We start from the raw sequence: 142094 nt of genomic DNA, 5'->3' as shown, positions 1-142094 counted from the left end.
CCTAAATCTGACATAAGCAGGAAGAGCTAAATTTTCGGGTTAAATTCTGCTGAATGCCACTCAAAAAAATGGTAATCTGATTCTTGCTTTAGCCTGAAATTCATCTCTAGTTCCAAAGTTATCAATTACAAGAGCCATTTAAGTCCTGAATGCGTTTGTTTTTTACTAAGCAAATAGTATGCTCCCTGCAGGAGTGTGTTTCTCTAATACTATCCCAGTTTATAGCAGGATCTGGCTCATTTGGCTTTAACTGGGCTAGAAGTGGTTCGTGCCCTTGTCCTGATGATGAGCTAAGAGGTGAATTTTGGGCTGGGATGGGCTGTTCTCGCCTGGGGTGAGTACAGGTGCTGCACGCCCTCGCCTCCCGCTCGTAAAAATCTCAGGCTCAGTTGAGCACTGAAGTTTGGTTGTCCTTTAGAAAGCAAAGGCAGCTGCTGCTTTGCTTCCTTTAATTTGCTCTGTTGCCTTGGCTTTTTTGCACTTTTGTTTCATCTCCAAAGAATCTCTCATAATGCCTTTGGTACTTATGTACGATTTTCAGACATTTTGTATGTATTGAATGGTACACACTTTCTCTTGTAATATAGCAATCGGATTTTTTTTTCTTTTTTTTCTTTTTTTTTGGTGAATGTGTAATTTCCTCTGTACATTTCAAACACGACTTTGTGCAATGTACATTTTATAGGGACAGATGCCAAGGGAATAACCTGTAGTTTTCTAAGGGAACAGCTAGGAGCCGAACGACACAGACAGAGATGGTTTTACGTTAGCACTGTGGAAGAGCAACATAGCCCAGACTTTTTGCACAGAAGCACTGAGCACGACACAGAGTGTACCTTCACACGAGTGACTGTGGCAGCTGCAAAACTGTATATGTGTGATAGAAACAACAGCGACGGTGGCAATCAGAAAGGAAGTGGAGGAAAATTAAATAATCACACTCATTAATTTAAGCCTCAAAGCATCAGAATGGAAAATTTGCATTCAGTAAAAATACTGAATTAATGATTAATGATTTAACCTTCATGAGATGAAATACACATTTATTTTTCTTTGCACTTCTTCAGTTTACTTCATTTGTTTGTTTGTTTCTGGTGGTTTTTCAGTGCCTTGGTGACACCTTTAATATGGGAAATATTCAGGAGGTGCGAGATGGTGGCTGAGGGTCCTGGCATTAAACCTTCACACTTCGCTCTCTTATTTCTAATGGTAGACAGCACTCTTCTTTCTTTCTGATGTCTATAATCAAGCTCAGAAATTTCAAGTACCTTCAGTGACAAGGACACTGGCCATTTGGAGTCCTCTAAAACTATCAATTTTCTTGAAGTCTGACATCAGCCATGTTCTGACAGATAAGGGATGGTTCCTGTGTCTGTTCACCCCCCATGCCAGCCTCTTATCACCATGCTCAGAATGAGACTGGTGTCATCAAAGTAGGCTCAGAGCCAACAAATGACACCTTTATCTGTCTCATGAGTTATCTTGCTTAGCCAGCATCAGTTCTAAATTAAGAAAGCGCATGCTGGATTTTGGAGGGTTCTCCCTATGGACACAGTGGATGGATTAATGGTATTTTGCACAGCAAGGTTGGCTGATGAAACAGCAGTTTCATTTTGCAAGAGAAAAAAAAAATCCATCTCTCCACACTGATATTTTTCCAGAAAGATGAAGCAGGAGAATCAAGAGGAATGAGTGCTTGGATTTTAAAAAGCCTGCCAGTCACTTGGACGAGGCAGGGAAACGAGGTTGGCAGAACAAACAGCTGGCTTCGGGCTCGGCAGCCCCTGCTTGCAGCAGACGACTTGGCTCCAAGCCTTTAGCAGTGCCCATCCTCCCCGAAGCTATTAAAGAAACCCAGGTGTGAGCATTTCTCAGATGATATGGCAAATTAAGGTGTACTTAAATAACATCGCTATATTTTATCTCATCATGTTTCTCACCAGCGAGGATATAACAGGAAAATGTTCAGCTTGCTAGATCACGTTCCCCTGTCATCTGAACAGGCTGAACACCAGCCTCTTTCCTGATGCAGTCAAAAAAAACCCCTTGTAATATATACTAAGCATGCTTCCTGCAGGTTTGCACGAACAGTATGTGTCCAGGGGATGTATTCCATCCCTGTAAATAATCAGAGAGCACCTACAGCTGCTCGTCACATGCACTGTTCAAAAGCCTGTGGGTTGGTGTGGGCTGGGCTCAGATGCTGCCCCCATCACAGCAAGGAGGGGGCAGCTGTGCTGGCAGCCACCTTTGGGGAAGGTGGAAAGCTCTCCCTGGAAGAGGGGGGCTGGTGGCACATGTGGTGCCAGCCTGTCCTTGCATGGGGATCTCAGCTGCCAGCAGGGTGGCTCTGCTTTGCACCCGAAGCTGGTTTGCACCCCAAGCAGCAGCAGAGCTGGAGTCCTTGGAGAAGTTCCTGCATGCAGCAGGCCAACAAGGCAGAGCATGCAGGAGGAGGTGTTGCTAGTCCTTGGCTGTTGGCATCCAGCACCCTGCTCGCCTGGTCCGGAGGAAAAAACAACAGGATCATTTCCCATGATGGGGTAAGTGGCACTTATTGTGGAGCAGAAATAGCAGTTGGGGTCTTAGCAGAAGTTCTCAGGAACATAAACTATCCCAATTCCTTAGGATTACAATTGTCTTGGCAATCACAGCTCCAGTGACACAAAAACACTGCGGTAACCCAGGGGTGCTCCTGTGTGAGTTTACAGCCTGCTGACTTCAAAGCAGCTGTTTTGAGAAGACAAGTAAAAGTTGTTTTCCCAAATGAGCATCATTATTTAAACACTCTGCAGTTACAGGGCGTGAAATTCTACAGGATGAACTCATTGCCATGAACCCTGCCAAGGTTAAAGCCTTGTTCCTAACAAGATCCCAGTGCTGCTATCTCTGTGCCTCATTCACTGACTAATTAAACCACACACTATCCTTGACAGTTAAAGAAAGATTTATTCCTTGCTTACTGGGCAAGCACAACTGCTCACTAGAGGAAAAATCAGACTGGGCTATGTCAGTCTTAATTTTGGGCACACAGCTTAAAGCACTTTAAGGTGAAAATGACATCTTTGCCTTTTGATCCCACTAATGTATCAGAGTCCAGCACTTTGGTTTCCAACCCTGAGCAGAAACCACTGTGCTATGTGATAGACTCAATTTTACTTTCTGAAACTGTACAATAACTCCGTGGCAGAACCATGAATGAAATCTCACCAATCCATTTAGCGTTACTCCATCGCTGCTCTGGAGCACAACTTCCCTCTATCGACTTCTTGGCAGCCATCTCCTGTTTCCATCAATAGGAACATAATGGTGGTTTGGGACATAAAGCATCTTTCTGGAAAGCAAAACCTTCTTAGCAAAGGTGGCTGCTGTTTTCTTCTAGCTGCACTCCCATTTTCTATAGGGAAGTTAATAATGCATAGCTAAACAGAAAGACAGACATCAAATGGGGCGGAAGGAAGAGGGCAAGGCACACACTTTAAAAGCTAATGTAATTTGGCATGAATAAGGAATTCAGCGAACGTGATATCACACAAAACTCGTCAAATCAGCAAATTTTTATCTCCTTGCCCTTGATAGATTCTTAACAAGAGGCAATTCACAGGTGAGATCTCCAGATATAACTGAATAGCCCGTGAGGCTACGCTTTAAACCAATGAATTTAGATGTTAAAGCAAACAAGGAAGTGTTTCCCATCTCTTCTTTCTTGGTTTTCAGGAATTTCTCAGCTTCACTTGAGTCAGTGCCATTCTTTACAAAACATCAGATACTCTCCCATGACCAGGCCTCTTAATTATACATTTCCTGATGTTTTATTGAGCAAATGCTTTAGCTACACTGACACACTTTGTCACTCCAACTTCTGAGTACCAAAACTGAATAGGAATACTTGTAGTTTCTTTTTCTCCCTCTGCTCAGCGCTGCTGTGAGTCTCTCATTGCTGAAAAAAATTCTGTTCAATTCCTTTTTAATCACAAAAGCAGTGTGTAGGTTTGGGGCTGGTTCTCCCCACTAAGATACAAATGAGGTTCCTACATCTCATGTCCTAATTTCTTTTTTAGAAGACAAATGCTAAAACATGTGGCTTTTTTTTTTCACTTGTGATTCAGCTGAAGCTTTTACTGAAATCAGAGCAAGAAGGAGCCAGTGAATATTAATCAATTAAGGCAACTTTAATTAAAAGTGGTTAAACAACATGCACCAAGTCAGTGTGAAGAAGCCAGGAAAGCAGCGTGCTGAGCAGTCCCAGCTCCCTGCCATGCACAAAAGGGGTTTTGTAAGAGCAAACCCACACTCACATGTTGTCCGTGAGTGGAAAGGGTTTGAAATAGGAAAAATAAATAAATAAAAATAAAATAATTGGACCCTAGAAATAACTGGACCCTAGATGGCAGAGCGAGCCCGTCCTGCTGCTGCTGTGAGGAGTCGTGGAGCAGAGCCTGCTGTTTCCCAGGGCTGACAGCAGGATGAAGCACTGCTAGTAAGCCCCTTTGCTTGTTTGTTTGAATAGCCAGAGAAATTACGTTGCTGTTCTGCAGGCTGAATTTCCTCAGAGAACCCCTCAAGGCTGCTAGGAAGCAGCAGCCGAGCTCATCACCTCATTAGGAGCAGACTAATTTGCTGTCTTTTGCAGCTAAACTTCTGGGTCTGTCAGAGTCCAGAGACCCACTGATAGCTGCTTGGTAATGTTAATTAACCACCAGCTGGACAAACACAGTGGAGTTTCCGGGGAATCCCAGGAAGGACCACTTATGAACATCCAGCTCAAAGCTGCTTGCTCTGGGGAGAAGCAGGAGATCACACCCAGTTTGGGCTCATCCCTGGTTTTAGGAAGTCTCCCAGCTTCTTTACTATTTGCAGAAGAGAAGCAGCATTGCTGGCAAAAATAAAGGCATTCATTGAGACTGGGTTCCTAAATGAGGCAAAATGTATATTCTTGCACTGAAAGGAGTGGGGAAACGACCCAGAACTTGAGTGTTAACACAGAATTACAGAATTAGGGGATGCTTTGGACTGGTAGAGCCTTGTCCTGCTCCAGCCAGGTCCCTTTGCCTGTATGGGCTTCAGGTTGGTAATGCTGGCATGGGGAGGAGGTCGGGCTGGGGCTCCCGTGGATGGCCCCGCACCAAAAGGGCTGCCCCAGGCTGGTGGCCAGAGATGTCCCCTCCGGAGCCCACCCTGAGCCTGTCCTCATGTGTGGCACTGCCTTCAGGGCTCACCCATCTGTAGGATGGGAATTTCTGCAGCATTCTGAAAGCGCTCCCTAAAGCCTCCTAGATGTGAATTACGTGGTAGTTACTTGGTATTTTCTGGGTAAAACAAGTGCTTTTAGGTTCATCTCCTTTGAAAGGGTGGCATTGGTGTCAGGGCTGTGCATCCGCGACCCTCTCCCAGCAGAGGGTGCAGGAGCTTTATTTCCAGAGCTGACAGCACACGGCTTGGTTAATTTGGGATCTTCATTAGCGTGGCGGTGGTAAACTGGCCCTGCCTGCTCTCACTTGCAGAGAGCAGGGGCTGCGCTCACCTCATCTGGACCCAAGGACTGTGACACAGTCCTGTGAAAAGGGAACAAAGCTCCCATGTGGATTCAGTTGTGTTTCAGAGGGAGGAAAACATGTCCTGTTTTCTCCATCCTGCATTAGTGCTTGCTTGAGTAGAGCTATTTAGCTAATGGACATAGAGAGCTTTGAAGATGTATGGCACTTTGTGAAGTCCTGCTATGATTACTCTGCATTAGTCATAGGAGACAACGGTGCAATTCATCTCCCACCGTAGCACAGAAGCCGCTGGGACCGGCTGAGAGCTGATTTACTTCATCTCCTCCTGATGGAGAGAGGGTTGGGAAGCTGAGGCCGGCCCTTGAAAGGATGCTCTGCCATGGATATTGATATGGTGTTCGATATAAAAATGAGCTGGCTACAAAGCGGGCAAAGTTGTTTTATCTGGAACACACAAGAAGCAGTTTTAACACGTTAGAATTTTGTAAAGATGTAAATACCTCTTCTGCACAAAAAGGAGATCTTCACCAGCCCCTTTTCCCCACTCCTCTGCGGCTCTCAGGCTGCCTCCTCCCGCTGCAGAGCAAATCAAGAGCTTGCACCAAGGCACAGGGACAGCACAGGGATGTGGGAAGGCTCTGACCACTGCCTGGCACAGAAACTTAGCTTGCAGAAGGGAGGAATAAAAGCCAAGTGCTGGATCACTAACACAGAGATCAGCAGCATTTGGGAATTTTATCTGCCATTTGATATTCTAAGTAAATCTTAGATAGGTTCTTCGCTACATTGCCTATAAAAGAAGAGACTTTAAAAAAAAAAAAAAGGCAAGAACCTTTCCCATTCCTTTTGTTTCCAAGACTTCCAGTAATCAGAAGGCAGCATGTTCCAGCTGATGGGATGAAAACAGTGCAGGGAGCAAACCCCTTTGAAATGTGGGAATGGATGTGCCAGGTGCTAAGCTTTATTCGCCACTCATCCTCTTGCTGCAGATGGAAGAAATAAGAGACACTGAAAGAAAGAAGCCTTCTGAAGAAGGGAAGAGATGTCAGCCTTGGTCTGCAGTGATAAACCCTGCATCTAAATAAAATACTGCTGGAGAGCATCGTGTTCTTGCCCTGCTTCCAAGTAGTTAAGGTTTGCTTCCCAAAGTCTGTTTTCTCTTTCAATCTTCACAGATATTGATCTCTATAAAAATGGATTTTGCAAAGAGGAAGGGAGAAAACAACCCTGTGACCTTCACATTTATTTAACGATTGGAGGCACGTGAAGAATATCTTGATTATAGGCTAGCAATTTTCTCCGGCTCCTCTGGAGCAGGAGGGCAACACTGCTGGCAACAGAACTTGCTGTAATGTGGGGGAAGACTCATTTCAGAGGGCATGGAGGGATTTCTTTGTCCTCTTCAGTGCTTTTGCCATGGAGTTCAGATCTCTGTTTTTGTCTTAATGTGGCTCTTGGTTGTCTGGTGGCCAGTGGGTGATCTCTGCTGGAGCTGCTTCTGTTTATAAGTGCTGATGAGTCCCTTGTTATCCCCACCCAGATCTGTGCCCCTAACCCACGCCATGGGGGACACTCAGTGTCCTTCCCAAGTGTCACACAGCTGGGATGTGCTCAGGGGCACTGCAACACTTGTGGGACAAGGAAAACACTCCCAAGCACTGCTCACATCCCACTAAATAAACCAGGCACCTCCTTAGCAGGCTGTGGCACATCGAGGGCATAACAAGACACGTACATGGATGGACTTGTGATCTAGTGACCATCAGTGAGCATAACCATGGTTTGGGGGCTCCTGCAGTTAGGACATCTGATACAGCCAGCCTGCCAAAGGCAATGCACAGGTTCCTGCTCACACTGCTTTGGAAAAGTCTTAAAACTTTTCTGGGTAAGGAAGCTGTATTAAGGTGCAGTCACAGAAATTTCTAGGCAGCTCACAGATGTGGTTGCTGATGAGATTGATATCAGACTGCTGGAAAATCTTGTTCTTGTGAGTCCTTGAGCTTTAGCTTCTTATTTTTGTGCAAGACACTGTTTGTGCTAAGCGAGGAAAAAAAAAAAAAAAAAAAAAAACAACAACAAACAACTTCTGTGGAGGAAAAAAGATTATTTTCTCTCGCCCTTGTCTAAGGTATCTATAATAATGTTGGCAAAATAAAAGAGGAAAAAAAAAAAAGGAACACCAAAAAACAAGCTTTCTTTTTCATGGACAAGTGGGCAGACAACCAGAGGTTTGTGAAGAAGGCTCCAAACTGCCAGTGCCCTCTCCCTCCTCAGCACAGGGACCTGTCCTTTGTCTGGGGTTGCTGACGAAGTTGCTTTCTTTGCAAAGCTTTTTGTAAAGCCTTTAATGAGTTCCCTGTGCAGAAATCGTATGCCAACATAACAGCATCGCAGCTGTGCAGGCCTGCTCTTCACCTCTGAAGAACAACATCTCCAGCACATCACCCTCTCTGGAGCAGTAAGGTGGGGCACAGAAAACAAATATCCTAAATACCTCTCAGTTCTGGCTCCCCCCAGCCACCAGCTGCATGCAGTCAAGCAAATTTTCCTTGGGGTCTTCACAGAGAGAGAACAGAAAGAAGCATTTTGTTGGAGATGCTCTCATTAATTCCCCATGTAGCCAAGACATGCACAAGCTCTAATAGCTTCTTCTGATGTCGAAGCTCCTGTTTCATGCCCTCTGTAGAGCTGCAGATGCAAAGCTCTGCCCAGTCGTTGTCATGCTATGATTTGCCGAGTCAATTAAAAGTCTGTCCTTATCGTGGGCGCACAAAACAAATGTTATCTACGTAATTAGACTGTTAAACCACAGCACAAGCTACAATTATTCATGATAATAAAATAGTGCATTAACATAAGTCAATCAAGAGCAGATTTTAAAAATAATTGGTTTAGATTTTGAGCTAACATCTGCTTTGGTTATTAGCTCTTGGACACTTTGTTTTTAATTGGACAATTTAAAGAAAATGTTATCCAATGCCTCCAGGCTTCCTTCAGCAGCAAACTTCTATTTTAAAAGAGATCTGTGCAAGTTTGCCTTTCTGTAAAGAAAAGTGAGTGGCTAATACTGTGCAGTGACAACAGCTGCAGCTATTATTAATTGTAAATGTGGCCAAGGCAGAAAACTGAAAGAAAGAGGAATTGGGCAGCAGTTTTGAAAGCTTTGAATCCCCCCGCCAGACCTAAGCAGGGTGTCTGTGAGGAACCCTCCTGCGGGACCCAGCCTCTGTGCTCAGAGCATCCTGAGCTGGGGGCCTGAGGTTGGCAGGAGGAAACCCTGCACAGCCAAAAACCAGAGGGGCAGTCAGACAGAGGGAGCTGCTAGAAATGGCCCGTGAAGTTTTCTGTTACAGAAAATGGATCGCATGGACAGGACTTCAATTTAGAGAGCTGGAAGCACACACCAGATGGAAGGGACCCGTTTGTGCCAGAGCAGAACTTGGCAAGTGATGGCTGAAACTGCTGAGATAACATCAGCTTCTGTTTCATTTGAAAGTGCTATTTATTTTTCCTTTTAACCTGAAATCCAGTTGCAAAAAAAAAAAAAAAAAAAAAAAAAAAAAAAAAAAAAAAAAAAAAAAACAAGAGATTTTAAAGCACAAGAAGAAGTGAGAGCAGGTCACAAGCTGAGACAAGACACTTGGGTCTTCCTCCTCCAAAGCCCCGTGAATGCTGGCCCACCCCTGCTGTTTGTCCTGCTGCTTTTCCAGCCACAGCCTCCCCACATTGCCAGACACCTCCTGGTCTCCTACTGCTGCTCAGCAAGTCTGCAGCACCGCTCTCAAATCATCCTCTCGCTGTTTCCATACACTTGGAGCATCCTCTGACCACTTCTGGCACTGCAGTCCCTCCTTGGGAACCCCGTCATCCCCCCAGGTCACTGCTCCTGCAGAAGTGACCAGAGACCCTCCCAGACGTCTCCCTTTCCAGCCCAGGTCTCTGGAAATAGCAGCCTGCCCACGTCTGGACACCTTGCCTGAAAGCAGGCAGATGAAGCCTGTAAAACTCTTTCTCTGACATTCAGAGCTGCTAATTTTTAATGCAAACTGTTGCCTTGGTATTTGCATTTGAAATGAATTTGCGTTTCCTTAACTGTTGCCACCCCCTCTGCAGCTATATAGACTCCGTAATTTTGCAGGAGCATACAAGATGCCAGGCTGTCCCTGGGAGCTTTGTCTGGGTCCCAAGATGAGCAGGTCTTGAAGCACCTAAGTAAAAGGATGCTGCTGCCTTCCCCAATGCTGCCAAGATTCATCCCTCAAGAAAAGCACAGTCCTCATAAACCAGTGGATGGGGAAAAGACCATTTTCTGGCACACTTTGCATTCCTAATCTCTTTTTTTCCCCTGTCTACATTTTGTGTAATCAAACTATTTTGTTTTCTCGAAAGTGCATGAGAACGGCTGGTCATTCAGCATGAATAAATGTCTATCAAGCATTAGATCCTGCAGTAAGAACAAGTTATAGCATAGCTGAACAAACAGACGTGGTCTCCTCTGCTTGGAAACAGGTCACCACAAGAATAAAGCAGAAATGGAAGATGATAGAGTGGTCTTTCTTCAGATCAGGTTCTTCCAACAGTTAAAAGTTGGAATTTTAAACAAATGAGTGAATTTAGGGAAGGTGGGTGCTACTACCAGCTCATATAAATGTATTTATGCAGAAGGGTGTCATCAGTCTTGAAAGTTTAGATTAATTCTAGATGAGAAAACCAGGGAGTCACACACAGTTCAGCACAGGAACAACCTGGAGTGTGAAGTTTCCAAGGGACAGCTCATCTCCAGGCTTGTACATGCCAGCATTTGCTTGAAAACAGAACCCAGTTTATATGTGAAAATATGGATTTGATTGCACAAAGCCTACCATGTTTGCTCATCGTATGAAGACAGATTTACAAGACTGAAAGTTAAAGGGTATTTCGTCACTCTCTTTTGTAAGGACATTTACTGCAGTAAGTCTATCAGGGCCCTCTGTTACTACAAACCTGCACAAGAACTCACGTCAGTGTCTCACTTTCTTTGGGGAAAAAAAGCAACATTTGCATGTGGGTGTTCGGTGCAGGTTGAAAGCGAAGTGAAAGAATTTAGTGCCAAGCATGAGCACATCTCTCATGAAAATGAATCAATTCCAATATACTCAGGGTGAAGGAGGAATTTCATGCTTTGGTAACCTTTCCTGATGTAATTTATATGGGCGCTGTCCCCGTAAGCACTGAGTTGCTGACATGGGAGCTTTTCCAGAGGAAAACACAGCTCCCTTTGCCTGCGTGGCACCACACAGAGAGCCGCTGAGGCTGGCAGCACCTTTGGGTGCCTCCTGCTCAATTCTTCACCCAAGGCAAGGCCGGCTGTGATGTTAGGTCCCACTTTGAAGTTAGAAGAGGTTCCTTGAGCTGTTTTGCAAACAATTAGTGAATGTCTCCAGGGATGGAGACTTTACAGCCCTCCCTGGGCAAGGGAGCCTGCAGCTGAACAGCAGAAGGGTGGACAAAAAGCTGACTTTTATCAATGACCCCATGGTGGCCATCTTCATCTAAATAGGCAGCAGCTAGCCAGATGAGGCAGAGTAGGAAACCTTATACGTGCTTTTATCCCATCGGATGGTGAAACGTGTTTGTTTAAGCTTCTCTCATTAAGTCAATCTAATGTGCTCGTGTTAGCTGGCACCCCACACCAGTCTATCCCGAAGCGGAGGTTAGGATTATGGAAACAAATCAGCACTCTCCCCTCTGTCCTTCCCATTTCCTCTCCACACAGAAGAAAACAAGACAAGTAATGCAAAAAAATAATGTAGTTTTGTCAGTTGTCAGGATCATGGGAGAAGTCGGTGCTATTCCCTTTTACAGGATGATAAGCACTGAGTATGGCAGAAGGAGATAGCCTGTGGGAAGTAAGCAGTGATTTGGGAGCTTTAATTTACTGCTTTTTGCAAGAGATAGCACAATCCAATCCGGTATGATAGCATCTGGACACAAATAATATAATTCAGGCAGACTGCTAGGAGAAGAAGATACTTTACTGTCCTGAAAACCACAATATGGTGTGATTTCAGACTATGATAATCAGTATGCAGTTATTTTGTCACACCAAGAGTGATTGCATTCAGGCCTTGTACAGCATTACCATTGACAGATCTGGTCTCAGAGGGAATCCAAAGGAAGTGAGTCAAAGGTCAAAACCCATCCCCTGTGAGTAGAAAACAAAAACTTCTGTCAGACAAAAAATGTAACCTCGATAATATCTAACCCCAAAGAACTGAAATTTCGGCTCTACAGGCACTGGTTGCTGGGATTGCCACAGCACTGTTGAGCTGGCCAAAGGAGCCTGAAAAGCTCTCAGGTGCCTTAAACTCTGCTTTCTTAGCCCAAAGTAGGTGTTGTGACCTTTTCTGTTGACAATTCAGAATCCTAGACTTAATTTTCAAATTTAAAGATAAACCTGTAATTTTTGGCTCCATCTATGAGACTGTCCTTTGTGAACTTCTGGGGCATCCATCCATCCATCCATCCATCCATCCATCCATCCATCCATCCATCCATCCATCCATCCATCCATAATTTTTCAGACCATTTAAACAGTATCTTTGGGTTTCAGACTGCTGAGCTGCCTTACAATAGGTTAAGCACCAAGCATACCTCTTCCATCTCAATTCTTCAATCTCAAGAAACAGGCTTATTCACCTGACTGCTCTGGTTTAAAAGCAGCAAAATTTGGAATATGCAAACTTCATTAGTGATCACTGAATTATAGCGGTGTTGGATAGAAAGGGCTCCTGGAGATCTCTAATCAAATCTCCAGCTTGAGGCAAAACTACGGCCAATACTTCATCGGGCCAGACATGGCTTTAAATCCCTGACCTCTGTAGTTTTATCCTTGCCCTTCACACTGTCCTATTTCCCCATATTTTTCTCACTTGGTTAGCATTTGTATTATTTCTCACCCAAGAACCCCTACTGACATCATGCACCACTGTGCAAAAAAAAAAAAAAAGATGCACAGATACATAATAGATGTGATTTGTCTGGAAACCATCTACGCTAGCAGAAGCCAGCACTATCTTCATTTTGCAGATGGAGGTACAGCTCCACGCATTCTGTGATTCATGCCAGGTGAAGGGCAGAAGAGACAGAAGAAGAAGGAAGGCTGTGACAAACAAGGGACTGAGTTTGTGTCTCGGGACACAGCCTTGCTGGTGGGTGTGATGGATGGGGAGCACGCACACAAAGTGTTGAGACCTCGGTATCCTGATGCCTGGAACAAATTGCCTCATCAGGGTCTGAAGTCATCGTAGCTCTCCAAGACTCATCCACTGCGCTCTCTTGTCTTCTAGACTTCATCACAGCTTTCATTCAAACCAAGAAAATCCCACTGGCCTCCCACTCGTTTCCCACTACAACTGCATCCTCAGCCAGGGCAGTTCTTGCTGTTCTTAATTATGTCACCTTACAGCAGCCCATGGTTTTCTGCAGTGCTTTATTCACCAAAGCCCCTTCGAATCAGTGGCTGAAGGACCTAGCTTGTAATTCACTCTGGGAAAGGAATCCATCTTCATTAGTTCTGTGAGCAGCCGTGTGCATCCCAAGTCCTACGTTAATAATAACCAGTCCCACACTTGATTAAAATGGAGGCACAAGTCCAACACTCATTAAATGCAAGGGCCCAAATCCCATAAACATTCCTGGTGCCTTAATTACAATAGATCAGAGAATAGATAGCAGATAGTCATGTACTTTTTGACAGACAGTAGCTCTGTATTACAAGGGCATAGGGAATAGAGACCTTATTTGAATGCATCACAAAACAGCAGCCCTCAGAACAGCCTGGAGAAAGTGTCTACCATTTTTAATGACTTTTTCAGCTAATTTTCCACTTAAGCAAGGGAGCAATATCAGTTTACAATCAGCTGAGACTCTGACACTAGCTCTCAGTGCTTCCTTATCACATTTACAATAGCTTTTTTGTATGGTTTTGGTGGAATTAGCATTCAGGACCAGCAGCAATGCAGGCTCCCAAGCCAAGCACCTGTACAGGATCGGAAATTAAAATCAGGAGCCAGAACTGAAAGCCAGATCTTGCATACAAGCAACCCAAATCTCCAGAGGTGTCGTGTATACTGGAAGATTTCATGCTGTGTTGAGCATGAATGCAGCCTGATTTCAATGTCCAAATCTGTTCTTATTACAGGGGTAAAAAGCAAGGATAACCCACAAGATGATATCCAGGGCTGGGGACCAGGGCACTCTGCTCTGCTGCAGATTAATTTTGATCAATCACTTGGTTTCTCTGCCCCTCAGTTCTGTGTAAATTAAAAATGACATCTCTTCGCCATCTACTCCAATGGCTATGAGATGCTGAGGTCTTCTGGGTGGCAGAGGGAAAAGGAAGTATAGACAGCGGAGTTGTTTGGATAAGTTATCCAGATATAAAAACAGATAAGCAAACAAAACATTTAGTGGAAAGTACAAAAATCCCACTTAGGAAAAAAAAAAAAAAAAAAAAAAAAGATAAAATCCCTCCTTCACCCATTAAAATGCAACTTCATGGAAGGAAAATCCTGCCTGCATTTGTGAGAAAGTCACTGGCTGAGATCCCTGCTTTCTCTGTTTCTGCATGTGCATTAAGTTACCCAAATGCAAAGCCTCTGCATTTATCCTTTAAGCTGTGTCTGGCCATGCAGCGCACTCCAGCAGAGCAGTTATCTGTTGCAGGCAGGCAGCTCACAATGGCTCCCAGGTCTCTGTGCCCATTTCTCCCTCTATTTGGAGAGAACGATGCTCATCTCCATCATCAAAACTCTGGTCACCAACAGCTCCCATCAGCTCCCCAAATGGGGCTCCACTATCTGCAGGCTCCAGCTGCAATCGGTGTCCCTCTGTCCCTCCCACCAGCAGGGCCACCCCCAGACACCTGGCTGCTGCCACAACCTTGCAGGCCTATCCTTAGACACACGAGGAATATAATAAAATAAAATATAAAATAAAATAGAAAATATAAAAGTCAGAGGCTTTATTTCACAGCCATTTTTTTCAGAATCAAAAAATAATAATAATTAAAAAAAAAAAAGATGCACTTTTCCACCTTGTAAACAGGTCAAAGGCAAGGAATCTGCCTCAAGGACTTCTCTTTTCATTCTGTCCTGAGCCCAAGCAGGTTTTCTTTCTCTTAGTGCCAGGCACCACTGGGTCCTGATGTTTTAACTGGGCACATCCCTCTGGGAGAGGGGAGGATGCAGCCTTTCTCCCAGTGGGACCAATTGCTGAGTTCGCTCTGTGCTCTGAGAAAAGCCCACAGGACTTTTACAGACGATGTCTAATTTTTGGCATGATTTTTTTCTAGGCTGGGGTTGCATGCTAGAGACGTTGAAGAGGTTTTCTGCCAAATCCCAAGGAGAAGGTGCTTTGTGGATCTGGGCTGTGCAGCTGAGATGTTTGTGTCTACCACAGTGCCAAAAGCAACAGGTAAGAGAAATGGGGTGTGCTTATGGTATTTGGGGAATAGCACTTGGTCCGGACTGTCTGGGTTGGCCCAAAGGAAGCCTGTGATGAGCTGGGGGTCTGTCTTTCAAGGGTTGCAGTCAGTCATCGAATTGGAAGCATTTTGTAGCACAAAGACCCAAAGCCCACCTCGGAAAAGGCAGGCAGGACCCATCTTAGGGCTGAAAGACAAACATATTAATCTTCTTCTCACACCTTCCTGAGCGGGGCTGGAATGTTTGCCAAGTCTTAGTATATACGAGGTAGATAAGAGTCTGGAAAAACAAGATTACACACACCGAACACTTCAAAGGCAAGTGGCAGTGGTTTCATGCAGCAAAACCAGCTCTGCCTTGCCTGCACGTGCAGTGGGGTGATGAGAGCACTGTGGGAGGGGAAGCAGGATTCACTTGTCCCCATCCCTGTCCCCCTCCTGTCCCTATCTTTGTCCCCAGGACAGCCTTGCTTAGCAGTCCCTGCCGTGCACTTCTTCACCTCCCCAAGCTGCAGGGGATGCAGGGCAGCAGCTCCCTCTTCCATGAACATTAAATCTGCTTTTTGCTTCTGCCTGGTGTTTTCCTTTCATTCCTGATGGCACGTGATTAGAGTCCTAATCAGCTATTAGCTTATAAACACTGCCCCTAGGTGCTGACCACCCCATAATATGAAAAAGCAAAAGGGAGGAGGAAAAAAGCACTCAGTGCATTGGCTCATTTGGGAAAGGCAGGTTTGCATGAAAAAATTAACCAGATTCCTTTTGATTGGTATTTTGTCGTGAACGATGCCCTTATTGACACCTGGGAATAAAAAGCATGATGAGAATGGGAGCTACAATATGAGGGGAAAACATTGAAAAGGGTTCATTCTTTTACCTTAGGCAAAGAAAATAAAGATAAAATAAAATTTTATTTGCACCCAGCCACTATTCCCACCTCCGCGAGCTCTGAGTCACTCTGATATGTACAACCTAAGGTGTGTCAAAACCTCCTTTGGTTACAGCAAGATCTCAGTAACATCCACAAGTTGTCAGAAAGCAGCTGGATTTCATCATTTTCATGGCAATTATGCTGATTTTTGTCCCTTTGTTGATCTGGCCCTACCTACACCAGGCGTGAGGCAGAGAGGGGTTGGAGCAGGTGATGGGATGCTTCAAGAAAACTGGAATCCAGATAAGACAGGAAAATACCAGAAGCTAATGAGGCAATCAGGAAGGCAGAGAACAGGGAGAGCATCCTGTCCTGAAGGGATCTGAAGTAAGGAGCAGAATTACAAAGTCAGATACAAACCTGGTTTGGATACACCTCATTCGGAGGGGAGAAAAAACATCCCATTAAAGCAAAACGGAGAAACTTGCTCAGTGCCTGAAGCAAGGAGCACCACAGATGTGCACAGCATCTCCCACCACCAGGAGCAGGGCTCCTGCCCCCAAACAGTGCATTGGAGCTAAATTCAGGAGTGAGCCCCGGAGTCCTTCCAGAAATGGGAACAACCTGCCTTCAGCTGTTTTTAGGCTGGGATGTGAAACGGAGAAAATACTCCTCTTTTTTCCAGCACAGATTTGTCCTTTCTCCACCCCCAGCACCTTTGGGGTGTTTTCTGTCCCTGGCTATGCTGCAGCCTTGTCCCCAGCACCGTTGCTCCGCAGACATGCTGCAAAGTGGCAGCACTGGTGCCCAACACGTCTGTGCCCAGCAAGCAGGTTCTCCTTTCTTCAGGCAGCTCTGCAAGGGTAAACACTTCCCATTACCATTATTTCCTCCTCATTACAACTCGGAAATCTATTTACTGCCACATTGTCCCCCTTCAGCCAGGCTATGCTGGGAATCACTCATCGCTGCCCTTTCCTAAGTACAAAATCTCTCCTGCTATAGTTGGAATGTTGTTAATATTCCTGTTTTAGAGGAGCTAATCTAAAATTCAGCACTATCTGAGGATACTCTCTGTCTTGTTGGGTCATGTTGAAATAAAAAGAAGAAAGGATGTCAAATCTCAGGCTCCTTTTGAAAGAGATAATTGATTCGTGTAACCTAGGTCCCTTGAAACACCAATAGAAACCCTTTACTATACATAGCTTAATGGTTTCTCAGGATGTCAGACAAATCAGATCTGTCTCTACAGGTAGAATGAATGTGTTCGTATGATATTTTATTCATACAAGGCTGCATGGACACAGCACTGATAATAAGATGTCCTTCTGACAGCATCCTGGAGGGCTCAGACTTCTGCACAGCCCCTTCTGGCCAGGTGTTGCCCTCAACCCCTACCTGGTTTCATGTTTCACTTGCTACCAGAACTGTCCTATAAATAAGAGCCTAGTCTAACCCTTCAGACAGCTGATCCCGGCCTCCTTCCCAGCTTCCATAACTCTTCCTGAGCATCTCCAGATCAGAAGTTGGTATTAGCATGTCCCTGAAGGGAGTTGTGGAGCTGTTTTGCCAGGATAGAAAATTTAGAGTTAACGCTGTGAGATGTTCCACGTTTTGGACAGCCTGGGAAGCTGGTTCCCTCACTCTAAGGTGCTCATTACACGTCATTCTCATTACAGAATCTTAAATGAGAACCACCTAAGAAAAAAGCATACGACCTTAAATTTAAAAATATGTCTAATCAGAGCTAGCTGCTAAGAAAGGCATTATTACACTCTCTAAGAAACTGCCAATACAACCATCCATTTTCTCTTCTCCAGTAAGAGTGGCAGTGTCTGGTCAATGCCATTAGACTAAAGCTTCTGGAAGTCTTTGAAATGTTTTTCTTTCACAATGAAAGGGAATGAGTCAGATCAAAGTTGGTTAATGCAGACTAAAAAGCCCCTCTTTTCCTCTTCCACTTCCTAATTAAGATTAGTGTGTAATCTGCATGAGGACTGAAGTTCAGCAAAACCGAGAAATGGAAGTGCTGCGAATACAGGGTGAGAACCTTTCCTTGCTAATTGAAGCTTTTCAAGTAGCCTCCACAAGCCACAAAGAGAAAAATTATCCTTTAGGACTGGTTGAATAGGACGAGGAGGATCTCTGAAGACAAAAGCAGGAGGAGGAGAAAGGGAAAATAAAATATTCTGAGTGATATTTCTTATGAGAAATTTCCAATTTACTCGTACTGCCTGTACAAACTTTCCAGCTTTTTGCTTGGCCTGGGGTTGGTGACGTTCACCCTAATCATCAGCCTGAACATCCTACCCAGCCATTTCCCGGCTTTAGAGCAGCCTTTGAAGGAAATAACACTGGCTGTCCTTCTGGGGCAGTTACGTGTTTTGCACATGAATATGGCCATTTCTTCCAGAGCAAGCACAGTGCTGTGAAAATTGAGCAGCAGAAGATGCAGAAGGTGTTTGCTGCTGCCTCTTTTTGCAGGCAGAAGTTAGGGAGCAGAGGCAGTGCTGGGTGCTGCCAACCTACCTGCCTGAATGTTTGCTTGCTCTCTGCTTGCTTGGCAGAACAATCTGTCACATCAAACCAGAGCTGCCTAGGGGATGCTATAAACTGTGCCAGGTTCAGCCTGGGGTACAGAAAAGGAAGAAAACTGTTTATTGCAACACTTCATTGAAGTAGGGACTTAGTCCTTTTGTCCTGCTCTCTCAAATCATCTCCACTGTGCCATGTTGTGTCTTTGCACAAAAACTGACCCTGACTCCTCTGCTCCTAGCATCTGGTGGGTATTAAACGGTGGCCTTGTGGATGAGAGGTGGGCCAAGGGGATAAATAATTATCCTTCGGTGTGGCGAGACGGCCTGGGGGAAGGGAGGAAGAGATTAAAATAATCTTTTTGGAAAATGGATCAAAAAGCTCTTAGCAGAGATTATCCACAGCCCAAGCCAGGCCCAACACTATACATTAAATAAATAAAAAAAAATCTATTAAAATGAAAAGTTGGGAGATTGACATAAACCCCACAAAATACAGATATTCGCGGCTAGCTCCCTGTCTGGCTGTTCAGGACAACAGCAGCAGCAGAATGACAACAGCCAGCTTAGACTCAGCAGGGCACCCTGTGAATCTGTTCCACTAATCACCTCCTCCCATGGGCTTATTATTATCTCGTGTGGGTAAAATCAGCTCGTTCCCAGTATATCCCAGCACAGGGTTACCAAGAAACTCCAAAAGGGCTTTTCCCACTGGTGGTGGATTAGGGCAATCCATTTCTAAAGAAGGTCGGGAGCTCACAGGTTGCACAAAGGATGGTGAACGGATGGTTTCATGATTTCCAAATTCATAACAACAGAGTTTTCTGATCTTTATTTATTTATTTATTTATTTTAGCATAGGAGAAAAAATCAACAGAGAAAATGTACAATTACCAGTTTCCCACCTGGTGTTGGGGAACCCCAGCAGAGCCAGGGTGAATTTTGGGGGACAGACAGAAAGTGAGAGGGTTTTTACATCACCAGGAGCATCATTAGGGGATACTCTCTCTCTTCTCACACACAGAAACGCAAGCATCTGGGGAGTGAGGCTGCACCTACCACTGCTGGTAACTCCTGAGCAGCTCTCTCATCCCAGTGCAAATGAAGGGGGAAATTCAGAGATTTGGACAAGAAATGGGAATGTGTTATTGTTTCCTTTCAATTTCTAGATTCCAGAGAAGAAGAAAAAAAAAAAGAAAAGAAAAGAAAAAAAAAGAAAATAAAAGGATAAATATTTCATGACTCTGTTTGCTTAAAATAAAATACTGTGAGTCAGAGGGAAATTGGCAGCAAGTTCAAGTGGGCAATGCTGAAAGATGCAGCCACGGCTTGCTTCAAGGTAAAATGCTGTGGAATAAAGTGACTGACGAAGGATGCTGGAGTCAAGGTGACAACTGACCATTTCAGAACACACAGATGAAAACTCAGAATGCCCCAGTTTCTTTTTTTATGAAGGAAGTACGCTTCAAGTTGCATGCAGAGAATGGGCCAACCCCTAGGAACTTCTTTCCCTGAATGTTATGGGCTGGAGCAATAGAGGGGCTGTCTCCTCCAGCCTCTCCATGCATCCAGGCAGAGGAAATGAAAACAAAAAGTTCAATTTTATGTTGCCAGATCATTTTCCCTCCTCCTCATCTCCCTGACTCGCTGCTGGTTTTGCTGGCTCACATCAGGCTGTCTTGTAGGCAGGATCCATCCAAAGCCTGGGCGGCTCATCTGCAGCCCTCTCTCACTCCAGGAGTGAATACAGCCCTTCTCCCCCGGCTGTGCTGAGTCATTATTTCGCCATAAAGGACAGTCTGTTCTGCAAAAGGAAAACGGGTCTCGGAGGGGCATTTTTCTACGCTTTGTCAGACACAGGATTTGTATAGACATGCGTGTAAACAGAAAAGGCAGCGCTGGTCCCAGCAGGGGTGAGGAGGAAGGCAGAACAAAAGCTCAGACGTCAGAAAGGATTTAGAGCGACCGGGATATGAAAGGAAGGACGATCGGAGATGGGGAGAGGGAAGAAGAGACGAAAGAGAAGGAAAAATGTGGGGGCAGAGGGGAAAAAAAAGAGGGAAGGAAAGGCAGGGGAGCAGACAGGCAAAGGAAGATGAATTTGCAGAGTGATTAAGAGCAGCCAGGCGAAAGGCTGTGTTCAGGGGGAGGAGAGGACCCAGCATTTCAGGAGACAGAGCCCAGTGAGTACGTCTGGGTGAGGATGACTTCCATTGAGGCCTAGCCTGGCCCGGCCTGTAGGCAGAGCCAGGGCAACAACTGTTTTCTGCATTATTTCTGCTATAGGTCTATTATTTCTGCAAATCTCTGGGGAACCCAGCCGGTCCAAAAGTGCCTCCATCCCCATCCATATGCCTCATGCAGGAGGCCAGACCTGGAGGTGGAGGAAGGCCTTATAGGAATCCCTCCTGCAAATGAGCCAGGCAGGGCTGGAAGCAAGCCACCTGGGGCAGCTGAGCCCTGTGTGCCTCTGAGGTAGCAGCAGGCTTATTTTACACCAGAGACTTTCCCCCTGTGTGTTTTCATGGTGCCTAGCCCTGTCTTTCAGCTCTTGAGACATAAATAAATGACTAGAGTTGGTTCTCCCCTGCCTGCACGTTCCCAAGTACCCTGCAATAGGCCTGCCACCTGCCTCAGCCCTTCGTACATTATGTAGTGGCATAAAATGGTTATTTTGTACTGAATTAAAATGGGGTTCCTGGATTATGCACGAAAAGAGATCTTAAAGGCAAGAGCATGCACGAAGAACAGGGGAACGAGGAAAGATGTATGGTGCTTACAAGGCGAGGAGTTAGACTCAAGGTCAGTAAATCAATCACCATCCGAGAGGCAGAAAAGGAATTGGACAGCGCAGAGCCTCCCTGACACGCCGATCCTGAGCACAGCCGTCTGGCCTGTTTCCAGTGACACAAACAAAGGGTTTCATTCCCCGCAGCACCCTGGATGTTTCTCCTTTCAGCACCTGGGCATGCTTCTACCCACAGCCGGGACAGCTTTCATAATCCATCTTTACACTTCCTTGAGCCTCTCGCCCATCCATCACAGACGTCAGCACCCACGGTGTCGTGGACGTTGCATTTCACATCCCTCGGACACATCCTTCCCCTCGCACGACTGACTCGCCCTCAGGTTTCTGTCCACAGCATGTCAGCACCATAAATTATTTCTGCCAGGGGAGAATTCAGGGCTGCTGAGACAGCCCAGAGTCTCTCTTCTACCATTTACCTTCAGTACTGCACAGCTTTAACTTTCATCTACCAACTAAAAAAATAATAATGATCTGCTGCTGCCTCTTGTTTTTTTTTTTTTTTTGCCAAGACTAGAGCTGAAACGTTTGATTGACATGAATTCTGTCTAACATATGTGTAGTTATTTAAAACACCTGCCTGCCTGCCCTCTGCTAAGAATAGTTCCTGTTGACACCAGCCACACTAATTGTATCTGCAAATGAATCCAAAAATAAAAATAATAAAAAAAAAAATCAGCATGTAGTCTTTACAAGAATTTTTAGAGCCAGCCAGGTAAAGAACAAGGGGGATGTATTGTCCAAATGCATGTTGCTATATAAAATTGGTGCCACTCTTTCATATCCCAGGGGAACATGATTCATACAACCATATCACTGCACCAAGGCTTAAACGTGTCATACAATTAAATATGATTAACCAGCTTCCCCAAATCAATTCAGTCATCTCATTTTAGCCACTTTTCAGCATGACAGTTGGAAAAAAATAAAATAAGCCACACACACTCGTATTTTAAGGACTGGCTAACCATGGGGGAAGAGGAAGAAACATCTTCATTTATTGTCAGAACTAATTAGCTGCCCAGTAGATGGCAAAGACTCAATTGGGCATTGATGCTGTGCAACACCTGCGGTCAGGGCATGGCCAACTCTCCAACTGCTGGGACCATGTGGATTTTTGAGGGCGATGCCAACCTGTGGTGAGCATTGCTTGAAAGACTTTTCTTGTCTTGAAAAGACTTTTCTTGGCTTGAAAGCCAAGGAGGTGCTGCTCAGGCTGCCTTGGGGTCTGGTTGAGTTTTACCCTTTCCACCTCTTTCCTTACCTTGTTTTCCTTCTGTCTGCAGGAAGAACAAGCCTTGTTATCTCACTGACAAGATGACATGAGCAAGGCTTGTGCCAGTCCAGATGACAGGGGAAGACTCGTTCCAGCAGACCCCACGCTGATACGCTGTTTCAGAGCAAGAGACAAAATTTGGGCCCAAAAAATTGAAACTGTAACTGCATTTCCAGCTTTTCTAGCTTGCTCTGCTTCCCTATTTTATTTGCTCTTGATCAAAGTCAAGCTCTTTTTGAGAAAAAAATACCCTCCTGCTAAGCATTGAGACATGAGGACCTGAGAACTAGCACAGTTTTTATTTTCCAAGGTGAGTAATGATAAGTGAAGAACTTTTGACCAGGGTCAGTTTACTTCAAAATATATGTTTTTTTTTTAAGCTGTCAGTCAAAAAACGTGTTTGCAATGGGCTTACCAGTGCCCCTCTGCCATTCCCCTGCATAAACAACCAGCATGGCTCCTCTTGTGAGACCTCATTATGCCACATGGAGTAAAGGTTTCTCAGTAATCCCTACCAGAGTGGCCTTGTGCAGGCAGGCGACTCCGTGGTGTTCTGCTTGTCTTGCAAGACAGACCCACTGGATGACATCCTTCAAGGCAAACAATGCCTTCAGAGCCTTAAACAACTTGAAAAGAAGCCATTACATGCATGCAAGCAGACTGCACACCTCCAAAGTGGTGCTGCAAGTCCCTGGGAAATTGCCTGGAGATATTGGCTGGAGTTTTCAGGTGTCTGTAATGTGAACTGCCTGATAATAAAAATAAATAAATAAATAAATAAAATAAAATTTAAATATATATATAAAAAATAAAATAAAATAAAATAAAATAAAATAAAATAAAATAAAATAAAATAAAATAAAATAAAATAAAATAAAATAAAATAAAATAAAATAAAATAAAAACAAACATGGTGAGGGAAACCCTGTACAAATTGGTACTGCTAGTTGTAAAAAATTAGCACAGGAGTGACAGGCAGATAGGGAACCAGCAGCTAGCTGAGTGTGTGAGAAACCCTATGTGCTGCTGTGCAGGAAGAGAGCTCGCTGCCCACCGGGAGCAGATGCCCACTGACACCTGCAGATGCTCAGAAGAACACGGGGGAGCTCTGGGACCTTCACACTGAAATGAAGAGCACGTCTGGGGGTTTCTTCCTCATTCCTCGTGTGTATGCTTCTTCTATCCATGCCTCCCCACATGAATCCTCAAGTCTGTAGCAACCTGGCACTGCCCAAAAAATGTTAGAGAGGTTTGGGATTAGATAACCCACTGCTCCCCCTCTTCTCCCCCCTCAGCTCCCATCCTCTCCTGCACATCTTGAAAGCCAACATGGCACAAATTGCGAGCAAAAGCAGCTTGGAGAGAGTGCAAGCCACGTCTAATGACACCACTCAGCCCCTAAATGGTTGTCACTCCCTTGCAGAATCAGTCCTGACAAGGAGTCATTATCCCTGCAGTAAACACAGGCAGAGCCTGCAGCAGGCTGTCGGGGCTGAGAGAGGCTCCCAACTTTTTCCCTCTGATGGTGGTGCTCAGAAGCAAGCTGATGTTTGTCACCTTGACGAGATGCAGCGAACACGATGGTAATTTTCCATTGGTGTTAGCAACCCCTATCGTAACCTCACGCCGAGCCACAAGCGCGGGGGCTAAACGTCTGTTCTTTCCTGCCATAAATTCACCCATTTCTTTCAAGTATGACCTATTTTCTTGAGTGCCGCCCATTGCTAGTAGCTGAAGTGCTCTCTCCTTGGTGCCTGTCCCTCCTCCATCCCCCAGTCTCTTTACTCTTTTCCTTTCCTTTCAGCACTTATTGGCGCCGAGCCGAGTTGGTGAGCTACCTACAAGGGTTTCAGGGAGGGGAATACAATTTCTACAGCATTAGATTTCATCTTTTCAGGTTTTCTCTGCCTTCACTTCATGCCATCAGAGCTGTTGTTCCCCATGAAAATTTTGTTCTCCAGTCTTGCCCTTCCCCCCCTCCCCTTTTTTTTTTCCTTTCCCTAATGGAAAAAAATAAGAGAACAGAGGTTATTGTCATTATTATTTGTTTAAATGTCTAGATTTTAGACTTGGATCATGCTGCAAAAGCCAAGGAAATTGGTCATGCAGCTGTCAAGGGAAAAAACACTAATTTCTGGTCTCCATGTGCTCATTTCACTGACCCTGTCCTGTCTGAGTACTTCTAGCTCACAGCACATTATACCTAAAGTATCCAGATAAAATATTTTTCTCTTCTATGTGAAGAGCGCAGAAGACCAGTGCTGACAGCTGGGAAATGTTCTTTTTGGAGCCTGCTCTTGGTCACTTGTGATTTGAAATTTTAAATTTCATGAGGAGGGGAGCAGCTGAACCGGTTTCCATCCATCACCTCCTGTTTTTAGTGCTGAGCATGTGGAATGGATCAACCAATCCATCAGAGCCAGCCTTAATCTATTTCTGGCAACTGACTGAAATTTAGGGCCCGGGCTCTGACAAACTGTGGGTTAAATAATTAGATGCTTCACAAACAGCTTCAGTGTTTTGGATTGCCAAAGGAGATCAGCCAGAAATGTGGTTACTGGCTATAGGAACTACTTTTATCTGTTGCTGCCCAAACCCTCTTGAAAATTTGGGTTTGGCTTTCCTATTTTTTTCCATGCTAAATCGCAGCAAACAGATAATGGACACATGGTTTAAAGCCAAGATTTCCACAAAAATAAAACCTAATGTCTCATAGCAAGCGTGAGGCTGATGAATGGCAACGGATACGTCTGTGGATTTGTTCAAAAACCTTCCCTAAGTGAGGGATCTGGTGAGTTACATCATCCAACTTCATTTAAACAATTTTTTTGAGGCTTTCATTCAGAAAGAAAAGAATGAAACAATGAGGTTATTATCCCTATTTTGCACCTATTAAATAAGCTGGGTGGGTAAGATGGGCTTCCAACGCCAAAAACCAATTCTGACAGATCTCAGACAGATTTAACAATTATCAAGAAGAGAATTCTCTTTAAAGCTATCACAGCATGCCGGGCTTTTGGAAAGGACTGAGACACTAGCATAATACAACAAAGATCTTTTTTTTTTCCCTGTTGTTCTTATGATTTGTTCCCCCAAATATGTTTTACAATGGTTTGCTTTCCGAAGTAGGTCTGAATATGGCCAGAAGAAATCCCGAGCACTTATCCTGACTTTGCTACTTTTCTCTGCATAGTTTGGGGCAAAGGTTTCACTCAGATCAGTGGCTCAGAGTTGACTTAGACATCAAGAGTAAGAAATTGCTCCAGTTTCCTAGCAGGAGTTTACACTCTCTAGTTCATTGGTAAATTTCTTTTTGCTCTCTGAGGTCCAATTAGTGTGCAATGATATATATTCATCATAGAGAAAGGTTAGAGGTGATAATGTGGGTTAATATCAGTAGCTGGCAGTCTTTGCTGGAAGTTTTATTCCCCGTGATCTGGTTGAAATGTTGCTACCCAACACCTAGTGGTGTGTGAGGTGACTGAGAGGGATGGGAGATCCTCCCCATTGGGGAGGGGAGGATGAGAAGATGGAAAAAAGAAATCGGATGGAAAGATGCTCGGCAAGGAGGGGGCTTATGTACAGTTGTCTGCATTTGCCAGGAAGCACCTGCTGCATGAGCAGGGAGAAGAACACACTCGTCTGGACTTTAGGAGTCCTCTCACCTACCCACAGGCATGATCAGCTCTGCTGAAACCATCTGCTTATAGCCCTGCTCATGCAGAGCTGACAGGAGTCAAAGCTCCTGAACAGGCACAAAAAAATACCCCAGAGTCCTGCTTAAAACCATCGTACTGATTGTTTTTTTTTTTTTTTTTCTTTGCATGCAATAGTGGAGCCTGCAGGGAACTTTATGGAAGAACTCAGTGAGTGAAAATACCATATGCATTTTATGTGTGTGTATATATATATATATATATATATTTTTTTTTTTTTTTTTTTTGAAGTCAAACTTTAAAGAGTTTATACTGCCTGCTTAAAAAGAAAAAAAAAATCTTTTGGGGGAAATACAAACCCATAATTTTTTATGACAGTAAAGTTATGTTTCTTTACCTATTTCCTGTGCTGGCTTTCAAGTCCTATCCCAGAGAAAATGTTATGCCAGTGCATTATCATTTTTTCACAACTTGGACTTAAAAAAAAAATGATCATCCATATGCTATTTCCTTAAATCTTCATAAACTTTAAATAGCATTTTTCTGCCTTCATCACTAAAGCGGTTAAACACTGGCTGACTAAATGCATGAGCAGAAATATCTCATTTTATTCGAGCTTTTAAACTCTCCTTGTCAACAAATGATCTGAGCATCTCTGCAAAGCGTAATGTCACTTTTCTGCCATCTGTCACATGTCACTCTTTTGCTCTTACTCTCCAAGGAGAAATGTCAATCGCTAATTTATATTTCAAGTTTTGCTTAAAAAAGGAAAATCCTGTTAGGACACAAATTAACTGAGTTTTGTGGCTCTTATTCAACTTTGCAAAGGATATTAATTGTTCTCTTCCAGGCACTATGTAATTCCTCTCTACTGGCATATTCTATTTGTCTCTCTCTCTTTTTTTTTTTTTTTCTTTTTTAGAAACCTTACCTTCTGCTCATTTTAAATTAAAAAAAAAAAAAGCATAAAAAATAAATACTGATTTTGTTGATACTGGTGGGAATAAGTGTCTGTAGATAAGATATTAAATTAGAGGGAGAGAAACATTATATTAATTACTCAAGCCCAGGCTGACCTCAGACTCTCAAGGTTTGCTTTTCAGAAAAAAAATATTTTGTCACGGATGATTTAAAATCATTTCCAATTAGCTCTCACTTACTGTGGAGTAAGGGCTCACATATGGGTAGACCAGAACAGCTGCTGTGTTCAGACAGAGAGAGACAGAATTAAGATAACATTTCATTTTAAATCTAAGGAGGAGGGGAGGGAAGAGATCTTTGTTTTTACTGCCATATATTGAAATCAATCCATTCAGGGCAAGGGGTAATGGCTTAAACCTGAAAGAGGGCAGATTTAGATGAGATACAAGGAAGAAATTTTTACCTCTAAGGGCGGTGAGGGCCTGGCCCAGGCTGCCCAGAGCTCTGTGGGAGGAGAGGTGACAGGGAGAGAGGGAACTTGGTGCCAGCAGGGGACATCCCAGCTGTTCCCATCCCAGCATTTAGGCTTTTGAGAGAAGAAAGCTTTAACACAGCAAGAGAAGAACATAATTTGCTAATTTTAATAGTTATAATGGGGGGTGAGTTGTTGTTTTTATTTGTTTGTTTGTTCCTTTTCCATGTTCATTCAGTTGTTTCTTTGGAGAATCCTTTGTGAAGTCTGGAAGCAAATCAGCTCAGCCAGCCTTTGGTTGGCTCCAATGTGGTGTTATGATCCCCTAGGAAAGAGTCTCCCATGGTCTGTGGCCCCATGCTGCCCCTCTGTAAGTATTTTCCTGCCAAGCCAACATGGAAACTTGAAGTGAATGGAGGAACAGGATTTCTGAGCTGGCCATCTTCAATAAAAATAGCTGCAACGTTAACCTAAATAACAGGTTAATAATTTTAACAGAAAAATGTGACACCTTGCCCAGGGGAGCCCTGATGATGTCAGCACGTGGTCCCTGTGCTTGAGCTGATGTGCCATTTCCAACAAAAGGTGAAGGTCTGGTCACTCCTCCAGAATCCTGTGTCCTGCAAATTGGATCCAGACGAGGCTGACTTTGATTTAAACACCCTTGCAGAAGGCACATCAGGGAGCTGTGCCTCAGCTGATTAAACTTTCAGCCGTTCACCTTTGTGAGAGCCTAATTAGCTGAGATTGTGCCTTCTCTATATTTATCTTGTGTGTCTTCCAGAGATGCATGTAGAAAGGAGGTTTGATTTTCAAGTTATGCAACCACAAGCATGCAGAAGCTTTTTGGCTCATCTCCCTGGAAGGATAGGTGCTGTGGAAAGGTCTGTGCCATCAGTTTTGGCATGGAACCTGAATATTCAGAATACCTGCATGGTTTCAGAGATAGGAATCTCATAATTTTAGCTGCAGTTGCTCAGTGAGATGTGTCAAACCTATTAATGCTGAAATCACAGCAGTGAAGCTGTTGCATGTGCAGACTGAGCATCACACATGAGCTCTGCTGGTATTTGCATCAGGAGCATGAAAAACAACTTTGGTAACTGATCTTTACTTCCAAATCACATCCACTGTGTTTAAAATAAAGTACAAAAATCACTGAAATCTCACCACATCCCTCTGCATAGCACATGCCCTGCAGCATCTTTAATTCTTGCCTGGATTTGGTGATGTTGACTTTCTCCTTCCCTTAATCTCCTCCTTGCCCTTGCTATGTGTTCAGTCTTTCCAACGTGGGAATTTATGTGCTGGTTTCCAGCACAGATAGGGCAGTTACCACCTTTACTGGGGGCAGCAAATGCTGCTGGGTGGGTGGGAGAGGGACAAAAGCCATGCGTCAGGTCCTCCAAAATCCCAAAAAAAGTTTAAAATGCTGAGATATGTTTTCATGCTTGATTATCTTTTTGGTTCTAAACATCTTTTCGACTTTTGCTGCAGGATTTTCTCTGCAAATATCAGATTTACAAATTCACACTAAAAAAAAAAAAAAAAAAAAGAAAGAGAGAGAGAGAGAGAGAGAGAGAGATCCCCTGGCTCCGCTACCTGTAATTTTAGAGGAAGGGCATCTCAAAAGCAAGGCTCATGGCAAGACCGTGAGTATTGGCTGAGTCTGATATTGGACTCAGGAAGTTTTATGTATGAGAGCAGTGTTTTTTTCTGCAGGTGAAATGCAGGTATCACTGAAGACCTTCAAAACCTGGCCCTGATAGCCCAGACCAAATGCCAGCAACCAAGCCTTGCCTTCTCTCTTCTGAAGGTTTCACAGCCCATATCCCAAACTCGTAGGCATCATTAAACCTGCAGCAGCTGTGACTGTGCAATGTGTGTTGCTGTGCTGACTTGCATGCTCTGGCTCCTTCCTGAGAGACTGGAGCCTGCATGATATTGCCTGCACAGCCCAGGTTACAAACACAGTTCCTCGGTGTAGGTCCAAATCCTTGTAGAAATAGCAGGTGAAAAGTGGTGTCCGTTAAGCTCAGGAAAGTCAGTGTCCTTTCCTGTGGGCTGAAAAAAAAAAAAAAAAAAAGGAAAAAAAAAAAGATAAGAACATTGTTTAAGTGTCGCAGCATGCTACAATTCGGGAATGAATTGCTTTAATGCTATATATCACTCTCTCCCCCTAAAAACTACCACTTGTCTTGGAGAATACCTGCAGACAGTCCCTAATAGGGCAATAAATATTCAGCAGGGCTTTGGTGAATGGCTTTGGAGGATTTCTAATTATCTTTAATTAGGCTTACAGAGACTCCCTTGTGCCCACTTATCTAACTCAGACTTTTCTGGTTATCATTTTTTTCCTCCCCTAAAGGCCAGCTCCCTGTGCCGTTCACACTCTGAGCTGAGCTCCATCTGGGAGGGCTGTGGCCCAACCAATGTCCCGGGTTTTCTGGGAGCCAGACCCTGGCAGTAATTTCTTCCTGCATCAGCCACCACCAGAGGCATTTCCCTGTGGCTTTCATGCAGGGCAATTAGCCTTCCCGGGCCTTCAACGTGATGCAATTAGTCAAAGCCCAACATGTTACCTGCCACTATGTGATTAATGAAGGGCTGACAGCCTTGGGGCAAAACAAACCAAAATAATAACAAAACTGGCTGCTAATGGAAGCAGTGCCAATGCCTGGAGCCAGGCAGGAGGCACCCTACAGAAGTCCCAGAGTCAGGTCGAGCATCTTGCTCCCAAGGGCCAGCGATGCTGCTGGCCTTGACAGGGGTGGGATCTCTGTGTCTCTCTGAGACTTCATCACTTTTTTGAGCCAGGTTTGAATTTCTACAGTAGTCATCTTTCTCCTTGACTTTGCCTCTCGCTGAATCACTTGCATCACTGAATTTGACTTTAAAGGATGCTTTTTAAAAAGACTCAGGCTGGGAGCTTTCAAAGGAGCTAGAGGGAGTCCTGTGGATAATGCGCCAGCCTTCCTTAGCAAGAAAACCTTTTAGACATAAAATAAACCTAGGAAAGCATCTCTGGGCAAGTGCTTGTAGCTCTGTCCCTATTCCCACAGTCTCTGTTCCCAGCTCTATTTACTGCTGCGACTCCAGCCCTGCAGCCTTTGGATGAGGATCTTCAGAAGTGTTTGGTTCCCTTGCCTTGTCTCAAAGTACCACCAGCCCGATTTCATCCCAGGCTCACCTGTGCTCAGGGCTGACCTTTGAGATATGTTGACCAAATTGAGATATGTTGACCATTGATACTGTCCCGTGGTGGACACCTTGCTTCGTGCTCCCATACTGATAAAGGATAACATACACAGATAACAATGCCAGGTACTGCTCCGGGCTGCTCTGGTGGGAACTTAGCTTCAGAAAACAAAGAAAGGAGGTAGCAAAGAGCAGCACTTAAAAAGACAGGTCAAAAATGGTATTGGAAAGCTTGGCTGAGTCTCCGGAGGTGGTAAAAGGAAAGGATTTCTAAGAAAATGTCTTTTTCTGCAATTGATTTCTTCTGGCTCTGCCTCCGGTGTGCTTTCACTGCACTAGGGCCTTGGCATTTATTAGCTGCTGATACTGCAAGCCAAGAGGAGATCGTTGCTGCCATGCAGCAGGATCTGCTGGCACGGCTCCTACCCCATCTACCCTGTGAGGGATGCTCCTAGCCAGCTAAGGGCCAGCTCTAACTTTGATTGCATTAAAGAGCCAACAGCTTCACTGGAAGATGGTTTAAATTTTGGTGCAGTGTTTCCCTAAATGTGGCTAAAGTTTCCAGGTAGCAGCCAAAAGCAGCGATGCTGTCTGAAGGACAAAGAGAGCCTTGCCAGGGCTGCACAGCTTGCAGTACACAAAGGAAAAGGGTCTGCCCAGCTCCAAACTCCCATGTTGGGATCAACATTGCTGGGGTCTCACTTAAACAGATCTTCTCAGGACCATTTCGGCAGGTGTCTGCTTGCCCAGTTAACTAATTTCATGGCTGCCAGCTTGGTTGTTTGGGTAGAGATGCTTACATCTTTGATAAACACCCAGAAGTTGAGGTGCTGATCGAGAATGAACATCCTCTCAAATATTTGGGGAATTGCTCTCAATAAGTAGTTGCTATGGCTGTGGACAGATTTTCCTGTATCCTAGCAATGATTGTCTTTACTGAAGCTTTGCTTGCTACAGTTGGGCTCCTGAAGGTGATACTCAGGCAGCCCCGTGCCTCTTCTCATGCTGTCTCTTCCACTATGTGATCTCCTACCCCCTCCACAAAACCGATAGCTTGCCTCAGGCAACGTCATTCCTTGCAAGCTAGCAATTTACACCTTGCTGAAATGATTGCGATATTAGAATAACATCATTTCAGCATGGGACCTGACTTGATTTTTAATAAACTGAAAGGCTGGTGTGATAGGTACTTATGAGTCACTGGTTGTAGCAGAGCCGAGCAGCTCTCTGCCTACAAACCAGTTTCAGTGAATCCCCCTTTAGAAGCCTCATTGATTTTTGCTTGTGTAAATTATACATTTTTGTTTGCCTTCAGTGAATAAAAGAGCAAACAGTGCCTGGGTCTGCTCACAGAGACAGTCCTTTGAAGCAAATATCCCTCAACGAAACACTTTCATGAATTGCAAAGCTGAGGGAGAGGAAAATAAAAAGATTGCAAATCCCAGCAACAAAACAATGCTACGTGGGTAGCTACGTGGGTTCTCAAGTCGAGAAAGTTTTCTCCTGTTCTACCAAATAATGCTCGCCAGACTGGAACAAGCCATGCTGAAACGTGGTCAGAGATTTGGCTTTCTAAGTTTCTCCACCAAAAAGACACAGCAGCCTGGTGAATGGGCATGAAGAACAGATCTGCCCCTGTGAGCAGAGCCAAGCAAAGCGCTGCTGGTCCCCAGCCCCAGCAGAGGGGAGAAAAAAAAAAAAAAAAAAGCAAAAAAAAAAAGCAAAAAAAAAAGCTTATGCTTCTTGTAAGATAGAGGCAGATGAACATTGAAAAGAACCTCAAATACACATCTTAATTCTGTGATTAGTAAGAAAACCTCCTGCTTTCTGGAGTCTGACTCACGTTTTTAGGCACTTTTGTTTCTACATTAAGTGGTCAGGACTTTCTCATTCACAGAAAGCAAAGCTCAGCTCAATGGTTTGAGCCTTCATTAAGGACGAAGATGTGAGATGTCTCTGGCAGAGAGAACACATGGCAGGAACCTCTTCTGCTGGAGATGTTTGAGTACAAAGAGGAAAACTGCTTTTAGCTCCTGGCAGCATGGCCTTTTAAAATTCCTATTATAGCTGATTGATTTTTCACTCTGTGCTGTGTGGAGCTGTCTGCTTTCAGTTTAAAAGCTTCTTGTTGCTCTAGGAGTTTTTGTGTGTTGTGCTATATGTACCCAGGCTATAGGATCCAACTCGACACTTGGGAACAGCTCTGCATCCATCAACATCTTCATCCCACAAAATGGACATAATTTGTAATTTCAGCATTCTCCTCTTCCAAGTGCCTGACTTGGTTCCCCTGCCAGAAGCAGGATTATGACCAAGAAGACGTAAATATTGCAAATTTTCTGTTGTGAGCACTTCCTGGAAAGGCAACGAGGTTCCCCTGTCTTTTCTTCCTTTACAAACTGTACTTCTTGATGCAGCCCACAAATTAGTCAGCTCCTCTCTGCCTGCACTGAAATGCTTTCATCGGGATTATAAGGAAAAAAAAATACAAACAAGCAAAAAAAAAAAAAAAAAAAAAAGCAACATTAGCATTAGCACAAGGCTTGCTACTAACAAGGCTTTGTTGTTGTTATTTACAGCTTGTTTATCCACAATTATCTCTGTGTGAAATAAACTGAGGAGTTTTCCGTTTTTCTCATTGTTCATAATAACAGAATTTGAAAGAATGGATGGCATTTTGCTCCTGATGGTGTGGTTAGTTCTGAGGACTTCAAAGAAAGTAAGTAGGGACATGTCACTGTGGTTTTGGAGATGGTATATAAAAATGGATATTAGAGTGTACTTTCCTCCAAATCTCTATCCTTGGCTCATTCTTTAGAGTTTCTTTGAATTTCCATCATCTGTGATGACAGAAGGTACTAGATCTTGTGTACCTTGGGTGTGGATATCCCCCACAAGTGTTTCAAATTCCTGTTGTGGCTAAGGGGTTGGCTCTGTAAAGGAAACATTTGATTTTTCCATCTGGAGGTCAGAGGTGGGAATTGATTTCCATTTCCAAGTTCAGTTCAGAGCTGAATGGCTGATTGGAAACCCATTCCCAGTTGGAGGTATAGTAGAGCAGATCAAAAGAGGACTATTTTATCCCCGTAGAGAAAAAAAACTTTTATGTCTATTGCTCAGTGTAGAAAAGTCTTCTTCCTGTTGAACAGTGGAATAAAAATGACATGCCTATTTCCATTTGCCAAGAGCATTTTTAGCCTGAGCCAGCCCAAAGGCACAACTTGGTATTTTCAAGTGTCAATCAAACATGCTTTCCCTTCAGCTGGTGCAGGGTCCAACAATAGGCCATATGGGACGTTAGTCCATGCCAAATGGAGAAGAATTGCATCGGGAATTAAATACATCAAAGTATCTTTAGCCTATTTTCAAGCTCTATAGTCAACGTGATGGGAGGGGACTTACTGTCGTCATTCCAGCCTCAGCGTTTTTGTTGGCAAAATCAGGAGCAGCACAGGTATAAATATACCAACATTTCTGATATTTAGAGTGGCAGGATGAGACCTAAAGACATTGAGATAAAATATTTTTGTATAGAAGTGGAAAAAAAATAACTGAGTTCTTATGTAGCAAGAGATTTCTGTGGATTGCAGACTATACTTGAATAGGCACAGTCCAGATACCCAAAGATTTTCAGGCACTTGAAGTCAAGTGTTTGTGTTCCTCCACTCAGACAGAACAGTGAGTAGTGCTGGAAATAACTGCAGTGCAAAACCACACACTGTATGTGAATCTGGACGCAAGTAAAGGCCTGGGTGTTATTAATATGCAGAGCTTCTGCTTTGAAAGCGGGAAAAGAAGCTGTAATTTTAGGGAAGGATAGTAAAGTTTTTGGAAATCAGTGGGAGATGGTCGCCTTTTTAAAAAAACTTCCTCCTTAATCAACAAAACCCTTGTGATCCAGAAAACAGTGGGTGTAACAGATGGCTGATGTTTCTTTTCATGTAGGCCAGTCAGCAGCAAAATAATGCATGCCTGTGTTTTAACGAGGAGAAATAAGATGTGAGCCTGAAGGTACCAGTAACATGGGAGAGGGATGCAAACAAACCAGGTGCTACCTTCCTTGGTTATTGAAAGACTTCTTTCTCTGTTGCTCAAAAAGAGATGTGCTGGGGTCTGTACAGGATCTTTGGCCTGAATTCAGATTAATGTGGCATCTTTTTCTGGGTGATGAGCTCTTGGACTGCCTGTTTTCCCCCACTTAGGTGCACACTGAAGGGAAGCAGCACTTGTATCTGGTGCCTGCACAACACGCGTGGCCACGGCTCATCTGGCAGCCACAAAAAGATGATGAAATATATTTACATAAATATTTCGCCCTATCCATTCTAAACTTAAGAAGGACAAAATGCTGTTGAATTCCAGGAATCACCAGAAATCAGCATTTCAGAGTTCCTTGTAAGAGGCAAAGAAGCTGCAGGAAAGCTGCCCTTATTTCCTGCCCAAGCAAGGCAGAGCCCCAGTGCCAATGAGCGCGAGCCAGTTGCTACTCAACTGTAATTGAGACTTAAGAGCTATCATTTCCTATTGGTTAACCAAGGAAATATTTATGGCCAGAGCTTTGTGCCAAGCACAATATTTATGACCAAGTTTGTAGCGTTTTTTAGGGCTGATTTTTGCACAGAGGACACAGATCACATCCATGCTGGTGTGATCGTGAAGCCAAAGCCTGGAGCCACCAAGGAGAGCCTGGAGCAGAGTGAAGGTCTGTCTCTGCAAAATCTCATCCTTGTCTTCACTGCAGCCTCAGTGGGAACACCTGAAGTAGACACCAAAAGACTTGAATTGCTGTGCTGTGCTCTCCATGCCTGGCTAAAATGCTCTCTGCTCATGCATGAGTGCTGTTCTAGGCTGAGTCTGTGCACCAAGACTGAAGGCTTCAAACGAAGGTGGCACCTCCTATCTCCACTAATTCCCTATTGGGGCTGGAGATGCTCCCAGCTCCTGCTCTCCAGCAGACCAGTCACTGCATGCACCCCTGACACTCATAGTCTGGGGGGGTCACACTGATTTATCCTGATTTATCTCACTTCTTGCTAAAACATCAGGCCAGGAGCTCAGGGGAGGTTGTAACTTCTTCAGCCACAGCATCTGACTAATTACACTGTGGCTTGGATTGGGCTCTGCCTTGTTTTTAGCGTGCACTGAGGCTCTCAGACAGACTTGTACTGGTTGGGAAGATGAGATCTGTAGCTAGTGCTGATTATGGGGAGAAAAGGGAAAGGATTTGTCAATCGGTTGACTCCAGATTTCTTTAGTGGATAAATCAGGCAGTTTTTGCCCTTTGGTGAGGAAGGACAAGATCCTAATTTAGATCTATAAGGCTAGGCAGTGAAACCAAAGCTATTCTTGGAGAACAAACTTGTCCAGAGAGACATGCTTCTGTTCTCTAATTTAAAAATCCATCTCCTTGAATCTCAAGAGAAGCTAACACTGCCTATATGTTCCTTACAACGAAGTGTGGCATTTACAAATGAGATGTTGAGGTTCATCTGATCTGCTACAAGTCTCCTCTAATAGCTGGAGAGCTGGAGACCTTAATGAGGCCATGATCTGCTGTGTTGCTGCCTTTCCATTTTCAGTGGTTGGCTCACTTCTCTCGTTGGTTTGTTTTAACATAGACAGAATCACAGATCCCCTGGTTGCTTTGTTAATAATGAACTTTGGGAATTCCCAAGGTACCTCTGGGTGACTGGAGGAGGAGAACAGAAAGGACGAGAAGTCTAGATTAATGCATTTTGTTGTCACTGGTACTCACTGGTCGGAGACAAAGATCAGCAGCGAGTTACACGGCCGTGTAGGAGAGCGAGGTGGGAACCAGCCAGGAGACAAAGGTAGTGAGAAAATTCCCCCTGCTCTCCACCAGCACAGCCTGTCTAGAGGTAAATATAACTGGATGCTCCCCAGAGGTCTAGAGGTAAATACAACAGGATGCATCCCAGAGCTTTGTAAAAAGCTAACCCTGCAAGGCACTGAGCTCCAGTAACTCCCAGCTCAGTAAAACATCAGGGTTTTAAGGGAACACAAGAGGTTACTGCATTAGGGCTCGTGCGCTTGGATTCAAATCTTAATCAGCTCGCAGAGAGGAGGGAGAGAGGTTGCATTAGCAATCATGCTCTGCTGTGAAGTGTATTTATTATCTGCTGCACGCCCCATTGAGCATCTCTGCATGGCTGGGACCCTGGGGCTGCTGGGGTCAGCACTGCTGTGGGCAGGACCAGAGCCTGGGGTGGTTCCAAGCACCCAGGGCTGGGCTCCAGGGCAAGGGGCTGCCAGCTCTGTTTGCTCCCTGCATGTGATGGAAACACGTCTAGAAAGGAATCACGTGGGTGAGGCATCTCTGGAGCACCTCACATCAGAGGCACTGCTCATGGAAGGCTGTTTTCTCACTCTGGTTGTTGTTGTAGAGCCGTGACACAGCCCTTGTCCCTAGAGTCTGATCGCAGCCATGAGGATGCTGGTGGAAGTCAGGAGCTCCAGAATTTTCATAGGATTGGAGACCAACGCACTCCACGACCAGCTTCTAAGAAAGGAAGAAAACTGGGAGAAGCCTGAGCTTCATAACCCTATTAAATGCATCGGAAATAAACATCACTATGCTTGCTTTTTCTCTGTTGTTTTTGCTCCCATGCAGGTGTCTTAGCTTGCCTGCATGGCCAAAAGTCTCCTATGCAGTAAACATGTTTGATTTAGTTCAAAATGTCTTTCAAAGTCTTCTGGCACTTCATAGCGAATCTGAAATAAATCTGGATAAATCAGAGTCACTCCTGTGAGGCCAGCAGTACCTCTCAGATTTCCCCAGAGGCAGATTGAGCCTATTCTTCTGAGAAACAGCTTCGCACGTCTCTCTGCTCTGCTCATTTCAGTGTGCAGTTCACTGAAAAAGAAAGATCTCTCGCCCTTTTAGTGTTGAGTTTCTTTCAACTGCTTTTGTTTCAGCTGAAGCCTGTGTTTGATGACAAGCCAGTAAGGAAAGGGAGAGAGAAATCTTCTTTATTGAAGAAATGGAGACAAGGCAAATAATTCATATCAGCTTTGAATACAAAGATGACATTTCTCAAGCATCCCATTAACTGGCTTCATCCGCTGTGTGAAGCTCAAACAAACAGGGAAGGAATAAGGAGGTATTTATTATTATTATTAAATCTCTGAACATTTAAACAAGCAGATGACATTTTACAAAATGAACAGAGGCCAAGGGTTTGCCCTGGGGAGCTGACAGTAACATCCAAGGGAGACTGGGCACATTCAAAGCAAACAGCTAGTCCTAGGATTCCCTGTTCATGCCCCTGTTCCTAGGGCAGTTGAAATTTTACTGTATTAAACCAGTGATGGCAGGAGGGGGGTCTCAGGCACAGTTTATAAACAAGTACCCTACTCACAGGGACCTCCAGCCCCTACCCATCAGTGCATTTTACAGGGTAAAAATAGTTTTAGAAAGTATTAAAAGGAGGGAGATATTTACAGGACTATAGATAACAAGCTAGTAGATTCAGGAGTTATTGAGTCCTTGCAAATTCATGGAATTCTACAAAATGACCCCAACACTTGAGCTCAAGTGTCCATTACTGGTTTGTCCTTATTCCAAGGACAAGTCTGAGATTTCATTGAAAACTTTGGGGGAAACACTGCCTTAATTATGTTTAGTTAAGTCTGCAGTCTTCAGTGGCTGGGATGTTTGCATGCAGTTTTTGTGAACATCTGGATTACCCAAATTGCCCACATCTTTATCAGACAAAAGAAGATAATAATAATGAGGAGACTCAGAGCTGGGTGCCTGGGAATCAGGCTGGAGTTACAGCTTTCTCCCACACTAAAAAATCATTAAAACCCTTAAATGGCATCTTTTGTCCAAGTCAGACTGAGTCCCTTGCACGAGTACCAGTGGAAAACATTGCCTTCCAACTACATACAGGAGCTGATGGAAATTTTGTTATGGCCCAATGATGCAGAAAGAAACCAGCAGTGAGATTTAACAAGGTCACTTCAAGGCACAGAAACCTCTGTAAAATATGTTCTTCCTCCACATCATATAAAAGCAGAGCCAGGGAGGTGAGGGATAAACCTTTCATTTATTGGAAATGATGATTTATGATTAATTTCCGAAAGAAGAAAACTCTTTTTTAATCAAAATTATTTATAGGGTTAATCTAAAGGTGGCATTTGCTAGCCAGCTTCCTTACACACCAGCACAGAAAACAAGGCAAGGAGAAGACGGATGGGGTATGTCCATGGGATTTGAATCAGTTCTGTGCAAGAAGGCCTGTAGTCAAGGATACCTGTGTTATTTATGGTCAAGATTTTCAAAAGGGAAAAACTCGTCTTGGATCCCTTGGGCTCGGTCATCCAACGTGTGACCTGTGCAGAGGACCAGCCCCTTGAAAAATGGCTTTTGCAAATCCCATCTCCCACCGGGTCCCTTTTGGGAATTTCTAAGACTTGTCTTTTCTGGTGCTTGTTGTTGGAACTAGAAGGGCTGAAAACAAGGGCACGGGACATGGTTTAGTGATGGGACTGGGAAGGTCAGGGTGATGGCTGGACTTGATGATCCTGAAGGTCTCTCCCACCTAGACGATTCTGTGATCCTGTGATTTCACCATTTAATGCTGTTGGCACAGTGTTGGACCCAGAGAGTAGCAGAGGAGCGTGGAAACTCAGGTGACATCTTTCTCCCTCCGGCTTTCATGGAGCAAAAGGATGTAAGGGAATGGGTTTTCCTGGTACTGTGTGGCTGTCTGGGAATCTGTGGTCACCCTGTGCCTCAGCCTACACCTCCTCCAGGCAGGCTCACTGCTGTTTCAAGGACCAACAACAATATTTTGGCTGAGAAATGGTCAAGGAGCCAGGGAAGACTTATCTCCACTACCCAAAACCTGAAGCCCTTGCACGGCGCATTCAGAGCTTGGGAACCACAGCCTCCAGGTCGTCTTCTGCCCCTACCCATGTCCCTAAGGACTGATCCCGCTGCAGAAAGCCCGTGGTGTTGGCAGGAGGGCTCCATACTTGCTCTGTCTGCAGCCCTGGGGAGCTGCTGCAGACACAGGGTGATGCTGCTGCACTCACACGCGATGCTTGAGGCGACGTGCAGCATACGACACGAGACTGAGTGTCCTTGTTCTTACCCCAGGGAGGAGTGAGTGCCCATCTGCTCCCCCAGTGATGGATGGGGCAAAGGGGTGCTCAGTGCCACGCAGGAGCTGGCTGTCAGGATGCAACCTGCAGGGCAACTTGAAGCTCATTTGGTCTCGCATCTGCTGCTTATCGAATTAATGCTGGATAGTTCCCTGGAACGAGCTCTGTGGGTTTTGATGCCACGTCACCTCAGGTGCTGCAGTGAGGGGCAGGCCACCAAAAGGAAGGAAAGCAAACCATGCAAGAGTCTACACACCCAGCAGAAAAAAAAAAAAAAAAAAAAAAAAAAAAAAAAAAAAAAAAGGTGGGGTTTTCTCATCCCAAAAGGCTGACAACTGTTGAGGAAAAGATGGGATAAGAAGGAACAAAAAAAATGAGTTTGGTGCTATGTTGCTATTATTTATAATATCCCTACAGACTTAATTTCTCTTGTTGCTTTAATCCTCCCCACTTTCAGCCAGCAATCTATTATATTGGAAGATACTTGAGATGCTTTCAGAGTAGGGAAATTATTATACATAAAATATGTAGCTCGTATCATTAGAACAGACTTTGATTAATTTTGCAGCTGGCAAAATTACCCCTGCCTGAAAAAAGAAATCCATTTACTGCCCGTGTGGAAGTAATTGTGTTAATATCAAAGCTGGTTTTAAAATGAAATGAAGAGGGCTCCACTCCGTGCCTTCCGTGCGAGGAATCAGGGCTGCATGATGAAGGGCTGAGTGCTAGTTCCTTGCCAACACTTTCTTCCACAGAAAGTCTTCAAGACTTTAGCAGGGTTATTTGTGGTATATTTAAGGTACAGTCACATATACAGATAAATTCGTGTAAGCTCCTGCCTCAGCCTCACCTTTGATTTGCATGTTGTTTCTGGGCAAAGACTAATGTTAGTGTTTTTGCTCTGTCTTTGTCCAGCACCAGGCACAGCAGAGACCCATGGGCAGGTTCTTTGGGTTCAATAATTGTCGACAGCAAAGCTACATGCAGAGCCAGAAATACCTATCAGGCTAATTACCTTGTTAATATACAAGAGAAATTTTGAAAGGCACTTGGGCAAAATTAAATGAATAGCTATTATTAATTAAGAACTGTTTGGGGTTCAGGTGCTGTAAAGATCCCAGATGGCCCCAAGTCCACCGCTTCTGGCTGCAGCTGGGGTCTGGATCTCCCTTTTTATTTCTCATGCTGAAAGTTTTCCCTCCCTGCAGCCCGTTTGCTGGAGTGCCCAGACTCCCTCCTCCTCCTCAGCAGGAGGTGGGCAGGTCTAAGCACATTAAATATACAAACACATCGTGCTCCTTCGTTGCTTCATCGAGAGCCGGCGTTGGCATCGGTGGTCCATCAGCAGCAAAATCTGAGTGAAGGCTGCCAAAAGGGCTGGGGGAAGGGAGAAAGCAGCAGCAGCAGCAACAGCAATGAGCAAACGGAGCAGCCAAAGCGCCCTGTAGCAGAGGGGAGAGGAGAGCCCAGGCAGGCTGAGCATTTCGTGCTTCTTTACAGGAGCTTGCTGCAGCCCTCACGCATCCCTTGCAAGCACGTGTCCATCTGCATCCCGGGGAAGAGCGTCTTTCTAGGAGGGAGAGCTGGAAATCAGGCAGAAGAGAATGGGAAGGATGTAAATCAGCTATTCCTGCCTCCCGGAGAGAGGTGAGAGAGGGAGAGAAAGGAGTTCAGGGGGATGAAGCTGGAGGATCCAGAGACTGGGAGAGGAAAAGTTGCCCTGACGGGAGCCTCTGCGTGCTAGAGCCTGAGCTCTGCTCCACAATGGGATTTCTTGTGGCTAAGGGAAACCTCCTCCTCCTGCTGTGTGCCAGCACCTTCCCCGGTAAGTTTGAGAGGCTTTTCTTCCCCTGCTCTGCTCTTTAGCTGTTTTCTCCCTTAGCCCTCTCAAAGGCATGCTGCAAAGCCCGGTCCCTTTCAGCGAGGAATTTGCCCCGCTCCTGCATCCCCCTGCCCCGTCGTAGCAGTTCGCCTAAAAATATTGCTCTGCTGAGCAGTGCTTGGCTTTTATTTTCTGCTCTTTGCCTGAACAGATGGGAAAAGGGTTAAAGCTCAGTGTGGAAGGGGATGGGGGGAGGACATAGAGGGGCTCAGCCTCTGCTTCTTGCCTGGGCTTTCCTCCCTGGGTGAAGTGTGTTAATGTGTCTCGGGGCGATAGCTGTGGCTGGGGAGAGCGCAGCCAGCTCTCAGCTAATGCTTCCCTTTGTATAATCCAGGGCAGGCTAAAGACTAAGTAGGAGCCATATTCTACAAGGGACGTGGGGAGAGACCCCGCTCCCTCTCCCCTCCGTCCTTGGTGGAGGGATGTGTGTGCACGCATCCTGCAGAGGGGCACAGCCCCCTGAAGAAGGGAGGATTTCTTTTTTAGTAACCAGCAGGCACCACTGACAGCTCCTGTAGTGAACGTGCACGGCCAGGGCTGTTCCTTGCAGCAGCAACTTTTAAAGTATTATTGAGGGAAACTGCACTCCTATGCAATTTGTGCTCTCCCCCTTCCTCTTCCTTCACCCACTGTTTTTGTGAAAAAACAGCTATGAAGCTCAGTTTGAAGAGCTGATTTTCAGCCTATCCTTTATTACTATTTTTTTTTCTGATGCATTGGATGCCAGTTTTCAAGTGTAAATCTGTTCCAAGGTCCCTACCCCCCAGCAGTGTTTGACTAACAAGGCTGCTTTCTCCTTTTTGTCTTACCCTCCACGTATCCCCCTTTATTGCTTGCAGATTTCACTACCAGAAGCTTACCACAAAGTGGCCGGAAAAACTAAAGCAGCTTCAGGGGAAAATGGCCCGTGTGGTGGTTTTAAAATCATTGTAGTGATGCCCCGCAGGATTTGGCCATGGTGGGTGAATGGAGGGAGAAATATATGGCAATGTCTCAGGGAACAGGCAGGCAGGTCCCCAGGGTGGCATCACCCTCCTGTGTATCCTGACTTGGGGACATCCCCGGGGTCCTTGCAGGAGGAGGCTCTGCTCCCTGCTGTGACTGGAGGTGGGCTGGGGGGATCCTGCACCTCACCCTGGGGTGCACAGCAGCTCCCGTGCCTCACCCTGCCCTGCCCGTGCCACCCCCACAGCATTTGGCCATGTGGAAACCCGCGCCCACGCAGAGGAGCGTCTCCTGAAGAAACTCTTCTCCGGGTATAACAAGTGGTCCCGCCCCGTTGCCAACATTTCCGACGTGGTCCTGGTTCGCTTCGGCTTGTCCATCGCCCAGCTCATCGATGTTGTAAGTGCAACCCACTCGTGCAAGGAGCAGACAGGATTAAACAGGTCGGGGCTGGGGGGAGATGCTCCTGGTGTATGTGGGTTTTGCTGGTTCAGGGTCAGGTTGGGAAGCCTGTGCTCTCGGCAGGAAAGTTACCACACAGACAGCTCTGAGAGCTCTGAGACTTCTGAGAGTAGCTGGTCATCAAACTGGATCCTTTATTCTTCATTGACTGTAGCCAAAATCCCAAATTCCTTACCAAAACCAGTAGGACTGATCATAGCAGAGCAGTGGAGCTGCTGGTAGAACTGCCAGAGGGTCTTGGCTAACAAACAGCTGATTTAGAATTTAAGCCATAATTGTTAACACTAATTGACACAAGATAAGAAGAATTGTATTTTATTATTCTCTGGAAGATAGCTGGCCTGAGGAGCTTTCTGCAAATGCAAGTTGTTAGCTGCTCTGACAGATACTTACAACAATTATTCCTGAATGTTTGCTTAAATAGAAGTCACACGTGCAAACGGTGTGTGCTGTGTACAAAACAGTGTGGTCTGCACTCTGAGCTGATATGCACTGAAATGGTATTTAGAGGATTAATCTCTTACAGTGTGTTGGGATCAAGTGTCATAAACAGAGGCAATCCCTGCAGGACGAGGGAAGCATGCACACACACGCATCTAGCTGTGCACGTCTTGCTCCTGTGTGCTTCTCTCAGTCCCTGTCTGCACACAGTTGGCACAATTCTGTTGGTGCCCTTGCACATCTCTTGCACAGGTGTTGGTCATGCCTTCAGAGGCTCTCTCTGTCACTTTTTACTGTATTCCTGTGGCAGATGAAAATGTGGTGATAAAGGAAAGTATGATGGAAATGAAGGGCATTGCTGATGCAGGCTGATCACAGCAGGTGACTCTCTACACTTTGCCTTTTGAGATAAGAGTCGTGAAACTGGAGGGAAAAAAACTTTTAGAAGTTCTCTTAAAGAAGATGAGATTACATAGTATCTACATCTCTTCCATGAATGGCTGAAATAGCCAAGTCAATAAACAGAAATCATAAATCATCCTCAACATCTTTTCCTTACTTAGTGCTGCTGCAGCCTGCCCATTTTCTCCTGGCTACAGGAGCCCTCCTGAGACAGTCAAAGCCTCTTTCTCAATGGTGTGGCATTACGACCTTCATTCTCAATGACTCCCAAAATATTCAGGCTGAATACTGTCATTGGTCCATAGAGCCTTTCAGCGTTGTAGTTTTGTGTGAAAAACAGACAGATTTTTGCAGGGGAAAGAAGAACTTGAGGCTGCTACACCGCTATGAGAACTAGTCCAAACACAACAGGCAGCCAAGTAATAGAGCGAGTGATGAATGAAAAATGCAGCAAGCCCCTGTCTGCAGAGCTTTAGACCTTAGATGCAGAAGAAATTCAGTTAAGGAGGTGCAGGAGGTGGGAAATCAAGCCACCAGTTGCTGGAGAGCTGCATGTCCTCATGCCCAAGACACCAGCTCCCAGCTCTGCAGCACAGAAAGGGCCCTGTGGTCCTCCCTTACGTCAGCCTGAGGGATCCGGAGCTGTTTGCAGTTGCTAATGTTGAAGTTGTTCAGCTCTCATCTGAATAATTGATAAGGGTGAAGATGAGACATTAGTGACTGTAAAGGCATGAGAGAGGCTTTCCATTATGCAGCTGCAGAATCACGGAGGGGTGGGATCGATACACCTGCTTCGTGGTGCTTTTCCCAGCCTACTGGAGGAGAATTAATCTTCTTAAAATCATGTCGGTGGTTAGAAGGGCAACCAGCAGGCAGGCTTGTGCCAGGGCTGCCGAGAGGAGAGGTCTCAACCCCTCCAACGCTGGGGACAAGTGACACCACCTCAGCACTTTGGCTGTCTGTGCCCCTTCCCAGCAGTGACAGTTCTGGTGCAAACCCCGGTGCAATTGTTAGATCTGGAGTGCAGCTCCCAACAAGAAGAAGTCTGAAAGAGAAATCAGAGCTGTATTCAAATGCCAGCTCCTGCTGACAAGAGCTGGGATGGGAACAAAAATCGATGTGAAACTTGACAGCCCCACATGTCCTCAGCTCACCCCATTGCACTGGGGGTTTTCTGAGATGAGGTGGTAGGGGCTCAAGCATGTGTCTGGGAGCAACCACTGAAAAACACACCTGGGCTCCTCAGATCATGTCCCTGTGGGGCTTTGTGTGCTGTGTTCACCTTGAGGAAAGAGGCCAGGCTGTGCAGCTCCACCATGACTGAACCCTGCAACCCCCTGGAAGAGGAACCCACAGGACTAGAGCCACCTTTTGCTGGGGTCAGGATGGCAGAGCCCTTGGGTGCAGTCTGGAGGTGGAAAAAAAGGGAATTGCCACAGGGATCAGTACTCAGCCAGTAACAGGTAGCACCTATGAGACCGGGATTCCCAGTGCAAGGAACGTGGTGGAGACCCTTGGGCACTTGGCTCGCAGTGCTAGGAGAAACAGCAGGGCACGGCAGCCCGCACAAGTGACAATTCTAATCTCCCACCCAAGGAAGTACTTGGATTTTTTTCCTTCCTTTGTTGGTCACTTGAATGTTTTTGTATTCCTCCTTCCTCCACATGCTCCTGGTCCCCAGCCCCTGGATGAGGGTATCTCCAGTTGGGGTTTGCCCTTGGTGCCACAACCGCGGTGAGGAGGCTCAGTGAGGGGGAGGCACAGCCTCGTGAATCTCCCAGCTTTTAGTGTTCAAATTAATCCTGAACTGGCACAAAAGCAAGGTTAATGATGAGCAGCTTGCTTCCAAATGAGCCCTGTCAACTGAGTTGGTCTTGTTGCCAGAACAAAGAGAGAGAAAAGAAACAAACACACAAATAAGCTCTGAGCTCTCGGACTAAACTCTGCCCCACGTAATTCATCCTGGTTATTTACACAGGGTTTGTAACTTGAATGCAAGGCAAGAAGCAAATAATAATTCTACTATGGTGCTGCCAGCATTGTGTCTGCCTTATGCTATTTAAAAGTGTATTTGTAGTTCCACCTTCTCATTGTATTTCTATTTAAAGGTGGGAAAAAGCCTACAAACTGACAGCATGGGTGTACACCAGGCTGTCCAAGGGTTATGTGTCAGCAGAGTAGCTCAGTTTGTTCACAAACCTCAATCCATGGTGCTCTAAGTTCATGTTTTGTAGAAGAAGAAACACCACTGAGCTTCATGTTTCCAGAACTGTGCTCACTGATAATGTTACACAGAAATCCTAAGCACTACTTGCCAATGAAACCAAGAATTGTAAGCCATGTACACATGACTGAAGATAAAAATGCCCAGCATCCTCTTCCGTCAGTGCTCAGGACACAGCCTCTACCAGTCCTCGTCATCCTACGCTGAACCCATCAGCACCCAGGAAAATCCCAGTAAATTCAAGTCAGTCTGCTCGCAAGAATGCTCTGGTGCAGGCTCAGCTGTTCAGTGGTATCAGACAGCTGTGCCCTGTCCCATGTTAAATGACAGAAACATCTGCTCTTTATTTCCAAGGTGGAACTTATATGTGTTGCAGAGGTGATTTAGAATTACAGAAATGAAGTACAATTAAGAGAAACGCAATTTGTTCCTTGAGGCACTTCCCCTGCTCCTGTAACCGATATCTGATCTTGCATTTCAGGATGAGAAGAACCAAATGATGACCACGAACGTGTGGGTGAAGCAGGTGGGTGCACCAAAATATGTGCTTTTCCATGTTCCATTTCAGCTTTTCAATCTGAGCTCTCCCAGGTTTGTAACCGCCCTGTTTTTGGCAGGAGTGGCATGACTACAAGCTGCGCTGGGACCCCCAGGAATATGAAAATGTCACATCCATCCGAATCCCCTCGGAGCTCATCTGGAGGCCGGACATTGTCCTCTACAACAAGTGAGTGTGAGCGCTGTGGCCAGAAGGCAAACCCATCCTTGCAAATTTTCTCTGTCCATGGCATCAAGGAGCTTCTTCCAATTGTTCCTCCTTATTTAATTCTCTTTGGTTGAGGTCTATGTTGAGTCTCATAATATCTGTCCTACATTCTCACTTTATCTGTCCCAGATGTGCCGTAAATACCATGACTAACATTCATCACAAGGGCTTTGTTCTCCTAATGATGCTTTCTCTAACAGTGAGTTATGTGGGGGATGCCAGGTACTGTTTTCTCTTCACATGTTGGAGAGACAATTAATCTGGATAGGAGCTTTCAGTCCCTTTCAGCTTCATTTCACCAAGGAGCTCTCCCTTCATTCATCACCAGCAACTGGAAAAGCCAATTACCAAGAAGGGCTTAAATAAGGCAAATATGCCCAAAAAATGTCAGACTTGCATGTCTACAAATACAGGTTTCAGGTCAGCCCAATACAATTCTAGAATTATTCCTAAATAGGTATTTTCTCCTGGTTCCAAATGCTTGAAATCTCTCTCTCGTATGGACACCTTGCAGGGAGCAAGTGGTCATTTTCTTCCTTTCTTTTGCAGCCTGCTGATATTCTTAGAAAGAGTGTCCAAGTGCCAGGACTGATTTCACCTTTGCTTATCACAGCAGAGTTCTCGATCTCCTAGGGTGCAGGATACCCCAGGCTGCCTCCCTGCATTGGCTCCAGAGAAAACACTTGCTGCGAGCATCAAATAAACCAATTTTTGTACATGGCTAACACACAGAGAAAAAGCTCAGAACAGAAGCCAGGCTCATTTCTAATAAACAGTTGCCTGGTTCTGATATAAGTTTGCTTTTGTTTTAAATAAATAAATAAATAAAACAAGCACTGAAGGAGAAATCTGTCTGGGGTATTGCGAGCTTTGGAGACTACTGAAATTGTTATCTTTTCCGTTAGCTTGCCTCTGATCCTTAGTGGTGTGGTAATTGCAAAACTTTTGGAAATCACTAGAGATTAGACCACTGGAAATTACTAGTTCCTAGTCACTTGGACCTTCCTGTCCTACAGGAACAAATGTGAATATGGTATGAAAATTGCCTCATGTTGCAGCCAAGAAAGGTGTTCACAGTTTTCAATGGATGGAAAAAAAAAAAAAAAAAAAAGAGAAAGAGAAAGAAAAAAAAAGTCTTTGTTCTTCTCATTGTCTAATTACTGATAACAGTATAGATTAACAAATCTCCTTGTCTGTGGGACCCTCGTGGTCTCTACCCCCTTGGCTCAGCATGCTCACTGTGGCTGATGGAGCATGGGCCGTGCAAGGGGTGACCTAGCGCTACAGAAGGAAACCTCCGCATCCTGCTGCATCCCTATGGTAGGTAACAAGTCGATGTAGTGCCCCGGACACCTAAACTGAGGCTCCCTTTATCCATACTTATCATCAATAACCATGCATTCTTCCGATGGTTGTCATGAGTCTATCATATATTTTTAATTGCTTTCTTTATCCATTAATTAAACATGGCTGTAGACGCCAACCACTCGCCAGTCAGTAATGGTTTTCCATTAATTCTGTAGCTCTTTACTGCTATATTTGCCCATGCTCTTTCATATAGTGTCAAACACGTCTCATGTAGCTTGCTTTCTGCCCTGGATGTACTTTTCTATCTGGCTTCTTACCAAACATATCTGAAGCTGCAGTCATCATCTTAGTTGCACTACTTTGATGACTGGCTTTCACAGTTTTTAGGGGTTGCAGGGCAAGGGCGAGGCAGGGCAAAAGTGGTGCAGGCAAGGCTAAACACGTAGCCTGAGGGGACATCAGGATGAGATTCTTCTGCATGGTGCCTCACCAACTGCTTAACCCCACCATGCTTCTCTTTTTTATGTTTCTCATTTCAGCTAGAAATGTTTCAGGAAGGAAGGTTTTACAAAGATAGTGAATAGTCATGGGTAATACAAATGAGGCTTTCCTCACATATTTTATATATTGTTTAGAGGCAATTTAAAGCCATACAGATAGTTCTGTATGACTAACACCAACAGAAATGTCTGCATGAACCCTGGTGGAAGAGAAAGAGTGGCTTCACTGGCCTTTTGTACTCTTCAAGCTTTCCAATGTGAGTTATTAACTGTTTAACACATACTCTGGCAGAATTATGATGTTTCTGTTTGGAATGATATCCTTTGGAAAAGAGATTTTCTGGACAGGAGATTACATGAATGCCTCTCCTGTTTCCATGTGGGTGAATATATAGAAATGGAGAAATTTAAATTGATTTGAGATTTACATTGTTAGGGAAATCTAACCCCTTGTTGTGAATTATTCTCATATCTAAGCTCATTATTATCAAAAACTTCCATTTATCCACTCTGGAGGCTCAAATTAAATCAGTAAACTCAGCCGGTTTGGCCTAGAGAATGTATGTAGTTGTCAACATTCATAAGGAATCTAAAACCAAATTAATATCCTACAGGGAAATTAATATGCTGTTGGGTTTTCAGGCTTGATAAGACAAGTTCCAAGACTCTGTAAATAGACTCTACTAGATGTGACAAAACATATATATAACAGAGGAATATGAGTTAATAGTGAAATGACAAAGCCTCTCTTCTTCTCTGCCAAGAAGGCCAGCTGTTCTCTGTCTGAGGCTGTAAAGGCTCTTCAGACGCCACCAAATCATTTACAAATTGATTATCTAATCTTCTGCATCGACTTTGTTTCCCATTCGTGAACATACTTAAAACACACTTTTGTTTTCCTGTGTAAATTTGAAGTAAAAAAATATTTTGGGGGGTCTAACCAGCCCTTGGGGCTGCATTTTGATTTTTACACTGCTCCGCCATTGTACATCATTGAAACTTCATAGGAGAAAACCCAGAAACAGGAGGTTTGCAGCCAGTGGTCCAGCTGCTAAAGAGGAATACAAGAACATGTCCTTGAGCCTAATGGGTAGACAGAGAACTTGAAATGTGAGCTTCACTGGCTAATTTTCAAGTAGTTACACAGGATAGCATTGTAACATTTATTTTCTCAACCCTGGTGATTGTAAAACCTGGGAAAAGGTTATTGGAAACATTCAGACCTCATCATTTACTTTTTCTCAATACTTTCTGGTGCTAGCTGTTCCAAAAAGAAAATCCCTGCCTTAGTCTCCATAGTCACAAAAAGAAAAAAAATAAAAAAGAGAGAGAGAGACAGGATCATGCATGATGTGAATGCAAATAAATATTTCAATAATTAAGAGGAGGAAATATCTTGAGGAACTCACCCAGTGATAACATGGACAAAAAGGATTATTGTACCAGGTTAGAAGTTCATCTGGCAGGCGGCTTTTGAAAATCATGAGAAAGCAAAGAGTTCTTTGAACTACTCTGTAGTGGCTTGTTCTTTTGAACTGTACTATGATGTTTGCAACTAGTGAGGCTTATGGAGTAACACTGGCTCCCTGACTCATCTCAAAGCTGTTTGAAAGAAAAATGCCAAAAAGTGCCCTAGACTAACCTTACAAATGTTGGAAACATTCTTGATATTTTTCTTCATTTGTGTGCATGCTTGCCCAGATCTTGTCATTTTGCACCAGATTGTACTTATAATAGGCCCATAATTGCTGCTTCACACTTAAGCTTTCCTGATTCTCCTGGGAATTTGAAATATTTTTAGAGAGGAATTATCTCTGTAGATGTCTTTGAGATTTGCCACCAAGCTCTTTCCTGTAATACAGGAACTGATAGAAATCTCCGAGAGGAGCCTCTCTCATGGGCTGTTGCTGAGTTAGCATCTAAGGCTTTCTTCTGTCATAACGTTCAGGATGGAGCCAGAGTTTTACCTCCAGAATGCTGATAAGGATGCTTGGCAAAGGGAATATTGGAAGCAAAAGCACATCTTACAGCCTTCTGAGAAACTTGAGCCTATTTCATCAGTGTAGCACAACCACTTCTGGGACAGATGCTTATTTACTGAGGAATTATTGAAATTTCTGTTACCAATGATTTCTCAACACCTGAGGCAAGCATATGTTGGGATGAGACCTGCAGAAGCTGACATCGGTGCACAGACACCTCCATCTATGCACCCAAGATCTGCATTGACACATCTGTTTTGTACTTAAGGTGTCAAGAGCCTGGATATGTTCAAAATCCAACAGGACAAGGTCCTGAGCACCCTCTTGTAGCTGACCCTGCTTTGATGAAGGAATTTGATCTTCTCCAGAGGCCCTTACCAACCTGTGAGTTCAGAGCAATCATTTTGCTAGTGAAAAATAATGCTGAACATTCAAAAATTCTTTCACTTGCCTTTGGAGCATTTTAATCTGAACATTACAGATGCATCTGTTTAATATCTACAAAAAGGGTGCAGAGTTGATATTTTAATGGGGTCTTGAAACCCCTTTTTTTCTTGGTTACCGTTGTTGGATGAAAAATGCTTTAAATGAGGACATTCTAGCTATAGCCATACATGGATATAGCTAATTTTCAAGCTTTTAAAGCTCTGTTTGGATTTAAATTGTATCATCAGAAATTAAAATAAATGTGTGCCTCATTTACATGCATTCTGAAAACATTTAATTTCGTGAGACGATGTTTCTCCCAAATGCAGGGAAAATAGAAACTGGCAAAAAAATCTCCATCAGCAGAGCTTTTTAATGAAATGTGGTTGATGGCTGCCAGTAAAACAAAACCATCCTTGAACCCTTAGAAACTCAGAAGATTTTAAAAGAGCAGCCTTTATTCCAGAAATGAGGAATCAAAGGCTGCAGAACACAGCAGCACCATTTCCATCAGAAAAGGAGCAAGCAACTCTCTTCTCTATATTGGTGTGCACTGTTGTATTTGACATGAAAATACAAGAGCTCCAGCACTTTATAACTGACAGATTTTTTTTCAAGCTGTCAGGTCAGGGTAAATGGGAGAGCCTGACTGTCTTAATTCTCAAGTTCTTGTTGTGATGTGTACCTTGCGCTCGCTCCTGCTTCCAAATGGCTTTTCATGACAACAGTCACAACACAGTGGTGTAGACTAAATGAGGAAAATGTGCTACCTCTATAAAGGAATGACTGGAGATTTTCCCTGCAGATCTCCCACCTACCTGTCTAAGGAATCACTCACGTTATGCAGTGAAACTTGGCACAGCTTGGCCAAGAACGGTGCAGCAAAGCTTTCCACAAGAAAAGAGGGTTTCCCCCATCTCATAAGTGCAGATTTCATTTACAGATAGTTTTCTCAGCTTGATACCTTGGAGTGATTGAGGAAAGGCTTTGGGAGACTGTCAACAGATGGGTGACCTTGTTTGCTCCTTCTCTCACATCAAGGTAAGCAGAACGAGAAGCCTGCATCGGCAGCACGCCAGCAGGCACAGCTCCCAACTCAGTAAGCATATGCTTGAAGGTCCAGCGTGGGTGGCAAGTCTGGGAAAATAGGCAAATATATATATATATATATAAACACAAGGGGTTAAGACAACAGCTAACACAACCTTTGCACAATATAGCCAGCTTGGATACCCTCTATCCACAGCAGCTTCTTAAAAATTGCTCAGGTATCTCTATAGTGAACTGCAGTGAAAAGCCCAAACATCCCCATTAAAACCCATCTGAGGTCAGGAATTACTTCACAGCCTTTTTAGGTGGCTCAGAAAAAAAGCAGGAGGACTCCAGGTCATTTCATGGCCCCTCAGAGTAATTAGCTGACTCCCAGTTGCAAGGCACAATTCTCTAGGGTTCATTCCCACCATGGCACTGCAGGCAAAATCCAGCATGGACAGCAGGACCATGGTTGTCTACAACAGTGTGTGAGCTGAGGACCCAGGCTGAGCCTGGGTTGTTGGGCAGACAATGAAAAAAAAAAAAAAAAAAAAGTCTTCTTTATCAAAGAAGCAGCTCTGGTGCTGAAATAATTGGCATACAAGCTCTGCAGCATCCCTCTGGTCACAGCTATGCCGACTGAAGAGAGGCATGTGGGTAGGCACGGGAAGATGGCAAAATTGCCAGACACGACATTTGTGGGAATGAAACACGATGTCTGTGCAAACCAGCTACACGATACATATGGGAATTGTTATCATTCCTGGGTGAGCTTTTAGCAAGAGGTTCATGCCCTTTTCCGACAGCCTTAAAAAGGATAAAGAGGGACCCGTGTTGTTTACCCAGCCACTTACATAGTGTGCTACCTGAGAAAGAAACCATGGTGAATGTTCATTATCCCTTTGCTGTAATATAAGTCCAATTATAAACATATTGTTCCATTAATGAACAATTTAATCATGCCTCTGAGATCTCATTAAATGCTGAATTGGATTCCAAATTCCTATTGAGATTTAGAAAGAAAACCACCAAGAACAGCAAATGCTGGAGCGTCTCTTGCTGTGCATGTTTCGTGTCTCAATCTGGCTTTACAGGGCAGGCAAAACCCAGGAGGAAACTAGATGGTTTTCAGCCAGAGAAAGCAGTCCACGAGTGTAAATTAGATATGAAAAAGAAGAGTCAAGAAAGGAGTTAGGTGCATGGTACAACATATAGAACAAAAGATAATGGTGGTTTTGCCTTGACACCTTTGGGACAGCAGTCTGGGTTTGTACATATTTATAGCTCTTCTGTCAAAGAAAATATAAAATGTTAAGGCTTTAGAAAATGTTCAATCTGAAGGTCAAAAAGCACTGGGTTCTTTTCTATTCTTTTGTTTTTCTAAAACTTGCAGCAAAAAGCAAACATTTTTTATTATAGCAGCAAGACTTGAGTTAAAAAACCTAGTTCACCATCACACAATTATTCTGGGTTTATTTTTCCATGAATTCAAGCAAACTGGAAAATTGTTTCAAGAAACAGTTATCTGGGCTGTGATCCTGGGGATCAGGGGCATTTCCATCCCTGCCTGGGTATTGAGTCAGACAGCTCGCTGAGGGCCAGATCCTGCCAATCTTTCCCCAAATGATACAGGCTGTCCCTGAGGTCCCAGCACCAGGACTTAGAGTTCCTTAGTCTCCCTCTTTTCTCTGTCTCTGAAGTTTCCTGATATAAAATCTTGCTTTGTTATCCATGCGTCTGATACCAGCACACAGTTCTCAGCTGAGAGTCCCTGTAAAAAGACACTGAAAATGGCAGCTCCCTCCCTGACTGGGAAATAGGAGACTAAGTGCTATTATTCCTATTGATACAACTTTCTTACTGTTTTCCATGTAAAAGGCTGAATGATTACCCAACACTCTTATTTATAGTGGCTGTCACAATTAATTCTACCCAGCTCACAGCCACACGGCCTGGTTCCTCCCACCTCCAAAGCAAAGGAAACTCAGTCCTCTCCAGGACATTTATGGGTAACCTTCGAGGAAAACTTGTGTTTATTTACCTTCAGGGCATGGCTTATACAAGGCAAGGCCTGACATCTGTATGCAAATCCAGTGCTTGCATAAGCCAACAGAGTTCAAAAAGCACTGGGTAGGGTGGACGGATCCAGTGTTAGGGCATGGTGTACATCTTGCATCTCCCAGGTGCCCTGAGTGCAGTTTTGGAAGCCAAGCACTAAATATCCTATTTCTTTAGAACTGAGAAGTCCCAGACAACTGTAGTCTCTTTTTTTCTTCTCTCTCTCCCCAGTGCTGATGGTGACTTTGCAGTCACCCACCTGACCAAGGCTCACCTCTTCTACGATGGGAGAATTAAATGGATGCCACCTGCTATCTATAAAAGCTCCTGCAGCATTGATGTTACCTTCTTCCCCTTTGACCAGCAGAACTGTACAATGAAATTTGGCTCCTGGACGTATGACAAAGCCAAGATAGACTTGGTGAGCATGCATAGCCATGTGGACCAGCTGGACTACTGGGAGAGTGGGGAATGGGTCATCATTAATGCTGTGGGCAATTACAACAGCAAGAAATATGAATGCTGCACAGAGATCTACCCCGATATAACTTACTCCTTCATTATCCGGAGGCTGCCACTCTTCTACACAATCAACCTGATCATCCCCTGCCTGCTTATCTCCTGCCTGACTGTCCTGGTCTTCTACCTGCCCTCTGAGTGTGGAGAAAAGATAACTTTGTGCATCTCTGTGCTGCTGTCCCTCACTGTGTTCCTGCTGCTCATCACGGAGATCATCCCTTCTACCTCCTTGGTCATTCCCCTGATTGGGGAGTACCTGCTCTTCACCATGATCTTTGTCACCTTGTCCATCATCATCACTGTCTTTGTGCTCAACGTGCACCATCGCTCCCCGCGCACCCACACGATGCCTGACTGGGTGAGGAGGATCTTCCTCGACATAGTCCCACGTCTCCTCTTCATGAAACGTCCCTCCACAGTGAAGGACAATTGCAAGAAGCTCATTGAATCTATGCACAAAATAACCAACTCACCGAGACTTTGGTCCGAGACCGACATGGAGCCCAACTTCACTACCTCATCTTCCCCCAGCCCCCAGAGCAACGAGCCGTCGCCCACATCTTCCTTCTGTGCCCACCTCGAGGAGCCAGCCAAACCTCAGCCAATCTGCAAATCTCCTTCTGGGCAGTACTCCGTGCTGCACCCAGAGCCTGTACAGGTGACCTGCTCCCCTCCACAACCCTCACGCCACCTCCTGAGCGACACCCAGACCACGTCCATCTCCAAAGGCAGGTCGCTGAGTGTTCAGCAGATGTACAGCCCCAACAAGGCAGAGGAAGGGAGCATCCGCTGTCGGTCCCGAAGCATCCAGTACTGTTACCTGCAGGAGGACTCTTCCCAAACCAATGGCCAGTCCAGTGCCTCGCCAGCATCCCAGCGCTGCCACCTAAACGAGGAGCAGCCCCAGCACAAGCCCCACCAGTGCAAGTGCAAGTGCAAAAAGAGCGAGGTGGCTGGCACGCCGGCTCAAGGAAGCAAGACTCACAGCAGCAAAGGAGAACACCTCGTCTTGATGTCCCCAGCCCTGAAGCTGGCAGTGGAAGGGGTTCACTACATTGCAGACCACCTGCGAGCAGAAGATGCAGATTTCTCGGTGAGTATGCACTGCTTGGGTAAGCCAAAAATCATCTGCTAAGGAAGCCCCTCTAAACACGAGGGCTATCAAAGTGTACTCAACAAGTACAATCATCATGGTTCCTGGACACACCAGCGCTATAGATATGAACAGAGAGCTTCTCCTTGGGGTCTTGGCAGGCATGTGGGCCAAGCCATGCTCTGGGCTGCTCTAGAGCAATAAGGTTCTTCAGAAGTAAAGAGGAGTAAAGTTGTTGTCAAGTAGGACTAGTTGTAAAAGAGAATAGTAATCCTCCCCCCAACCCTTCTTCTTTTCTGGGCTGTGTAGGAAGGGATTTAATTTGTTTTCTTTTTTAAGGGATCAAATGTAGATAGAAAAAAAAAATAAATCCTTTGGTACTCTAAAGCCTGAACCATTTTAAAACACCTCTAATTGCAGCCAAGGATGTGATTTTAATTGAGGCCAGAGGGCACCTTGCCGAGTTGGGCTCCATGCAGCAGTTCTTCTACAGGGAACAGCCAGAGGAGGTGCCAGCGTAATTTGTTGTTGTCCCATTCCTGAGAACAGTATCAGTGAGTGTACTTTGGTGTTGGTTATGAGAGCATTACCCTAGCATCCCTGCCTTGGTAGTTCAGCAGTTCACAGCCCTGCTCTGTGCACAGGGGGTCACATCACAGCTCTGAATTATGCTTTCAGTTTTTTTTTTGCAGATAAAAGCCAAAAAACAAATAATGAGGTAGAGAGAAAACAGAATCCTCCCTGGAAGGCAGCTGTGCATGCTGATCTTTCCTGAGCTGGTCGGGTTCTGACCTGTGCCTCCACCAAGTGGGAGATGTCTCCTGCAGGACTGCAGGATGCTGAGTGCTGCTGACCTTCGTGAGAGGTCAGAGAACTCAGGACCTCACTGGAACAGCCCCTTCACATTGCACTGCATAAAAACCCATACCCACAGCTACTACCTGGGAGCAGAAAGCCCTTTATCAATAGGAAGCAGCTAAGATGGAGAGAGAGAACAGAAAAGCAGTGATCTGATGGGAACGTAGCAGGCTTCCTTATAGCTAAGCCTCTGACAGACAGAGAATTCACACTCGGTTTTCTGTTCAGCATCAACTGCGGTTACTGAGCCTGGAAAAGCAAATTCCCAAAATAGGCTTAGGCTGTGGGAAGCGCGTAGTAGCGTGGGGATGATGCAGGGTATGTTTAGCTCTGCATGCTGCCTTTCCTCATTAGTGGACTTCCATGGAGCAGTTGGCTCTGTCTGGAGGAAGGTGGGTGGGCAGATGGGCAGACAAACTTCACACTTACTCTCAGGGGGTAAATATGGCTACAAATAGAAGTAGAGGCTGAAAGAATTTATTTTAATGGAGACGGTGATGCACATACAAATGCCACATCCTATTACACCTCATAGCTCTGCCCCTACAATACTATGGATACAGCATGTGAGCTAATTATGGTCATACTGAGGGAAGCCACAAGCTTTTTCCTAAAGAAGGCATTATCTGGGTTTCTGAGAGGTATCAGGCAGCAGCAGTACCCTTTCAGCTGTTCTTACAGTTCGATTGTCTCCAGATTTACAGTCGAAGCAAGTCGCAGTGCTTTTACGCAAGACTTCCTGGGCTTGAAGCGTGTCTTTATATTTGCATTTTTCACAGCACTGAGCACTTAGCAGCAGCAACAAAGGATTAAGTGCTGCTGTCCATTGCTGTGCTCCTTGGTGCCACAGTTTGAGAGGCCTCTGCTCTTTAATGTATTTCGCTCCACAACATCCCTTTGAGGAAGCGGCTGTTTACCCCTCATTTTGAGGAGTGACAGCCAAACCACAGGGATGAGATGACCTGTTCAAGGTCGTAGAAGAAAATTTGTGGCAGAGAAAGGCTGTGAATCCTCTCCTTCATTACTTGACAGCCCAGCTCCCTTTTGTGGGCTAAAATATTCTGCAAGCACATTAGGACTGTGGGAATTAAACTCTGCTCTCTCCGACTGGTAATAATAACAAGTAAACCCATGGAAGTCAATTGATTTTAACTCACATATTTCCCCGTGGTGCAAATGAAAGAATAATACATCAACAATACTTCTCCTTTTGATTGATTCTCTTTCTGCTAAGCTTGTTGATATCAACAAGAACTAGGTCGATGAATATCGTGTGTTCTTTCCTTTTAATCCATCATTGCAACTTTCTTCAAAATGAAAATGGCCTCCATAGTCTTACACCTTCTACTACTCTTGCCTCTTGAACTGAGACAATTAACCTGAGGAGAAAGCTATTAGACATAAAAAGCAGAAGAAAAGGGGTAATTCTTTAGGCTCTAAGCAGACCTACTGCCAGGGCAGCCTGCGAGCAAAGGCACCATGAGCACCACCAGCAGTGAGTGGGGAAGGGTCACCCCGGCATGGTTGATATCCCAGGCTCCCTGGAAGAGTGGGCTCCCTGCCACAGCTTTCTGTTCTTTCCTAGCAAATGTGGTCTGCATGATAGGTCTTCAGATTTGGGAGAATAATTGTGGCCCTGACTTTTTTCCTTTTCTGGAGGAAATATGCTCTCATGGAATTGAAAATTACTGTAGGGAGCAGAGCTGATCTAATAAAATAAGAATTTATTGAGGGGAAAAAAAAAAAAAAAAAGACTCAAAAGTTTGCTATCAACTTAAAATCAAATTGTGGCATTTCTAGCAGGGACAGAGGTCTCCAAGAAACCCCTCAGCAGACACCTCTCATGCAGCTGCAGCCCTGAGACCCAGCTCACTGCTCCTTGTGTGATATTTTTGGAGACAAGTACCTTCGCAGAATGGGAACAGAGCTTCTTTAAAACTTTCTCTTTTCTAAAGCACCATTGCCACAGGGGCAGTGTTTCTAAATTAAAAGTAAATAGCTCATTTAATTAAGTGCTTCAGCAAAGAGAAAATGGGAAATGCAAGAGGCAGTTGTTTGTTACAAAAAGGTATCTGCAAACAGCACAAGCACAACAGCTTGCTGGGGGAAATGCAAGATGGAATTGTCCTAGCATATGATAGAAATGCCATTAGAAATTAATTGCAGGCTGAGAAGCAAAACAAGTTGCATGTCACACACAAGCCAAAATAAGCAGACACCGTCTGGAAAGCCTCATTGTCCTCGTGGCTGTGCGCATCTCAGGACTACTCTAATAAGAAATCTTTGAAGACAGCTTAAAAAATAAAATAGGAGATAAAATAGCTGAGGGGGAGGGAACACAGGATAATCTCACTGGTTTATTTTTAACAAAGTACAATAAAACCCCTTGGGACTGCTCTAATCTGTGTTAGAGGCTCTGGGTCCTGAGGATCAGATGTCATTTGGGGGTCCCCAAAACACCTCAACCCTTCACTCATACTCCAGGACCCAGGGCCTTATCCCACTGCTTGGACCTGTAGGGGGCTGGACCAAGAAAGAGCCACAAATTCCCTGAACATGCAGGAATTTGGGGGTGGAGAAGTCAGCTGGTTCCTGCCCCTGATCCTTTCCCAAAAACAGTTTTGAGTGAGCCTCTTAAAAACTAATCAGAGCACAGCTCAGGAGCTGGGACGGCAGATGCTGGCAGCTGCAGAGATGTTGCCAGAGAGGCCTCTGCGGATCATGCTCCATGTGGGATGCTGGAGAGTTTGTCACAGGGAAATGCTACAGAGCTGTCAGAACACAAAACAAAACCCAGACCATTTGCTTGTCTCTCATAAATAGCATGTCTCTGTGTCCTGAGCCAAGGAGCTAGAGCAATACTGTAATCCTTAAAGGGAGTTCACAAGGCAAGTAATGAGGGAACAGATACAGCGCTCACTGTTGGCATTGCTTCAGTTGAGCGCTGTCACTGTTGAGGTGCAGAGTCCTTTGCAAATACACTGCATGATTCACGACCAGTTTATGAAGGGTTCAGCAAGCCAAAATGAGGAAAATTCATATACCTTATCTGCAAAGAATAGTTTTCTTAGCACAACAAATCATCACATTTGTCCCAGAAGCCAGGGCTGTGTATTCTCTCCCTCTGCCCCATCGTGATTCCTCTGTACCACCCACAAGGCGTAAGATAAACTTTAGTGGTGCATCCATGACTGATAAAGAAAGGAAAGACTCGAGGTGAGTTTAGGTGAGTTTACAGAGGCTGTGATGTGCTTAGAGCTTGTTTGTTTGATGCTGGCAGATCATAATATTTCAGGACAGAAGTTGCCACTATACCTGTGAAAATATAATCTCCTGCAAATGGCTATTTCAGTGAGATTTGGACTGCTTCCCCTACTAAAATGATTATTCGGCATTATCATCAAGTCCTTTATATATATATATATATATATATATATATATATATATATACACAACAAGGTCTCTTACAAAAAAAAAATAAAAAAATGTTCAAGGTTACTCACTTATTAACTGGGTTTAAAACAAACTTTGAGAATGAAAAGGCCCTCACCATTAGCATTATATTATTATTGATCTGAATTTTTCATGAGTGCTACAGCCCAATACATGAAGCAGCTTTGGGCACAGCGAAGCTCTGTTTGCTCAGACAGGTGGGTTCAGTAAAGCATCCCCAGCTGAGCACATTAGAGAGAGGCTTTGCTCTCTCCTTCTCCTTACCACCACACTCCTGATTTTCTGCAGCAACGACCACTGAAGAGGTTTGAGCTAGCTCCCACTGAGTTGTTTTCCCTAAGGAGCAAGGCAGCCTGCCAAACTTCAGCCCAGAGCTCAAGGCGACATCAGGGCTATTAATCACCGAGTGGTACATTGTAGGGAATTATAATGGCTACAGCCGTATCAAATAAAGTTTCACCATCTAATCAGTCCTCTTCCTGGGAAAGAAATTAATAACAGCAATGGCATAAAAGAAGTTTTCATATGTATGTGGTTTCTTACTTGATGAAATATCCATTTACAACAGGTCTTGCCTGCTGGTATTAATAAGTACTAGATTTCCCCAGGGAGGAATTGCTGGAAAATCCTCCCACAGCAAGACAAAAGTGGAGAAAAAGAAGGATGAGGAAAACTGCTTCTTTTATTTGCTGGTTCATTTTCACTGCTTACTCAGCCAAATCTGTAAATCCCTTCACAGAATGAGTTTGGCTTCATTAATCTGTAAGCAAATCTGTTTACTAGCACGAAGAAACGAGCAATGCCTTTTCCTCCCTCAGCTTGAATCTCAGCCTCATTTACACACCCAGTTACAGCTGTTGCTCATGGAAAATGGGATCGTGATTGTGCAGACAAGCTGAATTATCCACAGGCATACGTCATCCCTGGGGAGCTCTGCAGAGGGTTTGCAATCGCACGAGCACACCCACGCAGCCTGGGAATGTCTCCCACACAGGCAATAAAGCAAACCTTTGCCATTGTACATGGCCATTGTATGTAAGCGAGACCCTTCCCTCCTATCTCAGGACTTAAATTAAAATATTGCCTTCAGGAATAAAGCACTATTAATCTTTAAATGCTATTCATCTCAATTAAGCCTCAATAATTGGCCTTTCATCTCTGTCTTGCCAGGTGAAGGAAGACTGGAAGTACGTTGCCATGGTCATTGACAGGATCTTCCTCTGGATGTTCATCATTGTGTGTTTGCTGGGAACTGTCGGGCTCTTCCTCCCGCCATGGCTGGCAGGAATGATTTAAGCATGGCCACAGAAAGAAGAAAATCTATCCTGCCCTGTGGATTTTTGTTCACCTGGAAGGAGATGAGCAGAGAAACAGAGCCAGCCCTTTGAATAATTTACTGCGTGTCTGCGCATGAGTTGTTCCAGAGCACTCTGGGAACACTTTCCAAGGTCACATCATTTTGCCGAGCCATTTTCATCTCCTCCATCTAATTTAGGGGAAAAGTTCTCATTAAAGATTGTACATAGCATGGTGGTATTCATTGGCATATACTCAGCACTGTAAGCCCACAAGCTTGCTCCCTAAAGCAGCACCAACAGAGGCTTCGTGTATCCAAAGCAGCCCCTGGCAGATCAGCTCCGCTCGTCTTCAGAGCTCTCCGCGTGCCCTGCCTCGTAGTCTTGCCCCGTCCAGCTGAATGGTTCAGGACCGCGTGTCCCTGTACGAGTCCTTTGATAAATAAAGCTCCAAATTCGGGATCCCTGTGCAGGGTGTGTGCTGTGCGTTCAGGGGTCAGCTGGCACAGGTGGACGGTGCTTTTATGGGAAATTTCCTGGATCCCAGTTCGGGCTGCTGCTGAATAGCTGGGTATCACCCTGGGCTGTGAAATCCTTACTGTGGGTAGGGAAAGTGGTTGGTGTTACACAAGAGATGGGGAAGGCACGGCAGAAATCCGGGACAGGGTGTTAGTGTAACAAAGAAATGGGCTGTTCCTTGTGGAAACCTGAACAGGACAGGCACCGGCACTAGGGAATTCAGAATGGCACTTCACAGAAATTACAGAAATTTAGGCTTTAAAATCAGTTAGTCAGTCCAAATGTCTCCTTGACTGATCAGATTTTAACCAGCCAGTTAAATAAAACAGCATAAGAAAGCCAGCAGGCATGGGCTGACTGCTGCTAACAGAGTGGCACTATTCCACCCTGCTGCTGACCTCTCCTAGCAGCTGCTTATTCCAGATTAATTTTATTTTTCAAGCCAAAAGCCCAGTGCAGCAGACCCTCTGCAGGTCCTGGTACAAGTCATAGCCTGGGGTGGGGAGCTCATGGCACCCCAACACAGGAGGGTGTGACATGAGGCTTGCTCACACTCAGAGCTGTGCTGGCTTGGGACAGAAGCACTGGAATGGGAATAAAATGCCCTAAGGAGATTCTTTCAAACACAAGACACCGCACACAGTACAAGCTAGAAATCAAAGCAGCCATCAAAGTGATCAGGCTGCTTGGCCTGCTGACCCCGCATGCTTTTCTTGTGGCAGAAGCTGCAGCTGACCTCCTTGTTCACAGCCTCAGCTTGCGATCCCAACACAGCCCAGCCCTGGCGAGGGCAAGTTCCCCAGGAGCTGTGCTGGTACAGCAGCCAGCGAGCCTGCTGGCTCTTTGCTTGTTTTCAGAAAAATAAAGAGACTCGCTCTTTGTGGAGATGCTAATTTATCCCTTTTCACAGTCAGCGAGCTTGCTTATGGCAAGGAAAGGAAAACAAACAGTCAAACATCTTCAAGGTCTAGTGCATCCATGTACAAATGCAGCTGCAGCCGGCGTGGAGGCGGCGGCATGCGGAGGGGGACGCGCTGCGGTCTGTAGGCAGACAAGCTGCTCTTGCACAGGCGGCCTGAGCTCACAGTTCAAGTGCACAGATGAAATAATCAGGGAAAGTGGGAGGATTTCTGACCCTGGGCACTGCTGTGCCCACCATGGCTGCTCAGAGCTCGCTGTGCAGCCTCCTCCTCCAGCCCCCAAGCAGCAATGACAGTGGTGCAGGTGGGAGGCTTGGCTGTGCACACACACCTGTAGTATAAAACCACCCAGGCTGCCTGAGAGAGGATGGAGAGTGGCCAGCAGCTTGGGTCCCTGCTCTTGTGGATGCAGGGGTGATGGTGACTGCATGGCAAGAGCTGTGGTAGGTCCCTGCCTAGCAGAGAGGAAGGGTTTGGGGGTAGCAGTAGAGCTGATAAAGGTTTAAGGGCAGATATAAGAGCCAAATATTTAGGGTGGCATGTTGTGAAATTCAGTGGGAGAAGGTATAAGCTGCACGTTGTTCACAGCAAAGCGGCCAGCTCAAATCACTATCTTTTCTGAAACAAACAAACACAACAAAACCTTCTTATTACCAGTGCACACCATGCAAACAGTAGCATCTCCAGGGTAGCACTGCACTGTGACAGCAGAGGAGCAGGACAGCCTGGCAAAGGCACAAAAACGTAATTCAGAGCCTGGCAGAACAGCCCTGCCGCACTGGGCTGCCCACACACATCCGCTCCATTAGCACACCAGCATACCAGGTGTGATTAGGGATGCTAAGGATGGGGCTGCATCCCTGAAGACTCAGTCCTGCTGCAGGATCACAGCATTTGGCAGAACAAGATGAGAAGTGACAGCTGAAACCGGTTACAAAGACGTTGCTGGCATTTGGGAAGAAGCTTGGATAATACAGGTCACTGGTTTCCACTGGTGTTGCTAACATCGTAACACTTATCATACACTGGCAACTCCATTTCTTCTCACCTTTAATATTCCCCCAGTTTAAAGTTCAAATAAAGTCTTGCTTTCTGCTTCTGACGTGCCTGTTAGTAACATTCAAGGAGGGAAATAAGAACCAAGCCCCAGCTCTCTCTCTTGGACAGATTATTCCATCCTGGAGGTTACTAAAGAGGATGATATTCCTCCATAGGATTCAATGATCAGAAACTGGAATAAAACTGGGACATGAATCAGACTGTAAGTGTAGAAAAATGAATAATTCTGCTATTCAAAATCCATGAAACAGAACAAGAGATTTTAACATATGAAAGGCTCCAGGGAAGAAAAAAAAAAAAAAAAAAAAAAAAAAAAGATAAAAATATATAAAAAATATATAAATATATAAATATATAAAAAAATAAAATATATAAAATAATAAAAGTGCATAGCCAGGCTGTTTTGTAACATTCCCAGCTCAGAACTGATCCCCAAGACTTGACTGACCAAGCTGACTTCAGGAGAGTGAGGAAGCAAGATGGATACAACAGGAACTCTAAAGCTGTCTTGGGCAAAACCTGGAGCAAAGTACCTGATTTTTAGGACCAGAAAATGCAAAACTAAAGACCCTAAAGATACCACAAAAAACAAACACGGAGGTTGATTGCTATTGTGCTCATATCCTCACCATTGTGGTTCATGCTTTCCCACTAGTACAGCTCCACTGACCACAAGTGGAAGAAGACCAAAGGCACAAAAACCTGTCTGCAATCACCTCAGTTACAACCTTTTGTTTGTTTGTTTTTGATTTCCCTTCCATCCCCTTCCTTCTGGTTGCCAAATATTCACTTTGTCTGGGTCATCTTCCCAGCCATAATGCACTCAGGATATTTCATCTGCAGCTGGCTGGTAGGATGATCTATGTAATTCCCACTTCCCCAGCTGTTTTCAGGGCTGTCGTCCATGATATCACCTCATTCTCCAGTGAGCTAATTCACGTAACCTATAGCACATCCCTTTTGCATAAGCTTCTCTCCAGACATTTCTCTAGAAACTAGACTCAAAGCCAGTTGTGCAGAGACAGACAGACACACCTGTGAGATGGAAAACACATCCAGTGCTAAGGAAAACCTCCTGTGACAGCCCCACCTGCCTTGATAGCCCCTATGGGCTCAGCCTCGCTGCAGTGATGCCTTTTTGTAAGGTATTTTGTCTCCACCCATAAAACCTTTTTGGTCTCCAGCCCTTTAAATTTGGGCAAGCCAAAGTCCTGAGTCCTGGAGAAAGCTTTCTTGGAGCTGCTTGTTAGCAGTACTGCTAGTGAGTCCTCTGTGCTTATCTCATCCTACCCCTGAGGCTGGTTTAATGCCTTATTATGATGCTTTTGGCAAAATAGTCTGCCTCTGAAAGGTCCTGAGCCTCTGCCAGAATCCAGTTTCACCAGGTAGGTCAAATTCTGCAGTAAGGATAAAAAAAAAAATCCAAATGTATCTTAAGGGCAGGAGGATGGAAGCTTTAAAGATGTAAGAAACTCTGAGGATATGATATCACACTACACACTGTGTGGAAAAGAAAGTCTGTGTAACAGATAATGTAAGGGCAGTACTAAGAATGAACAAATCAGCACAAAATCTTTCCTTAATGACTGAACAGAAAGGTTGGTAAACTGGCTGTAGTTTGCAAAGGTGAGGAAAGAGTAGGAACTGGTGGGATTTTGCAGAGACATGCTAAATTTATGTACTGAGATGAAATCAGAGTTGTTCAGAAAACAGGATTAAATCCAGAAAAAATAATATCCAAACTTTTATCTGTAGTGATAAATGCTTTGAGAGTGAAGTCCCTACTAAGGAAAAAATCTGCAAGGGAGTTTTTAGTACTTCATTGCTATGCATGCCACTGCTTTTAACTGCAGCTTGCATTAAAAGTGATAAATTGGGCCAGAAAAGTCTGAAGCATACCAAGGAACAGCACAACAGGGAAAGCAACAGGTTGCATTTAGCAAAGAGCTAAGGGAATATTAATATCCACAAACAGCTGGTTTCTGTATTCACTGGCAGAGGAGGGAAGTGCAATTTGGGCTGGGCAAGGTGTCCAGTGAGATGATGTTAGTTGCTTTCAGAGCTAATTGATCAAGCAAAATGAAGGAGCCCTGTGACAAATCACCTCCAGTTAGTAGGTTTGAGCTGACAGAAATACAAGATCAGAACTGGGAGTTTGGCTGCCCTAATTTACATCAAAAGCGTAATTATCTGCAAAACACATGTTGCACACCGAACCATTTATTTTCTCCAGTTTGTGGGTGTTTTTTGGGACCAGGTTTAGGTTCTGCCATGCAGGGTACCCCTTTTGCCTCCTTGCCTTTCCTGCCCATTACTTTGCTCTTCCAGTTCCACAGGTGTTAGGTCTGATATCCAGACACAAACACAGAAGCATTCTGCATGCAGCTTAATGCAGGCTTCATAGGTCTATTTTCAGAGTATCTTCATTTTTTTCAAAGAATGGGAGAAGCACAAGTCAAAAGCTCTTTGACCTGTGTAAATGGAAACACCTACAACTCCACAACAGGCACACAAGGTGTCTATCCCAATAAATGCAGCTCCTCGCAGCACTGCTTTCACAACGTGCTGTATGCTTCAGCTCCTCCAACCTCTCCTTTTTCTTCTGGCTGGAGCTTTGCCTGTGGTAAGATCTAGCATAAGCTGGGAAGATTTTTATTTTATATTTCAATGCAAGTCTGGAAAGCTCCAAAGTGAACAGAAATGTTAATTCTATCAGCGTGGTAGTTCTCTGTTTTTTCCTATATTTCCCAAAGGCACCATATGTCATAGTGAAAATATTAATTCTTGGGAGTTGCTAGAGAATTAACATAAATTAAGCCAAGAACAATTACTGCATTCTGTAAGTACTTAAAGTAGTATCTTTATGTGACTTTTGTTTTAGGGTAAATCCTATACATATCTGATATGTTCAAATACTTCTTTAGTAAAATTTCTAAATTCTATAGTATTTTTCCACAATGTCAAGAAGCAACATTTGGAATCAGTATCTAAACAGCTTCATTTTCTTAAGGCAAACCTCTTCAGTATTTATCTGACAATTCTGTTTCTAAATATAAATGTGTTTAAGTTTTTGAAGGCTGGCTACTGCTATATGAATACCCAGCTACATGTAGCTGCAACAAACTGCACATCCAAATCAGGTGCAGAGGAATATGCATCACACTCTATATTTTGCCTCTTAGCATCTTTAAAAAAATTATGCTGATATGTTGTGCTGTTTTAATTTTAGAAACATGAAATATTGTGTTCCTCCAGGTGTAGATCCCAGTTCAGGAGCAGTTGTTTGGCAGCAGGAGCAGTTCACAACCGGTGTAACAGAGCACATCCTCACGCAGTGATTGCAAAGGATGTACATTTCTATCTGCAACTGTACAGTTTGTTGTGGATCCATGTTAGACTCTGGCTCATGCAAGGAAAGGGGTGTAACATTGCAATTACCTCCATGTCATATAGATAGAAGTCTGACTCAGAGCTAGTCAATATTCTACCTGATAAAATGTAAAGTAGCTACTCCGATTGCGGGAGGCACAGGTGGAAAAAGCCAGTAGGTTAATCTCCAGCTCCTTGCTGTACATGGCTGTGTACAAGCAGGCCTGATCGAAAGCTTTGCTTGACAGTTATCAAGCCCCAGAGAATGAGGCTAAATGCTTGGGTTTGTCACATAACGGGAAGGTTATCACCCTGTCTGCAGCGCTCGTGCACGTAACACCACTGCAAGGAAGCCATCAGCCATTTGTCAGGAGCAGAAACAGCCCAAATGGCACTAGATTTTGTTACCTTGTCAACCAACACACAACTCAGTTTTGCTTCGGTGGATGTTTTGCATCTTCAGGCATGAGGTGCTGTTTTTCTCTGCACTGGGGACCCAGAATAACAAGTGACAAAAATAAACCACAGACAGACAAACGGGAAAAAAATCTGTTATTTCTGAGCATTTTGTAGAATCAGAATCATTCAATACATTATTTCTTTTTCTTACAAGTCTGTCATCCTGCACCTCTGGCTGTGTTTGCCTTGCTGTTGGACATGCCATGTGAGTTTGAGCACTGCAGTCATCCAGTGTTGAAAAACAGAGCAAGATGCCTGGGACTCATCCATACGCAGGCTGGTTTGCTGGTGCAGTGTTTGATTGACATGTCCTTATAGAAATGACAAGACATTAAAAAAACAAACAAGGCATTTGGTGTTCAGGTTGCTGCTGCTCTTAGAGCATGTGGTGCTTTCACCCAGAGGTTTCCAGGGAAGAGAACTGTCCTCAGCTGCCTCTGCATCAGCCATCAGGGGATGAAATCTGTGTGGGGAAACGAGATGAGGCCACTGAGCGAGAGAATAAATCAGTGTCACATACTGAGAAGGAATGGTGCAGAATTAATTATTTTCCCTTGTAAATCTTTCACCTAGTGCCAGTGGTTTAATTCATTTTCCAGGACTTTGTACAACTGAGCCTCCATGAAATATATTTGTAGGCACCGAGGTATTTTTTACTCTCTATCCAATATGGAAACACTGTCAGGGACATTAAGAATAGAAGACACCTCAAGATCACTCCACCTGCTCAACTACTACTGCAATTATGTGTTAATCTATGATGGATAGCTGAGGAGTAGCCGATTGAGCTGGCTTTTATCCATATTAATAGACTAATTGCACATGAATCATTCTGATTGCAAAGGAGGCTCTTGCAGGACTGACATTGCCTGAAGGATGAACAAAGGTCTCTGCCTTGTTTAAGTTAAGAGAAGTAACCAGTTCCAAAATCATAACTTTTGCATTTAGATAGTCAAGACTTACCTCTTCTATCTGCTCCGTAACATCCAGAGATATCACAACCACCTGGATATCCCGACTGGCCAGGCTGTCCCCTGACACCAGGAAAACCTTGAGGACCCGTGTTCCCAGGGTAACCCTTTGGACCTGGTTTTCCCAACACGACTTCTCCTGGTGGGCCTAAAGAAGGAGAACCACAGTAAGCCATAGCACATCTACTGCTTTGGTGTAACACCCCTTCTATACTTTCCTCATCCCACTTTTCTGAATATTGTTTCCTCATTTAGGGGAAAAAGTTGGGCCTCTTCTGTATCCCAGTGACCAGAGGTCTTAACCTTGACCTTAAAGGTGCCCAGCTTGGCTGAAAACAAAGCCTGGTTATGAGAATCCAAAGAAAGCTCACTTAAGCATCAATGCAGAAAGTCACCTTAACTCCAGGATCCATCTCAGAGTCACAGTTTTTGTAACTTTATATCTCAACTATAAAAATTTAAATACAGAAGAATATGTTTGGCCACACTCTCTTATCAGTGCCTGTTTCGTTAAGTCAGTGGTAAACCCCACCTTGATTTCAAGTAACAAGGATCAGGACGGAGGAGCACACCAAATCCTAACAGATTACTTAGAAACCCTTGTGTTTCACAAGCTGAATTTTCAAAGAGATTCTATCCCTTGAACATCTGTTCTTGTATGCATAAAGGCAGTAAAAGTAAAACTCCCTGGATGTGCTTCAGGTCCTTAAAATACATCATTACATAAGAATGGGTACCAAAGGAAGGAGGCTGCCTGGAACAGTCTCGTGTCTTAGCAGAGAGGAACCAGCCAGGATGCTGCGGTGGGAAGGTTGATCAGTTCCACCACAGTGGTCCTAAGGCTGAAGATGCTCTGAATCTGGCAGTCAGTGAGCTCCAATGGCTCCTTGGGGTCAAGGCAGAGAGGTTGCATTTACCTGTTCTACCTCTGGGTCCTTGAATCCCTTCCTCATTGACTCCAGGCATCCCTTTTTCTCCCTTAGGTCCTGGGGCACCTAATCACAGAAAACAAAGAAGTGGCACTTCACTACATTTTGCATTTCATCCTTAGTTAATGCTCCCACGGCCTCCCCACAAGGCTCTTCCAAGAAGTTGAAGTGAAAGAAGGTCACAACCTCTTGTGTAACAGAAATACACATTTCTTTGAATTTTCTCAATGCACCTGCTCTCTTTTGCAGAGCAAACAATTGTCCACGACAAACAGTACTCTATCCAGCATTGATTTGCAGCCTTAAGTAGCTGAAAAAGGAGATTTTCACAGAAAAAATCAAAACACTACTGTTACTGCACTGGGCTGAGTATGAGGTCCACTCTCATGTTATTCATGATTCATTGCTCATGAATCATCTCATTGACCACATACTAGTAAGTCAGGCTGTTTCACTGTTTTCTCATGAAATTGCTAGCAAAAGCAGTACATCTCAATAGAAAAGGTACATTTTGACAAAATACCATTATTTTGTTATTTTTAAAATGAAAATATTTTGATCAGCTCTGTCCTTAAGATTGTTTCTCAGTGAGATCTGTCTTCTGCCATCTCCTCACTCAGCAGGCTGGAAACATCTGCAGGTTGTTACTTTCCTTTTCTATTCAGCGTCATTTTGATAAGCTCCAAAAATCCCAGCTATATCTGAATATTGCCATGGAGTGAAACAGTGTGTCTTTAGTTACTTAGAGGTGTTAGGTCACTGCTGAAACCAAGATTTATTTTATTTTGACAGGTAAATGTCTGCAAATCCAAACAAAATATATTTCAAACATTCACAATCTTGTGCAATAACTGGCATCCCTTCTTGAGATTATATTAATCCATTTTTTTTTAGTCCTATGCAAGGCTCTTGTTGCTCATACCGTGCTAGAAACCTTATACACACTTCTGTCCATACCTCGTTCTCCAGGATACCCATCTTTCCCTGGCTGGCCAGGGATGCCATTTTCTCCTCTTTCTCCATTGCTCCCAGGGGGACCTGGAGGACCTGGTGGTCCTGGTTCTCCTGGCTTTAATCTTTCTTCCCAAACAGGAACTGGTTTCCTTGCATGTTCATGAATGAATGAGTCAAACTTCAACACATGAGCTGAGAAGGCAAGACAGAAAATGAAAGTTTGCTTGCCTGGGGAATTCAGGAAAGAGACTAAATCTGAGGATGTTGCCTAAAAAGTTCCTAAAAACTACCATTTAGTGTGAAAACGTTATCAGCTCAAGCTGAGAAAGCCAGAAGCTGAGGAGGAGGATGGACAGCTGAGTCATTGTTTTGCTGTCTGACCTTGGGCAAACTACCGCTTCTCTTTGTGCATCACAGCACAGGAGCTTTACCAAAACTGACTCATCTCAAGAGGAATCCACACAAATCACTGGAAGAATCATTTCTTTCATAACTGAACCTCTACCTTTTGAGAGAAAAGGAACGTTTGCAAGGAAAAAAAGGGTTTTCCTAAAAAATATTTAATGAATCTTTGCCCTAATACCACCCAATAAACCGAAGTAGCATTGAGAGCCTGTGGTGGGATATCTACTATGCATGGTGCTCAGCATGGCACAGGACAGAGATCCCTAGCTCACTACATCTTCGTGCCATCTTCCAGTATGGTTTTGTTCACTGCTGCTGGAGAGGCTTTGACAAACCTGGGAGTCAGGTTGGTTATACTCACTCTGAATCATCCGCTCACAAGCCTGGGTGACGAGCTGGTAAATTGTGGCCAAGGACTGTGGTTCGCCCTAAAATGAAGCAGCATATATATATTAAAAAACAAATAAAACAAGTATTAATATATTTTATTAATATGTTTTAGAAAGGATCGATATCATAACGCAGGATAGCTTTCTGCCTATTATTTTGTCAGCTTGAGTAACAGAGATATTAATCACTATAAAATGTGCCTTTATTTATTTATCACAAAGTTCTGAAGCCGTGAAATTGTGATAGGAAAGCATCAATAATTGCTTTTCTCCCACACAGAAAAGCACAGAAAAACAGACTGAATCGCTATGATAACCGAAGGTACCAAAAGAGGGAGAGTAAATTTCTCTCAAATTTCATCAAAACTGATAAGACACTAACTTAATATTCTGTGATATGTAAAACTTTAAACATGATCAGATATTACAATGTCCTATCATTGTCTAAATCTTTTATGAATATTGATTCTTACTCTTCCTGTATTCTGAATAAGTTATATCTGATGGTTTCTTTGTAAAGTTTTAGTAACGCAGGGAGAAGTAATAAAAATGTAAAAAGCTGCTTTAAAATGAACATCGACTCTATTTCTGAAAATTCATAGCTAACACATTGAAAATTTCTGGAACCATTTCTAAAATATATATCTCTGGCTGGACTGCCATGCAAATTACACAGAATTAGACAAAAGCTTGGCAAAACACCCATGGGAGGTAACAAGCAAAGTTTCACTGGGGTGGAGAAGTATAGAAAAGGAAAAGCTGGTGGGAATGGAAGGAGAATGATATTAAAATTACAGTTCTGAGGAATTAACTTGAAACAAAAGCTGTCTGTCAAAAGTAGCTTGCTCCTGCCTGAAGCTTAATTCACCTAAGTCAATCTTTGCAATGAGACTTGGTATCCTAGACAGAAACAGGATTTCTTTTTAACCATAGGTCAGGATGAGCAAAGCTTCCTCTCACAATAAAAGAAAGAAACCTTAAAAGGCAGTGTGGCTCTCCTGACCTCAAAGGCTCTGTGCTAGAGAATGCCAGGGGTTTGTGACAAATGAGCCCCCAGTACAGAAAAAAAGAAGGAAAAACAAAAACACAGTGAAATCTAGTGGTTTTGGTTTTAACATCTCAGCAAAGAATAGATTTGCAATTGGCTTTTCTTCGTTGCTACTACAATTGGCACTAAGCAGCTGTTTATTATTTATATCCCATCAGAAGAGCCAGTGCAGGTGAGTGGAAAGCCACAAGCTACAGGTATGTTAGGCTATTTGGCACTAAAAAGGTCTTTACATGCTGTAAGCACAAAGCAAATTACCACATCCACTCTTTTGAGTGTAGGATGTAGCTGTGCAGCTGCCCAGTAGCAGAAAAACTTACTTTCTCTCCTCTTTCTCCTTTTGGACCCGGCAGTCCCTAGAAGGAAAGCAAAAAAGTCAATGTCTAGGAAGAGGAGGAGAAGAAAATAAAAGATTGATGTGGGTGCAGGTTACATCAGCACCAGGTCTGTGTACCACACACAGACATAAAGCACCAGGTCTGTGTACCACACACTCATAATTTCCTTGACCTGATGACATTGACTAAAAGAGCTTTGAGCTTACAGGAATACTTAGGTTTCTTTTTTTAAGGAAAAGAATAACAAAGCAGTAGCTGGAGCAGTGGTGCCATGCACCATCAATGGGGATGCAGAAATCCCATAGATAGAAATTTAGAAGAGGTTTCCTAACATAGCGGGTGGTTTTTAACTTCTGAGCATAAACATCTGACATCTAGACACAAGGTTGCCCCTAAAAGCCCAGTGCTGTTAGGGTTTAGACGCTGAATTTTGTGTAGCTGTAAACATAGTGATTGTGAATTAAAAATCTTTTTTAGACACTGAGGAAGTGCCATGGGAACAGCTTGCTTGCACTTGGTGTTTTCACGACTTGGCCTTCCCTGAGACCCCCAAGCAGAAACTTACTGTTGGTCCAACGTCACCCGGAGGTCCCTTCTCACCACTGCTGCCTCGGGAGCCTGTCACTCCTTGGAAACCCTGCAGACATTAATTACAAGATGTGGATGAAAGTCCAGATGCTTCCTAACTTTCTTTTGCTTTCTCTTCAAGGCTGACGTCTCCTCACAGCTCCAGGGCCACCAGCAGCTTGAGTTTGGAGGACTCCAGCAAGAGCATTGTAACCTGAAGGTTTCTGTGAATACCTCATCCAGCCATGAGGGCAATGCCAAGAGTCTATCATGTGTGAGTCATCCTCACATCATCTCCTATTAGTATTTCAACTACAGTCAGGCCAGCAAAGCTGAGTTTTACCAATAAACTGCAACGTGTTTTTTTACCCTACAGGCTTTAGCTCCTTCATTACATATTCAGATTTGGAGACAGCCTAGAGCATAACCCTTTTCTTCAGACTGCTAATACCATGCTGCTGGCTTTTTTTTTTTTTTTTTTTTTCCCCTTTAAAACCTGTGTTTGCCTTTAAAACTTTACAACAATAACTGCAGGTTAGAGGGTGGGAAGTGAGCATCACTTAGTCCTCTCCTATTTATGAAGTTTCTGTGTCCTTTGGAGCCTTTAAAGGGAAGAAAAAAAATAAGGAGAGGAAAAAAACCCACTAGATATACTTTCATCTATCTTTTTTTTCCAGCTGTTATGTTTAAGCTCCTTGTTTTTGCCCTGACACCCTTGGATGGCAGCTGGACAACAGAAACCTCAAGCTCCTGCTGAGGAAGAAATCCCAAACAGATCTGCATGGCCCATGTACTCACCCTTGGTCCAGGAGGTCCTGGAGGCCCAGCAGTGCCTTCTAGTCCCCTCACCCCCTGCAAAACCAAATCCAGTCAAGCATTTCCAAGAGGACTCAAAGAGACACAGTAAGCAGTGAGGTGGTTTCTCCCTGTGATGCTTTTACCAGGAGCTTGCCAGAAATGGGTGAAAAACATCTACCAAGAAGGCAGGAGTGTTGGCACCTGGTCAGTCACACAAATTTGACTAAACCTAAGATTACCCAGTATTTCTTTTTTTACTCCAATCCCTCTGGCTTGGTGCATAATCACAGAGCTGGATGTCTGAGGTACACTCAAAGCTGGACTTTAGGCGCCCATGAACAAAAACTGAAAGATGAGGTATTTTACCTTTGCACCTTGAAGACCATCCCTGCCTGGAGCTCCCTGCACGCCAGGAATGCCCTGTAAATCAGAATTGCTGGGTAAAGTTGGCATCAGGTTATCATTGCCCTACTTCATCTTGTAACAAGGGAAATAAGAAAAAGATGGAAGAAGAAACAGAGTTATTCATGAAACAGAGCAGTCACGGTCACCCCACCATTAATTGCATTATCTCTAGCTTCCAGACAGGTCTTTCCTTCTCCCAGCAGCTGACTCAGTTTCCCTTGGGACAGTGCTGATGACACTCCACAATGAAACAGTTTCCAAGCAGACAGCAGGTACAACTCTACAGCTTTTCAGCCTTGTTTTAATTAGTTAATGGAGAAAATGGGCAAATCTTTGAGATAATTAAACAGAATGGTGTCTGCCATTACCTGCACGCCAGGACTTCCAGTGTCTCCTTTCTCTCCTTTTATACCTGGTGGTCCCTTTGAATTAAAATAAAAGCATGTGGTTAAGCGTGCTGTAACATCTTTTAGGAGAAGCAGCATCCTGCTGCTACACATCCACATCCTGCATTGCTCCTGGGTGATGCTACGGGGAGCTTTGCAACCACAGCACGTTCGTGGGGATTCTGCTGTCCGAGACACGCACGCAGCAGCCTCCACCTCTGCTCCTTGCCAAGCGATGACGATCGCTGCGAAGAGAAATGCCTGAATTCTGCTCTGGGCTTGTTTTCATTAAAGGCACGCTAGGGAGAGTCTGGACAGAAGCAGGTTTTTTGCCAGAATGACTAAATCCCGGGCCTCATCAGCATGAAGGAAACGATCACCACCTCTCTCTAGCGCAGCTGTCTAGCTGTTAATAAGGATGATGTCAATACATAGGCCAGGTTTTGGGTGGGAGGAGGGGAGGATTATTGGGACACTGATTTCTGGGGCATGTTCTAACTGCAAAGAGCAGGAGACAGAAAAAGGCAGTGGAAGAGATGACATACCACAGGACCCTGAATCGTGATTCCCTGGGAGCCTGGAGAGCCTTGCTGGCCACTGGGGCCTGCTGGCCCCACTTTTCCGGGTGGGCCTGGTTCACCCTAAAGCCAAAGACATGAAATCAAAGAAAGCAAGCAATTAGCTCCTTCTCTCCACATGGGTTGTGCTGCATGACCTGGGTCAGCACGAACTATCTACAGGATTCAAGATGAAGTCAGGACAGTGAAGGAGTCCTCAGTAACCTCAGCTGCCTTTGCCTTTTAGGTGCAAGGTTTTGGTGCATCTTCCACGTAAGAAAATGAGAGAGCTGCAGCTCAAGCACAGCACAAACCTGACCATTCTCCAGCAAAGCTGCTTTCTAAGAAAATTGCTGACCACATACTTTGCATTAATTCAACACCATCAGGCCCATCACCTCAATTTCCATAGCCCAACTGAGCATTTAATTAATAATGTGATCCCGTCCTCCTCAGTGCATCACTTTCTAAGGCTCTGTGCTGCAGTGTGGCAGCTCCCAGCCCAGGGAATCAAGCTCACACCAGGACTGAGCACACCCAGCTGTGCATCCTGCCTCTGATACACCCTGCAAAGGAGGCCAGTGGTGGTGCTGAGCACCAGGACTCACCTTGGGCCCTGGCTCCCCCTGCTCCCCTTGCGGTCCTCTCCTCCCAGGGCTGCCCTGCCAGTAAAACACAAAGTTTTTGTTAATAATATCATAATCCTTACAGCAGTGTGAACAAAAGCCTACGGGATGGGAGTTGGCGCATTTTGCTATATACAAATGATGTAAGATCATTCCTGACCCAGAGAGATTTCACAAAATGGGGACAAGAAAAAATAATTTGAGTCATCCAGCAAACGTGGAAGAGGGGAGGAGAAAGGACAGCACAGCCCTGGGTGCCAGGCAGTGGCTACACCACACTCACCACCAGCAAAGAGAGCTGAAGCTTTAACCTCTTCAACCTCCTCCCTCCAATCCAATCCCCCAGCAAATTCATGCAATAAATGGAGAAGAGCTCACATGTGAAGATGGAAGGTGCTGGGGAAGAAATAAAGAGGGGCTTGTGCCTGCAGCCCTTTGGGATTAGGCTAGTGTTTGTAACATCATCCCAAGAGACAGACGCTAAGATCAGGGACAATATCTGGTGCTGGGGAGACTCAGCTCAGCTCTGCATCCTCAGAACTGCTGGATCAAACAGGAAACTAATCTCTGGCATGAACCATACCATGTGAACCTTAAAATAACATGAACTTAATCTGAAAGTTTCTATTCTTGAATCTGAAAAAAACAATGGATTTGGATTAAGGAATACAAGCAGGCAGCTTTGCAAAAAGTGTTTTCAGAAGCACCCAGAAGCCCATTTCAGAAGTCAGCAGGGCCTGTTCAAAAAATAAAATAAAGGATAGCGACACACCCAAGGTGGGACACAGCCTTGCTGGCTTTGAGCAAAAAGAGTTTTAAATGTAGCAGCAAGTGCTCTTGTAACTGCAGCAAATTATCAAGGGCTTGATGGTGTGAGAATAAGGTTGTGTGTCAAAACTGTATTTTCCCTAATGCTTAAAAGAATCCTGCTCTTTAAAGAGTCGTACTGCAGAGATGTTTAAACCACAGGGCCATGCGAGATGGTAATTATGCACTTATGATATTGAAGCACACTGCGATAGCGGAGTGTGCTGAGTAATTAAACTTCCACTGGAATGAGCGTGTAATTACTGCATCGAGGAGCTGTTCTTTGCAAAGGAGCTGAAGTCACAGTGAAACCACAGCAATGTGAGGGGTGATCTAAAGCCTCACCAGGTGAGCAAGGAGGCTGTAGTTTCATGGTTGCTTTCCATGAGAAAAGCACCTGGAGTGGCCAAAATCAGGTGCCCAGGTCAGGCTGTCAGGTTCTGGCTGCTGCGCACACATAAAACGGTTTCCCTGAAACTTATAAAATGCAGATTTATATTTTTATTTTGATAACCATTTCCTAGCATCTGTTTAGACTGTTTCCTGGAACACACTGCATACTTAAAGACATCACTTTCCCAGTTTTCTCCCTGGTTTCCTTGCAGGTCATGCTCACTGTGAAGAGAGTGAGCCCTGGGGACAGGCAGGACTGCCAAGTCTCCCCTTTCTCTCTACGCTGCCCATAAGTGCAGACACTCATCAGGCTCCCACTTAACAGAGAATCCAGATAGGAAGGGTTTTTTGTTGTTGTTGTTGTTGCTTTCTGTTTTGTCTTTTTGTCTTGGCATTTACAAAGAATTTCAGAGCTGGTGATCCACGAAATCTCTGCATGCACACGCACCGAGGGTAAACTGTCCCCCTCTCCTAAAAGGATTAACGTGGCACAAGGAAATGCCTGCTCCCAGTGCAGCTGTTGCACTCCCAAAACACTGAGAAACAAAGCTCTGGGTTTGTGCTGGGCAGCAAAGAGCTGCCCTCTGCTTTAACCTGGGACGAGGACAGGAGATGGAGCATAAGGTCTCATGGAGCCCCAGGAGTATTATCCTCAAGCCTGGGGTGCCTGAACAGCATGAAACAAGTTATATGCAATATATACTGCTTTGGAGGAACATGTGGCAGGGTGAACTTACAGGGGGCCCTGGAGGTCCTGGCAAGCCTGGGTGGCCAGAAGTGCAAGAGCAGGCAGGAGCTAAGGTCGGGCAGGTCTCCTCATCTCTCTGAAAGGAAAGAAAACCGAGGTGATGTGAGCAGCTATGCAACAGAAGTGGGATGGATGGCAGGTAACATTCTCAGTATTTCAAAAGTCAATCTTTCCAGTGGAGAAAAACACAAATTTTCTCTACCACAAAAAATTTTTTGTAAAACTTCCAGTGCCTTATTTTTCTATCAAATAGCACGTTTAGACTGTATACCTGTATGTGTATATGAACCAGCCCTGCCTGAAATTTGCATGACATTCAGAAAGATAATTTGCTCCTTGCTAAGTATTCACACGCCCCACAAAGCAGCCTTCTGTGCCAGGGATTTGAAGGGAAGAGCAGGGGATGTTGTGCCCGAGGGCTGGCAGCAAAACCTTAGGATTGTCAAGGTGCTGTCATAGATGGGCTCATGACAGGAGGGATATGCACTGCCTTGGGACTCAGTCATCTTGCTTTTTGAAGCAAACACCTTTGTTCACTCCACCAAGACACATCCTGTTGATATTCCCAAGAAATGAGGCAAAAGTAATGTATAAAAGACACTTCTTGTGTCCGCCAAAATCATTTGCAGTGTCACTCCAGTGCCATGGGAGCATTCCATCATCACCAGCCCCATCTCAGCTAGCAGAGCCACCCCTCTTGTCTTACCAGTGCAGGAAGATCACAGCATCTGTCCTCCTCTGCCCCTAAGCTGTTGCACACAATCTGCAAAGACTGCAGCTGGAACTGGGGGGGAGAAAAGAGAGGTGACAAGAAGGTAACAGTGGCACACGAGATCCATCCCCAAACCTCATGATGTCCAAGTGCTAGAAATAACCTTCAGTGATGGTTTGACAGACTCCACCACATGGTCCCAACAGTAATTGTGCCCCAAAAGCCATACCAAAAGAAGTAGCCCTGGCCACTGAGCTACTTACCAGCCTTCAGGTCTCCGCTAAGCCAGTCACCAAGCAAAAGCCAAGTTTCTGATTTTTCACACAAACCCACAGCAGCAGGCAGGCAGGTCCCCAAGTAATTGGGTGTCAGCATTGCCAAAATGTGAAAATAAGCTTCTCTTCACTCCCTTCAGGGGAATAGATGTAAGAATACAACGGCAGCAGCTCCCAGGAGAGAGGTGCTCCCCTCCCAGGAACCCTGTCCTGTCTCTCTCACCACATCCCTCACAACTGCCACATCTTCCCATAGTGATTAACGCAGGGGCATGCACTGCAGAGAGCTAAACAACAAATAATGAGGCAGAGAGGATTTTTTAATTTCCTTAACTCAATTTCTCATCCGTTTTTCCTTCCACTCCATGAATGTAACAGCGAGCAAGCTGTACAGCTGAGGGAGCATGGCACACAGCAGACAGACAGGTGAACCCCAGAGATCAGCAGCATTAAAAGATATCTTAAATAAAACAAAGTTCCACAACAACCAGTAATGAGATACTCTGTCTTCTCAAGGGCATCAGAGCTGTGGAAGATGTGAAGCTTTGCTGGGCTTGAAAAGCACCGGGAGCAGAGATGGCATGGAGCTGTTTGTTAGTCAGCTACACCTCGCTAGCTAGCTGTTAGCCAGGGCAATTTAGGAGGGGCAGGGAGAGCACAGACTCCTGCCCCCTTGGCTGCTGTTTGACAGGCATGTGATCAGTCTAAAGCTGCTAACACTTATTTAGGAAATAAGTAAATACTGCTTGAATCCCATTGTCTCCTGTCTTGTTATATGGTTGATCCCATATCTTACAGGGAACTTGAACGTCCACTTGTTCCCTGGTACATCCTAGACCTCTGCTTCCCTCTTTGCAAGGAGGCAGGTGGGGATGCACATGGGACAAACTGTTCTTTTCTTTGAAGCAAGGGAAGTTGCAGACCAACTGACGTGCTGTTTTCCCCTAAATTCCTAGAGCTAAATGCAGAGCCAAGGAGCAAAATCTTCACAGCCATGAATAACTTCCTACAGTCCCCCTGAGCAGTTCCCCCTAACTCTGCACATCTAACATTCCTGTTTTGTGGGGTAAATACAGCAACAGACTCCCAGGCAATGGCACACATGGCTGGTTTTGCCTTTGGACAACGCATGGGGCTGTTGCAGGGCACGACAGTGAGCCCAAAACTTCCCCTTGTTCTGTCCTCTTGTAGGGAGCAGGCTCTCTGGGGGCTCTGCAATGCCATAAGGACATGCCTGCAGGCTGGCACTGGGCATTGGGGTTATTTTAATTCAAATCGCTGCTGACAAAAAGCCTCTATCCTGAAGATGGTTTTCACATCATTTGCATGCAGAGACCCAAGCCCAAGCACGACGGAGATCGAGGCCCCTCCGGACCTGTTGCCCTCAGTCACTGGCATTGCCCAGTGCCACTCGGGGGCAGATGTCACAACCTTCCCTTTCAGAAGCGATTTACTGCCCCTCCTGTCTACAGGAGCCTGCTGGGGTAGGGTTTGCACTGCTCCATCCCAGAGGATGAAGCATTGGGACCCACTGGCGCTGCTGCCTCTGCTCACAGACCTCAAACAGAGGCAGGAGGGGAGAGGAAGAGAAACACTGCGCCAGGAAAGCTCATTAAATCATGGAGATCAGCAGGATCAGGACACAGTCCTGCGTCACAGCAGCCTTTGGAGGAATTCAGAGCCAGCACGACGTGAGATTGCACGCCTCTCCATCTGCCCACCCCAGCCAGCTCCAGATTTAAGCCCCCAGTTCCCACAGTGTGCCCCTCCTGGGACTCACCGATGCTGACCCACTCCTGGGCCCTCTGGTCCTTGTCACTTTTCCCAGCATGATGAAGCCGGCCGTAGATATGCTGCCAACAGTGTTGATGGGTTTCTCTGCTATTTTCTTACAGTCCAGATAGAGTTTGATCTTAAAGCGGCTCACTGCCACATGCACCTGGGTGGAAAGAACCAGGCTGGACTTCAGCAATGCAACACAGAGACTTTTCAACACACTAACGCCTTCTACCCCATTCCCAGAGTTGGAAATTTAAGCAAGAGTCCTGGTAAAAACAAGGGACCAGCCAGCCATCCCCATGGGAAGTCACAGCCTCTTCAACAGGCAGCCCTGGTGGATGGGCACTAGACTTGGAAAAAGGAAGCATCTGCAGAGACAATAAACATTTTGTGGCCAATGAACCTGAAAATAGCAGTGACCCATGGATCTCCAAAGAGCTCTTCATTCCCTGCTGCCTCTGGACAGAGCTCGTCACTGCCCTGACTGCCCCCTCTCAGGCATTTCTGACACCTCTTCCACAGACTCCTTAGTAAAGCATATATTTGAAAATACATTCTATACAAATAAATACCAAAATGGCAAATGCATGCCTTTTACAAGGAATTAATTTAATATACACTGTGTATTTTATTCCTATGCCATTTTGTGTTATTACCATATATTACATGCAAAAATGATGGCCATTATGTGTGCTTATAATTAACCCATTCCCATTAGCATTTAAAAAATGAGTCAATGTGCAATGCATTTTAAGAAGCAATCAATAAAATTGCATTTTGCACATGGGATGAACCTAAACTCCCTACCATCATAAACTTGAGCACATCGAATAGGTTTGCTGGTTCCCTAGCAATCTGGATGCAAAGTGCTTATAATCACTCCTCACTTTGCACAATACACGTTGATGGCATAATACTGTCAGAGGAACGAGATAGTGAGCTACATTTCTCCCTTTTTTGATAAGAACCTTATGAAAGCTCCCATAGAATATCTTCTTCACTTCCTGTTGGTCAAAGGAGACTTCCTGCAAGTCAGCCTTGTAGTCGTGGTTGAAATAGGTCAAGGATTTCTTACTGGCTACAGGGAAAAATAGGACAAATAAGAACTTAGAATTAAAAGAGAATTTGATTTCACTCGCATACTGAACAATAATAAGTAAATAAACATAAACATTGTGAAAGATTTCATGTTATAATCAGATATTTCTAAACAATGGAAAATAAAGATAACAGGTAAAAATGAATGATATATTACAAGTAGAATACAAATGAAAATAAACCTTTTAATTGCACAGGGAAGTATTTAAAATGTGATGTTGCCAGCAACAAAGCTTCCTGAAAACTGCTGCTGTATAAAAAATAAAAAAAAAAAAAAGTAACCCCCCCCAAATTTCCAAGTGAATACCCAAATGAGTTCTGCTGCCTGCAGAAAGGTATGCAAATACCTGGAGTTAACGTATTCAACATGAAACCTTACGGTCAAGGTTAACACCGAGGAGGGGCTGGAAGTCCTCGTCTGTTATTTGCCACACAGCAAAGGGCTCCTTGGGGGTCTCGGGCAGGAGGCGCAGGAGGAAGCTGATGGTGTGCTCAGGTGGGATTGCAAAGAGGTGGACGTCGCTGAAATGAGACAAGAATTAGTTCTTTAAAGCAGTAAAAGCCAATAGACAACATCCTTCAGACAGAGTTCACCTGTCACGTTTCTTCAGCAGGACAGCTTAGAAAAGCTTCAGCCATGGGACTTGAATGTGATATGCCACAAGAGAGCCTGGCCCTGTTTTGTGCATCCCCCTCAGGCTGTCAAAGCCTGAGCTGAGTGCTGGGCACACGCTGTGAGGTCCTCGAGGAGCTTCCCCTGGTGCCATGGGGAGACCCAGGTGGAGCAGTCAGTGTCAGTCCATCACTGCCAGAGCTGCCCCAGGGAGCGCCAAAGACGCAGCAAGTGCAGATTTAATGCTTGTCAAAATAGAGCTTACAAAATATCAGACAACCTGTCAGGCTCCAAAACTCTTGCCCAAGCATCCCCTTCAAAAAGGAGGAAGAATGGTGATCATGTACCACTAGGTATAGTTTTAAGTCTGATCAGAAATCAATAGAAATGCCCTGGAAGGATAAGCACAGAGCCCCCAGAAGGCGTCCCCTGTGTCCCCACATCCCAGCTGCAGAATTTGGGCTCAGCTCTGGAACTCATGAGCGTGCAGCAAAGCCCGTCAGCAGCTGCTGGCAGGACCTGGCTTCCTCTGCAGCCACTGCCAAGCTCGTCAGGGAGCGCTGGGCAGAACTGCAGGGAGGCGAAGAAGGTCAAATTGGTTATGCCTGAAATACATCTGTAATCTGAAACAAGATGCATTTGCATGGGCATACACAACTCATCAAGCATCTTTTCAGGACTGATTCATAAGTAATGTCAGCTTCTTATTCTCTCTCTGCTTCTGATGGTGTAATATCCTTGGAGAGGCATGCATACCAGCTGAAGAAAAGGATTTGCCCATGATTTTCCAAGTATTTACACCAAAGAGCTCTCTGGATCTCCCCCATCCTGTGTACTCTAAGAAGCTTTGCTTCTTTAACTAAGATTAGGCTGAGCCAGTGCCTCAGTAATTAGGCTTTAAACAAAGTAGCACTGAATGTCAGGAGTCAGAGCATTCCTGATTTATTATCATTAAAAATGAGTGAGGTCATGGGAGCTGCCTGGCCCCTGGGACTCTGTGGAATGGCCTCGTACACAGCAAACAGGGTCAAGCCACAACCCTCGGTGGTTATTCCTTCTCAGCAGTAAAGATCAAGCTACCAAGAGCAGCCAGGAGACAAATATTTTCTAAAGCGAAGCTCTGCCTGCAGACCAGAGATGCTGGGAGGAGGGACTGAAGATGAAAACCTGACCTCAAAATGCCATCACTGAAGTGTGCGTGGTTGTGGGCAGAATGCCTGAAGGACCGTGCAGTGCCTGTACGTGACATAAGCCTTATGTCCATCGCAGCAACTAACGCTGCAAAATCAGTGACTCTGTAAAATGGAAATTGAAAATTTTGGGCTGCACAGAAATGAATAACGAATACCCATGTTGTGTCCTCTTAACTTCTGCAGGATGTATCCCGTACTCATCTTGAAGCAAGTCCAAGGTTAATTTCTTCATGTATTACGGAAAAACATCTGACATTCTTTCCAGACAATGAAAAGTTTAGCTCATCATCTTTACAATTTAATTTTGAAGTTGCCGGTGGGGCTTCATCACTCATACACAGATCAGTGATCTCCCCTTGCCGTGAGCACAGCTAATGTGTATGCATGAGCCCAACAGCGAGCACAATGCTGGTCGCAGCTCTGCTCCCACCTGGTCCTCTGGGTGAGCTGAGTGTCCCTGAACAGCGTGAAGGTGCGGGATCCGCTGAATATGAACGGCTCCATGGCTATGCCTTTAACGGAGGAATATTCCTTCTCTACTAAGCCAAACACTTCCATCATATCAAACCCTGGGACAGAGAAAAGGAGAAAATTAAGTGGTTAGAAAAGAGTGACCAAAAAATAAGTGTGATGGTAAAGCAGGTAGAATGAGCTTCTGGCTAGCAACAGGAGAAAAGGCCACAGCAGCAGACATCAGCAAGGCTGGACAGACTCACTAGAAACCTGGAGCACGTTCCACAAGTGGCAGCCAAGGAAAACAGTTTGTGTCTGTACCCTCTGCATACATTTGCTGTAATTGCCTCTTGGAGAAGGATGTACTAAAGATGGAGACTGCCATGATTTTGTTTTCAAATCTCCCGAATGAAAAACAAGTGAGAAATTACTCTAAAAAAAAAAAAATAAAATTCTTCATTTCAAATAGATGCAAAAATATTATCTTCAAAAGACGTGGAACCAGTCCAGTAATTGCTGGCAGGAAGAGTGAATTATTTCTGCTCTGAAATGCTGTATATGTAAGAGTCACAGAAAAAGGAAAAGAACTTTAAAACATGAGCATTTCCATTCCTCTCTATTTTCATGAGGCACCCAGGGGTGACCTGCCTTATGCAGCCTACAGAGGTTCTCCCCTGACATCTCTGACATCGCCTCTCCAGCTCAAGCAGCTTCATCTCACTTCCCTGGCTCATCATTAAAGCTCTGAGTCATTTTCTCATTTCAGTTTTCTGTTCTGTAAGACAAGATCTTGCAATTGGGATTCTTTTTTTAGTTTATCTGAGTTTGCAGCAGGGTGGGATGAAGGAGATAGCTCATTCTCTTGCAAATGGAAGGGCTACAACTTCATTACAACGTGAGCTTTTCAGTCTGGATTCCCTCACCCTTTCACTATTTACTGTCTCCTGCAGTTGCTTGGTTTGAGTTATTTTGTTTTTGGAAGTTGCTCCAGGTTGTACTTTTTTCCCCTATAACATTACGAGGGTGTTTTCTAAAATAAATGGTCTACTTAATCATTATCATTACTTGATCAATAAATATCATTATTTCTGATACAGGGCTCGTGGCACTAGAGTTGCATTAAAACACGCATGAAACACAGTAGTGCAAAGATGCAAAACAAAGCTCAATGCACAATTATAACCATATTGTAACATGATCATATTATTAATATAATGTGAATCTGCCATGCAATGATTTCAGCCATTTCTTTTTGCTCTCTCCCTGTTTTGGTCCCACCCCACTGCGTACATTTAACTTTGTGTGTTCACTAGAGCAAGGAAAGGAGCAGGCTGTCCCATGCCTCAGGTACAAGCCTTAAGCAACACATTAATTCTGTCTTGCACCCAATGAATAATAATTATTCATATAAAGCCAGATTGTTTGAGCAACAAAGACAGACTTGTGAAATAATAGCCCAGACCCTGATGAGAAGAGCAATCACCCTGGATGCAGATGAGAACAAGGGTCAAGCCCCTGGCAGCTCAGCAATTTAACCCACGTCTTCCATATTCTATAAACACACTCAGCCATTCAGATTGGGGTAGGATCTGTCTCTTTCCTGGCCCTCAGATTGAAAAGTGGTCTTCACTGTCAGCATTTGAAGGGGCTCAGGTCTCACCTGATAAAGGCTGTTTTCCTGTTTCATTCACAGAGTCCTCCCCTTTCCCTCAGGGCAGGAAAACCATTCCCCCCAATCAGCTCTTGCATATTTCTCAAAAAGCAAGATATTGTTAGATATTGTTTGAACATTTACAGCCCAGCACTGTGTGGGCTTGGTATGACACCGTACCTCGTATGGAACCTGCAGCAGAACTGATGGTGGGGCAGGCTGTGGGAAGAAAATAAAAGGGAAAAAATTAGGGGAAAAAGAGTAGGGGATTACTAAAGCAAAACAAACACAATTCGTCTGGGCTGAGTAATGGAAGACACAGCAAAAAACAGTGAATATCACAATATTACACGGCTTAATTCAGAGTCTAACCTTGAACCTTGTTTAGATATATGGAGACAGGTACAAAATTTATGTTTATGCAGACATATAGGTTCTTCCTTGCCTTGTTCATCACAACAAACAAAAAAAAAAAAGATCGTCTTTCATCATCAAACATCTTCATGATCACTTTCTCTTGACTAAAACACCTAGCACTTTGCAATATGAAATAAAAGGGAGCATTATGTTCTGCAAGCTTCTTTTTAAAACAGACATCAAAACACTTAAATTTTTTAATAGTTCTTTTACTTAAACATGCATATTAGCGACGCTGTAAAATAAACATATCGTCAGTTCCACATGTTATACCAGAAACTCAAAATACACTTAGTAAAAATTCAGGCATCAACCTGCTTTTTTTTGCTTTAATAATAGCCAGGAAGGGAGGAAAGATGCAGTGCTGCACATGCACTTTGACATGGTATAAGGCACAGCTTGGTGTCATCGCACACTCCAATTACATGGATCCTTATAGTATGCCTAATTTTTTGCTCTTCTTCATGTTTGAGAAACACGAAGAGTTCTGGCAGTTTTGCAGGTCCCCTTTCAGAAACTCACTTGATAAATCCTCTAATATGCCACAGGGCAGAAAGCAAAATCCGAGGATGCTGGGGAGAACAGGCTGCAACGTGAGGCACCGTGGTTACGAGCACTCTCCATATAAATGGTTTGGTAAGGGAGTGTTTTAGGAACCAGTGCACGAATGCTACTTTCAGTTATCTGCTGCCATTTAAATCCCAGGCCATGGATGCCAGATGGAGCTGGGACAAAGGGAATGCTTGATGCAAAATGAGAAACATCCCTGAAAATCAAGGACACTTGACAAGATGGGTTATTTCATAAGTGATTTTCTAGGTCATCTGTATAATAGAATCTAGCAGATCATTATACTAAGGCTTCATTATAACCTTTATATTGCTATTTTTACATCCATGCCATTTCACACCTCATCAAAAATGCAAGGCTTCCAATTGTCCATACCTAATTTTGTTTAAAAGATCTAAAAATGTAAAGGTGGTGTCCCATCCTCCCCATGGCACATGAGCTTCCTAAGTCCACAGGAGGTTCAATGTAATTATTCATAATCAAGTCATAATCAAACACAAAAAGAAAGGGAAAATATAGAAATGACTTTGATGGTTGCGGGACTGCTGAATCCAAGAGTTAAAACACAAAGGCTAACAAGATCCCATGACCTCCATTATCTGACCTAATACATAGGTTTACGTACATATACCATAATTCCCATAGAATTGGGTATAAAACCATTAAAGGAATCTATAGAAACATTAAGAAATCAGTTACTGAAGCTTAAGCCTCAGAACAACCTTTTTGAACTTGAACAGCCCCTGGTTGTGGAGCAATGTCCTGCATGCAGGACAGTCCCACACGTCTACAAGCCACACACCTGCTCTTTACAGAAACCAAACAGCTTTCCAAATGCAAACCACTGCTCAGAGTTGAAGCAAGGTGAAGAAAAATAAGCTTCCCTTCAAACTCATATAAACAGGCTGTGGTCTTGCCCATTTACCAGGTATCTGCCTGCCTTGCCTGGGGGTCAGGCAGCTCCTTCTAACCCTCGCCCAGACCCCAGTGTCCGTCTCGCTGGTGCCCTGGGGGTCCTCACCTCCTTCCAGCACTTGGGTTGCTCACAGCTCTTTGATCTGGCAATGCTCAGCTCAGACAAAGCACATCAGAGTCAGGGTAAAGGAACCTTGGCACTGACGGTGTGCACTTCTGCTTTGAAGATTTTTCATTGACTCCCAGCCTAGGATTCCTGCTGTCTTGTTGTTCTCTTTGTTTTTTTGTTTTTCTCCCCAAACCCCAGCCGAATGCAGTCACTGTACAACAAACATCCACCCCTGCACCAATGTCAGACCATTTCTCTCAGTAACTTGGTTATATATCAGTGTTTGAGTCTTTTACTGCTCATCCAACAGACTTGCCAAAATTATTACATATTATCTCCACTTCTTCAAAGAGTAATTATTTGATAAATTACACAATTTAGTCTTTCTCCTGTGATCTTTCCAGTGATCATAGCTATACATGCTGTAATAAATTTTACACCAACATTAGGGGATAATTGTTTTCTACTTGAAAGTTCACAGCATTTTCCTCTGTGATCTGAACACCTGCACAGTTCCTCAATAAGCCACTTGAAAACCAAGTCTAGTTTTCTTTTCTTTGTTGGGTGCAAACTAAAATTTACTCATCTAATCTCCTTCTTGGCTTCCCTCAGTAAGTTTTAAAGCTGCAGTTTTGTTTAGAATAATTTCAAATAGACAGGAAAAAGCATTAATGCCACAATATCTGTATTCCAGTATTTCCTTCTTAACAGCTTTTTATAACCTTGTTAATTCAACAACTAGTCCGCTTCAAAGTTTGCTTTATATCAACGAGGAGAACATATGCTCATTAAATTTAATAAGGGACTTTACAAGGAACTTTAATTTAAAACATGTCATTATTCTCCTTGCTCCGTTTTGGTCAAGTTGTGCAGAAACCCTTTAAATACCCCATCAGTTTCTTTACTGGGTGAGCCTGCTTTTAAGGTTATGTGGTTCCAGCCTCTCCTTGGACAGATTCACAGTCCCTAGGGGTGTCTGTCAAGAAGTGCCATGCCAGCTCCTGCCTGTCCTGAAGGACCCATGCTGTGTGATGTGTTACAGGGAAATAAATAAATAAATAAAATACCGAAGCCAGCCTTTATGGGTGACTTACCTTCTGTTTTAGATGGGACGAATCCTCGTATCGAAGGCAGTTTAGACATCACAGGAGCTGAAAGAGAAAGCAACGTACGCGTGAGCTCTCTTGTTCAGAACCGTGACACTTGGCTCAAGATCTGCATGGCCACCAGCCCTTCCTGCTCATCCTTGAATTGCAAATAAATTGCAGAAATTGGGGGAGGATTTTCCCTGTTCCAGGTTAGCAGTCCACCCTGCTGAGCAAAACCATGACCCCAGCCATAGCCCAGTGCAAGCAAGGAAATCACTGCTGCTGTAGAGGTTACCTCAGGCCTGGTAGAGGAAGGCTAATGAAGATGCATGTGCTGATGGGTTCACTCACCTGTCCGGCCCGTTGCAGATGTGCTCTCACTCTCCCCTGTGTAGTGGACAGCTGAAACGATGACCTTGTAGGCTCGGTCAGGCAGCAGCGACTGCAAGGTCACACTGCTGCTTTTCCCAGAAGCCATGATCTACAGTACAGTGGAAAAAAGAGCTCAGCGTTTGGGCAGGTTTCCCATTTTAACTCTTATTCAAACCCTGGAGTTACACTGAGCGTTTCTAGCAGTGTGTCAGAACAGACATGCTCAGGGCATCATCCCCACTTTGTTCAGGCAACGGTAAAAGTAAACCAAGGAAGCTTGGCTATACATTGCCATCAGATCAGTTGTGTCCATGGGAAGAGCATTTCCCTATGTAAATATGTAAATGCCCCAATATTCTCCTTGCAGATGGGTCAAAAGATCCTTATAACACAGTAACCTGTCTGCAAATGTGCATTTTAAAAGGTTCAAGTTTAACCTCCTCAAGTCAGAGGGACAACTGATCCTCTAACACTGCCTTGGAGAATTCCCTTCCCTGGTTCAGGGAGAGAAGAAAGCAGTTATTTTAGCAGTTTTGACGGACAAAAAAGGTAACAATCACAAGGAAACCTGGAAGTCTTCTTCACAAAACACCATGCCAGCAAGTAAAGGGAAGAGATTTGGGTTTGTACTCCTGCAAACCACTTATCCTTAGGGCATGTCCTACTGGAGTGAGCAGGGCTCCCTTGGGTGTGAAATTGTCCCCGTGTCCCTCTGCTCTGGTGCCCGTCCCCTGCAAAGGAGCTGGAGTCTTACTGTTTGCTGAGCACCGGTATCAGAGACAGGGCTGTAGGTGATCTTGTAGTGCTGTACACGGCCCTCGGGGGGCTTCCAGTGGACCTGGAGGCTGGTGGGGCTCTCGGAGTCGATGAAGAGGTTGGTGGGTGGGCTCCGGGAATCTGTGCCAGGGATTAAAGGTGAGCAGTGTGTAAGTTTGGTAGCGGTGCATGTGAATGGGACCAGCCTCGCGTGCTTCCAGGTCCCTTCCTGAATGTTTCACTGCTCTGCTGCTGACCAGGGCTCGAAGCAGAAGCAGTCACCTCGGGGACCAGGCAGGGGAGGAAATGGAGCCTGGAGGGATGAGGATTGCCCGAGTACAACATGGTACAACTCAAGCATTCAGAAATTCAAAGCCTGGGACCAGAAAAAGAAAATAAATAAATAAATAAATCTTTGATGGGGAGAAGAGTTCCGGAAACACAAGGAAAAGAGATTCTTTGTATGTATCGTGGGCAAACACCAAAGAACAGCCTCCACAAAGACCAAACTGTACTTGTATTTCAGCAAAGATCTGGAAATAGTGTAAAAATAGCTTGATTGCTGGTTAAGCCTGGATCAAAGCTCGTGTATCATCATTTCTACTATTTCTCGGCTTTTCCTTTTTTTTAAAATAATTCTTAAAAAAAAAAAAAAAAAAAAAAAAGTATCCAGCACACAGCACTTTTGCCTAGCTCTTCTCACACCACCACCCACAGCCTCAGGGAGGGGACCCATGTACAAAGCCTGAGCTACTCCCCTTTTCCTGGCCCTGCACCACAACATGTGGATGTATCCCAAATGGGTGATGGGCTGAGACATGGTCAGCAAGAACAGGATTTGCCGGAGATGAAAGCTGAGCAGCTTTTAATTATGTAAATGCATTTCTTTCCCTGGGGTCCCACTGTGTAGCGAACTGGATCTGGCAACAGAGGCTGTTATGCTGGAGGGATTTCTCTGGGCAGGGGCTGGGGGTCAGTAAGGGAAAGACAGAGGGGGCTAAATCCATCCACTGCTCAAACACAGGACTCAAGAGCATGGGGTCACCTACTCCAGGAGTTTGTTTCCAAGCAGTTTCTTGGTCTGTACAAACTTCTGGCCTTAAACCCGCACTGATATGAAGACAAAGAAGTCTTGGAAAGAGAAAAATGAACTTTTTTTTTCCCCAGAAGAGACTAAAAATGATGAGTGAGCCCTAAAGACAGCCAAGGACACACACCCAGGCTATGAAGTTTCTATTCTGCAGTTTTACCTGCAGTGCAAACAAGCTCTTCTGCCCACCCAGCAAAGTCTGAGGTGACCTTAGAGCACACGATGAACAAAGATTATTTGCATCTTCATTGATCTTCCTTCCCTTTTTCTGGACAAAATGAGCCTACTTTCCCTGAAGCTGAACCAAGTTTTGCTGGGAGCTGAATCAGGCTGGAGGCTGTTGCTGTGCATCACCGCAAGGTAAAGCGGAGAAGAAAACAAGTGTGGGAGGAAAAGTCACTTCAACGACGCTATTATTAGTGCTGTGCTATACCTCTGCATCTCTGCTGCCTGCATTGGCTATTTCATTCAGCTGACGTAAGTGGAGGCTCTGTTTAAGTGAACAAAAGGAAAGTTAAGTAAACTCTTACAAGTCGGATTTATTCTGGAAAGCCCGCAGGCCCTGCAGAATCTGATGGCATGGATCTGACAGCCAGGGGAAAGGTCAGCTCCTGAAGCTGCCCAGGAGGAAGGAAGCACCTCTGGCACAGAGGACACCATCTGTGCTTTTCACTTGCCTCCTGAGCCTCTGCACCCTGCTCCTCCACAGGAGGAATCCTGGGTCCAAGCAAGGACTGCTTGCCCAAATGCACCTAGAAGAGCACCATCACATGGTATTTGCAGTGGGCTGAGGAAGCTCCTTTAACATTTTGCAATTTGTGCTTTAAAATAGTCATTCGCTTTTCTGAAGCCTCTAAACAGCTCTAATATTCCCTTTTTTCTTATGGAGCTGTGGGATGCTTTCGTTATTATTTTTTTCTTGTTGACATGCAGCTCCCAGGTACTTGCCTGAGGTTAGCTTTCTGTAAACAAATGCTATTGTTATTCATTATTAATAAAACCTGAGCTTCTTATTCCAGGATTGCCATTTACTCTGAGCTTCATCAGCTCAACACCAGCCTAAAAGACTATTCTGCAAAAGAGGTTGAGAGCTGAGAGATGGAGGAGAGAACTGCTGCTGCTGAATGAATTGTATTCCATTCACTGCCAAGAAAGCCATTATACAGGCAATATTAATTAAGAGGACCTCTGGGAATACCACTTTTTAAACCTCATATCCAGCCAGTACAAAATGAGATTTAGATAATGCTTCCATGCTGAGTCTGCCTACAGGATTCTCTCTCATTTTTTAAGTGTCCTCAGATGATGCATAGCTCAGCAATGATGTAGTTAAAGAAGTCCTCACCCTCCTTAGCAGATAATATTTTACTAACAGGAAACATTCATTAGGCAACACATTCAGCTGAGCACCCTACAGAAAGCCAATGCATTTTCATCAATACACCATACAGAAGGGGAAAGAAATGGATCAGCCAGCTCATGCTTGCCCAGCCTATTTTTCTCAGGGGAAATTCAGAATGCTCAGATGGGAACCTAAATATCTGTAGCCACTTTTAGACATTCAGGTTTGGGTTTTAAGAGCTGCAGAAAAACAGATCTGAGCTGCTGGTCTGTGCTTGGGTCTGAGGGATCCCATGCCCTTATTGTTATTCCTGGGCTGTGGATACCAAACATCGATCACTTACTGGTCCTGTGCTGAATAGAGACCGTGTCACTTCGAGCACCATCTTTGTAGTAGGCCCAGATGGATATTTTGTAGTCTGTGTTCTTCTGCAAGCCTGGCAGGATAGCAGTTGCCACATTTCCAGCGATGGAGAGCTACAGCAGGGCAAGAAATGAGTCAGTTGAATCCCCAGGCTTCCCCAAGCTAGTTCATGCCATCCAAAGGTCTGGCTCACAGACTGCCTTCAGGCACAAACGAGTTATCACAGGGCTTTGGGGACAAAGTCAACTCTTGTGGGTTGTACAAATCTAAGCAAAGGCAAAGTTCCAGCCCTAACTAATGCAGGGTAGATGCCCATCCATTGCTGGCCAGTTATATTTAAAAGCTATATCAATACCATGGGACAGTGCTCTAACAAACGGTAGTCAACCTGCCACGAGCATGAAATCCATCTGCTTAGTTTCCATCCTTTAGCTGTACTGGGAACAGAAGCCCCAGTATACCCCTGTTCCAGCCCAAATGTGAAGCCTTTTATGGGAGACTCATGCATATTTGATCCACTTCAACTGCTGTTTGCACTCATACTGAAAATAAGGGCTTGAGATGAAAGAGGCCACCTGGTCCATCCCCTCCCCTGCTGCATCAGCTCTGGGTCTGGTCATTCTCCTCTGTATGCTCCTCAGATGTCCTCATCCTTCTTGAGGAGCAGTATCCCCAAAGCAGTCACTGCTTATCACCACCATAAATACTTGAGTATTATCTTTGTCTTCTCCACAACAACTTGACATTGTGGGCTGGTGATATTCTGCAACCCCAGATCTTTTCCTACAGAACTGCTTCTTAGCGGTTTATTCGACATCCTGTATACCTGTAGTTAATTATTCCTGCCTAAGCTTAATACTTTCTGCTTGTCCCTATTGAATTTCATCCTTGAGGTTTTTTCCAGAACACTTCTGCAATCTTCAAAGAGCCTGGAGGACTCTGACCCTGCCGCTCCTGCTTCCAGCACTCAAGGTGATGACTGCAATGTGCAGAGCAGGGCCCAGGCCAGACCCCATCTTTACTGCATATGCAGTGGTGGTGATCTGCTGAATTTCTTGAGCCCATTAACCCCAAAAGATTTGCATCTCTCCTTGCCACTCCTGCAGGTGAGCACGGAGCCATCAAGCAGACCCAAATCCAACCCATCCTCCCCAGCTGTTTGCGGGTCCGTACCTCCTGAGGCTTCTCCCCAGCAGCTGTGCTCCATTTGATCTGATAGACAACCACGTCAGAGGCAGCAACAGCTTCCCACTGCAGCCGCAGGCTGTTCCCGGAGAGCTCGGTCACCTTCAGTGCCCGCGGCGGGGGGACCTTTACTGAGGGACACAGAAGGAAACGGAGCTGAAGCGCTGACAGCGCCTCGTCAGAGCCAAGGTGGGGAGCAGATGGTCGGGGAGCAACACACCAACTGAGCAGATGTCCGAGCCCAGCCTGTCTTTCGCTTCTTCAGGCCCAAATGACAACAGCCATCAGGACAGAGAGGGGTAAATCACTTCTAAAACCCTAATTAAGGAGGATTATTTCATTTGTGGGGAGGACATGTGTCGCTCTGGTACTGTAAAGAGGAGAACGCTCCCAAGGACACGGAGGTTAGCAACACACAGTGCTTTTCCCTCATCTGCTTCCTTTGTTTACTCCTTCCACCCCATTTTAAACATAACAGAGCTGGGCATGTACCACACAAAAAATCAGACATTTGGGTTTTGTGCAAGGCTTTGGGTCATAACCTGCTGTTATGACCAGTCTTGAAAGCATCCCAGTTTAGACACACAAGCCAATTGTGCCACCTGTAAACAGGACAAAACCCATTTCCATTCCCTACTTACAGGTGGTAACATTGCCAGTAATCGGGAAGGAGTCGCCTTCATCATACGTGGACCTGACACTGATGAAGTACTGGGTAAGGGAGGACAAAGGCCTCAGGACGGTGGATGTTGCAGTGCCAGGAACCTCAACCTGCAAAAGAGGAGGAGGAGGAGTTAGGAGAGAAGCATGGAGGCAGCTGCAGAGGGCAGAAGGCTGACAACTGCCTCAAAAACGCCCGTTTTGGAGTTAAAATCCTGCCAGCAGACTGCTCCCTGAGAAGAGGGCAGTGTCTGGCATCCCATAGTGGGCACTCACCTCCCCGGTGTTGCTCCCTCCGCTCGCCTCGTAGGTGACGTGGTGAGCCTTCACCGCCTGAGATGCAGCCTCCCAGCTGACACGGACGGACGCGTGGCTGAGCTCGGAGAAGCTCAGGTATCGGGGGGGACTCAAGGGCACTGCAAAAAACTCATTCACCATGGAGGAAAATATTCTCTTCATGCCACTGCTGTAGGTGCCTCTGGTGTGTCATGAAAGGCTTTAGGTGGAGAAATGGTAAAGTAATTCCCCTTTTCTCCCCCCAACAAAAAGACCTCGGGGAACAGCTCTTTCAGGAGTCATGTTTTACCAGGGGAAAATCACACCTTTTCACAGCTCACCAAGGGATTAGAGGTCCCTTCAGGGACTGATATTTGCATAATATAAGGCAGGGTTTACGAGCCACATGCCCAATATGAGAAGTACCTCCTGTAACAGATCCATCCTGCCTGAAGGGTTTAATAACAGCTTAATAAGCAGCAGCACTTACAGGTGGTTTCCTGGATGCTGGCTGGATCACTTGCATCTTCCCCGTACATCGCATACACAGCGACAGAGTACTCTGTGCTGGGCGACAGCCCATCCAGCAGGACCTCAGGCTGGGCCACCTTCACCTGCAACAAAGAGCCACCTTGGGGCACCCTTCAGCTCTGGGGGCACCCTCTGACACCATCAGCAGAGTAAAACCTTACAGAGGCACAGGCTAAGGTCCCTTTTGTATCACTAGTGACAAATGCACACTCAGAGAGGTGCTTCATACTGCTCAGGGCATCTCTGCTTCCCTTCCCAAGGGACACCAAGCACATCTGGGGGTCACATCACTTTCTCCCACCATGGTTTGCTGAGGTATCAATGTCTTATACAGAGATGTTACTGTTTTGGTGGATCTGGAGTTATCTGAAGTGAGCAGGAAGTGATTTGTTGCTTCTAAGGACAAATCTCACTGTGATTTTCCTGGGAAATTCACTAAATCAGAACAAACTGGAAAGTAGAAAGCAGAACAGCTTTCATCACTGAAAATATTAAGTTTGGAGTATCCCAAACCCCTATTCTTAGTGAAAGTCTCCCCCAGAAGGAAGGCAACATAGCAGGAAACTAGCATAGATCTGTTTGCAGACATCCTGCAGTGACACCCCCCAGAACAAAGCCCAGCCCTGGGGACACTGGGACACCAACATCCCTGAGTCACACAGCGAGAGAGGATGGAAGCAGAGCAAAGAACTTGAGGTTTTAAGTGAGAGATGAGAATCCCATTTTCCTCGGGGGCCTGGGAAGCCAGGCTTGCAGAGGAGCTGCCTGCTGCAAGCAGGGCGATAGCGGCTGGGTTGCTGCCACCTGCCGCTAACACCGCACAGCCACAGCCTGCTCGCTGCAGAAATCCACCTTGGGGACTTAACAGAAGTCTGCACAGATTTATAAAAGGCTGGGAACATTTTAATGCTGGTTTATCAGACATCCCATAGGTAGGCAACCGGAAAAAATGCTCTATATGCTCAAATAAAAATGTAAATGTTGTTTTCTTTTCAAATGTTCTGAATGTTTCAAAAAAAAAGGAATTGTACACTTAAAGCAGAGTACAAGCCTTAATTGCAGCTATTGCTGTGCCATCAGGAGCGGAATCTGAGTCAAAGAGGTGATGCACATTTGCACAGGTACTCCAGACAACTTATTAAAATGCAATGTGACAAAAGGGACCTTAGAAGTTTTTAAACAATTTTCCACTCTCTGAGCATTGTTTTGCTTTTATATGGTGTCATAGTTCGCTCTCTAAAGGTCAGTGAAAATTGCCCTAACAAAATTTTAATTAATATTTTAAGATAAACAAAACAAAAGCATTTCTCTACAGCCTCAAGGATACAGAAATTACTCTGGGAACTGCACAGATATGAGCTCTGTCCCTGGGGTCCCAAAGATTCCTGCTTCAGGTCTGCTCTCTATATAAAATGGTCACTACTTAAATCCCACATGGAGAGGGTTTCATTTTGGTCTAAAGTAACTGAGAAGAGTCCAGACAGAGCAAAACCAATATTGTTGTTATTCTCATGAGCCCTACCTCCATCGTATAGTCCTCTGCTCCGTCAGGGGCTGCAGAGCAGAGCACCAGGTACTGCGTGGCTCCCGGGGCTGCCTTCCAGCTCAGCCTCATGCTGTTGTGGCTCAGCTCGGAGACGCGCAGGGAGCGGGGGGAAGACAGAGGCACTGGGGGAAGAGAAAAAGCAGCTTCAGTGTGTGAGGTCTGAGCTCAAACCCTGCAAGGGAGTTGGGTTTACAGCAGCTACTGCAAGCTGGTGGACACCCATCCCATGTCTAACACAGTGGGACGATCACTTTGCAAGGAATAGGGTTATTTCATTTGCAGCCCAGTGATGGCAAAGGAGCAAGATGTTTTTAGCATGATGTGTTACTGCCGTGACAGGGTGAGCTGAGCACAGTGGTGGTGAATGGTGGTGCAGAATGACATGGGTGGAAAGGGACCCCTGAAGGTCTGTGGGCCCAACTCTGCTGCTCAAAGCAGGGCCAGATTACAGAAGGATGCTCAGGGCTTTGTCCAGTCAAACACTGAACATCTCCAAGGATGGAGATAGCTGTAGATGGACCATCTGAACTACAGGGAGGGGGGAAATACAATGCCAGGCTCCAGACTGAGGTGGTTGCAAAGACAGAGCTTTGCTCACCTACCACAACCATGCATTGGAGTGATCCTCCCTACTCACGACCTACGTGTGGAGGTGACGCCTCTCAGCCCATCCCCAACAGCAGTGTCATAAATAGGAAACACCGACACCAGATACTCCGTGTGCGAGGTCAAGTTGGAAAGCCTCAGAGAGGAGACTGCTCCATCTAAAATCACCTGAAAGCACAAAGGAGGGCTGTCAGGACAGGGCGGTGTCAGCTGCCCTCTAGCAAAAGAACAGCCTTCCTGGGCTAGCATGGCTTATTTGTAGCACATCTGTGCCCAGAAACATGAAGTCTGATTGCCCTCTGAATTTTCTGACAGCTCGTATCTCTGGGGAAGCTCTCTTGCCCTCCCCAAAATGAGGAGATTGGAGGCTGTGAACTTTTCTGTCCTCTAAGGAGTGGATCTGTACAAACATCAAGCACAAGCCCCTAAACATGCTCAGAAATGAATGGAACAGTTCAGTTGGAAGGGACCTACAAATCTAATCAAGACCAATTGTCTTATCACATCAGGCCTAAACAAAAATTAAAGTATATTACTAAGGGCAATCCATCAAGTATTTGGATTTGCTTTTCCAAATTTTTATATCCTTCACAGATCAGCGTCCTTGGACAAATCTGTGTTCCCATATATCCTGAGTCAAAACAGATGCTTTAGGGAGGGGATAATGCTGTGCAAGAGAAAACTTTGCATCGGCATGGCTTGCAGTAATTCTAGCAACATGATGTTCATCCCTTTTCCTCCTCTGTCTTGCCATTCTCTCAGCTTTTTACTTATGCATTCAGTGCTTGTTTAATTTCATCTGTTTTTCACTGATGCCCTATGATAACTGCACTCCTACCCTCACCTCTCCATCTACTCGAGCCTACCAAAACCCCCAGCCACTGCCTGGAAGGCACCGCAGCCTCGGATGGCCAAAAAGGCCCCTCACCTCCTTGGGGGTGCCACCCTTCGATGGGTAATACACAATCCGGTATTTCTTTGGTGGTCTCAGAGGAGGGCTCCAGGTCAAGTGCATGCTCTTAGAGGTCACAGCTGATATTTTAAGGTCAGTGGGGCTCAGCTGGAGACCCATATCTGTGGGGATATCTTTCACAGTGCTACCTAGTAATTAAAAACACAATTACTTTCTCATATTCAGACTTCTCATACCAAGCATACTTCCTAGCTCATAAATACGAGTAACATTTTTCAAACCAAGTTGCAGTCCCCTTTCCTAAAGAGCACAGAAACAGTTCCAAACTGCTGTTAAATAAATATTTTAAAACTGGGCACCCGGAACATAAATACTCCGCAGAGAACAGGCTGTGCATTTTGCTGGGAGCTGGGAATATTTTTTCAACAGAAATCTGTATTTTTGCATGTATTCAAAAGACGATTTTTCAATTATAAAGGTCTGTTAAAATTAAATATAAGACTATCTTGATTTTTTTTTTTAATGCAACACATCTTTCTTTAGGCTAACCTGCATCTGTGAAAATATGTCAAAACGTATTTTCAAAAAAACATCTAACAAGTACAAATTAATAAGAACGAACGTAATTATTTTTATTAATCTCCAGAGTGTTAAAATAAAAGTCTGCTTGAAAGTTTGGCTTTCTTGCTCTCCTTAGGCAAATCTTAGAGCAGAGAGAGATGGAAATATGTACATGATATTCCTCCTGAGGAATCTAAGCTAACATCTGGAGTAGCTCTTCACTCCCCTGTTCATCACACAAGCTGCCCTCCAGAAAAAAAAAGAAATAATAATAAAATAATAATAGACTGGTTTTAACTTGAAGATTCCTTGGAGATTACTTAAAGGGTGGGAAAAATATAGTTAGATATTTTGCTATCTCCTCTTCCTATTTCTTCCACACACTCTCCCTAATATTAGCCCCTTTGCTTTTTCTTCCTTTTGTTAGTTGGAAGAAACGTGGGGAAGAACGTGGTCACAATATATTTATCACACAGTAGGATAATTGGGACTGAATAGAAGCCCCCTCTTCCCTACAGTGCTAATTATTGCTAGTTATTGGAAGAGCTGCGTCCAGAGGGTCTTGTAAAAGACAATGGCCAACATGCTGACATGGCAAGGAACATTTTCAGGCAGCAATAGGGCAGAGAAGGGGGATCAGCATGGGAGGAGAAGAGCTAGATGGTGCTGAGAAGGTGGTGGAGCTCATGGATGGATAGGTGTGAGAGGATCGAGCAAGGAATGAGGCTGGCAACAGGGAGAAAGCTCAGCCCTCGCTGAGAGGTTTCACTTCACCTGCATTTTCCTTGCTCTTCTCCTTGATCCTGGCGCACAGGACCCGGGTGAGCCTGCCGACCAGGTTGCTGAGCAGGGGGAAATCCAGCACGTTGTACACCGTGAGCTCCAGCGGCTCCGAGGCCACCTGCTTCAGCTCGGCCTCGTCTGCGTTCTTCACCCCTGCGAGCGGAGCACAGCACCACGCTGAGCACAGGCCTTGGTCGGGAGCACCTCCTGCCCCTGGCCTGCAGCAGACAGCTGAGTTTGCTTTCCACTGCTAGTGTCAAGGTCATCTGAGCATTGCCCAGGGATCCACCTGCTTGTCCGAGTCCAAACCTTAACAGCTCTGATCATCCCCTTCCCCCCTTTGATCCTGAGTTATCTCAAAAGCACTGCAAGTCCTGATGTCTAAGGACAAAACAATGTTTTTTCCTCTAGCCAGAGAGGAAAAGCACAGAACCCAGACAGGACCAGACCTCCAAAAGAGATTTCAGCTGTTAATCCATCATGCTGCCCGACACAGCTGAGGCTCAGCAGCTACACTTGGTCCATGAAAGAAATCCCAGTGCCAGCCATTTAGGTATATAGCCCCATGTAATAAACCCTTGCTTCTGTGTTCCCAACTTAAATGAGCACGTAAAGTATTGGGGATTGCAATTTTAGGAGAGTTTTCTATGTAAGTTTATTGTCTACATATTACTCTTTAGCAGACTTTAGTCTTCAAGGACAGAGCTGCTCAAAGACCATTTTCTGTCTCATTATTACCGCCAGCTAGTGAAGAGCAGATAACATTATTATTCAGAGAAATGGGAAGTTTGAGAGGCAGTAATTACAAAGGAGCTCTCCTGTCCTCCCCAATACAATGTTCTCTTGCCTAATTCCACAGCTGAGAACATTGTTCTCATGGCACAGGTTTCTGAGACTGGCAGAAGTCCTTACAGATTGGAGGTGAAAAATCTCTCATGTGAACAACTTTGTTTTCTTAACTAAAGCCCCTTTGAAGACACTGCCTGTGCTGAATAAACGGCTTAATTTTCTTCTCTCAGACACGATGTAACATGGTCCTACTTACTACCTTCACAACTTCAGGATGCTCTTATCCAAGCTGAGGGAACATAGCCCTCAGCATGAAGAAGAGTGGAAGTGGGTTGGTTCTGTCCCACGGCCGATCAATGGCTGTGATCTTACCAATGGCAAATATCTCTATGCCCATGTTTTTCAAGGTCTGAGCAGCCAGGTTGGCATCATCCTGGGATTTTCCGTCAGTCAGGAGGATTACCAGTTTCTCGGCCTCCAGCCGGGCGCCAGCATCTGGTTTCAGGTTTTGTTCCAGGACGTGGGTCAGCGCCAGGCCTGGGGAGGAGGACAGAGGGATGGAGTGCCACAGCCTGACAGACAACTCCCAGCCCTTATTCTTCTCCCTGCCCTCAGTTGCCTTGTTCCCCATGGAAGATGTCATCCCATCTAGCAGAGATCTGAGAGATGGGGTTACCTGTAAAGGTGTTGCCACCCTTGTACCGCAAATTCCTCACTGCCTCCAGCACTTGCTCCCTCGTGGTGTAAGCATCCAGGTCCCACTCCGTGCGGGGATCGCTGCTGTACTGGGACAGCCCTGGGGAAGGAAAGAGCTATTGGCATCATGCAAGACAAGATAAGCTCCTGTTTTGGGTAGGAGGAGTCAGTTTGGCATGGTAGGGTGACACAAGATAAAAATTGGACTGGGGTGAGCAGACCTGGCTACTAGCTCCACGTCTCTCCATGGTGGTACTTTGCCTCGTGGTGCTGCTCTGAAGCATTTGATAAGGCTTCAGTGTTAATCAGGGTCAAACTAGCCAGCAGGAAGGATTTACACTGCTCAGTTTCACACACAGCCTGGGCAGTGCCATCCGCTGGGTTTAGCATCCCTCAGAACTGGAAGCGGCACCATTCCCAGCTGAGCCCACAGCATCTCCACTGTGGCATTGCCACCACATCCTTCTGTGCCATGCTCTGTAGGTTGAGCATCCCATCAGAGACAGGCAGCAGACCCCAAATGTATCTCAGCATCAAGCCCTCCCTCAGCACCCGACCGGGTGCTGCCCATGCAGCATTTCTTCTGCTCACTGCACAGCTGTTTCTTGCATGCTACAGGGTGGGAAAGTGTCAAGAGAAGCATGCAGGACCTCAGCCTAAAGGAATAAAAGCTCCTCGGGGAAAGCAAGCTCCCTTCAAACACAGACTGTATTTCTGGAGGGATTTCCCAAGGTCAGGAAACAGGGAAGTGTCCTACCTACTCTTATCTTGTCTTGGGCAATGCTGAATGGGGAAATTAAAGTGCTCAGGAACTCCTTAATGAGCTTGAAGTTGCTGCGTCCGATGCTCCACGATCCATCCACAAGCAGGACGATGTCAATCATTGCAGATGTGTCACACTGAAACTGGGAACCTGCAGGGGAATAACATATGACATTGAGAGAAGAATTGTAAAGGAAGAAAAACACTTCAGTTTTAAGATAAGAACCAAACCTGCAGCGTAAGGCCGTGTCTGGGCAGCAGATTGGACTGTCTGCCAGGCTGGCATATCCCAGCACCTTGGAAAAAACCCTTGGCTAAGGGCAACCACCTCAGTACCGAGAAGTAGAGTGGTGAGCAGCTCCATTTCCTCAAAGAAAGGGTTAAGCCTGCCAGGAAGAGCATGCCTTGTCCAAGCTCTGCTCTCTGCAAGCTGTCAGCTCCATTACATCTCAGCCCCAGCCCTTGCTTCCCTTCTATCTAGCCTAAGTCTCCAAGAACTGCAGGTGATTGCTTAATTCCATTCCATCGTGAGATCCCCTGTGGGCTGTAATTATTTTGTGGCTTTATATTAAATCCCATCTCTCCGTAAAAACCCGCTGGCATCACAGCTCCTCCAGCCCTGCCTTTCTCCCCACCCCAGGCCTGCAGCTTAACAGAGGATAAGATAGGGCATGTTGCTGATCGACTGCATCTTCCCTGAGTATTTTTCAGATATTTTTTTTTCCATCTTTGGTAGAGGGAAATGGATAACTGCAACCTGCTACATCTGGATGGCAAGGGGTTACTCTCCTCTCGTCTCATGGCCATGAATTCCTGCTGCTCTCAAGGGACCAAATGGGGATGCTCTGCTCAATGTCTTATCTACCACTTCAAAAGTGCTGTGAGCCATCTGCCCTGCCACATCCTCAGCTGGTGCATCTGAAGGTTCAGCATGGATTGGTTAGCTGGGAAATGTGAAGGATGAGATCAGGAGGTGGAGTGGGTTGGGTAAGGAGCACCTCCACGTGCTTCTCCCTGCTGAAGGCATGGAAGGGGCCGTGGCTTGGGGTCTGTTGGAGAACAAAAACTTGCATGGGTCTGTCTGTCTGAAGAAGGGAGAGGTGGCAATGTGAATAGGGCAAATAGAGGAAAATAAGTTAAACCCTCTCAGAGGAATTTTTCTCCTAGCTCCAGTTTGCCTTTAAATCTGTGATGTTTTGCGCAACTCCAAACTTCTGCAGCAATCCCTGGCAGTTCCTCGATGTATGGCTTAACAAATCAGAGTGGTAGCAGCAGCACCTGTAATCCTAAAATCTCGGTGACAGAGAGAGGGCTGGAGGTCGGGGGCTCGTATTTAACAATCATTGAAGAAAACAGTGAGAAAGAAGGAGCAGGACATTTCTGAAACCCCTCTCACCTCTCCTCAGTGAATCCTTTGTGGGTTTTTCTTTTCCTACAGACTCTCGCTCCGAGCTTGCAGGAGTGCGCTGGGATGATTTTGGGGCTGGTGGTGGTGTTTGTGTGACACTGGCCTCTGCATGGAGCTGGCTTCTCGTGGCTTCTCCTGAGCCCTTGGGCTGAGCCCCCTTCTGCCTTTTCTTCTCAGCTCTGTCCTTTGCTGTGCTCCAAATAGAAGAAAAAAAATAAAAATATTTTTTTTTCCCTTGTGTTATCCCCATGCAACCTGTGTCTTACTGAAAGAATGTCCCTGGCAGAGCAAAACCCCTGAAAGCTTCCATATCTCCTGCTCACTGGCAGCATGGTAAAGGCTCAAAATCCATCCTCTGTGACTGCAGGACGGTCTGGGCACCCACCTGGCTGCACCAAGACAGCGTTTGGGGGTGAAGGGGTGGGCTCTGCGCCCCCACTGTGCTCAGCTGCTGGGCTCCCCACAGAGGTGAGATTCTTTCCCAATGCAGCTCCCGCGTTCCTTCGGTTGTTTCTAGCCTGGGATGCATTTTTGAGGTCCTCTACTGTGGGACAAACAAAAATAAGAAGTCATTCCAGTCAGCTCCATGAACCATGGTCCATCCCTCATCCCCTGGGTCTCCACCATCCCCCTGTTCAAGCTTGCAACCAAAATACCAAAAGGCTCCATTTTGTGGCATATTCTACAGGGCATATGCCAGAGCTGTACCTCCAGGATCTCTCTGAATGGTAAAACGTAGCTCTTCCTACTTACTCACAAATTTCCTCTTGGCAAACAAGGCTTCCTGGGAGCCGTTGAGCACGTAGACCTGCAGTGTGTATTCCTTGGTAGGGCTCAGCCCCCCCACGGTGGCTTTGGGAGTCTTGGTTTTCAGCATGACTTCTTGCTCCGAGTCCCCTGAGGTGGGATGAAGCCACAGCTCAGAAATTGCTAGAGCTTAAATTTAAGCTGACAGTAGAAAAAGCGCTGCTAAAATGCCGAGAATGTCTGGCTGGGGACCTCAGTCAACTCTAATTTATTTTTTAATTCTGCGCATCTCTGATTTTGAATCTTTTTTCCCCCATCCAGAGCTGAGAAAAACTTTTTTAAATCCCTGCTACGTGCCCAAAATGGAAAACCAGTTCCCACCCAGCATTAGCGTAACTCCCACTGACTTCTCAAGGAGATGCTGCCTGAAAACCCAGTCTTCGGAGGGCAAAGGTTGGGCTGCCACCACCTAGGAAAACATCCAGCCAAGAGATGTGCTTGATGTCATGTGTGGCAGGGTGAGGAAGTGGCCTGACATCTCTGGAGCTCCGAAGTGGCACCTGGGACTCGTTTTTACTTATTGCAGCTGCTCTTGCTGTGCTCTCTCTGTAAGTCCCATGTCTCCCTAAAAGAAGCTGTCCTCTGTGGGGAGAGGGATCATTTTTGGGACCAGCACTACCTCCAGACCCCTCCTGCTGCAGGGGGTCTTCCAGCCATGCCTCATGGCCGTGAGCCTTGTCCTGGGGCTGTGATGCAGCTGGAAACTGGGACATTTCTGCCTTGGCATGGCAGCGAGCAGATGGAGCGAGGCAGCTCTGCAAAACAGCAGCCAAACACTGCACTACGTCTGCGGGGAATCTTTGGGACCACAGCAACAAAACAAAGCGAGGGAGGGCAAAGCAGCTCCCTAAAACCCTGTTCAAGAAAGATCTACAAGCCTTTAATCGTGCAGATGGATGCATTTCTGACCCCACCGTCCCCAGGGCTGGAAACGGAGCTCCCCAGCCCACGCAGAGGGAAAGCCTCAGGCATGTGCAGGCTGGGGGATTCCCCACGTTCCCGGGATGCTCATCGCTCCCCGCCGCCGTGCTGAGGCCCGAGGAGGAGCAGGGCAGGGAAGGAATGAGAAACCTCCAGCTCCGGCTGGGCAAACAGGTGGGGGCTGAGCTAAAAGCAGGCGGCCGAGCACGAGCATTGCTGGCCCTGCTCTCCCCACCCAGCTGGGGAAGTGGCTGTGACTGGAAAATAAATGCCAGACGAGGCTAGGGTTGCCTCCAGACACCAAGGGACGTGGTGTCCTTCCAGCACCACCGCCAGAAGCCGGGGGGAGCAGGAGCTTGGTCGGGGCAGGGAGCCAGGAGGCTGAGCAGCCCCTCTATGGGGTCAAGGACATCCTATCCTTGGTGGAGAGCAGGGAGCCCCCTAATAAGGCCAGCAAGACCCTGATGAGGGCAGACACTGCAGCAGTGCCAGTTATAACCATAGCACCATGAATCTTTCTGTTTTCTGCTCCACTTTCCCCCAGGGGGAACGGGGCTGAATTTCACCTCTCTTTGAACAAGCACTACAGATTGAGTCCGTGGTGGCCAGAAAGGCTCCTTGTCCACCCTGCACGAGCAGGTAATCAGCACTTAAAGCCAAACCAGCCAACAGGTAATTCCCTCTGCCTTATCTCACCCCAAGCACCAGCACGATTTAGACCCCCCCAGTCCTACTGTCTCGGTCCCTTATGAACAGATCAATTATCTGGGTCCGACATCCCACGTGCTCGCACATACCTGCCATGGGTTTCACCCGCACTTTGTAGCCGTTGATGTTCCCCTCGGTTTCTTTCCATTTCATCTGGAGCCTGTCTTCCGAGAGGACCGTGAGTTTCAGGCGGCCTGACCCTGGGGAGGAGGAGCCCCTGGGTGTCCGTGCTGTTAGGGATGTGATTCCTCCCTCTGCACACACCCGCACAAAACACCCCGCACGCTGCCTTCTCTGAGGATTTGGGGTCTGCTGCCATTCAGAGGGGACCTTCACCATCCCATCTGAGTGCTCAGCATCCCCTGACACCCGTCTGCCAGGAAACCCACCAGGGGCCACCACGTGAGACCTCACTGAGCTCTGCTGCCACCAGGAAAAGCAGCCCAGCAGGAGGTGAGGGCTTCTCTGCACCTCTCTCACCCTGGAAGACACCACTGGGAGCTTTCATGCAGTGTGTTTGGTTTCAGAGAGTGTGTTAGTGCAGATGTCTGAAATGGAAGGGCAGGAAATAGATAAAAGGGACAAACGAGGCTCCTCAATGGGCTCAGGCTGCTAAAAAATACAGGAATTCCCCAGGTGATGGATCCCATCCTGCAAAAAGATTATTTCAGGGGCAGCTCCAGTCTAGAAAGAGGGAATGGTAGAGAGGAATTAAAAAAAAAAAAAAAAAAAAAAAAAGGCAGGAGAAAGGAACAAAGAAAACTTGATAAAGTGCAAATAACAGCTCCTGTCAGGACCATAACTCACAGGCACCAGCTTGTGCCAATTTGTAGGAAGCAGCAAACTAAAATGGCAAATTCTGATGAAAAAAATAGTACAGGACAAGGAGGTAAAACAAAGAAAGAGCGTATTCTGTTATCAGCTCCAGATTTGGCAGAGATCTGTTAAAGCCCAGCTAAACGTCTCAGCCCATGTGTCACTTTGAGTCAGTGATTCCTTGGTGAAATGCAGCCGTGCTGTCACACAAATGTCGCCATATGAAGCTTTTTCACTTGACTGGCTATAGGATGGCAACTCAGCAAATTTACCTCCTTTCCTCCCTGGTCCTGTGTCTACATCTGCCTTTCCAGCAGGCTGCCCTAATGTGCCATGAGTGAGCGCATCCTTTGCCTGCATGGTTTAAACATCTGCACTCAAATGCCCACCTCGTCTGCAGTCGTTACCAATCTCTTTCCCTTCATCATTACTCATAAATAAAAAATAAAATAAAAAATAAAAAATAAAAAAGCTTAAGGTGACCCAGAGCATCCTGCTCAGTACTGGCAAACTGTTGGTGCTGCATAGGACTCCTCAGGTCCATAATCTGGTTTTGCATGATGCCAGCCATCTCCTGACAGCATTGCCATGAATTCAGAGCCCAGGAAAGCAGTGAGAGCTGGCAGCGAGGACTTGCTTGTCCCAGCCCTGTGTCTGTGCCCTAATATTTCCTTGTGGAGACTTCCTGCAGGCTGCCCAACAAGCACACAACTATCCGGGGGGAACAAAGCTCAGATTCACACGTCACCCCAGGCGAATATGAAGGGGAAGAAAGAAAACATGGGGAAGAGGGAAGAGGGGCAAAACCAAATCCCAGATTCACGCCTAAGAGAAGTGGTAAAAGATCAGGGAACAATGAGGGGGATTCATAGTCAGATGAAACATGGAGCTGTCTCCTTCTGGATGAGCGTGGTCCAGCTCCTCGGCCGTTGCTCTAGAAGCCCAGCAAAAAGGCAAGAATGTCCCCAGACAGATGTGAAAGGACAGCATCCTCTGAGGCGCCATTATGTGCTGGATGCAAATGAACCCCGGTGCCATGAAAGCTCCACTGTTTCTCTGCCCCGTGTTGGATGTGAGCTGTTTGATGCTGTAACCTTGCTCTCCAGCGGACAGGGAACTAAGCCCAGACACATCTGGGAGATGCATGGCGTGGAGATATGTCTGTCCTGGCTTTGATGTGCACTCACCACCTTGTACTGATCCCTTCCACAGAGGTTTATATGAAATATAAAGGTGGACAGGATATGGTGAGATGCTATAGGTATTTTCTGCTCATTTATGGCACTGTGGGAGCGCTGCATGGTACAGGAGGATTGCACCTTGCGTGCTCTCTTACCTAAATGTTGCACCAGGTGTCACCATACAGCTCCACAGAAATAGTTTCAGAGAGCAGGACAGATGTGGCAGCTAACAAACCACCACTTTTTCTCCCCAGTTCTCAAGCTCCAAATGTGGATCGCATAAGCGTCCCTCACTCCTTACACAGGCTGAAATGCATCCCCAGTGCAAGGGAGCGGCGCGCTGAACTGCTGCCAGCGATGAGAACAGGCACTGCAGGGTGGGTGGGATGGGGATTCTCCCCCAAAGGGCTCCCTGATCTCCCGTCGCTCTTTATACATATGAATGGGCTGCTTGGAGCTCCACCACCACAAGGGCTGGGGCTGAGCTTCACCCAGGAGGCAGCCGGACCCCACAGGATGCCCCCAGCGCTCCCCCCAGTGCAAGGGCGGACGGCTCCTTACCTTGGCCCCCTCGTCCCCAGACATGGCTCGCCACGGGCAGGCAGGCAAAAAGGAAACAAGTGCGAATCAGCATGGTGACCAGGACCTGCGAGACGGCAAAGGTCAGGAAGGAGGAGAGCAAGGGACATTTCACCACATCAAACCTCACCTGCATGAATTCTTCCACCCTGGAATCCCCTCTGCTTACCTATCCCCCATGTAGTAACCACCTGGGCTTTCCTATGGCCCTGGGAACTGAAGCATGTTGCTGTGATTTTTATTTTTATTGTTTTATTTATTTATTTATTTATTTATTATTATTCTTTTATTTTGGGGCAGGAGTGTCTATTTTCTCTTGCAGTCCCCAGTGAAGGGCCCACAATCTGAGGCATACAGCACTGACAGCACTAAGAGGGTGGATAAAGAAGGACATACTGAATTTTGCTGCTGGTTATGGACATTATCACGTCAGAGGATCAGTTTGCCTTAGAAATAACCTCTGCAGTGCTCCCAGAGCTGGCTGGCTGAGGACAGCCACTCCTCAGCACTCACCCTACAGCTCATGGACCTCAAGGACCTTGTCTTTGCTGGCCTGGATATAGGGTTTGTTCAGTATGGGTCAGTAAAGTCAGACCAGCACAAAACCACCCTAACATATGGACAAGGAGACTCTCCCTGGCCTCAGCCTCAATATATACCAGATTTAAAACACGTTGGCCTTTTGCAGTGCATCGTTGGCATCTGTCATTTTCGTGCTGCACAATTCAGCCTCATTGCTTTTGGCACAATCAGACCACACACGCAAGTTTCCCCCACTGCCATCTGCAGTGACTTTTCACTTCTCTTCATTCTGACGGACAGGTATTTACAGGCTCCTTGCAAATGCCTATTTCTCCTCCAATACGTCAGCTTTTTAGGGATTTCAAGGAAAAATGAATATGCACATGGGTGACCTAGCCATGATCTCCTGCATTTTAAATCAGTTCTAAATTGTAAGAATGAATGGAAAAATATGCAAGTTGTAACAGAGAGATGTTAACCACGCTCCCCCTGCACTCACGCTCATGCATGATACTCAGTCTGTGATATATATATATATTTTTTGATTGAAGATCAGGTTATATGGAACAACTGCCATGTAACTGAAGCCCTTAGCCATGGGAAATACTCTTTTTTTTTTTTTTTTTTTTTCCCCCAGCTAATAAAGTGAAGTCATTGCTCAAAGAGAAGCAGATTACAGGTGGCTTTCAGGAATCTGGCTGTGCTCTCCAGAAGAGCAAAGCCTGCCCTTGCTGCAGAGGTACATGCACCAGGCAGGAGAGACAGCACAAATGAGCCTTTCAGTCAGGGTGTTTGTCAAAAATGCAGACATCTTGCAATGCCACCAAACTGCTCTTCACTTCCATGCCACTTCCCTGTGGCTCTGCTGGCAAACAGGGAACCAGCCCCCAGTAAAAGCAGTGGGCTGGGCAGGATTTTTGTGCTAACCAGGGCTATACGAGATCCAAAGGGCAGCGAAATAAGCATGTGTGCATCTGCAACATGCACTGAGCTGGGCTCCTGCAAGGTCACAGCCAGCCAGGAGCTTCCACCCTGCTGTGCCAGTAAGGATGAATTCTGTATTAACACAGAACTTCAAAACCATCCGTGCTTTGCCTCTTCTTCAAGTTCCATTTTCCTACCAGTCAATCAGGTATAACAAATAACCTGTTTGAGATGGTGGAGGATGAGAGCAGCAGTTTCATTGCCCAGCAGGGCTACTTGCTGGGCACCAAGCCCCCACCTGCATCCTGTAGCCCCTTCCCATCCATTCCTGCCCATCCACAACCCAGGCCAAGCTGTGGTCCCCAGAAAGGGGGGGGGGACCATGGTGACCTCAGCCTGGTGGAGTGCAGGGAGCCTCCGGCACGCTGATGCCTCTCTCCTCTTACTCGCTCAGGGAAGGAATTTGGAGACAGCAACACATGGAGCATGTGGTGAGTATTTCCAGGGCCTGGAAAATGGGAGGGGGACACGCACCACTTCCCGTTTGTCCCAGCTGCGTGCTCGGAGGGGATTTGGAAGTTAAGGCAGTCTGAGATCCCCTTATTTGTACAGGAAATTTTTTAAATAGTCACTTTAATTAAAGAAAAAATAATAATAATTTCTAAGCAAAAACATCCCTGAGGTGTTTTTAAATCAGCACAGCTGGAAGTGGAAACTTTGGGGTACTGCGAATTATTTGTGTTCTCCACAGCCCCAGAAGCTGGCTCATGGTTTAGGGACAATTCTGCCCTTCCTTATCCCAGAGGATGCCTCCAGGTCTCTGCAATGTCACCTCAAAGCCCACACCCAAGGGCAGCAGCAGGGACCGTCCTGCAGCAGACAGGCACCTGCCCACTGCACCCACTGCAGGGAGCAAACCTGTCCCATGCTCCCTAGGAACTTTGCTAGTTAAAGGACCTAAAAAAGACTAAGAAACCCACCGTTCATCAAACTCCTTCTGTTCTCTCCTGGAAATCTGCATTTCAGTTCCACTAGCGAACAAAAGCCCTCAGTTACCCCAGCACCAGTCCCAAAATGTAAGGGACAATGCCTGCTTCAAGGCAGAGCCTTGCAGGTCCCCATAGCCCAAGTAGGTTTAGCAACTTTGGCTTGGTGCAAGCCCACACCATGCCCACAGGTGGGAGAAATGCACCTAGAGCTGCCATTGCCAGCAAACCCTTCCAAGCACTGTCCTTTTGGCAATAAATAAATAAATAAATAAATAAATAAATAAATAAATAAATAAATAAATAAATAAAATCCTGCAAGCTTTACATCACAACCCACAAAAAGGAAAAAAAAAAAAGACAAATTGGCTGCATGTCTCACACTCTAAAAGAACCGAGTGTTCTCTATAAAGCAGTCCTGGCGATATTCAGACCTGGCCTGCAGCAAACAGGAGACCTGAGGTCATCAGGGCTGCTGCCATCCCTCAGGGCAGCCGTGCTGCATTGCTCCAACCTTCCCACAGCTGGAAACCCTGCTGAAGTTCCCTGCTCCACCAATACCGACCCCAAAACAAGGCAGCCCCTCCTGCGCCCCCGTCCCCGCACACCAAGCAAGCCACAGACCTGTGTGCGGCAGCACGGCTCTCCTGCAGGCAGCCGCAGGCGGGACGGATCCTGCTACATCCTCAGGTCCTGGGAGAAGCAGCCCCGGTGTTTTGGCTGCTTCTCGGCATGGTGAGGGAGATCTCAGCCCCAGACGTCAGGCCAGCAAGAGAAGAAGGAAAGGGGAGGGAAGGGGGCAGCAATTCCCCCACCTCCCTGCACCACGCGGCAGAGCAGCGGCCCGGACACGCAGCTAAATAAAGCACGCCCGGGAAGCAAGAGCCTGTTTCTGCGAAAATCAGCAAACGGCTCGCAGTGTTTTTGCTAACTACATGCTAAATCTCCATCTAGGAAGCCGCATACTGATTTCCTAGAGCTCAGCAACAAGTCGGGGCTCCCACCCACTGTCATGCTCGCGGGGATGAAGTCAGCCCAGCCACATTCACATCCCATTAAATACTTCTGAGAGCCCGGCCTTTGCACTGAAGGCTAATTGTCTGGCGTTTGGCTGAGGAAATTAAGCACATCTGGAGGCTTTGCAAGCCCAGGGCCTGAATCACGAGCTGGCGCTCCAGCTGTGCTCACAGCCCTGACCTCCGGCAGCACGCGCGCTCCTGCCCCAGGAGAGCCGCCCCGCTCCGTGCCAAGGCTTGGTCCAAAAAGATTTTCTCCCCGCTGCCAGGAACGGAACAACTGACAGTGGTGTTTCTCCTTATGACTGGAGACCAGATTTACAGCTGGGTCCCTGGGGACTGACAGCATCGGCCTCACACTGCAGCAGTGCGCTGCAGGAGAATTGTATCACCCGTTCTCGTGGAAACTCAGGCAGCTTTGAAAGTGTCAGATGGAAAAAAATCACCGTTTTAAGATATTTTTATACATTAAACAATTACTTAGTACTTCGTTGAAGTTTGGTTTTATAACCTAAAATAATTTAAATAGATTTAAATGTAAAATACTTACTAAATATTTGAAAGCATCAGAAGACAAAAGGTTCTATAAAAGACACTAAACTTTTAACTCTTCTTTTTAACATTAAAAAACAAAACAAAACAAAACAAAAAAAAAAACATAGAGCACCTGGTACAGGAGCCTGTGAACACAGAACTAGCACAGCCACGAATACCACAAATTACCTCTGCTGTGATTCCTACTGGATTTCAGCAGCTGCTCAGACTGGTGACAGTTTACTACAAAGCTAGAAGGAGGTGAGAAAGGAAAGAGCACACACCTCCTGCACTTCACTTTCAGGGAAATTCAAACCTAGAGCCAAAATTTATGCTGTTTATGACAGCCAAAAACTAAAGCTGCTTCCTGTGCTTACATTTGTGGTGTTCTTTTCTAGCCTCGTTTTCCAAGGTGCCCATGCAATGCCAGAGTCTTCTGGCTTTGTCTTCCTTTACTTCAAGCCCTGTCACTCTGGATAAAACCTTGTTGCCATCACAAGTGCCCAGCACCTCTTTAAACAGCAATACAAAACCTAATTTAAAAAATGAAAAGGCAGAGGGATGCTGCTTTGTGCACAGTATGGCTAGGTGGAACAAATCTGAGCACGTTGACAAAAGGCTTAAAAGACTGCTTTTACCTATGGTCTGGAGAGACACCTTGCTTGGACCATGCTCCAGGAAGACTGAGCTGCAAGTAGTCCTATTCCTCCCCACCAGCACTAAGGAAGCACACATCCCTTTACACCAAAGAGGAAAAAGGCAGGCAGCAGTACTGCAATACCTAACACATGGCTGGCATCAGATTTTCCAAGAAAGTCAGCTCCCATCTAGAGACAAATTAAAGTGATCAATAACCAGGTGTTTTTGCTTTTTGTTTGGTTGTTTGGTTTGGGTGGAGGTCCGATCTGCACTGAGGGACCTGCCCTAAGCAGGACTGCTGGAAATCATCCATACGAGCAGGATGCTCTGTGAACTGGAAAGCAAGAAACCTGCCCAGATTCTTGTTATTACCTGTTAGTCTACGTTTGGTTCACTTTCCCAGTAGGCAGCATATGAATATTCCACATTGTCTACAAGTGAAGTCATCCTGGGAGCAGCAGGGCTCAAGAGCCATGGATTTTGGTGGCTTTCACTCATTTCCCTTCCCTCTGAGAGCTGGGAGCAGGCTGACCCTGCTCCAGGTCTCTCTTCTCCCCCTCTGCCTCCTGTCACCAGGTTGGTGGCAGCCTAAGACCTCTGGGACCTCTGCCCTGCTCCATGCCGAGATGACACTGGTTAATTAATTTAAGCATCACTGGGAATTAGGGGCACAGAAAGAGCTCCTGCAGAAGTCTCACCTTTACAAGAAACCCAGCTGGGAAGAGCAACCAGTCCTGGCTGCGTGCCTACACCAAAAGTGTTGCAGGGCGCTTGGTCTTCCTTTACGAGGCAGTGCACATCCCTGCAGTGTTTCCTTATTTTCTGAACACAGATGATGGCACAGCTTATGGGGCCATCTGGAAAGCACGTTATGCTCTTGGTAAACTCGCCTCGCAGCTCACTGTGTGGATGGCTTGGTCGAAGGCTTGGCTTCGTGGTGTGCTGAGCTCTCCCACCAGTGTCAGAAAGGGGCTGCAGGAGCTCAGACCCTCTCAAGAGCAGGCAGAGCCACATATTTCAACATCAACCAAATCCAAGACTTGTCCTTTACAATGTATTTATTTGAAAATATGTTAGAACACCTAACGCTTCAGGCTGAAAAGTCAAGCTTGGTCCCTCCCCACAGTCTGTCCTTGCTATGCAAAGTGTCCTGCTTCTCCACCCAGCAGTGGCACGAGGCTCCTTCGCTCATTCAACAGCTTCCATGACTTCCATGACGAGCGTTCGTGGTCCTGTCATGATGAGGCTGCTGATGGTCTGATAGTCCAGGTGCAAAACATACATGCCATTCACTGAGAACACAAACTGGCACACCTGCAGGGAAAGGAAGAGCTGGTTACCTGCAGCCACTGCAGTCACAGAAACTTCTGCTCGTGCCTGGCTGGAGCCAGGGGCTGCGCTGCAAATAACTTGCTACAAAATGCTTCAAACCCTGAAGCATTGTCACTCTGTAAGCCACGCTGATAATCACTGGGCCATAATCACTGTATCATGAAAAAGGGGCCAAAGCGATTTAGACTGAGCTAACAGAGAGAGAAGAGACTCATTTGTGAGCAGTGGTTCATTTCACAAATGGAAATGAAGCACAGTAATAACATTTAGTAATTTGGTAGCAAATGAGATTAGGTGAGGAGAAATGAACTGGGCTCTGGAGCAAATGAAATGTATTCAGCCACCTCCTTCCAACCCTGCCTGAAGCAAACAAGGAGTCGCACGCTGCCTCTGAAGAATCCCATTATTTCCAATATCCACGTGGCTGTAGAGTTGTACCAGCCTGCAGAAACTGCTCCCTCACTGCTGGGGTTCTTGTAGGGGAAGTCTGAAACTCATTTCTCTCATTCATTCCTAAAACCAGGCCTCCACACAAAACCCACTCATGCTTGAATAGCAGGTCTAAGATGATTTTCAGGACCTCAGATCATTTCACCTGAGCTGCAAATACTGGGAATTACCTGACAAATCAAATCAAGGTATCAGTCTAAAGTTATTCATCTTTCACGAACACGGAAAATAGTTCGATGCAGAACTGTGGTGTTAACAGCAGACAGACACAAAGAGCAGTACATCTCAGGAGCTGTGAGAGCAGTGGGTGAGTCAAAATAAATCTTTACTCCTTCCTTGCTCACTTTGGCTGCGTGCAGCAAGGTGCTGCGCTCTGCCTGTGGACAGCATCCTTCCCAAGGCCTCTCACAGCATGGCCAGAGCACTCTGCAGGCTCCATCTCCACTTCAGGAGGTGAGAACATCACAGAGGGTGCATTCAGCCTGACAGTCTCTAGCAGGACGTAAATCCTGCCTCGTGCCAAGTCACCAGTAGCAAATTACCTTCATGCCCGCAGCAGCAGCGGGTCCTCCCGGGTCCACCGCCTGGATGTGGCAAGGTCTTCCTCCTCGGACCACAAACCCCCAGCCCACAGCATCACCCACAATCTACAAGCAGAATGAAAAGGTTTTAAATACAAAGGAATGGGCTCGATAGAGGAGATGTTACACTTCCAACTGATGCAGAGAGCTCTGCTCACGATCCTCATCTCTATTGTTGGTAGGGAAGGAAAGCAGGGTTTGCCTCAAGGTTCCTCTGACACCAGTAAGAAAAAACCTTCATTAGTTCAAACCAGTAAGAAAGACCTTCATTTTTTGTCTTCAGTTACATTAGCAATATTTGTTGTCACCCGATGGCTTTTTCTGAGCCTCCCGGATGGGAGGAGAACATCCTTGGGCACCAGGGAGTTTTCTGTATCAGTTAAGAATTTCCTCCAGCTCCCTTGATGGCAGCTGGGGTCTAATTGCTCTTGGAAAGATTGGTGTCAAGGGCAACCCATTTCTCTCTCTGCTTTAATTCTGGCGGACCTTTTCATTCACCTGTGCTCAGTGTACAAGTGTCTCTCAGCACACACTTGGCAATGACACATCCCTCCCATTCTCCCCATTCCCCCCATGCTCATAGATTAGCTTCAGGTTTCCACTCTAAATTTATGAAAGGGTTTTGAACAGGCATCACCTGAAAGTCCAGCATGCCAGAGGTCCCTGCCCTCCTGGACTATTTATTTCTCTGTCTGCAGGTATAGTTAATGACAGCATGAAGCCAGGACAAGGTGTGAATCAGGAGCACACTGAGGGCACTTCCAAAACGCGTGCATGCTGTGCCTGTTTGCTGGCACCAAAAAGCATTTCCAGGACGGAAGCAGCCGCCCTTTTAACTGTTCCCACTCTGATCTCAGCCTGTCAAAGCGGTGTGCTCTAATGCTGTGGCCATTTGATGTGACTAAAGGGGAAAAGGAATTCTCAAAGGACTTTGCACATTAACCATATAAATAAATAACAGCAACTGCACAGCTAAGCAGAAGGAAACGAGCCATGAAAGGCCCCGGCTGGCAGAGTTGAAGGGCAGGGCAAGAACATTCAGGAGGAGAATAAATGGCATGTCCTCATACATGCCACACTAATCACCTGCTTTATTTTCCTTTTTCCTTCCCACCAGTTTCTACAGCTCAGTTACCTTGGGGACCAGATCCTCAGCCCTTCTGTAATCCCACTTGCATCAAACCAGTACGTGGAGACCCAGCACGCTTCCCTGCTGCCCACCACAGGTTCCCCTTGTGGAGGTGAGCAGGGAAAGGCTGATATTTACCCAAAAATAACAGCACATTAGGATCCCTGGACAGGAGCTGTGGCATTCACAGCCAGCACTCAAGGCAGAGCTGCCTTGGCCAGCTGCAGCCATCTGGTCCTACAGCTTCAGAAATAATTTGAAAAGCAAAAGCCCCAAACTCTGTCTGTCTGCGGAATCACAGAGATTTGGTGGTGTGCCCATTTTGTCCATGAAAAAAGCCGATCATAATAAGGGAACAGTGGTCCCTGAATGCTCCCTGTTCAATTCTTCTCCATCAGCAGGTGACGGAGTGCCTCGGTGTATCTGTTCTGGACCAGGAACCCGAAGTGAGTTAAATAAAGCAGCTCATAAAGGTGACATTTCTGTGGCAGACAGGATGAGCGTCAACATCTCGGCTGTCACGAGACTTGACTGAATCTACAGTTTGCATGGAGCTGGATGAAACAAATCTGATTTTTCCTGTCCAGGAAACGTTCTCTTTCCCCTTTGATATGCATTAAAGCCGAGGCTGCAGCAGTCACCGCCACTTTCAGCCAGAAGAACACCTGAAGACATCGACCCGCCAGGAGGCACCAGGAAGGAGAGCTGGGATGAAGTGACATGCAATCAAAGTTTTAGCATGCAGAGGTCAGAGCAGCAGGCAGAAAGTGATCAAAGAGCAGCCAGGGAGCTCAATACCATCAGATTAGTGACACCATTCACTACAGTCACTTACGGTTAGCGTCTTCTTGACATAGGGAGCCCCAGGGGACAGGAGCTCTTCATTGGTGACAGGTCTCTTTAACACTAGGGCAGAAGGTGACAGATCCTATCAGAATCGTGGGGTTCATGCAGCAAAGCACAACATAAGGCAGCTTGGGGTTCATGTGCTGGAGAAGAGATAGCAGAATCTGAACCCAGAAACTTCTGCATTCATATCAATAGTTTTCAAAATAGCCTCATGATTTCTCAAATCAGGCCTCAGAGGTGAGGCTGACCCTCTCCTCCTGCAAGTCACCGAGCACCAGGTGGAGGGTTTGAGACCTGAGGACTGATCTAGCTCGTGCCCAGAGGGAAGAAGCGCACCCTGCGCATCAAGAGGGCAGTGCAGAAGCCCCGACCTGATTTGGGGTTGCACTCAGCCACGGGAGGGAACACCAACGTGGGAGTAACGCTGAAGTAGGGGTTGGAGTTTCCAGCGAGGGAGGTGATGCTACTCCTTCGAACGGCTGAGACGATTTTGATCTCCTTGTTGGGCTGCACTGAAAAAGGACAAAGATAATAATTATCCAAGGAAAGAAAAGACCAGTTTGGCAAAGTTCCCACACCAGCCTGACCCATGTCTGAAGGGTACACATGCACCAGATATGACATTTGAGTTTAGACAGAACAAAACTAGCTTTAAAGAAGGACCAAAAGCTGAGCTGAGCTGCTGATAATTTTCCTGGGATGGCGAGCTGTGATACAGACTGCTTCTGCACCCTGACCTCCACCACAAAGCAGCCCATGGGATGGGCAGTCCCTTTATAGGGTCCCTAATGCTCTGCTGGGGCTAATCCCTCAGCTCGGAGATACTCTGGCAATGGAAGCCTTGGTTTCACCCCCCTCTGCCAACACAAGCACAGTTACCAGAGAGAAAGCTGGTGTTGCCTGGGTCTGGGTTGAGCTTGCGGAGGCAGAAGGGGCTGTCTGGGCTCTCGGACAAGGTGCGGGAAGAGTTCTCGTTGAGCAGCTCGGTGAGACGCCGCCTGCGTCGAAAGTTGATCCAGAACTGGTAGAGGAGGTCACCGTCAAAGAAGTGATGCCTGTTGGAGACTGGAGAGAAAAATGGAGGAGGAAGAGGCTGAGGGGGTGTGAAAAATGTATGGAAAATATACTGAGGGACCCAGCATAATTGCTTTTGGTGCTTCTGTTTTATATTTCAGATTTTCTGACTGCTGGAAAAAGTTACCTGCAGGGAAAGAGGAACAGCAGGGCCACCTCTCCTTAAAATGTCATCGCCCAGAAGCACAGCACTGAGGCACAGCCCCCACCTGCCCCTGTCCCAGACACTCGGAGGCCTCCCTGCCCTCCAAATGGAAAATTTAAGTCCTGCAGATGGGTGTGCTCTCCGACCGAGTGGAGCTGAACATTGCATCCTCAGCACCAGCCCTCAGAACTCAGGGTGGATCCCAGGCCTGCAGGCCGAGGCTTTGAAGAACCGCAGAAATATGGGCTCGGATTCCAGCTCAAAGCCCCGGCGGGTGGTGGCGGCTTGCTCGGGCTTCAAAGGTCACCAGCTCCAAACATAGAACTGAAAGGGCCCATTGCTATCTCCGAGCGGGCACTTGACCAGCACTTGTTGCGTGCCATGAAAGGGGATTTGTTCCTGGCACGACAGCTATGCTCATCGCTTGCTTCCCTTCCCCTCGCTCACCGTGCTGAATGATCCCGTGCTCCAGCAGCGCCTGGCCCAGCTCCACCGCCTCCTTTCGGCTCTCCGCTTCCCCCTCCTGAACCAGCCAGTCGACCATCTCGCAGCCCAGGAACGTCCTCTGGTACTTGACCGAGTTCTCCTCCCTCACCTTCAGGATGGAGCCCTCAGCACCGACCAGCCTGGCGGAGGTGGGACAAGGTGCCGTGACGCCGCGTGGCCCTGTCGCCACACACAGCTGGCCGAGGCAGGGATGAGAGCAACGGGCAAAGCGCTCCAGCCAAAAACATCGCTGCTGGGGGGGTGTCAGGAAGGGAAGGGGAAAGGCAGAGCTGCAGTCAGGTAATTTTGTAAATCCTCAGCGCAGAGGTGGAGGCAGATTCAAGGAGATCAGTTTGGCTGAGGCTTCGGCTAAAGCCTACGGGGAAAGCTGAGCAAGCAACCCAAGGCATGCACGAAGAGCTGGTGCCAAGCTGGTGAAGAAGATGAGTTTTGGTAAGGCCATATTCATTTTGCAGTGTGGCAGAGCTACAACCAGTGCCTCCACGAGAGGGTGCAGCAGCCTCAGCTGTGAGACGCAGGATGCTCGCCCTGGCTGCTGCTGGGAGCAAAGCAAACCACAAGCGATGCCCGACGGCCAGAGGGGATGGGGACAGCAGAAAACCCCCTGTTGTCTGAAGGACACCTCCCTCTGCGCCACTTCATGCAGCTGATTGCTTTGAGGATCAAGAAAATAGAAAGAGATTGTTAAAGAAAAGGGGTCCAGAGGGTGGTACGAGGCTGCACCCAGTCTGACAAAAGGATTCCTTGGGTGTCAGGAAGACAATTCAGACTGGGAACCAGACACAATCAACTCCCAGAAAACTGAACACTTGGAGGTGGAGGGAGTTGCCTTTGCTGTTTGAGAACTAGCTTTTCCAGGAGAAACGTTGCACACAGGCTAAGTGAAGCACAAGGAGCCAGGTTCAGAAAGGCCTTGAAATTCCTGGGCCCTGCTGATTTTGCTGGGACAGAGCCGAGCAGGGCTGGTGGATGTGAGTGGCCTGGGGCTGTGGGGGCACTGGGAACAGCCACTGGATGTGTCCCTGCTGGGGGTGCTCATACTGCAGCCTGGCTCCTGGTGCTCCCTGCTACCAACCCCAAGAACCACATCAAAGCAGCTGTGAATTGAGAGCCCAGCACCCCTGCGAGCCCAAATCGTCCTGTGGCAGAGCTCAGAAAACATCATTTCCCAACACCACAGCACGGGGAACAGGAAAGAAAGAGCAAAGCTTGCTGTGGCTGCGGGTCCCAGCCACAAAGCAACAGCAGCAGCGAGCGCAGCCGCGGGACGGGGAAGGACTCACGCACTTCTCGTACAGGCTCTGCCCCCTGACGAACACCTTCACGTCCTTGTTGAGGGGGAAGGTCCCATCGTCCTTGCGGAAGCGGTACAGCAGCTTGGCATCCTTGTAGTCCGAGTGCTCATCACACACTGGAAGGAGGAGGGCAGGGCAGGGAGGTGAGCATTGTGGATGTCTGTCCATATGGGACAGACGGACAGCGGCACCGGGAACAGGCTCAGCTTTATCCCCAGGTTAGAAGCTGTGCAGTGCCCTGCCCTCATCCTCTTGACCATGCTGCAGTAACCAGCATTCAAGCTCTCAGTCCCCAAAATTAGGGGATTGCAAATGGCTGTGGGAGAGGTCAGCCCCATGGAAGAGGCCTTGGGAAAGGCTGGCTCTGAGGCCACGCTTTGACCCGGTCATTAAATTGCTTCGTTAGAATGGGGATATTGTTGATTTTATTTTAAACGCTGGTGTTTAGGTTTTAGACTAAAAGAAAACAAACAGAATTGTCTCAATAATTTATTTATTTTTTTCCTAAAGAAAGCTACTGCGGTGTTTATGGAGACTTGGAAGAGGGGAGGAAAAAAACCTTACATCACCGCATCCAAAATCCCATACCACCTACTTGCAAATTACAAGGTATAATGGCAAAAACTTTTCCACACCATTTTCTGCCAGCCCTGCCCAATTCACTTGTTGGCAAGCTAACCTCAAGGGAGGTTTTTTCTGTTTCTTTTTTTCCTCCAAAGCTAGGTGCACACAACTGGAATAAACCAATCACTATGAAAAGTCACAGCTTCATATTTACCTTGTGGCTGAGAACACAGTCTGTAAACGTATGGTTATTAAATTCATGTGACATTCAGCAGGCAAATATTTGGGATACAGTTCTGAGATAAACTTGCCTACAACAAACGCCTAGATTACAACTAAAAAAAGATAATAAAAAAAAAAATCACAATTCAGTTCTCAAATAAATCAGCCTGCCTTGCTTCAGGTCCATTTTCTGAAGGAAGAAGGGAAAAGCTTCACTGATAAAAACAGTGTAAAGAATATACTTGGAAAACAAAGAAAACTAGAGCAAAGAGAATAGAGAAACACAGAGAAAAGAGAAAGCCACACTGATTTCCTCACTGAAGTAGTGTAATACACGAGAGCAAAATCCAAATGATATAAGATACTTCTTGTGAAAACTTTAACGCTTGTTCCTCCTTCTGAGCAAACTGGCAAAACTTCATTTTGGCAATGAGCTCAATGCCAAAGCCTGTCAGATTATTCTGAGTTCCTAATTCCTCCTGAGCTGTCATTCCACTGGGAAATCAGGACACCGAAGCCCGTGACTCATCAGGCAGAGGGCAGGTCGGGACAGTGGTTTTGAAAGGTGAAAGTTGGGAACACCTTAATTGAAAGGAGCGGTGCCTTAGATGCCTTTGCAATCGGGTGAGAGATGGGAATTGAGCACAAAATCTTACGGGAGAGCATCCCTAGGAAGCCAAAGTGTTTTGCTGTGTGAAGCCCAACACATTTGCAGCGTGCAACAGAGCACCAGCATGCACCACATCAGGCAGCACAGGCAGCAATCTGCACGAGATAATTATTGCCTTCTGGGTCCCAGCGGAGAAGAGGGCGAACAGTTTGGGCAGCCGATGGCAAAGCACTTAGCGCAGTGCTGCAGTTAGCAGACAGCCCGATTTCCATAGGACTAATGAAAATTAATGGTCCTAAAGTGAGCTGGAAAGTCAGCATGTGTGTTCGGCAAGGAATTACCACGGGAGCAGGAGGGACGTGCCCAAGATAAGCAATCAAAGCAGCACCAGCAGCCACAGCCGAGCAGGTTTAGCCAACTAATGGCTGTATTTGAAATTGTTGGCTGGAGAGATGGAAAAATAATCAGTTTTCGGTGTTAATGGATAACTGAGAACTCACTGCTTCAGTGTTATGCTTTTGTAATAGAGCACAACTGCAGGGTTTATTTTTTTTTTCAAGGCAGAGTAATGCAAAGGACATGAACACAGCAAGGAGCAGATGGCAACGGAGTGCATTGCGCTGGTCAAAGGCAACTCCTATAAGACAGGGGGAGAGAGGGCTGAATTTGGTGTGTCTGGCATCTGTTTCCATCTCCTCAGCTTATGACAGATAAGCTGAGGAGATGGAAACCCATCCAGCCTGCCCATCACCCCCAGCTCCTCCTGGAGCATTCACCCACAAAAAGGGACCTGACCGTGCCTCTGATGGCCACAAACAGTGAGCAGACGGGCAGCCACCCCCTGGGGAGGCTCAGTGGGTGCAGAGAAACCCACCCACCGTGGTGGATGATGTAGTGGTCCATCAGCTTCTGCATGAGGCGGATACCCGTCTCCCTGTCCGGGGCTTCTTTGTGGTCGATCAGCCAGTCCGTGAGCTCCTTGGCCACGAAGCAGTTGGGGTAGGTTCGGAGATGGTAGCGCCTGTCCTTAATGAGCTTCCCATCGTGGAGGCGAAGCCTGGGGAGAAAGACGGCCACTGAGCCCAGCTGGTGTTGCAGGGAACTTTCAGCCCAGCACCCAGCACCTGCCCAGCCTGGGGAAAACACTGCTGATTTGGGACTTCTGGCAAGCACCCAGTGGCTAACAAGTGCAACCAAACCTCTTTGCTTTGCTAGACTGCATAGATCCATCCTAAGGATGAAGCCCCCTTTCAGCATCCCCTGCTCCCTACTCCCACTGCATGGATTTTGTAATTGCCTGCACCAGACATAGAACCATACAGGACTTTTTTGCTCTAAACAAGCCCCTGAAAAATATCCAGCAGCCCACTGAAGCTTGTGAAGAAGGGCCAAAACACACACATAAAATAATAGCACATATATTTGTCCTCTTGGCACAGTTGTGTCTAGCTCTCCTTCCCCATAGGTATGGGAGCAGGAACGTCGCTGCCACCAGGACAAAGGCTGGAGCCTTATCAATAGCTCAGGGTGGGACCATCAATGGAAGCCCTTGTTTCTTCTAACAAGCACGAATGCCAGGCGGATCCGTGTTCTCCTCTGTTCCTGTACCAATAATCCACAGCAAACACGAGCAAACTGATCCGAACCACGAGCCAGCCAAAGACAGTTCGCTCAGAGATAGCGCTGCCTTCGGTCCATCAGCTCTCCTGACTTTTTCTGGTTCAAATTGGGATGGACTGGGACAGATTTCCCCAGAAGTACAAGCGTCCTACCTGGAGAACCCTGAAGTTGCGGCTGGTCTGCAGCTCTGATGGAAAGATGCCTATGAGTGAAGGTCACTCAGGTGGGTATGGCTTTGACTTTTAAAAGGACTTTAATGACAGAGTGAGCCACAAAGCACAGTGATCTGTGTGCTCACACCAAAGCTAACCCAGCCCGGCAGGAGATCTGACCAGCAGCCAGACTTCTGCCCTGTAGTCATTGCTGTTCTCAAAACGCTCACCCTGAAAAATGCCCTGCGCATGCAGCAGACTCAGAGAGGAGATGTTTAATTAATATCTTCTCTGTAACTTCAGGACATTTCTGGTTCCAAATTATTTATTCCAATTCAGAGTTTTGCCTCAAGCCAGTGTATTTTACAAAGGCATTAATCACTGCAACATTTCTTTGTTTAGTTCCTCAAGTTCCTTTGTTCTTTTTGAAGATGTTTTGTAGACACCACGTCATACATGGCAGCCTGTTGAACAATAGTTGCAAGCACCATATGAGAAATTTTAAATATCCTGAAATCTATCAGATAATAACGGATTATCCTACATTATAGGATTAACAAATGCCAGGGTCTCAAAAGTCTTAAGATAAAACCTTTGTTGGATAAAAATGTAGTAACTGATTGCTGCAATTAGGGTTCAGGCTACTACAAGCCAACGTAATTGGTAATAGATAGGCTCAGACCTTCCAGGTAACACCCAAAGAAACCTGGCAGGATTTGACAATGCAGAGACACAAAGAAAGCAACAGAAATAACCAAACCAAAAATGTCACATTTCAGAATACTGCAGGAAATGCACAGATCTTCAGGGGAGGGGGAAAAAGGAGATTTTCAGAAATGAAGTACTGTTAAAAACTAGGATTTAAATATATCTATGTTCTTATTTTGAAACTATTCTACTGTGAACAACTGTCAGGACGGGAATAAAGCGGGGTTTAAACATCTTGGAGCAGCAGAGCCTTAGATCTTTTGTGCTGTTTGGAGTTTGTGAGAAGTTTGCCCTGCTGCCCACAGCCTCAAGGCAGTGGAGGACACACAGCTCAAGTGTCCTTGTGGTCTTGTTCACCGTCCTCATGTTTCCCATCAACTAAGAGGTGACAGATTGTGTCCTTCAGACACACAAGGGCATAACATTGACTGCATCTTTGAGCAGCTTGGCTGACACCCCCCTAAGCCTGCCTATATACCACGTTGGAAAAACAAAGCCACTGGAGCTGTGACTGTTTCATAACCATGCTTCCAAGTGAAAAAAAATAAAAATGTTAAGGAAGCATATGTCATGCACTATTACAAATTTTCTGCATGCCAAAACCTTTCCCATGTACATATTTCTTCAAAAGGACATTAAATAAATAAATAAAGGCACAATACAAGGATATAATGCTTGCTGGAACACGACAGCCAACTCTTATGAAACGTCCCTGGTCTGGCAGCCAGCACGCTGCTTTCACATCCACTTGCTTTGGACAGACTGTGCTGCATTTCTTGACTTGTTTCTTTGTCAAGGTCACTAAAAAGACACCATCCTTCCCTCCGCATGACCTTGTTGAAAGGCTGACCTGCAGCAGTGCAAACAGAAAATAAATTCTGAGAAACACTCGAGGGAGTCAAGAGTTTAAGTCCCACCGGTTGTTACCCATGCCCTGAAGGATGCCCACTGCTGGGGCGCATTGCCAACCACGCAGCTCTGCTCTCCATAACTTCTCTGCGCTCACGTTTCACAGAGTTTGGAACCAAGAGCCTGAATCAGAGCCAAACAGCAACACGAGGGCTTCCTTGTGTTGGAAAGGGTGCTGGGTTTACGGCACGAGAGCTGGACAGCCAGAGAAATCCCTGAAGCAAGAGCTGTCCTGCACCAAGAGCCCCGTGTGTCGGCACAGAGCAGGACCCCTCGCCAGGAGGTGGGGGAATTGCTGCTCACTGCTTCCCATCACCTCCTGCCTTCGTAAACGGGCCTTGAGCAACCCAAATGCCAAGGTGAAGATCTCAAGGACGTTAACTCAAGTTTACATTCCCACGGAAATTAGATATAAATGAATGACCATGAAGATACATCATCCAAATGAGCTTTTATTTTCCTATCTCTAGAGGGGAAAAAAAAAAGCAAAAAGCTGAGTGCTCAGTAAAAGGGAGCAACAGCCACAAGAGCACATCTGCAAAATAGCTGCAGGAGAGGAACATTCTTACAAATCTACCACTGCAGAACCCAGCTTGCTGCACTCCCATACCTGCAAAAGCAGAATTGCATCAGGGAGGGGAGAGCTTTGCATGACTGTGGCAGCCCACTCAAAGAGGTAGAGGTGTTTTATTTTCCTTCTATTTAAATGCGCATATTGGAAAATTGAACTTGAACCTCAAAAAGCAATTCCAGCAAGAGCATTTCTGATTTTTAGTCTTCTCTTTCACCAGCACTAAAAAAAAATAAATAAATATATATAGTAGTAGGCTTTCTGACCACGTTGTATGATTTTCTGAATAACAGCCAGAAGTTCACCTGGTGACTGCCACACCAAGCACCTCCTGTGGACCCACTATCTCAGCCAGGGATACAAACTAGGGCAGGTTCAGCTCCACATCTTGAAGCGAACCCAATTTTCAAAGCATCAAAGTATTAGCACTGCATAACACCGTCTCAGTCAGAATATCCAACTAAAACACCACCTCGGAAAGTCCTGGACAGCAGTTGGAATCACAGCTTTGTTCTTCGTAGGAGAAAACCTTTCTTCCTTTTTTTTTCCAAGACTGGGTATGAGTTTACTGAGTATATTTCACATCTCAGTGATTAATGCAGCTTAGCAGAGTTACTGGAGATCAGCTGGTTCACCTGACCGTGATGAATCCCTGGAGCAGTGCACAAGGACTTGCCTGTACTTGAGAAACCCAGCTTACAGCAGGGTGTGAATCCAAAGTGCAGTAGCTGTTCCCGAATATTTCTGTGCGGATAAGCCATTTGTTGCAATTAGAAATGACTAATTGGGCCTCTCTTACGGAATGCCACCCAAGAGCACTCAACACCCAGTAAAACTAGTGGGATTTTCATGCAAGATTACATGGCTGAAACAAAAAGATCGACAGCAGGAGACGCGAGGAATGCCTGACACAGCACCGAGATATCAGTGGAAATTAATATTTTCGTCTTTCTGATGGGGAGAGAGTTGGGACCCAAACTTCTCTTCCCCTTCCATGGACCAGGAAGCAACATCTGCGTGGAAGTGAAGGCAGCCAGCAGGCAGCTGGCCCGAAGCGCAGCACGCAGTGTCTCCCCCCCTGTTTCTTTAGGATAAGTTCATCCCTGGCCATCCCCAAGAAGCATTTCCTCACCCCTCACTTGTGCAGCTATTTCTGGCTGGGAAATGCATCGTGACACTGAGCAGACTCATCGTTCCAGCCAAAGCAAACCGAGAGGGATTTGCAAACTTGCTGGGAAGCCAAAGAACCATAAAGACGGAACAAAGGTTTGTTTGGCTAAATACAATAGCAAGGAGGAGGCAGGGCAGGAAGCGGAGAACAGGGAAAACAAATGTTTGAGTTTTTTTTTGTAGATACAACAGCATTATTTGCTGATCAAGACTTACACAGTATGCATGGGAGAAGTCTGTGAGGCTCCCTTACTCAGTGCCATGATTATTATCCAAGGGCAAGCAGGGGAACACAATGCAGGCATTTAGTCCTGTCCTTGTCTCAGCAAGGTCATCCAGCTTCTGTGCCTCTGTTTCCCCTTCATCACCTATCCAACTGGCTTTGGGAAGATTCATGGCACTAAATCCTCCTTACTTGCCAGGCTGGGGGATTCCCAAAGTACAGGAGAGTGGCTCGAGCATGCAGCGTGCTGTGCTGTCCCCCAGTTCTCCTTTCAGCTGGACAAACTGGGCAGCAGGTTGCTGGACTCCAGCTCTCCACCTTCCTGCCCAGCAGCAGTCTCCAGTCTTTCTGCACTGGGAACAAACTCCTGCCCAGACTGAGGCAGAAGGATGAGACTGCTCTGCCCAACACACCAGAATTTAGACCCATCACCTGCAAAGCACAGGTGAAGAGCAGTGCAGTCGTGCTGGATGAAAGCTGCCTGCTGTCCTCTAGGACACAAAGCTTAGAATCACAGAATCATTCAGGTTGAAAAGACCTCTAAAATCATCTGGTCCAAGCTTTGACCTAGCACTGCCAAGTCCACCATAAAATCATGTCCCTAAGCTCTACATCTACACATTTTCTAAAGACTTCCAGGGATGGTGACTCAACTGCCTCCCTGGGCAGCCTGTTCCAATACTTCACAACCCTTGCAGTGAGGAAAATTTTCCTAATTCCCAACCTAGACCTCCCCTGGCACAATTTAAGGCCATTTCCTTGTCTTATCTGTGACTGGGAGAAGCGCTCAATCCCCACATCACTACAGACTCCTTTAAGGTAATTGTAGAGCTCAATAAGGTCTCCCTTGAGCCTCCTTTTCTCCGAGCTAAAGTACCCCAGCTCCCTCCATCATTCACCATAAGACTTGTGCTATGAACCTTGAGGGCTTCAAGATGAGCAAGGTTTGGATCAGGACTGCAACCTGCTGCAAGGGGTCTGAAAACTGGGATTTTGGGAGCTCCCTAACTCAGACCAGAAAACTCCCAGGCACTCCAGCAACAGGGAAATATATTTTTATGGGTGTCTCAAAAAGTATATACACCTTGTCCGCCAAACTACTTACATCCTGTGTTTTTAAAGCTAAATGGCACTTTTTTTAAAGCCTGAGGGCACTTTTGCACTGGCAGCGAGGACTGAAGCTCCTAGACAAATATTGGGAGGAAAAAATGCATTGGTATTATGGGTTTTCAGAAGAATGTACCATTTGCACTGCGTCTTTGCCTTGCTTATAAGAACTAGAGCAGCACACAGGATGGTAGAAAAGCTAGTTTCACAAATAGATTTATTGTGTCCTTATCTCCTCTTTATAGTTAAGAATGTCAAAATGATCCAGGATTTGATATGCTCCTGTCCTGCAAAAAGAGCTGGGAAGTCACATCACTGCCCTTGCACACCCACTCATTGCAGTTTTAACACATGGCTCAGTTAATTTATTTTCTGAATACCTGACCCCTTCCCTTGGCCCAGGCTATAGTGCCCATGGCCACAGTCACTCCAGATGAGTAAAACACTGGAAATATAAATATGAATAAGCCTGCCCTGCCTGTGGGATGGAAAAAGCAATAATTTAGTGTCACTTGCAATGAGGTATTGAAATGAAGCAACTCACTCGTAGATCTGCTGCTGCTCTTCCCTACGAGAAAATCAAGCTCAGTTTCCAAACTTCACGATACAGGCAATATTTGGGAAAGACAACAGAGATGTGGCTGACCATCGTAGCACATTTACATTCCAGCCACCTTGGACATGGGCGGTGTGTCCAAAATGGAGCCCTAATCTTAAATGGAAATTATCAGTCCTTAATACGATGCAAATTAATAAAGCTGAGGCTAACATGAACACCGAGTCTGGACAGCACAGTGCCACAGAGGTAATTTTAGGATTCTGCACAAGATGCACAAGGAGCACACTCTCACAGTCACACGGGTTTCCCTGCACAGCAGAACTTTTTTCTATCTTCAAAAGAAGAAAGCTCAGAAGTTGCTCGAGAACCGGGACCATGAAACAGCACAAGCTCCCAAAAGCATCTTGCACAAGACCCTTCAGGTTGTGTGGATTCAGGCACACGGCACCCACGGGATGCCCTCCTGCATCACCCCAAAAGTCCAAGCCCCATGGGCAGGGCTGTGCCAGGCTGCCAGTGTCCCCAAGGTGCCGGTGTCCCCATCGGATGCCGGTGTCCCCAGGGTGCCGGTGGCACCGCAGCAAGCTCTGGGCTTGGTGCAGGATGCCGGAGGAGCCAAAAACCCAATGCCACCCAAAAGCACCAGGCGATCCTCCAACACCCGGAGCTGCCCGGTGCTGGAGGGGGTGACACGGGGAAGGATCTGCTCAGCAAACCGAGCACCGGGTGGGCGCAGCCGGGAGTCCCCCGAGCCTCCCCACCAGCCCTGCCTCCTACCTGAGCTGCTCCCCGGCGATCATCACCTCTGCCCTGTAGTGCAGCTCCGCGGCTTTTTTCTTCAGGCTGCCGCCCAGGCTCTCCATACCGGCCGGGAGGCAGCCGGAGCGGGGCAGGAGCTCCGCAATCCCCCCGGGACCCCCATGGGCTGCGGGGCCGGAGGATGCTCGGGTCCAAGTCCCGGTCCCTGCGGCTGCAGAGCCAGGCTCAGGTGGGCAGCCCCGAGCCGCCGGGGCCGATCCCGGCCTCTCCTCCCCTCTCCGGAGGAGGAGCCTCCCGGCAGCCGAGGCCGCCTTCGAGGTCGGCCCAGAGGAGGCTCGGAGCTGGCCTCACCTGCAGGGTGCGGGATGCTGCTGTGCTTGGGGGATGCTCTTTTGGTCGGGGGATGCTCTTTTGGTCGGGGGATGATGCTCTTTTGGTCCGGGGAGGATGCTCTTTTGGTCCGGGGAGGATGCTCTTTTGGTCCGGGGAGGATGCTCTTTTGGTCCGGGGAGGATGCTCGTTTGGTCGGCGGTGAGGAAAAGCCACACAGCGACCCCATCCTGATGTTACACCTTTCCCAAGAAGGTCTCCTGCTGCCTCCCAGCGTGGAGGCTGGTCCCAGCCTCTTCCCCAAGGGTTTTCCTCCCGGCTCCATCCCACACCATGGCCAATGTGGGCTGAAAAGTGGGCTCTGGGCAGCTCAGGTCCTTCCTTGTGGTTGCAACCATCACGGAGGGCACATGGAGAAGCTCAGCCTGCAATTAGCAAGGGCTGGAGCTGATGGGTCTCCTGGTTTGGGTCATTAGTGCCTGCCTCCAGGCACCGACACCTGCCTCCACTCCTGCCCGATATTTCCTCAATTGGAGATCTTTCCGTGCAGGCCAGAGCTGGCCTTGCAGTGATAATATTGAGTAAAGCAATAGGCAGAGGAACTGGGATACGGAGGTGATTAATTACAGCTGTCATTGCCATCAGATGTGGGTGCAATTATATTTCCATTAGTTAAAGGCAAAGTGGAGAAAAAGCAGCTGGCGAAGAGGACAAAAACCCTGCAACGTAAATAATGGGGGAAGGGGGGAAGGAACATGACGTGGACCTTACCAAAAGAATATGTGGAGAAGATGGGTTTGAGGGAAGGGAAGGAAATTGTATCAATTAAGGAAACTCTACTTCAATCCAAAGCGTAATAAAGCATCAGTAAAGGCGATGCCATCGTTAATTAGATCATCTCCAGCAGCCGGTTATCAGCAGGGAGCTTTTAGCCAATATCCCCACCAGTTCCCCCAGCCCACAAGAGATTGCTGGAACGGAACAGAGAATGTACCGTGGTGGAAGATGAAGAGGGACCTGGCAAAGCCACCTCTCAGCACCCTGATGCTGCCCTTGTCACCCCAGCAGTGCCGAGACCAGCCTGGGCAGGGGGGAGCAGGATGAGCCCCCCCAGCAGCCACCAGCCCGGAGCACTCTGCAGGGACCAGACTCAGCGGTCTGTGCTAGCTGCTGCAGGAAACGGCTTTATTTACACTAAATCCCTCTGACCCTGCTGCGTCAGTGCCAAAGCTCTGTACAAAGTCATCTTGATATCAGCAAGGAGGAAGTTTTGGGGCAAAGCAGTAACAACATCTTCAGGCTCCCTGCAGCAGGCAGGGCACTCGGGGGCACTCCCAGCCCTGCCTTCACAGCACCCAGCAGCTCCTCTGTCTGTTCCTTAAGGGAACATCTGTTTTTTTTGTAATACCAGGAGGACACAAACCTCATATTCTGCAGCAGCATCCACGTCCTCACTAGCACAGGCAGAGCCTTCCAGGTTTAAATTCCCCCCCACGCCACAATATTGGTAAATCAAACAAGCCCAGGTCAGCGCTTCGAGCAGCATGGCAGGCAGCAGGGGCTGAAATCAAAGGGAGATCTGTGTGGTGCCTTCCTGGAAAGAGCAGTGAGCTGGCACGTGGGACCACACGGTCTCTGCATTCCTGAATGAGCTCAGTGTCCCAAAACCTGCTCGCTGTCTGTGGCTGTAGGGCCGCATGCAGGCAGGACAGGCTCTGTGCTGGCTGAGCTGCCCAGGTCTCTCTGTGTCCCCAGTGTCTTTCTTACCTTTCCTGACCCCTTCCCAGAAGCAAACACTGAGACACTTCCCTTTTGTCACAGAGTCCTAAAGTGGGGAGATTTCAGATTCCTGGATTCCTATGAGGTGGGTGCTGAAGGATTTCGGAGGGGGACGCAGATGTCTTGAAAGCTTTTAGGATTTCAGGCTGGGGCACGGCGTCCCGTAACACCCAGCTCTGGATACAGGCACAGCTCCACTAATCCTTGCCAAGTCTGGAGAGGGTCTTAAACCCCCTCTACAAGGCTGAGGACGTGCCAGCAGCTCTCTCCTCGGGTTGCAGTTTGCAGAGGCACTGTGCTGGGGTGCAGGTGCTGCTGCTTTGCCATCTAGAGGCCACCAGAGCCACCCAAGCAGGGCAGAAGGACTCGGTTGACCTGCCCTCTAGGTTTCCCACCCCACAACACAAGTTGTTCCACCACGTGCGCATCAAGAACCCTGCAGGGGCACCACCACGAGGGCGCGTTGCCCGTCTCCAGCTGTCCAAGCAGGGAGCTGAGTCTGAGCAGGTTGGGGAATATATTTCTGCAGATGGAGAGGTGAGGGCAGGGCGAGAAGGAGCAGGAGACACAGGGTAAAGGCTCCCTGCAGCTGTAGGTACGCTGGTTTTCCTCCATCTCTCCCTGCCCAGAGGTGAGGCCGGGGGGGGCTGACCACGTCTCAGCCCCGGTGCTCCCGTCCAAGCCAAACAGCGGCTGCAGCCCGGGGAGCACCAACAAGGCTGCTTCTGTGCAGGCTTTCCTGGGCATCCTCTGTCCTGCACCAGGGGAAAACAGGCTCCCCTTGTGTGCACAGAGAGGCTCGGCCAACTGATGGCCTCTCCGGCATCGCCGATGCTGGGGTGCCTGTCCCAGGCTAGAAATGACCCCCAGTGGGCTTGGAAGGTGCTCTCAAGGCACGTAACACTGCAGCATCCTTTGTAGCATGGGCACAAACACGTGCTGACCAGGAGAGCTGCTCTGATGGCTCCTGTGACCACACATCTCACCACAGGGACGCACAGGAGGGGTTCACCCTTCAGCTTTCTTCCTTGGGCTGGTATTTTTCTCTTCCACTGGGGAGAAACTGCTTTAAATTAGACCTTAGTGTTAGTATTTAAGCCACAAAAACAGCAAAGAGAAGCTACTAGAATATATTCTCTCCCCTTATCAAGCCCTGAGAGTACTCAGTGTGGGTTGCAGAGAAGGTGACCACGGAGCAGTTACTCTCCCAGCAATGACCGGGACCAGGCTTATGAAACAAGGCAGCAGCATTGAGTAAAACTATGATATTTTTTCCCCCTTCACCAGCATAAAATTAAACTGTACAATTTGTCACTGCTGGATATTAAGCCTCCAAGTCTAAAGGGATTCAAAAAGGGATTAGGGACATCTATGCAGGACAGGTCTTGGTATTGAACAGGAAAATCCAGATGCTTGCGGCTGCCTTCGTTGCTGGAAGCCACAAGGTGTCGGTGCAGGGGTTGCTCACTGTTTCCTTTGCTCCTTCCCACCATCTGCCACTGCCCTGCATTGGAGCAAAGATCCAGGCCCCTAGGAGCTTCAGCTCTCGGTTGGCACAGCAGTTTGGACGTCACAATCTTCTGGGCATGAGGGGCAAGGGGGAGCCCTGAGCACCTCACCAGCTCAGGAGGGTGCTGTTAAACGATGCCCCACGTGCCCCACACTCACAGCCCTGGGTGTGACACACCCCAGGGCTCCCCTTGCAGATTTGGTGCTTTCCCCAAGCATTTTGTGCTGCCGAAGGGAACCCCCAGTAAGCAAACTGCAGCTACCACCACCTTGGAGGTTGCAGCATTTCAGGGCTAGGAAAAACCATCCCTAGACCTGGCTTCCCCACTCCCCATCGGTGCAGGGATTAATTAGATTTAATCAGCTATCAGCTGGGTGTGCAGATGAAAGGTGTTAATCACAGGGGCTTTGGAGTCAAGGCTGCCACGAATATGCACACAGTGCTGCGGAGTCACCCCGTTTGGTTTCCTCTCCCAAAGAGCCGTAGCGCCTGATTTTTCTGTTTCAATAGATCAGGAAGTGGCTCGAGTCATAAAGTGAGCAGAAAAGAGAAAGGATCCTGTGGGTACAGCCAGGCCTCCTGCTTTTCAGCTCCCAGCTTTGGCAGAAGCTGTAGCACTCCCTGGTTGGTATTTTTGGTGTGTTTTGTTGTTGTTTGTTTGTTTTGCTTTTTCCTTTTCCCAAGCAGAGCTGAGCAACGCACAGGAGGAAATTCGATGAGCTCATTTGGAAATTTAAAATACGCAACCAGTCACCAAAAGGGAAGGAACTTGCAAAGTTCTCTGCAGCAGCAAGCACAGGGGGACACCATCAGCTGTCACCGGCATCCCTGGCAACAACCAGGAGCTTTTGTCAGCCTTTTGCCTAAACTTTGTCCTCTGCAGGACAGCTGCAGGGCAGAAGAGCCCAGCCGCAGGCAGGTTCAGCTTTTCCTGCTCCGAGCTGGCACGGATGCCAGCAGCTGGCATTCAGCCACCCTCCACCCCACCCTGATTTTAGTCCAGCTTTGCAAGAAGGGGGTTTGCAGCCAAAGGGAGCTCTCTGCAAGGTGCCTTTGCCTGCAGGGCTGGGAGGCGCCGGGAGCTGGGCTCTGCTGCAAGGAGCTGCACTCCTGCAGCGCTGCCTGTGCCGCTGGGGGACGGGGGCCAGCACACAGCAAACACCTCCAAACTCCACAAGGGCAGGGAAAAACGAACAATAAAATTAAAAAAATAATAATAAAATAAAAAATAAAATAAAATAAAATAAAATAAAATGTGGATCAGCAATACCGGGGGCACTTGGTGCAGAGCTGGGCATGCACCAAGGAAGCGGTGGAGGTGCATTGCAGTAAAAAGGCTCTGCCCCAGCCTCCGTTCCCATGCTGGAACCAGTAATGGGACCGGACAGCAGGTCTGTCGGGGGCTGGGAAGTGGGGGAAGATTTATTGCCTTCTACCGGCAGAAAATGAGTGAGTGATTCAACAGTTTCTCATTAGCCAGCTATAAAACCGAGCTGGAGCTTTTGTGACATTGAGCGTCCTTTGTTTTGTTCCGGAAAATAAATGAGGAGGTGTTAGGGCATGTATATACTTCTTTCCACAGAAAAGAAAAACTACGGACCCCAAGCAATCACACTTTGTAAAAAATAGTAACAACAAAGCCTGGCTGACTTCAAAATAGCAAACGGAGAGGGGGGATTTTGTTTCCCTTGAATTTTGAAGAATATAACTCGGTTATAGTCCTGTAAAATGTACAAGGAAGGGAGCTTTACCTTAAGAAAAACAAACAAAAATAACACAAACACACTGAAACCAAGAACACGATGAAAAAATTCTCCCATGATTGCATTGCTTCAGAACCTGCAGCTTTAATGAAAACACCAGCAAATAGTTTATTTTGTAATGAACTCATTAACATTTTCGTAAAAAGAAAAACAGAAAAACCACTCAGCAAGTCAAATGAGTTTTTTAATTCTCCCCTGGCCGCCCGGAGATGCAGCTCGACTGCTCCAGCTCCACGAGCTGCCCACGGCAGCCAGGCTGTGGCCACGGCCACCCCACGATTCTCCAGCGTGGCTTCAAAATCCAGGTCAGGGCCACGACGGATGCAGCACGATGTGCTTTTTGGACTCTGTTCTAGAGCCCGGTATTTGTTACAGCCTGAGGTTGGATGAGCTGCGTCCAGCGTGGTGCATCCTGCTGGGGAGAAGGGAGAGATGAAGTCGGGAGGCAGGAAGGAAAATCACAGCACCTGTGGTTGGGGGAGAGGAACTCACACCCTGTAGGCTCAGCACAGCATGAAAATCAAAGGTGGAGGACAGGAGGGGACAGTGGATCAGCAGAAACGAATTTCCAGCCTGGCATCCAGCTGTTCAAAGCGTCCTTGGAGCTGGATTCCCCCAAGCCGTGCCTGGTGCCACAATCCCCTCTAGAGGAAGGAAGGAGAGGTGAGCCTCCTCCAGCAGCACCCTCTGGCAGCCGTCCCCTGGGCTGGGCATTGCCCTCTCCATCCCAGCAGCCAGAGAAGCATTTTGCAGCCGTTCAGTCTAACTGGCTTGGATATCACCAGCAGCCTGGGCTACACAACAAGTGTTTATTCCACTTTAATATAATTTGAGCGCTGCACTGAGGTGCACGACCAACTTGGAGAGATGCTTGGTTGGGACAAGAAGCTTGAGACGTGCCCCTGCTTTCAGATTCAGCCTCTCCAGACTTGTACCGAGGTGACACCAAGGAGCCAGCGTTGAATATTTAAACCTTGGCCAGGTGGACTACAGAATATATCGATAATTCAGCAAGTTGCACAGAGGTACAGCCCAAAGGTGGTAGGAGGAGATCTGTGAAGAGTTAAATTTGCTCCTCAGCTGAACAAGCTCATACTCTGGAGCAACACAGGTTTCTGTGAAGAAGAGACCTCCTGGTTTGACCTTGATCACAACATCCCTCACGTTCCCTGCCACATCAGTTACGTATATTAAACATCCATAGCAGCAGAGCAGAAAAATTATACACAAGCAGTTTTTGCCCTGTGCAGCCAAAATTGAACACATATTTAAGGCAGCTTGGGCAATCCCGTAAAGAACGGCTGATATTAAGCAGTGGCACTTTAATCAGAAACGAACCATTTTTTTTTTATATTATTATTATTTTTCCTCCAGGAAGACACACTCCAGCCTTTCTGCGTTTCCTGGCAGAAGCTGATTTATCTATTGCAAAATTCAGCCACCTCAGCAGAGCCGAGCAGCCTCCCCAAGGGAGCACGGCTTGGCAGAGCTTAAAGGGAAAGACAACGGCAGTTTTACAAGCTGCCAAGAGCCGACAGCACTGGATTTTCCTGCCTGAGCTGCGATCACGATCCTGGTGAGGTGCAGCACAACCAGAGCCTTGGCAGCCTTCAACTCTTCCCCTGAGCGCCTGCAAGGACGAGGTTGCTCCTTGGTGGTCTTCTCGGGGTTTATTTCATCCTTTCCATTTTAAACCTGGCTGTTCTGGTAGTAGGAGCATCATTTGAGGATAGAAAGAGAACGAAAACCAACCAAACAACAAAAACAGTAGAAATTTCATCCATCACCTAAAGCCAGCATCGGTCAGCAGAGGCTAACCTCTCCTCTCCCACACCACCGAGGGGAGGCAGCTTCTTGCTGACACAGCACCAGCAGCTGGAGCCAAAGCAGCCCCGCAACGTGCCTTGGCCCACGTGCAAGTTAGCGACTTGACGGATGAAGAACGATCGTGCTGCACTTTTTGGGGCTTTGGGTTTTGCTTCTTCCAAACGGGACAGCCCAGCTCCCCTTCACCTTCCTTATAGGACGTCCAGCTCTCACCCTAGGGTCACATCCTGGGGAAGGCAAAGGTGCCCAGCCAGCTCCTGGAAGAGCCAAAAGCACATCTCAAAATAGATCCTGCTGGTGAAACCACTGGAATAGCTGTGACAAAAGGGAAGGGAAACCCAGACCACAGAGCTGTTAACTGGGGCTGGGGGCTTTGGACACAGCCATGCCCCCTCGTGCTGCCCGCTGCTGATGCGACGTGCACAGCCACATCCCTGTTGCTGGCTCTTGGACACCTCAGAGGGCAAAATGTTTGATTCCCTAAAATCAGTGAGGTACGGACCCAAGGAAACCCAGGCAGCTGCTTTCTGAGCCTGCATCTGCTGTGGAAGCGTACAGAAACAGCTACATCCCAGTAAAACAGCTTGAAGCTGAATTTGCTCCTTGCTGGGATCACAGCACAGCTCGGAAAGGATGCAGAGAAGTTTATCCAGTGGAAATAAGCTGGATGTTGTAACGGCAGGAGGGGTCTGTTTTCCCTCTGGTCGATGACCATGGTATTTTGTGGTCTAGAGATGCCACTTTTCCATCAGCTTTTACTGGCAGTGCTTAGAATACACATTATTTTTCCTGGTGTTTTGTCCATTTCTACATAATCAGCCTCCATACCCTTGCAGAACAGAGGGCCAAGCAGCCCCCCCTCCAGAACCAGCACTCCCTGTTGTTGGATTTAGTCCCAGTTGGATGCTTGACATGCAGCACTCAGAGCAGCCCCAACACAGGATAGTAGGGCAGGAACAGACACAGCGTGCCAGCGGAATGGCAGCAGTGATTCTCTCCAACACGATTCCACGCTGATATTGGCACAATCCTTTGCTGACGTCTTAGTGATGAAGCACCCTGTTTTGAAATGACTTTGTGATGCTCACTATATTGAGAACTGCTTCATTCAGAAGGCCACATGAGCTACATTAATAATGCAAATTGATACGTTTTCTGAGGTTTTAAAAAGTACTCAAAGTCTCCTGAAAAAGGGCTAAACACCACTCTGCTCCGTATCTTTTTGCTTTATTGTAATGCTCTTGAAAAGATGACACTGCAGTACAAGCCTGGTACCACTCTACAGAACAATGACTAGTGTTCACTGAAATCACCGTTCCTGTGAACTTCACATAAAACACATCAGGAGAATTAAAGATACAGCACTCCATACTGACCAGGTCTCTGCTGGCATGAAAATGAAAAAGGGCTCGACGACTAGAGATCACTGTGAACCATGACAATCAAACTCTGGTAGCGGGCATCATCATGTTTCTTGATTTCTCTTTAAATCACTGATGGCTCAAGCCTTCCTTGACAGCATTAGCGGAATTTAAAATCGCCACAACAAGGCGAGAACTGAAATACCTTGGTTGACTGCAATTTTCAAAGAGGACCACTGTATCTTTAAGCGTATCCTGGATTGAACAACAAATGTTATACCTACATTTGTTATGTTATTGCACAGATCATTACACTCATAAATATATTATGAACCCATGGAATGTTACATAGTCTGGGAAAATAAAAGCAGCAGCATTACCCTTGAAGTCTAAACCACCAGGAAGAGTTGGCCAAGCACTTCTTGAAAACATAGTGATTCTTAAGAGGCACCAAGACACCAGTGAAACATTTTAAAATAATCTCTAACCCCCAGGATTAGCCCCAGTTCCTGGTTGGGAACACTCCCAAAGTCTTTCACTCCTTTGCAAGCAGCATGTAGTGTGAATGTCTTGATGTTTCCCTGATTTCAGTCTACCTGCAGGAATCCAGCTGCTCTGTATTTTCCAAAGGTGAAGCCATACAAAGGAATAAAACAATTTGAAACATTAGGAAATTTAAGTCCAACCTTGCAATGTCCAATTGTACCAGTATCGATTTCACCTACTGCACTCTCTCCATGGCAGTTTGCTCGTACGATTTACAATTGTTACTCAATGGTGTGGCATTGAAAGGAAAGCAAGGCTGCTCACCCACCAAAAAGGTGAGGTGCACACAGCCACACCAAAGCTTTGCCCATCCACATACTCACTCGGATTCAACAGCTACATCTTCAGTTAGACAGGCAGCATCAGCAAGCTGTAACCACTGCCTGTTTACAATGCTCACAATCGGGAGAACAGAACAAAAGCAATTGGGGAGAGGAGAAGGGATTAAAAAGTTCCATTAAAAACGCTCCCTCCATACACAAATTCAAATTGCAGAAGCTTCTAAACCATGTACTCAGAAACATTAAAAAAAAAAAAAAAAAAAAAAAAGAGAGAGAAGAAAAAAGACCAGTAAAACAGGGGCTCTCTAACGGAAAATGCCTTCATTCATCCTCTTCTTTGGAAGACATCATAAAACATTCAGATTCAGACAAGTCATAAAAAAATACCGATTTGCCCATCAAACTGAAACCACTTGGTCCATAAGTTTTGTGGCTGCGGTTACACTTTCTGCCATTCTATTGGATTTTAGTCTCTTCCACTACCACCTTTCTAGGAGCTGTACCGTATTATCGTGTCTCTTACTGGACTGCAAAGAAAAGGCAACTGGTCGGCCACTGCCTCCTGAACTGGAAGAAAAATCACTGCCCAAAGCAATACCTTAGTAGGGCTCTCACTATTTACTTTGACATAGAAGATAAAGTCTCGAAACTACAGAAATAAATCCAGAAGAACAAAGCAAAGGCTCACACCAATCATAGCTACAAGTGATGTATAAATAAACCACTTTTCTCCTAGGCTGTGACATACGCAAACACGTCACACCACTGCCGACTGAAATAAACACCACTGGGCTGCAATAAAGCCTGCCCTGCCATGAGCTATTTCAGGAGCTTTATGAAAGAGAAACTGCACTGAATTTGTACGCAGGAAGCTGAATCAGCTTCGCATCACTCCAGACAGCAGCAGGCAGACAACGCAACCCATCAGATGCATTTTGCTGTCATTTCACAGAATCGGACTGTTAGCCAGGACCTGCAGCACCACCTCACAGACATGCATTACAGATCCGTGCTGTGCAGGAGAAAAATAGGCAACAGAGGTATATGAATAAAAATACTGAGTTAGGTTTGACATGCAATTCAGTCATAACAAAGGTATAAGGGGAGAAAAAGCTGAACAAAATCCTTGTGTTATAGCCAAGGCTGTAAACTTCTGCAATGGCACCACAAGCAGCATTGTGAACTGAGATCTCTCATGCCTCTTCTGCTCCCAAAGGGTCAGCATGTCAGCAAGGATGCCTCAGGAAACTCGCATGGCTCAGCCTGAACTAGTGCCTGGGTCACGAGCAGCACCACGTCCTGCTGCACGAGCTTCAGAGACCACTGCATCAATAGAAGCAAGAGGGGAAAGCAAAATAATCCTAACGGGACAGGACTAGAGAAGACCAGAAAAATATTTTGTTAACCGTCTGAGGGATCATACTAAAAGAATACAGAATCAGGCTACAGACACTTAAGACTGCAAGCCTTTAATAGCTGCTGCTTTTGGGAGAGATTCATGATTCTCCTTCTCTTTCCTCTTTTTGCTTGTTGTTTAACTGCTGAATATCATTACTTTTTGGCATCTGGTATTACCATATGATTGAAAACCTCTGTAACAAGGAAAAAAATGGAACATCATTTGAGGTAATTTCAACAACTTGGGTCAATCAACTGCTTGAGCAATAAACTAATTTAAAAAATGAAAGGCTTTTTGGATAAGTACAAAGATTTACAAGGTCCACAGTAAAGAACTCCATGCTGCTACCAATACAGACTATGTAATGATATGATTTAAAGTTTAAGTGAGTTGATTATTTTCAGGCAGTGCACATTTACAATCCACCCCCAAAAATAAAAGGGAATACACAGGACACCATTATTGTTAAAAGGAGTCATAGACCTTCCGTAAATGTTATGATTTGTATCATGCAAAGCAGTTTGCTGGGTCAAAATTGAGACACAACTGAATCTTCTATTCCATCCCTTAATGCTGACAAGGAGTTTCTGAACTTTCCAAAATAGTATTTCTTTAACAAGGTCCAGGAAGAAAACGTGGAGAAGTACATGACACAGTCTGACATATTAAAGATTAATTTGGAAAACATCTGCTTAAATTAAGCTTTACTATTAAATCCAGACATCTACTCATCTTGAAGGGGGCTTGCTGCCAGCCTCTCTCCTCAATGGTCTCATATTTTCCATGCATTTTTTCCTTACTAGATTTTTTTTTTAAATAAAGTTATTTCACTGCCAAGTTGCCAAACAGATGTCTAAAAGGCTATGAGCAGCAGAAAGATTTCATTTTTATCACAATAGATAAAATAGATGGGTAGAAGGAAGAAAGAGAAAAGACAGACCCTACAAAATACTCAAACTGTGGGACGGGTGTAGGCAAGGAAGGAGCACACACACCGTTGCATTTTATCTGTGTAGGAGAGCTGCTCTTCTTGCTTAAGGGGTAAGGGTTTACACAGGGCGAGGAGCAGCCATTCTGAATATCCCTTGATAGGCTGTCAGAACAATGAGTTTACACAAATAATCATCTAGCTCTAGACTCCTTACTAATTCTAAGGGGAGAAAATAACTGGTAAAGTCTAAAAATCTCAAAAAGTTAAAAAAAAAAAAAAAAAAAAAGCTCCAATAAAAAGTATCTTAAAGACCGTTTTGAATTGCCAGACCTAACACTGTCACAGCAATCCATAAGGCATTTGAACTAGATCTATTCAACTGCAGTCTGCTTTTTTAAGGGCTATCTTTTCAAGATACAGCCCGTCCTTTATTTGCATTAAACACCTCAGGTCATCTCAAATTATATGAAGACTGGATGGGTACCTGTGAGCTTACACATGCAAGGTTGTGGCATGGAAGTGTGCTTGCACTGATTGATTTTTTTTTTCTTTTGAACGTTGCTGTT

The 142094-nt window shown here is 46.1% G+C and overlaps 4 protein-coding genes across 13 annotated transcripts in view; 1 reads left to right on the top strand and 3 right to left on the bottom strand.

Annotated features, from left to right (window-relative positions):
- Positions 1 to 41117: 41117 nt before the first annotated feature.
- Positions 41118 to 61935, top strand: CHRNA4 (cholinergic receptor nicotinic alpha 4 subunit). Its single transcript, XM_032198376.1, has 6 exons — positions 41118 to 41652; positions 42902 to 43053; positions 46665 to 46709; positions 46801 to 46910; positions 54487 to 55867; positions 61349 to 61935. Exons 1-6 carry the CDS (start codon positions 41592 to 41594, stop codon positions 61472 to 61474), a joined length of 1875 nt encoding a protein of 624 aa, XP_032054267.1. The 5' UTR covers positions 41118 to 41591; the 3' UTR covers positions 61475 to 61935.
- Positions 61936 to 67887: 5952 nt separating this feature from the next.
- On the bottom strand, positions 67888 to 112082 carry COL20A1 (collagen type XX alpha 1 chain). 2 transcript variants are annotated; one of them, XM_032198637.1, is made up of 40 exons: positions 111701 to 112082; positions 108627 to 108711; positions 106158 to 106268; positions 104386 to 104529; positions 104018 to 104176; positions 103621 to 103821; positions 102220 to 102375; positions 101443 to 101562; positions 101139 to 101303; positions 99969 to 100130; positions 98649 to 98821; positions 97759 to 97888; positions 97091 to 97236; positions 95528 to 95651; positions 95038 to 95177; positions 94743 to 94872; positions 94090 to 94232; positions 92897 to 93029; positions 90120 to 90262; positions 89345 to 89474; positions 89000 to 89056; positions 86075 to 86113; positions 84221 to 84359; positions 82364 to 82506; positions 81855 to 81964; positions 80888 to 81046; positions 78827 to 78904; positions 78110 to 78196; positions 76155 to 76208; positions 75535 to 75630; positions 74972 to 75025; positions 74565 to 74618; positions 74199 to 74252; positions 73399 to 73470; positions 72816 to 72851; positions 71420 to 71486; positions 70657 to 70845; positions 69688 to 69765; positions 68763 to 68918; positions 67888 to 68262 (listed from the first exon to the last, which is right to left on the bottom strand). In XM_032198637.1, exons 2-40 carry the CDS (start codon positions 108697 to 108699, stop codon positions 68249 to 68251), a joined length of 4419 nt encoding a protein of 1472 aa, XP_032054528.1. In that variant the 5' UTR covers positions 108700 to 108711; positions 111701 to 112082; the 3' UTR covers positions 67888 to 68248. The 2 variants fall into 2 exon arrangements, with proteins under 2 accessions (XP_032054528.1, XP_032054527.1); XM_032198636.1 differs by lacking the exons at positions 97759 to 97888; positions 98649 to 98821.
- A 2231-nt stretch (positions 112083 to 114313) lies between these two features.
- On the bottom strand, positions 114314 to 130058 carry LOC116495920 (DEP domain-containing mTOR-interacting protein-like). Its single transcript, XM_032198664.1, has 9 exons — positions 129820 to 130058; positions 122902 to 123080; positions 120620 to 120743; positions 119273 to 119451; positions 118486 to 118671; positions 117978 to 118118; positions 117593 to 117663; positions 115590 to 115694; positions 114314 to 114579 (listed from the first exon to the last, which is right to left on the bottom strand). Exons 1-9 carry the CDS (start codon positions 129903 to 129905, stop codon positions 114454 to 114456), a joined length of 1197 nt encoding a protein of 398 aa, XP_032054555.1. The 5' UTR covers positions 129906 to 130058; the 3' UTR covers positions 114314 to 114453.
- A 9442-nt stretch (positions 130059 to 139500) lies between these two features.
- Positions 139501 to 142094, bottom strand: part of ARFGAP1 (ADP ribosylation factor GTPase activating protein 1) — a 21450-nt gene continuing 18856 nt past the window's right edge. For all 9 annotated transcript variants that reach the window (XM_032198141.1, XM_032198147.1, XM_032198145.1 and 6 more), the window contains one exon: positions 139501 to 142094. This exon is cut by the window's right edge and continues 629 nt beyond it. The gene's annotated coding sequence lies outside the window, so the exon portion shown is untranslated.

The sequence above is a fragment of the Aythya fuligula genome, chromosome 16 (assembly GCF_009819795.1).
Source record: "Aythya fuligula isolate bAytFul2 chromosome 16, bAytFul2.pri, whole genome shotgun sequence".
Classification (NCBI taxonomy): Eukaryota; Metazoa; Chordata; class Aves; order Anseriformes; family Anatidae; genus Aythya; species Aythya fuligula.
The sequence above is the reverse complement of the archived record's forward strand: the minus strand, read 5'-3'. Positions and strand labels throughout refer to the sequence as shown.

Bases quoted from the DNA above. Each gene is read 5' to 3' on its own strand.
- CHRNA4 (XM_032198376.1), top strand. From the start codon at position 41,592: ATGGGATTTCTTGTGGCTAAGGGAAACCTCCTCCTCCTGCTGTGTGCC. The intron at 41,653-42,901 runs GTAAGTTTGAGA...CCACCCCCACAG, and splicing joins GTGTGCCAGCACCTTCCCCG to CATTTGGCCATGTGGAAACC. The intron at 55,868-61,348 runs GTGAGTATGCAC...CTGTCTTGCCAG, and splicing joins CAGAAGATGCAGATTTCTCG to GTGAAGGAAGACTGGAAGTA.
- COL20A1 (XM_032198637.1), bottom strand. From the start codon at position 108,699: ATGCTGATTCGCACTTGTTTCCTTTTTGCCTGCCTGCCCGTGGCGAGC. The intron at 95,178-95,527 runs GTAAGTGCTGCT...AGTTTTTTGCAG, and splicing joins CAGCATCCAGGAAACCACCT to TGCCCTTGAGTCCCCCCCGA. The intron at 76,209-78,109 runs GTAAGTTCACCC...TTTTACTGGCAG, and splicing joins CAGGACCTCCAGGGCCCCCT to GGCAGCCCTGGGAGGAGAGG.
- LOC116495920 (XM_032198664.1), bottom strand. From the start codon at position 129,905: ATGGAGAGCCTGGGCGGCAGCCTGAAGAAAAAAGCCGCGGAGCTGCAC. The intron at 117,664-117,977 runs GTCGGGGCTTCT...CTTCTGCCCTAG, and splicing joins TGAGTGCAACCCCAAATCAG to TGTTAAAGAGACCTGTCACC. The intron at 114,580-115,589 runs GTAATTTGCTAC...CTTTCCCTGCAG, and splicing joins CTGCTGCTGCGGGCATGAAG to GTGTGCCAGTTTGTGTTCTC.